This window comes from Planococcus citri, chromosome 2, assembly GCF_950023065.1.
Source record: "Planococcus citri chromosome 2, ihPlaCitr1.1, whole genome shotgun sequence".
In the NCBI taxonomy this organism is placed as follows: Eukaryota; Metazoa; Arthropoda; class Insecta; order Hemiptera; family Pseudococcidae; genus Planococcus; species Planococcus citri.
Window position 1 is genome coordinate 9,827,382 of NC_088678.1, and position 140,512 is coordinate 9,967,893.

General features: G+C 33.7%; 2 protein-coding genes and 8 long non-coding RNA genes across 10 annotated transcripts in view; 2 read left to right on the forward strand and 8 right to left on the reverse strand.

Annotated features, from left to right (window-relative positions):
• LOC135834556 (uncharacterized) overlaps positions 1–1,997 on the reverse strand; it is a 14,408-nt gene extending 12,411 nt beyond the window's left edge. The window contains exon 1 of the long non-coding RNA XR_010556694.1: positions 1–1,997. This exon is cut by the window's left edge and continues 2,636 nt beyond it. This is a non-coding gene — a long non-coding RNA (uncharacterized LOC135834556).
• A 10,300-nt stretch (positions 1,998–12,297) lies between these two features.
• On the reverse strand, positions 12,298–19,058 carry LOC135834557 (uncharacterized). Its single transcript, XR_010556695.1, has 3 exons — positions 18,113–19,058; positions 17,961–18,038; positions 12,298–15,418 (listed from the first exon to the last, which is right to left on the reverse strand). It is a non-coding gene; the product is annotated as an uncharacterized LOC135834557 (long non-coding RNA).
• A 709-nt stretch (positions 19,059–19,767) lies between these two features.
• On the reverse strand, positions 19,768–27,349 carry LOC135834558 (uncharacterized). Its single transcript, XR_010556696.1, has 2 exons — positions 26,457–27,349; positions 19,768–23,911 (listed from the first exon to the last, which is right to left on the reverse strand). It is a non-coding gene; the product is annotated as an uncharacterized LOC135834558 (long non-coding RNA).
• A 21,783-nt stretch (positions 27,350–49,132) lies between these two features.
• LOC135833647 (uncharacterized) lies at positions 49,133–53,479 on the forward strand. The gene is made up of 2 exons (XM_065347415.1): positions 49,133–50,615; positions 51,048–53,479. The coding sequence occupies exons 1-2, from the start codon at positions 49,133–49,135 to the stop codon at positions 53,477–53,479; spliced, it is 3,915 nt and encodes a 1,304-aa protein (XP_065203487.1).
• Positions 53,480–60,769: 7,290 nt separating this feature from the next.
• LOC135834559 (uncharacterized) lies at positions 60,770–66,266 on the reverse strand. Its single transcript, XR_010556697.1, has 2 exons — positions 65,881–66,266; positions 60,770–64,005 (listed from the first exon to the last, which is right to left on the reverse strand). It is a non-coding gene; the product is annotated as an uncharacterized LOC135834559 (long non-coding RNA).
• Positions 66,267–71,838: 5,572 nt separating this feature from the next.
• On the forward strand, positions 71,839–76,081 carry LOC135834560 (S-methyl-5'-thioadenosine phosphorylase-like). The gene is made up of 6 exons (XM_065348482.1): positions 71,839–72,931; positions 73,017–73,183; positions 73,253–73,420; positions 73,521–73,776; positions 73,864–74,073; positions 75,733–76,081. The coding sequence occupies exons 1-6, from the start codon at positions 72,905–72,907 to the stop codon at positions 75,766–75,768; spliced, it is 864 nt and encodes a 287-aa protein (XP_065204554.1). The 5' UTR covers positions 71,839–72,904; the 3' UTR covers positions 75,769–76,081.
• Positions 75,863–83,536, reverse strand: LOC135834561 (uncharacterized). Its single transcript, XR_010556698.1, has 2 exons — positions 83,175–83,536; positions 75,863–78,642 (listed from the first exon to the last, which is right to left on the reverse strand). It is a non-coding gene; the product is annotated as an uncharacterized LOC135834561 (long non-coding RNA).
• Positions 83,537–84,042: 506 nt separating this feature from the next.
• LOC135834562 (uncharacterized) lies at positions 84,043–96,168 on the reverse strand. Its single transcript, XR_010556699.1, has 2 exons — positions 95,872–96,168; positions 84,043–87,678 (listed from the first exon to the last, which is right to left on the reverse strand). It is a non-coding gene; the product is annotated as an uncharacterized LOC135834562 (long non-coding RNA).
• Positions 96,169–98,053: 1,885 nt separating this feature from the next.
• On the reverse strand, positions 98,054–104,344 carry LOC135834563 (uncharacterized). The gene is made up of 2 exons (XR_010556700.1): positions 103,993–104,344; positions 98,054–100,492 (listed from the first exon to the last, which is right to left on the reverse strand). It is a non-coding gene; the product is annotated as an uncharacterized LOC135834563 (long non-coding RNA).
• A 1,593-nt stretch (positions 104,345–105,937) lies between these two features.
• Positions 105,938–111,872, reverse strand: LOC135834565 (uncharacterized). The gene is made up of 2 exons (XR_010556701.1): positions 111,504–111,872; positions 105,938–108,347 (listed from the first exon to the last, which is right to left on the reverse strand). It is a non-coding gene; the product is annotated as an uncharacterized LOC135834565 (long non-coding RNA).
• Between the last annotated feature and the right edge of the window lie 28,640 nt (positions 111,873–140,512).

Consider the following 140,512-nt stretch of genomic DNA (forward strand, 5'->3'; position numbering starts at 1 on the left):
AAAGTGTTCTTATGCTAAATGAAGGTAGGATACCAGATCTTTAAAATGAGGTGCTATTCATTCCTCACAATTAATTATAAGTTGATGAAAATAATGAATCAAGTTTTTTAAAAAAAGAAAATCACTCTCCTGTAAATTAAACACTTTTTTGAGATGTGACCTTAATACTCTCGAGGTGCGATATAATTTTTGATGATCTTAAATTTTCAAACATGGCCGGAGGCTCCAGAACAGCTTTAAACCACCTCCAATCGAATCAGCATATAAAAATTGGAGTACATATTTAGTGAATTTTAATTTTCAAATTGATGAGTAAAATTTTATGGATGTATTTTCCCCTCTGCTTATAATACACAAAAAATGCCATTCTAAAAAAAGTAACTAACCATAAGTACATACTTAATGTACTTAAATTAAAAAATGCACACAAAAATACATAAGTAAATACGTAAGTATAAAAATATCACCCTGTAAATGCAAAGCGTCTTTAAAAAAATAAATATTTGCACATCATCATTTCAATCTTCAAGCCTGGAAAAAAGCTCTTGAATGGCATAATGATTACTTTAGAAAGTTACGATTCACAAAACCACCATCGAAGGATGGGTTTCTGAATTCAAAATTTTCCCTGAGATAAATACATTAAATCTTGAAGTTTTTTTTTTATATTCAGTTTACAAATTATACCTACCCAATCATTGGGTAATTTTTTAAAAACGTACTCTATAAAAAAACCACAATAACACATGTAAATCAAAAACACACAAAAATCAGTAAGTAAATAAGCAATATATAGATACAAAAAATGTCACTCTTTAGGTAAATGCAGAGTATCTTAAAACAAAAATACCTGAAAAAAGGCTCTTTAATCTATTTGAATTCAAAAATTCTTTCTAGACACATAAAATCTTGGAATTTTTCATTCATTTTTAGAACTATACCAACCTAGTAATTCTCAAATTCTCAATTCTCATTATTCATGTTATTCTATCATTAAGATAATCAATAACCCCCCCCCCCACTGTCACAGAATACATCTTTCGGAATTCGTATTTTTCTCCGTATACGTAAATGTATAAAAATTAAATTATTACGTGACAAAATTGAAAATAAAATGTAAGTAGGTAATTTAATAAAGAAAAAAAAACAGTAGATAAAAAATTGAAATTTGACCTGAAAATGTAAATAAAAATTCTTCAGTTCATGGTAAAAAAATGTCTCTCAAGTGGAACCCTCGATGACTTGGTCACTGATTTTGAACATGTCTTTTCACGAGAGCATGAGAATCCCTGAGGCCTCCTTTAATAAAAAATTCGGTCGTTAAAACGAAAAATTGAAGCTCATTTGGGGTTTTAATTTTTTCAAAATGGACCAAAAATTTCATAAGTTCGTTTATATGTAGAATTGTAGATATAATCAACCGTGTTATTATATTTCAGAAAATCACATTTCTGATCACAAAAAATACATACCTAATATTAGGTACTTTTAAAGAGGCAATTTTGATCCAAGTTGGAATTTTGGTTTTAAAATTGCACAATTTGCTTCCAAGTCCGAAAAATTTCCCAAATTTTGTAAAATTATAAAAGGAGGGGTATCGATAAGGCCATTTTTTGGCCCCAGACAGTTATCGACTGAACCACTGTTAAATTGTTGTAATAAATGCCCCAAATACGAATCCGTGGTTATTTCACCCAAAATGACCATTTTTTGGGCTCCAGGGGTCCCCAAAGTTGCGAATAAAAAAATAATTTTTGGAACCACTGAGTATTATTTTTAAAAACTTTTTTGGCGTAAAATATCTGCTTGAACCCGTTAAACATGATACAGGAAAATTTTTCCATTTTCGACCCTCGGGGGCAGAAATTCGGGGGGTTTTAATTTTTGGGAAATTTTGAAACCACCATTTTGAACCCACCCCTTTGAACCCCGCTAAAAAGCTTTTTACAGTTCATTATTATTTAAAAGACCTTCCTCCTACCAAATTTTCAGCTCAATAAAAATTTTCGCTGGTTCTCAAAAATCCAATTTTCCAATTTTTTGTAATTTGGATTTTTTGGAAACCCTTGGATAGCTGGAAACCTGCGATTTGCGCCAAACGTAACGTTTTGAAGTATATATTCAATTAACCAGATGAAAAAGTTTAATTAAGCTCCGTGTACATTTGTAATTTTGAACCCTTTTTTCAGAGCCCTCCATCTTAGGAACCCCTGAAAAAGACGATTATGCATATTTTTTCAAATAAATTGAAGAATTTACATTTGGAAAACACTAGCAAGAGCTCGATAATTTTTCACTTGATTTTACCAATAACTTTCAAAATTGAGCTTTTTTGGGCCAAATTCTGAGATTTTACTTCGTTGAAATCATGAAAAGGTGATTTTAACGTTTTTTCGAAGAGTAAAATCTCAGAATTTGGCCCAAAAAAGCTCAATTTTGAAAGTTATTGGTAAAATCGAGTGAAAAATTATCGAGCTCTTGCCAGTGTGTTCCAAATGTAAATCCTTCAATTTATTTGAAAAAATATGCATAATCGCTTTTTTCAGGGGTGCCCAAAGTGGGGTGCTCTAAAAAAAAGGGTTCAAAATTATGAATATACAGGAAGCTTAATTAAACTTTTTCACATAGGTAATTGAATATATGCCTCAAAACGTTACGTTTGGCGCAAATCGCAGGTTTCCAGCCATCCAGGGGTTCCCAAAAAATCCAAATTACAAAAAATTGGAAAATTGGATTTTTGAGTACCAGCAAAAATTTTTATTGAGCTGAAAATTTGGTAGGATGGAGATCTTTCAGATACTAATAAACTGTAAGCAGCTTTTTAGGGGGGTTCAAAGGGGTAGGTTCAAAATGGTGGTTCCCAAATTTTCCAAAAATTAAAACCCTCCAATTTCTGCCCCTGAGGGTCGAAAATGGAAAAATTGTCTCGTATAATGTTTAACGGGTTCAAACAGATATTTTACGCCAAAAAAGTTTTTGAAAATAATACTCAGTGGTTCCAAAAATTCTTTTTTTATTCGCAACTTTGGGGACCCCTGGAGCCCAAAAAATGGTCATTTTGGGTGAACTAACCACGGATTCGTATTTGGGGCATTTATTACAACAATTTAAGAGTGGTTCAGTCGATAACTGTCTGGGGCCAAAAAATGGCCTTATCGATACCCCTCCTTTTACCTAATTTTTAGCTTCACTCTCATAGTATGGCATTTTTATTTAAAATAAAATGTATTCACAATACAATACCTACATAAAATATGTCCCTGAAATTTTAAACCTTCAAAACTGAAATTATTATACACTTGTCTCTGCTGCACCGTTATTATCCTTCTGAACAGTATTTCTCCATTTACATCCACATTTGTTCAAAATGCCATTAATCATGCTACTGCCATTCAATAAAACAAAAAAAATAATAACACCGTGAATATCAATACTCAACTGTGCAATTATATCCATATTTATGGATAAACCAACAATAGTGTACGAATTTTTATTCCCGTAATACTCTGAACAAAGTTTATACAGTACCCAATGAATACACATAATCACTTGCATTTTTAACAAAGTAATCGATCTCGTAACATCAGAGTCACGAGGCATATCAATCAGTATGAAAAATATTCCCGTCACAAATATGGTAGGCATGAAGAAAGACAAGTTTGGCTCTAAGATGAATCTCAAAAACCGTAAACTTTCAATTGGTACCTCTGGCATAGCCACATGACCAGGAATTGAAGGGCATTGATTTTCATTGGTTTCTAAGAAAGTGAGATACATTATGGGTAAGGATATAGGTAATAAGAGACCGAAAACGAAAATAAATAACGAATAGTAAATATTTGCATTTCCTTCAGTTACACTTTCGCATTGGTTGCACATGCAGAAAGCTATATGGCAAAATAGAATAAGAATTAACGTCGTCCACAAAAAGTGATAAATCCAAAAAATTTTAACCAAATAGAAGGAAACATACAGAACTGGGAATTTTAGATAGATGTCCGTAAGCAGCACACTCATTATTATCAATGCTATCGAGTAAATATATAAAAGTTGGTTTGAGAAAATTTTAAAATATTGTTTATTAAAATTCGCCACTAAATAAATTGATAAAAATGCTATGGAAATAAAAATGCGTAAAAGTTTACCCCAATATCCAGCCTCGTAAATTCGTTTACACATATAGAATAGATCTTCATTCGCAGTTTGGACTAAATAATCACCTCCAGTCAGATTTATTTGCGATATACGATGGTATAACTCGGAATGATATTTGTGATAGGAACCATCGATGAGGAATTCCATCTCAGTACAACTTCTGCCATTTTTCTCATAATATTGGCACGAACTCATTCTCTCGTATTGACCACTTTTATAATTTTCCATTAAACAAGGAATCACCCGCGTTATCAACTTAATCGGCCAATTTTTTTTCCCTGTACACTGCAAACTTCTGGAATATGATGAGCTTTTCAGTGTCATTCCGTTGTTTACGAAAGTCTGAGTCCATTTTTCAATGTCATTAACGTCTGATGATTCTATTTTTGATGCGTAGTTTTCACACGGGTTTTCCTTATATCTAAACTCATCCCAAGCATTCCACAGAATCCACTTCCAATTGGTTTCATTGTCGTTATTACAATACCCACAATATTTATTTGTGTAGGTTATGTTAGTGATGTTGTTTGTTATCGGAATGTATAAGTCCGGATCAGCGCTCTCCAAATTTCTTATACGTTCGCATTTTATAATAATACCTTGATTTGTATAATTTTCAGGACAACTGTCTATCATTTTTGATTGCCATACGTTTAATACAGTGGCAAAATAAATGCCATGTTTTTGATAGATTGTGATGTTGCAAATCAATTCTGAGCTAGAATTTTCCATTTGACAATACGCTACAGGTACGAAGCTCGTGAGCCACGTTAAAATAATAAATTTGAACGTCTCCATCAATAATCCGTTTTCCTTGCAGATCTGTCTTCAATACGAAAACCAGGAGAGAAATTTGTACATTTCACATGAAGAGATACAGTTCGATACTCGTGTATTCCAATTCATCCAATTCAATTGGAAAGGAGCCTTCAAAAAAAAAAAAAAAAAAAATTGAACCATCAACTTGATTTGCCAAACTTTATATACTTATCGTGTTGGCTTTAAAATTTTTTAAGTTCGAATTTTATTGCTTGCAGTTAAATCAATTCACCGAGAAATGAAATCCATGAATTTCCGCTAAAAAGTTGCAGGCTCAAATTCTCCTTTTTCATGGAGACCAACGCAGGAAAACGTGGCATAAGTACATGCAGTTTTTTTGTTCATCATTAAATGCTCCCAGTAGAGAGCTGGGCCCATTAAAAATTGAAACCAACGCAGAAAAAATTCATACGTGGATAAATTTTTGCCTTAGTTCTTGTTTTTTTTTTTTTTGCCCAAATTGAGAACATTTTTACATGAGGAAAAAATCGGAAAATAGTTTGGACTCCTGAAGTGCCCTGAGAAGAAAAAGGAGAGAGGTAATTATTCCCAAAATTATGAAAATTGTGAACATATTTTGTTTTAAATTCATGAATGGACTGCTGAAGTGCCCTCTTTTTTTTTTGGGGGGGGGGGAGAGGAGGAAATAGGTACCTAATCGGCGCGAAATTTCTGAAAATTGCGAATGTTTGTCTAAAAACTAATTCGAAAAATTTTGGACCTCGCAAAAAATCAAAGTAAGTTTGAGAATTATTTTCGAGAGATAATGGTTCGAATATTTTAAAAATTACTAATCATGAAACATTCTACTTCTAGTTAATTTTTTATTTGTGGCGTCGAATTTCGCGGTAAAGTGAACCTTGAAAAATCATTTTGACCCTTAATGCGTTGATGGCCAATGGGATATTATGCCCGAAATTTTCTGAAAACTGCAAAAAATCCCTCTAATCCAAGAATCGGGATAAAATATGCTGCTTTAGTCGTGTATTTATACAGGGTGTCCGGCGAATGGTGGTACAAACTTCAGATTTGGATTCAACTGGGTACGAGTAAAAAAGGAAGTAGGGGACCCAGCCCTAAGATGGCGCAATTTTTTTTCTGAAGCTTGGTGCTCCTAAAGTATCCAACCAAAATGGACAAAAATTTGATGGAAGGTCCCTCAGACTATCTACTACTTACCACCAGAAACGTAAAACTTTTGGTTTCAATCTCTTGTCTCAATCAAATGAACTGTGAGTCAGTTCAAATGTGCCAACGGCGCAAAACCATTCCTAAGACGGCGCAAATTCAATTAAAATGTAAAACTGTAACTATATCGTTTGAATTCGATTGAAATTATTATTTTTAATGTATTAGGATCTCTAATTTACCCCCAATTTTTTTGTTTGAGGCTGTTAGAAGTTTTTTTAGTGATTTGGCTGACAATCCCACTTTTTTCAACATTTTCGCAATAATACCTTTTTATGAAATATTTTGAACAGAAATATGTAAGATTAGGCACACTATATACACTACTACAGGATTCACCTAAATCTACCCGTTTTTGTTGCTGAAAAGCGCCTGCTTTTGCGGCTGCGCCATCATAGGACTGGTTATACAAATTCAAATTTCAGTCAATTTATGAATGAACATGAACTCTAATGAAAAAACTGAGTAGCGCATTAGAAAGTAGATGAAATTTCGCACATTATAAGATACTTTCAGTCACTTTTAGAAATGAAACCAATTTGAAAGAGCTTCCACCAAAAATTCGAAATGATCGAATTTTTAAGCAAGAAAAGAAAAATACGTTTTCAAGAACGCAAGGTAATTGTTCAAGCGGATATGACTACAGTAAAAAGTCAAGAATGTGAAGCACAAAGACAGGGTGCAGTTGGTTTTTACATCAGCGCTGCTAGATGCCAGAAATTTGAATTGCGCCGTCTTAGGAACTGCGCCATCATAGGGCAGGGTCCCCTAATGATAAACGAGTTGCTTATCTTGAAAGTTAAAGGGGACAAAACACGTTTTCAAAATCTAAGAACCAAAATCCACTTATGACCATTTGGAGGGGGAGGGGGATCTGTACTACTTTAAAAATGAACAAAATTATCTATTATGACTTTTTGCCTTCGAAGGGGCTACAAATGATTTTTAATTTTGAAAAATCGCGTTGAAAAAAATTAATGCGGAAATGGATACTACACGTCAAGAAATAATAAACTTTGTTTCGATCATTTTTCTTATTCTAAAATTTATTTTAAAAATTTTTGAAGCTTGAAAATTGTTAATTCGATGAAACTTTTAGCAAATTGAAAATCGTTGAGTTTCAAAAACTTTTTAAATTTTAGAGTGAGAAAAAAAATGATCATGACAAAATTTGTTTATTTTTTAACGTAGTATTGGTCATTTCCGTATTTTTATTTTTTTCGTCGCGATTTTTTAAAATTGAAATTCATTTGTAGCCCCTTCAATTTGAAAGTTAGGCAAGAAGTCATAATAGGTAATTTAGTTCATTTTTCGAAGTACCATCAACCCCCATGGTCAAAATTGGATTTTGGCTCCTATATTGTGAAAACGTATATTCTTCCTCCTTTAATTTTCAAGATAGGCAACTTGTTTAACTTGCGTTTTTTCTACTCGTATCCAAATCTGAAGTTTGTACTACCACTCCCAGGATAATCCTGCTCAAGTGGGTTATTTTTTTGCTGTGAATTAGAATAGTTTTCAGATTAAAAAAAAAAGTCATTGAAATTTTTCTAAAATTTCTTCTTGGGCCTAATTTTGGAACCAGAATAATTTTTTTGACCAATTTACTTTCCTACGATACCTAGTTTTAAAAAGTCAACGTGACAGCAAAATGTTTGAAAATGAAAGAAATGCTGATTTTGCGAATTTTTGGAACTTTAGCCCCCTCTGATCTCCTGCTAATTTCAGATCTGTCGTGCTGCAACGGTTTCCAGATTGCTCATTTGAATGCTTTGGTCAAAAAAAATGTATTATTTACTCGAGCAAATTTTTAATGTTTGCGAAAATTCTGAGGCACGTAACCCCTCTCCTTCTTTTACTCGTAAATGAGACCTGCATATGCGGTTCACTTTATGGCGCAAGGCTGGAATGTGATACAGTGACAAAATTTCATGAAAATTGTCGAAGACTGTGATTTTTATGGTAGGGAGGGAGGCTGTCTTAAGACTTTCACTCGTATTTTTTCAAGTCAAAAAATTCTTAAATCATGAACTCCTTTTTACCAGAGGGCTTGAAGCTCATACCTGAAACAAAAAACATGATGCAGAGTTGTAAGCATTTTCAATCCAAAAAATTCTTAAATTTTCACAATTTTGAAAAATTTTAAGGCCCATGATTTCCTTCTCTCCAATGGGCACTTCAAGGGTCAGAAGTATTCTTCGACGTCCACCTTTCACCAATTCTCTCGTTGAAGGGTCTAAGAAATTTACTTGCGTGACCATCAATTCACCTGTACGCAAATTATTTGGATTTTTGAACAACAAAAAAAAAAAGCTACACTCCGAATGATCGTAAGTAATTACAAAGCGATCAAAAAGATAGGTAGGTACTCACGTATAAGTAAGAACATTCCATTAACAGAAAAGGCAGGTTTTCTCTGTCACAGTTGAAGAATTTAGAAACAAGAAGCAAAAAAATTATCACATTTCAAATTATTTCATTTCATATGTCAAAAATGGAAGAATAAAAAATTGAACTGATTCATTTCTGCGATGAAGATAGAACGAAATTATTATGAAAAAATGCCATCAAACGAGACTTCATGTTGCTCTTATACTTACGACTAGACGAGTACAGTCGAATTTCATGTAAACACAATTTCGTTACGTATAAAGATATGGGTAGTAGTAATTCGATATTTGGCGTCGACAGGTCGCCGATGTTAGGGGTTCAGGGTTGTTAATCACAGCTGCCTTCAAGGTTGTAACACTTGTACATTATAATGGCGTTATTATCATAGATTTTTTCTGGCCTTTGTACAATGTTTAGAACGAACAGAATTCTTTTCAGACAATAAACGATTGGCTCATTTTTCGTAGATCCGGCTCACGTAATTATTATACTGACCTACCTATATTTTTTTTCAAGCTCAAGACCAGTTTATTGACTACCTACTTATTGATTTTTAAAAGTACATTTCAATTAGAAGTATAAGTTGATGCAAATGTAATTTTTTCAGTATAAAATGTGAAAAATTGATCATTTTTTCCAGTATGAATTTATTATTAAAAAATGCATTAAAAATGGCATGTCTTATAAAACATTCTTTTAAAAAACCACGATAATAAATTCTCACGAAAATCATAAGATAAGTAGGTACCTACAAACATATCACTTTATAACGCAAAGTATCTTAAAACAAATAATGTACTTACATTGGTACTTTATAATTTTCAACCCTGAAAAAATTCTTACACTGTATAAAAATTATTTTAGATAGTTACAATTTAAAAAATCCATTTTTGAAAGGTCGTTAACTAAGTTATGTTTAAATTGAAAAGTCCTCATTCGATGCATAAAATCTTCGAACTATTTTTTTCAATTTTCAAAAATTAATGAATATTATTTTCTCATCCATTATCGATAACATGATAATTATCAATGATTGCTTCTTCCCCAGCTTCCACACCATCCAGCATACCTGTTACGTAATTTGAAAAACAGTGAAATTTATCAAGGGATCATTTGGAAAGTACTTATTTTTCTTTTTAGGTAAAAGGCAGAGTTGGGTAATTGCAATGAACTTTTTGATTAGTGACACTTTGAGAGGGCGCTGTGAGAAGACTATTGCATGTATGAAGCTGAAATTTGTACCACTTATACTTCAGAGGGTTCTCTATCAATGGTAAAATTTTGGTACAATTTGGTCCGCAAATCGTGGAGAAAATTGCGATCTTTAAATTTTGAAAATCGACTTTTGCATTCACCCCATGTTGGGGTAAATGCAAAAGTGGGCAATATTTTTTTTATTTTTTTACATTTTCAACGCACTCACTGTATTCTACGTGTCATTTGCTAACTTTTGATGTATTCGTGGTCTTGATTTGGTAAAAATTCGATAACTTTTCCACTTCCCAACAAAATTTTTAGGGGAATGAAAAAATGTTGAAAAATTATTTTTTTTAAAACTCGCTAAAGGGTCATTCCACGTCAATTGGACCAAGAAGTGGTAGGGAGGTTCGGCGATTTTTTTGAAATTTTTCCTGTGAAAAGACCTTCCAAAGGGATGGCCAATGGCACAAATCGAAGCCCTCTAGCCCATTTTTAAAGGCAGCCAGGGGTTGTCAAAGTTTTCAGTGAACCTAAAATATCATCCATTTCAGCGGTGGATTACTCAATAACAGCGATACCTACCAAAATGGAACTTTTTCCCATAGTTGAGGGTTTTGAAAGGCTTTTGGGTGATATCATAAAAATCAGTGTTGCCACTTTTTTTCGTACAAAAAATTAGCTCAAAAAGTTTCGAAACGTAGTTTTCATATCGTTCCAACTCTCAAAAATTGTGAAAAAAATATTATTATAGACAACTTTTCATGTTGAACAACATACTAAAAAATTGGGATGGTAACATGTTGCAAAGTCGATTTAAAAAAATTCAAAGTTTGCGAAAAAATTTGATTTTTTGATTTAAAACATGAAAAAAAGTTTTGATTGGTGATGTTGACCCATTTGACCCTTATTTTTACGTATCTGTTGAAAAATTTGAAGAAACCCTTTCACTCGACGAAATGAACTCCTCACAAAAAAATCAAAATTCGAAAAAAATCAATTTTCAATTTCAAACATCAAAAAAAGTTTAAATTTATTCAGTTGTCTTATTTTGACCTCTTTCTGACCTATTTCATGAAAAAGTTTGATAAAAATTACACTCAAAATAAAAAAATGAAAATTCGATTATTTTTTGAATCTTTTCGAATTTTGATTTTTTTGTGAGGAGTTCATTTCATTGAGTGAAAGTGTTTCTTCAAATTTTTCAACAGATACGTAAAAATAAGGGTCAAATGGGTCAACTCCACCAATCAAAACTTTTTTTCATGTTTTAAATCAAAAAATCGAATTTTTTCGCAAACTTTGAATTGTTTTAAATTGACTTTGCAACATGTTACCATCCCAATTTTTTAGTATGTTGTTCAGCATGAAAAGTTGTCCATAATAATATTTTTTTCAGAATTTTTGAGAGTCGGAACGATATGAAAACTACGTTTTGAAACTTTTTGAGCTAATTTTTTGTACGAAAAAAAGTGGCAACACTGATTTTTATGATATCACCCAAAAGCCTTTCAAAACCCTCAACTATGGGAAAAAGTTCCATTTTGGTAGGTATCGCGGTTATTGAGTAATCCACCGCTGAAATGGATGATATTTTAGGTTCACTGAAAACTTTGACAACCCCTGGCTGCCTTTAAAAATGGGCTAGAGGGCTGCGATTTGCGCCATTGGTCAACCCTTTGGAAGGTTTTTTCACAGGAAAATTTTCAAAAAAATCGCCGAACCTCCCTACCACTTCTTGGTCCAATTGACGTGGAATGACCCACAAATGAACAAAAAATTAACTATTGATCATTTCTGCTGTTTTTTATGTAAAAAACTCGTCGTAGAGATACATTTTTCGTCAAGTATATTAGTAAACATTAAAAAGGAGCAATAATTTTAAAATTCAGTAAAACTGTCAATGTGACCGTGGAAGTTTATTTTTTTTTGTAATTTCGAACCATTTTCAAGTTATTTAGGGCAAAAAAATATTTGTGGTTAGTGCAAAAATGAAAAAAAAATTGTTATTGCAATCACCCCGAGTCGGTTTTTCCTGGGGTAATTGCAAAAACGCAATTTACAGCCAAAATTTAAAAAAAATTACAAATTGCAATATCTTACCCAAAGCTTTAATCCTTCATGACCCTAAATCGTGAAAATTCCAGATAAATCAACAGTTTTTTCTATTTTCACATGCATTTTTTTAAAAAACACCTCCAACTTTACTTATGAGTGGTTTCAACATGCTTTGATAAAAGTGTTTGCTACGGAGCAACAAGTTGAACTCTGCGAGTTGTGATCAGGTGAATATGTCAGTAAAGGTTGTTGATTCGACACCCCCTAGTTGGCACAACCAGAAAATTGATATTTTTTTGCATAAGGTAACAAATTTTGCAATTACCCCGTTTTTGCAATCACCCCCCACTCTACCTTAAGTCGAAAGTTTTCTAAAATAAGTTCAGGCCGAATTAAATAATTCACACTGAAGAGTGGAAAAATTTAATCCATTTAGATTATGAAAAAAAGAAGTAACACGCTATGAACTTTTAAATGTATGTACTTGTAAATTATAAAAATGTCTGACAAAAAATTCCATTAAAAAAAGTAGATAACTAAGTAATTTATGTACTTGAATTTAATAATGCACACAAAAATACATAAGTAAATAGGTATAAAAATAATATCACCATGTAAATGCAAAGCGTCTTTAAAAAAATAAATACATACATCATCAATCATCATTTTAATCTTCAAGCCTGGAAAAAAGCTCTCGAATCGCATAATGATTATTTTAGAAAGTTCTGAATTCAAAATTTTCCCTGAGTTAAGTACATTAAATCTTGAAGTTTTTTTTATATTATTAGTTTACAAATTATACCTAAGTACCCAATTATTGGGTAATTTTTTCTAAAAGTATTCTATAGAAAATAACAATAACACACATGTAAATCAAAAACACACAAAAATCAGTAAATAAATACTCAAGTATATACCTAGATACAAAAAAAATGTCACTCTTTAGGTAAATGCAGAGTATCTTGATACAAAAATACCTAAAAGAAGGCTCTTAGGTACATTATGTAGTCATTATTTTTAAAACTCACCATTTAAGAAACTACGATCGAAGCTTGGAAATCTATTTGAATTCAAAAATTCTTTCTAGACACATAAAATCTTGGAATTTTTCATTCATATTTAGAACTATACCAACCTATAGTAATCCTCAAATTCTCAATTCTCATTATTCATGTTATTTAATGTTATTCTATCATTAAGATAATCAATAACCCATCTCCCCCCCCCCGAAATCACAGAATACATCTTTCTGAATTATTATTTTTCTCCATGTACGTATAAATGCATAAACATTAAATTATTACATGACAAAATTGAAAATAAAATATAAGTAATTTAAGAAAGAAAAAAAAAACAGTAAAAAATTGAAATTTGACCTGAAAATGCGAATAAAAATTCTTCAGTTCGTGGTAAAAAATTTGCCCTCGAGTGAAACTCTCGATGACTTGGTCACTGATTTTGAACACGTCTTTTCACGAGAGTATGAGAATCCCTGAGGTCTCCTTTAATAAAAAATTCGGTCGTTAAAACGAAAAATTGAAGCTCATTTGGGGTTTTAATTTTTTCAAAATGGACCAAAAATTTCATAAGTTCGTTATATAATCAACCATGTTTATTATTTCAGAAAATCACATTTTTGATCACAAAAAATACATATTACTTTTAAAGAGACAATTTTGATCAAAGTTTAAATTTTGGTTTCAAAATTGCACAATTTGCTTCCAAGTCCAAAAAATTTCTCAAAGTTTGTAAAATTATAAAATTTTGCCTAATTTTTAGCTTCTTCCTCATAGTAAATATGGCATTTTTATTTAAAATAAAATGTAGTAATAATACAATACCTACATAAAATATGCCCCTGAAATTTGAAACCTTCAAGACTGAAATTATTACACACTGGTCTCTGCTGCACCGTGACTATCCTTCTGAACAGTATTTCCCCATTTACATCCGCACTTGTTCAAAATACAATTAACCATGCTACTTCCATTTAATAAAACAAAAAAAATAATAATACCGTGAATATCAATACTCCACTGTGCGATTATATCCATATTTAGAGATAGACCAACAATAGTGAACGAATTTTTATTCCCATAATACTCTGAAAAAAATTTATACAGTACCCAATGAATACACACAATCAATTGCATTTTTAATACAGTAACCGATCTCGTAACATCAGAATCACGAGGCATATCAATCAGTACGAAGAATATTCCCGCAATAAATACTGTAGGCATAAAGAAAGACAAGTTCGGCTCTAAGATGAATTTCAAAAACCGTAAACTTTCATTAGGTACGTCTGGCACAGCCAAATGACCAGGAATTGAAGGACACTGATTTTCATCGGCTTCTAAGAAGATGAGATACATTATGGGTAAGGATATAGGTAATAAGAGGCCAAAAACGAAAATAAATGACGAATAGTATCTATTTGTATTCCCTTCGGTTACACTTTCGCATCGGTTGCACATGCAGAAAGCTATATGACAAAACAAAATGAGAATTAACGTCGTCCACAAAAAGTGATAAACCCAGAAAATTTTAGCCAGATAGAAGGAAACATACAAGACTGGGAATTTCAGATAGATGTAGGTGAGCAGCACACTCATTATTATCAATACTATCGAGTAAATATATAAAAGTTGGTTTGAGAAAATTTCAAAATACTGTTTATTAAAATTCACGATTAAATAAATTGATAGAAATGCTATAGAAATAAAGACGCGTAAAAGTTTACTCCAATATTCAGCCTCGTAAATTTGTTTACACATATAGAATAGATCTTCATTGGCAGTTTGGACTAAATAATCACCTCCAGTAAGATTTATTTGTGATAAACGAAAGTAATCCATCGATTTATATTCGTGATAGGAACCATCGATGAGGAATTCCATCTCAATACAACTCCTGCCATTTTTCTCTAAATATTGGCACGAACTCAATCTGTTGTATTGACCATATATATAATTTTCCATTAAACAAGGTATCACCCAGAATAACAACTTTATTGGCCATTTCTTTTTTCCTGAGCACTGCATCTTTCTGCCATAATAGGTCATTTCCAGTATCAGCCCGTTACTAATGAAAGTCTGTGTCCATTTGTCAAGGTCATTCACGTCTGATGATTTTATTTTTGATGTATAGTTTTTGCACGGGGTTTCCTTAAATTTAAACGTATCCCAATTACTATACCACTGAATCGACTTCCAATTGGTTTCATTTTCGTTATTACAATACCCACAATATTTATTTGTGAAGGTTATCTTAGTGATGTCGTTTGTTATCGGAATGTATACGTCCGGATCAGAGTTCTCGAAATTTATTAAACGTTCACAACCTGTAATAATATCTTGATTTGTGTAATTCTCAGGACAACTGTCTATCATTTTTGATTGCCATACGTTTAATACAGTTCCAGGATTAGTTTTATCTTCTTGATAAATTGTGATGTTGCAAATCAATTCTGAGCTAGAATTTCCCATTTGGCAATATGCTGCAGGTATGATGAAGCTTGTCAGCCATGTTAGGATAATGAATTTCAACACCCCCATCAATAATCCGGTTTCCTTTGTAGATCTGTCTTCAATACAAATTGGCAAGGAGCCTTCAAAAAAAAAAAACAAACAAACAAACAAAGTTCGAATTTTACTGCTTGCAATTAAATCAGTTCACCCGGTTCACCGAGAAATGAAATATACGAATTTCCGCTAAAAAGTTTCTGATAGCCCAAATTCTCTTTTTTCATGGAGACCTGGAAAACATGGCATAATAAGTAAGTACCTACGTGCAGTTTTTTTGTTCATAATTAAATGCTCCCAGTAGGGAGCTGGACCCATTAAAAACTGAAGCCAACGCAGAAAAAATTCATTCGTGGACAAATTTTTACCTAGTTCTTGTTTTTTTTGTGCTAAAAACGAGAAAATTTCTACAAGGAAAAAATCGGGAAATAGTTAGGACTCCTGAAATGCCCTGAGAATGAGAAAGTAGAGAGGTAATTATTTCCAGAATTTTTGAAAATTGTGAACATATTTTGTATTTTTGTAAAGGGACTGCTGAAGTACTCTCAAAAACACTGATTGGAGTAACTTTCTGAGGGAAGAGGGATGAGGTGGAGGTGTCTTCAAGGTATTATCGGGATCACTATTCAAAAAGTTTGAACGCTCATTTTACAAAGAAAACATCTTACATCTCAAGAGTATTTTTTAAAACGCTCACTCATCCATCAGTTTTTGATTATTGATTTTTCAAAATTTTGTCCCCTTTTTTGGAGCACATAGGGACATTTTGGTGTGAGACCCAAAAAATAAGTTTATATTTGTGCTTGCGGCGACCTCAAAAACATTCCATTTGATATATATCACTCGACTTTTTGATGATTTTTTGAAATTTTAGCCCCCTTGTTGGAGCACAAAGGGACATGGGGGGGTGCGATCCACAAAATAAGTTCATATTCGTACTTGGCGACCTCGAAAACATACCATTCGATGTATCACTCGACATTTTCACGATTTTTCAAAATTTTAACCTCCTTTTTGAGGCACAGAGGGGTTTTGAGGAGTTGGACCCAAAAAATAAGTTGGTATTCGTATTCAGTGACCTCTAAAACATACCTACTAGTCGATATATCGGATGCCCAGATTCGTTTATCAAATATATGATTCAGCTGTGCGTTACTTGAAAAATCAAGCACCCCCCCCCCCCCTAACAACCCCCGTGGAGGTTTGAAGATCAATCAATGAAGGTGTGATTATTAGTTGGGTGAGTAGACTTTGTAAAAAAATTTGAGCGAAAACGAATGATATAAAGTGGTAACTTTGATCGATTTATTGGACTGACCTTTTTTGAAACACCTACTCTTTCCACCCCTTTTTTCAGACAACCCTGTCGAGGGTTGGGTATCGAGCGTAGTATCAAATTGCCGAGAATTTGAAGGGGAACATTTTTAGTCATGGTAGTTTTTCTCATAAACCTAATATTTTCGGAGTAAATCGCAAAAAACGTGAATCGGAACTGGTTTTAGCCCTCTAAAAAAATTAGCTCCAGGGGTAGGAGGTTCGTTTTTTTTTTTTTTTTTTGTAGTTCAGGGGGTTCATCTAAACACATTCCAGAAGAAAAAATTGATGTGCCAATTTTTCCTGCGTATCTTGAAAATTAAAGGGGACAAAACAAGTTTTCAAAATCTAAGAACCAAAATCCAATTATGACCATTTGGAGAAGGGGGAGTCGACAGTACTTCAAAAAATAAAAAAAATTATCTATCATGACTTTTTGCCTTTGAAGAGGCTACAAATGATTTTTAATTTCAAAAAATCGCGATGAAAAAAATAAATATGGAAATTGAATACTTACTACGTCAAAAAATAAATAAATTTTGTTTCGGTCATTTTTTTTCTTATTCTAAAATTTAAAAGAATTTGAAGCTTGAAAATTAAAAAATTTAATGAAATTTTTAGCAAATCAAAAATTGATGAGTTTCAAAAACTGTTCAAATTTTAAAATAAGAAAAAAAATGATCATAACAAAATTTGTTTAGTCTTTGAAGTAGCATTCATTTTCGCACTCATTTTTTTCATCACGATTTTTTGAAAATGAAAATCATTCGTAGCCCCTTTTAATTTGAAAGTTAGGAAAAAAGTCATAATAGGTAATTTTGTTCATTTTTCAAAGTAAGTACTAGGTATACAGTTATACACAGACACACTCCAATGATCTAAATTGGATTTTGGTTCTTCTATTTTGAAAACGTATTTTCCCCCTTCAATTTTCAAGATAAGCAACTTATTCATCTTAGTTTTTTTTACTCGTAACCAGTTTATCCAAATCTGAAGTTTGTAAGTACTAGTCCCCGAATACCATGTACATTGTCCAAGTATTTTTTTTTTTTTGCTATGAATCAGAATGATTTTCAGATTCAAAAAAACATTATAATTTTTCCAAAATTCCTTCTCGGGGCCTCATCATGGAACCAGGATTTTTTTGAGCAATTTACTTTACCACGATACTTAGTTTATAACAATAATAAAAAAAAAGGTCAACGCAGCAACAAAAAATGTTTAGAAATAAATTAAATGCTGAGCTACACTCGAATGATCGTAAGTAATATCCTTACAAAAAGCGTTCAAAAAGATAGGTACATAGGTACTCACGTATAAGTATAACATTCCATCAACAGAATAGGCAGATGAAGCTTGAGATAAGTATGGATTTCTGAACAGAAACAAGAGCTACACTCCGAATGATCGTAAATAATACATATTACGTACAAAACGTTCAAAAAGATGTGTAGATAGGTACTCACTCATTACGAGTATAACATTCCATCAACAGAATAGGCAGGTTTTCTCTGTCACAGTTGAAAAATTTAGAAACAAGAAGCAAATTAACATTTTAAATTATTTCATTTCATACACATTGGAAATAAATTGAACTGATTCTTTTCTGTGATGAAGATAAAACGACTTCATGTTGCTCTTATATGTACGACCGAGTACAGCCGAATTTCATATAAACACAGTTTTGTTACGTATAAAGCATGATATGGGCAGTAGTAGTTCGATATTTGGCGTCGACAGGTCGCCAATGTTAGGGGTTCAGGGTTGTTAATCGCAGCTGCCTTCAAGGTTGTAACTAGTTAATGGTGTTATTATAGATTTTTTTTTGGCCTCTGTACAATGTTTAGAACGAACAAAATTGTTTTCAGACAAACGATTGGCTAATTTTTCGTAGACCCAGCTCACGTAATTTTTACTACGAGTAGGTATGTACTTGCCTATCTATTTTTTTTCAAGTTCAATGTCAGTTCATTGACCGTAAGTACGTATTGATTTCAGTATAAAATTTGACCTACCCCAATAGATTTGGTATTCAAAGTCGGAAGTCCACTTCGATCAAGTTCAAAGTATGAATGGATGCAAATGTTATTTTTCAGTTTTTGAAAATCTGATAAGCATACCTAATTTTTAAATGTCAAAAATTGATCATTTTTTCAATGTTCAAAAGTTTTACATAGGTACCTAATATTAAGAATTCATCGAAACTTTTTCTAACGAGAAGCCTTTCAGACTTACAATTTTCGATTTGAACAAAACTCGGAAGGATTGAAAGAGCATGCCTATACACAATATACCATAATCATAAATGCTGGAGTTCATTTCGCCAACGAGAATTCATTCTTGTGGACGACATTTGAAGCGAAGTACAAAATAGGATACACTTTGAATACGCGATTTTTTAAACAAATTTTTTGGCTATTTCAGAAATACATTTTCTGTGGGAAAATAATCTGGCAACATTTTGAGCCAATGTGAACACAAAATTTTGTTGAGCAAACTTTTCATTTTAAAAAAATGTATTCTTCGTGTAAACTTACCACTTTATGGGCAAATGTATCACCAATTGACGATTGCTTGGGTAAATTTGTCAGCAATTGGCGATGTTTTCGTCAATTGGATTCTGATAATTTCATATAAGTAGGTAGTAGGTACAAATAAATTCCTAGAATTAAAAAAATAAAAATTTAATTGAAGAGTTAGGTAAGGCTTATAGAGTGATAAAAAACAATAAAATCTACCACAGGTATATAATAGTTCATTTGAAAGGAAATTCAATTCTGAACAATTGAAGACTGGTTTTCCAGACAGCAATAAGTCAAAAATTATGACTTTGAGATAAGTAAATGATGTTTTTAGTGCCCTTTTGAAGCCATGTGAAGCACTTGGAGTACACAACTTATCCTGCATGTTGCATTGGATCTACCTCAATAAGTAGGTGTTGGTTTCACTTGTGTAACTCGAGTTTGCAGCGCTTCTGCGGCAGAAAAAGTAAACTGATTTATCTCTTTTTGGAAAAACTATTTTTCATGTTTTCATTTACATATATGATAGAACCGGTGTTGCAAATTGATGTAAGTCAACTCTAATTCACAATACAAAAGTACATGACCAAAAAAAACAATTATCAAAAATTTTACCTGTATTTTTAACAAAAATTAAGTATTACAATACTATTGATTGAAAAAAAAGATCATCATCATCATTGAACTTTGATCCGGTGAGCTGTTCAGCCCATCTGGTCAAGAATTCGGTGCTATAACCGAACTTTGGGAAAGTCAGCTTGACGGCTCAAAGGGCAGCCCCCTCATCAAGCTATACTTCCTTTGGCTAGAAACCCATACAAGCGAAAAAATAATAATTTCTCGAGACAACAAAAATAAGAAGAAAAAGTTTTTGAATAAAAAAAATTCTTACCACTATTTCAGCAATAAAATTACCAAAAAAATTTTGATTACAAAAAATTTTTTACCTCCATTTTGGTGATGAAAATTAAAATAAAATTGACAAAAATTGAGCATTACAGTAGGTACTATTAATTGAAAAAAAAAGATTTTTGATTAAGTAAAACAAAAAATTTTACCACTATTTTGGCAACAAAATTACCATGACAAAAAATTGTTGATCAAAAAAAAATGTTTCACTTTCATTTTGGCAATAAAATTGAAAAAAAATCAAACATTACAGTAGGTACCTACTGGAGCTGAAAACGGTTATGCTACCCGCTAACTGGTATCTGGTTAAAATACCGGCTAAACCCGCTAGTGGTTGTATCGGGTTGATTCGGATATAGATAGTAGCGTATAGCGAGTATAACCCGAATGTTTTCGCACTTGGTCTGCGCACGCACCCCAAAATTTGATAATGTGTAAGTGGGAGGAGTTACGCTTCGACACCTGTCGTTCGTATGTGTGATTGGCGTTTGACATGATTGATGACAATGATGATGTCATGCCAGTACACCGGCTACGCATTCAATGCGCTACTAGTTATATCGTGAACTGGTGCGACATTTTTTCAACTAGCTACCTGCTACTAGTGAGTAGCGAGAATTTATGATACGGATACGACAGTTACCCGCTGTCAGCGAGTACCGTTTTCAGCTCTAGTACCTACTATTGATTGAAAAAAATGATTTTTGATTGAAACAGAAAATCTTACCACTATTTAAAATTTCAATCAAAAAAAATTTTTCCTCCATTTTAGCAATAAAATTGACAAAATAATCAAGTATTACAGTAGTACCGATTTAAAAACAATGTTTACTTACCACCATTTTGGCAATAAAATTCCCAAAAAAATTTTGATTAAAAAAATTTTTTACCTCCATTTTGACAATAAAATTGACAAAAATTGAGCATTACAGTAGGTACTATTGATTGAAAAAAAGATTTTCGATCAAGTAAAACAAAAAATTTTACCACTATTTCGACAACAAAATTACCTGCCAAAAAAAATTTCACCTCTATTTTAGCACTAAAATTAACAAAATGATCAAGTACTACAGTACTATGGATTTAGAAAAAGAAAATTTTCAATTGAAAAAAATTTTTTACCTCTATTTTGGAGATAAAATTTACAAAAATTAAGTATTATCTACAGCACTATCATTTTAAAAAAATTTACCTCCATTTTGACAATAAAAATGAAAATAAAGTATTACAGTAATAATATCTATTAAAAAAAAACATTGTTCACAGCTCTACTTTCGCTATAAAATTAATGAAAACAGAGTAATCATGACTTATTGCATCTTGGAAAAACAATTGCAATCTGCAAACTTACAGAAAAGCTGTATTGCGCGTAAATAAATAGGTATTTTGGGTAGGTAAGGCATTATAAATAGGTGAGATACAACCTACAGGGTGTCCAGAACTATCGTGAACCCCTAAAAAAGTTTTCTGCCAAATGTTTTGGTTCATCACAGTGAATGATAATAATGATAGCGCATGATTGGTTGTTAGACTGAGGTGATAACATTCCACCAATCATACACGCATCCATTTCGCATTGCCAACCTATATTTTTAATAAAAAAAAAAAACTTTCTTCGGGGTTCACGATATTTCTTGGCACCCTGTATAGAACACAATGGCGTGAAAAACTTGATTTTCAAAAAAAAATGATTTATTCCCTTTTGGAAAACCACTCTTCAATTATGCCAATTACAAATTTTTCATTATTGCCAATATTTTTCATCTAAACTGCAAAAATGGTAAATGTTGACTATTTGAGTTATTGAACTTTTTGAGGCGCAAAGATGGCTCCAAACTCAATTTTGCAAATAACAAAAAGGATACAAAAATTTTTGTTTGAAAAATTTTTACGTGTAAAAGTATAAAATTTTGTCTACTTTTCATCCTCACACTCACAGGTATTGCATTTTTATTTCAAATAAAATATAGTACCTAACGAAGCAATACCTACGTAAAATATTCTTCTGACAATATTAAAACGTTTCAAAACTGATATCGTACAGTTGTCTCTGTCGCACCATAACTGTTCTGTTGAATAGTATTTCCTCGTCTATATCCAAACTTGTTCAAAATGCCATTAATGCTATTTTCATTTATTAAAACGAAAAATACAAGCACACCATGAATATCAATGCTCAACTGTGCTATCGTATCCATATCTATGGATAGGCCAATAACAGTGTACGAATTCTCATTCCCATAATACCCCAAACAAAGTTTGTACAGTACCCAATGAATACCCATAATCAATTCCATTTTTAATAAAGTAACAGGAGAATTCATCGTGTTCCTTGCATCAGAGTCACGAGACACATCAACCAGTATGCAAAATATTCCCACCACAAATACTGTAGGCATTAAGAAAGCCAAGTTTGGGTCCAAGATGAATTCAAAAAACCATAAAATTTGACTACGATCGTCCGGCACAGCCAAATGACTGGGAATTGAGGGACACTGATTTTCATTGGTTTCTAAGTACCTGAGATACATTATGGGTAAGAAAAAAGGTAATAAGAGGCCAAAAACGAAAATAAACACTGAATAGTATCCATTTGTATTCCCTTCAGCTATACTTTCGCATCGGTTGCACATGCATAAAGCTGTATTACAAAATACAATAAAAATTATGATCGTCCAGGACGAGTGATAACCCCAAAAAATTTTAGCAACGTTGAAGGAAACGTCTGAGACTGGGAATTGTAAATAGATGTAGGTAAACAGAACACACATTACTATCAATCCTATCGAATAAATATACAAAAGTTGGTTTGAGAAAATCTCAAAATATTGCTTTTCGAAATTCACGAATAAATAAATAAATAGAGATACTATGGAAATACCGATGCGAACAAGTTTACCCCAATATGCAGCGTGGTAAATTTGTCTACACATATAAAATACATCATCTTTCTGAGTTTCGACGATATAGTCACCTCCAGTAAGATTTATTTCTGATAAGTGACGATAAAACTTGTTCTTTTCACGATATTGAAAAGAGTATCCATCGATGAGGAACTCCATGTGAGTACAACTTCGACCATTTTTCTCATAATATTGGCACGAAATCAATCTGTCGTATTGACCATACAAATAATTTTCCACTAAACATGGAATCACAACCTTTATCAAGTTAATTGACCAGTTTTGTTTTCCAGAGCACTGCAATTTTCTGAGATAAGAAGTGGCTTCCAATATCATCCCGTCACTGAGGAAAGTCTCAGTCCATTTGTCAAGGTCATTAACTTCTGATGCTTTTATTTTTGATGTGTATTTACTGCATGGGTCTTTCAAAAATCTAAACGTTGTCCAAGAATTCCAGTAACTCCACTTCCAATTCGTTTCATTGTCGTTGTTACAATACCCGCAATATTTATTTGTGTAAGTTATGTTAGTAATGTTGTTTGTTATCGGAATAAATAAATCCGGATCAGCGCTCTTTAAATTGTTCAAACGCTCGCAACTTGTAATAATGTCTTCTTCTGTGTAATTTTCGAGGCACGTGTCTATCATTTGTGATTGCCACACGTCTATTACAGCTCCAGGATAAGTGCCATCCTCTTTGAAGATGGTGATGTTGCAAATCAAATCTGAGCTAGAGTTTCCCATTTGACAATATGCTGCAGGTATGAAGCTGGTGAGCCATGTTAAAATAATAAATTTGAAGATCTCCATTAGTAATCCTTTTTCTTTGTAGATCAGTCTTCAATGCGAAAATCAAGGGGGAAATTGGTACGTGTCACAAACAGTAATGCAGGTTCGATATTCGTGCATTCCAGCTCAATTGGCAAGGAGCCTTCAGAAAAACAAAATAAAAAAAATTGAAACGTCAACTTGATTTGTCAGACTTTGAGTACCGTATTGGCTCTTAAATTTTTAAAGTTCGAAGCTTAGATTTAGCTCATATTTTTTCTTTGCAATATCTACCAAGTCAATATGTAAGAAACCCATAATCAGTTTAGTCACAGCCACTCATGGGGGTGGGGAGGACTTCTATTATTTTCACATTGTCTCGAGGTACCTACTCAACTTCAGCAGCGCATGCCTCCAAAGCTGTGATACTGATACTATGATCAAAATTGATTTCATAGTTCAAAGGGGCATTGCATTCTGAACTATTTGAGTATTGAAATTTTCAAAAGTTGAACGTTGAACTTTCAAATTGCAAGTTCAAATTTCAAAATTGCGCTGTACGTGAGAGCTACATACCATTTAAAATTCTGAAAAAAATTCCATAGATGTACCTTTTGATGTTTTTTCGAAATATTTAATTTTCGAGATAAGATCTTTTGATAGAGGGGAGCACCCCCCTTCATTTTGGGCAAATTTTTCAAAAAAAATGTGGGGCATGTGATATATCGAATGGTATGTTTTTGGTGACGCTGAAGACGAATATGATGTCAGATTTTTGGTTGGACCTCATTCTCGGCCCCCAGCACCTCCTCAAAGGGGGTTATAAAGTCAAAAAAAAATGGTTTCATTCGTGTGACACATGAAATATAATAGTCGGGGGGCCAGCATAAGGATCACTTGCACCTCTCTGCCGATCTTCCAGGACCACTTTTTTCTGAAAGGGGGAGTTCTAAGGAACATTTCTAGCCCTTGTCCTCAAAAAAAAATGACCCCTACTTACAAAATGGCGGCCATTTTGATTGACAAGGTCAGCCGAAATCGCAGATTTTTCGTTCCAACAAAGGACTTTAACGAAATTTTTTAAACCGTACAAACGTAGATCGAAAGACCAGGCAAAAATTCATCACCTGTGAAAATTTCAAGTGCTAAAGTGCCTTTTTTGATTTTTGGAGAATTTTAAAAAATCAAAATTTTACCAAATTGACCAAGAAAGCTGAAATTTGGGATATATACCCTATCTTCGACCTGTCAAATCGAGTGGAAACTGTTTCAAACCGTTTTGAAACAGTTCTGGAACCTCCAGCAGATTTTTGAAACTCGAAATTCTCACAAAATTCCATCACATATGGAGTTGAAAAGCCAAAATGAATTCTTCAAACTAACTTCAATGCGCTGCAAAGTCGACTGCAAGTATTCCAAGTTGTTTTGGAGCCTCCAGCAATTTTTTGGAAATTATTGGAGCCTCCAGTAAATTTTTTAAACTTGAAATTTCCCCAATAATTATGCACTCCAATTTTAACACCCTCTGAAAACGACTTCAGGTGTGTTCAAGTAATTTTGGAGCCTCTAGTGACTTTTTGAAAGGTTTCATGGCGTTTTTAGGAGAACTGAAATTCCCAAAAAGTAGCTGGAAGCTTCAAACCCGCTTGAAACCATCGTGCATTCGACTCCATATTATTATATTGAAATTAGTTTGTAGAGTAAATTTCGGATTGCTAACCCTATTTGATTAAATTTTGGGGAAATTTCATGTTTCAAAAATCTACTGGGGCTAGGCTCTAGTAATTTTCAAAAAATCGCTGGAGGCTCCAAAACGACTTGAAATTTACCTGCAGTCGACTTCATAGCGTATTGAAATTAGTTTGCAGAATTAATTTCGGCTTTCCAACTCCATTTGATGACATTTTGTGAGAATTTCCAGTTTCAAAAATCTGCTGGAGGCTCCAGAACTGGTCAAAACGGGTTGAAACAGTTTTCAATCGATTAGCCAGGTCGAAAATGGGGTACATCCCAAATTTAAGCTTTCTAGGTCAATTTGGTAAACTTTTGATTTTTTCTCACATTTTGGCCAAAATTTGATTTTTGAAAATTCACCAAAAATCGAAAAAGGCACTTTGGCACTTGAAATTTTAACAGGTGATGAATTTTTGCCTGGTCTTTCGATCTACCTTTGTACGGTTTAAAACATTTTATGCTAGTCCTATGTTGGAAAGCAAAATCTGCGATTTCGGCTGACTTTGTCAATCAAAGTGCCCGCCATTTTGTAAGTTTGGCCACTTTTTTTTGGGACAAGGGATAGAAATGTTCCTTAGGACTCCCCCTTCAAGAAAAGAGTTGTCCCGGTGGATCGGCAGGGGGTTGCAAGTGATCCTTATGCGGGCTCCCCCATAATTGGTAAAAGTTCAGCAAATAGATAATGATTTTTATATACGTGGTCAAGTAAAAAATCTGACGTCATATTCGTGCTCAGTGTCACCGAGAACATTCTACATATTTCATGGGTCGCATGAATAGAAATTTTTTTTTAAACTTTTAGCCCTTTTGGGAGGTGCTGGTGGCTGTGGATGGGGCCAATCAAAAATCTGACGTCATATTCGTGTTCAACGTCATCAAAAACATACAATTCGATATATCACGTGATAATAATAAGCGACTTTCACGTCATTACAAAGCGTTCAAAAAGATAGGTAGGTAGGTAGATTACTCACGTATAAGTAGGTATAACATTCCATCAATTCCTCTCGATATCCATCCCATATACAGAATATGCAGTTTCCCTCTGTCACAGTTGGAAAATGTTACGAACAAGAAACAAATTCACATTTCAAATTATTTCATTTCATAGGTACCTACGTTGAAATTGGCAGAATAAAAAATTGAACTCATTCTTTTCTGCGATGAAGATAAAACGAAATTATGATAAAAATTCCATCAAACGAGACTTTTCACGTTGTTCTTATATATAGCCGAAATTCATAAAAACAGAATTTCGTTGCATACGATAGTCGATATGGTCTGTAGAAGTTCGATGTTTGGCGTCGACCAGTCGCCGATGTTAGGGGTTGTTTTTCGCAGCTGATTTCAAGGTTGCATAGGCTAACTTAAACGGCGTTATTATGGATTTTTTTTGCCTTTGTGCTGTGTTTAAACCGAACAGAATTTTTTTCAGACAAACGATTTGATCATTTTTCGTAGACCCAGCTCACGTAATTTGTATACGTGCTTAACTATTTTTTCAAGTTATTCAAGCATGCCCTGCACTACAACTAACTATCGTAACTATAATTTCAATTCCTGACGTTCATTTTTAAATTTTTGACAAATTTTTGAAAATTCAAAAAAATTTTAAAATGTTGTTTCAAGAGTGATTTGAAAACATTTTTTGAAATATAAATTTTTTTCAACAAATACGTGAACCAAACCAATGTGCAAAATTTCTTCGAACCAACCACTCCCCTTCGTCGCATCAACAAATTATTTAATAAGTACTAGTTGTGGCACGATTTGGAGCCTCCGGTAACTTTTTACAGTTTTTCCAGCATTTTTAAACCGCTGAAGTGTTCAAACACGACCTTCAACTCCTCTTGATAACTTTGTTCTGTGTTTATTGTATACACCCTCTCGGCCTCTCGAGCATTTCAGATAAACACCGCAAAATTCCTACAGTATGAGTTCAAAAGTGAATTTTTGGTAAATTTGGTCGTCGTCGTCGTTTCTTTGTAAGCGGTAATCAAATATATTCAAAGAATGGTATTATGACGAGCGGGCGTTTCGAATTTCAATAAGATATCGTCTGACTATGGTTCACGCTATCACTTGACTGGAGAAAGATCACAATTTCACAATTTTTGGTGCAATTCAGCGAGTTTTCAAATTTTGTCAAGAGTTTCAAATCGTTGTGGAAAAGCCAAAAATGAACTTCTGCATGTTAGTAATAAAATCAAACAAAATATTGTACATAAAATATGTACTTTATTATTGGGAATTATGCAGAATAATTGTTTCCAAGTTTTCACTACCTACTCAGTTCTCATTGCCTAATAAACAGTTCAATATGTACCCTACATAAATATTATTTTTTTCTCTAGTTTTCAAGTCAGTTCAGCACAGACCAGAGTCTCACAGATTAGCTCATTAGGTAACAATTTTGGCCGGACCTCCCAGCATAAAAATAGATTATATCAATGTCAAAAAAAATTACCTATTCTATCACAAATAGGCTACAACTTTGAGAGGAATAAAATTCCAGTTAATTGATGTTGAGGAATAAGCAATGAATTTATTAATAAAAATTTATAAAAATGGTATGTCTTATAAAACAAGGTACTGTGCCATATTAACGCCATGCACTCAAAAAATTGGAATTACTCAATCACATTCAAATGTATTGTCATTCTGATTGGTGCTGGTGATAAAGGATACATGAAGGTATCTTTTGAGCGAATGTTTGAATTTTTACAAATTTTTCCCTCCGAGCAATAACGGTTCAAAGTGAGGTCACCATTCTGGCGTTGTTTGGAACTGGGTACCCAATAACACCAACAATTTTTTTTTTTTAATTTTTCACCTAAACTTTCACGATGAAATCAATTTATAATGCAATTAATGAAATCTACGATAAAAAATACGTACCCTCCCATCGAAATTATCCACGAAAACAAATTTTAACCCCAATCAAAATTCATTTTAAAATTTCGAAAAAGTTCAAAAAAATGCAAATTTTTTTTTCAAATTTTCTCCTAAAATTTCACGATGAAACCAATTTTGAATGCAATTATTGAAATCTACGATGAAAAATGCATACCCTACCACCAAAATTATCCGCAAAACTGAATTTTAACCCCAATTCAAAATGCATTTTCAAATTTTGAAAAAGTGATTTCAATTTTAAATATAAAATTTTGCGATAAAACCAATTTTGAATGCAATTACTGAAATCTACGATGAAAAATGTATACCCTACCACCAAAATTATCCGCAAAAGTAAATTTTAACCCCAATCAAAATGCACTTTCAAATTTCAAAAATAAAAAATTGTGAGAAATGCAAAAAAATTTATTGAAAATCAATAATATTAAAATAGGTAATTATTACTTACAAATCACCTCTACTTTTTGACATTTCTGAAAAAAAAATGGAAAAAAAATTACGTTGGTGTTGTTAAGACACCCCTATGTTCAACTTTGAAGCAAAATTTTAGCATGAAAAAATGCGTAAAATGGATCGTCTATGAGCTTAACGTGTAGAAAAAGGTACAAATATTCATTAAAAAGCTAATGAACTTATCAAAAATATTTTTTTCTTCATCTATTTTCAAAATTACTTTTTTGATGTTTGCACCGCATCACCGATAAAAAACTTTGAATGAAAAATTTTTAGATTTCCACTTCGAAAATCACAACAACATTTCACCAGTCACATTGTTTTTATGTATACTTAGAGTACCTACCTCAGCATACCTTATAGCCTGGTAGGACTTTTAGTTCTTGAGATATCAGCTGTTGGCGTTATTGGGCTCCTGGCGTATTTAGGGCACAGTACCTCATTATTTTTACAAAACAACAATAGGTAACAAATTCTCACAAAAATTATACATAAGATAAAAACAAAAATATCATTTTATAATGCGAAGCATCTTTTAAAACAAATACCTAGGTAATGTATAATTTTGTATTTTATAATTTTCAACTCTGAAAAAAAGCTCTAAATACACTTTATAAAAATTATTTTAGATAGATAGTTACAATTTAAAAAAATCAATGTTTGAAAGGTTGTTAACTAGGTATATTTAAATTCAAAAGTCCTTATTCGCAATGCATATAATCTTCGAACTTTTTTTTTACAATTTTCAAAAATTATAATGAATATTTTCTCATCCATATTGACAACATGAAAATTATTAATGATCGTCCCCTCCCCAGGTTCGACAGCATGCAGAGTAGGTACGTATTAAATAGGTAATTTGAAAAACGGTGAAATTTATCCAGGGATATTTTGGAAAGTACTTTTTTTTTCAGGTATACTGTGGGGTTTTAATTGAGCTCCAAAATTTTTTTGATTTTATGGTAACATTATAGGTACCTATTAAATTTAATTATTTTTCTAGGTCCACCTTCATGGCAATTGGCATTACATTTTTTCTTAAATAAAATATACTTACAATTAGTGGGTAACAACAAAATATTTTTCAAGTGCTAGGAAATGAAAACTTTGCTTGACAAGAATATGATTTCTGTCTCACATCAAGACTGAAATTGTACGGTTGTTTCTGTGGCACCATCATTAATCTGTCGGGTAGTATTTCCCCGTTTATATCCACGCTTTATCAAAATATCATTAAACATGGCATTGTCAGTTAAGAAAACGAAAAATACAAGCACACCGTGAATATCAATGCTCAACTGTGCCACCGTATCCATATTCATGGCTAGACCAATAACAGTGTACGAGTTCTCATTCCCGTAGTATCCCAAACAATGTTTATACACTACGTAATGAACACCCATAATTAATAGCATTTTTAGTAAAACAATCGGTGAATTTTCTGTGTACCTTGCAGATCTCCCTTCACCGGATGCAACCTGGTTAAAGAACAAGCAAAACATCCCTGCTAAAAACATTGCAGGCATGAAGAAACCCAAGGCTGAATTCAAGATGGATTTCATAAACTGTAAATTTCCAGAAGGTACGTCTATAAAAGCCAAATTGCCAGGAATTAAAGGACATTGGTTTTCATGTGTATTCAAAAAATTAAGATACATTATAGCCAGGGATATAGGTAATAAGAGGCCAAACAAGAATTGGATGGTTACGTAGAATATATTAGTAGCTCCTTCGGATTTATTTCGGCATCTTTTGCACATAGAAAAGGCCACGTGACAAAATACAATTAAAATCAACGTCACCCAGATAAAGTGATAGGTCCAAAAAATTTTAGCTACATAAAAGGATACATACGAGATAGGGAATTTCAGATAGATGTAGGTAAGCAGCCCATACATCACAATCAAACCTATGAAATAAATGCATAAAAGTTGGTTTGGCAAAATTTGAAAATAACGCTTATTGAAATTAAGAATCAGATAAATTAATAAAAACGCTACCGAAGCAATAATAAGTGCAAATTTACCCCAATATCCAACCTTGTAAATTTGTTTACACATATAGAATATGTCATCATTTCCACTTTGGACTACATAATCGCCTCCGGTTAGATTTATTTGTGATAAATGAGAGTATAACTTGGAACCATAATGAAAATAGAGCCCTTCGATAATGAAACTCATTCTCATGCAACTTCTGTCATTTTTATCAAAATATTGACACGAAATCAATCTGATTCCTTGACCATACTTATAATTATCCAATAAGCATGGAATCACAGAGTGTAACAACTTTACTGGCCAGTTTTTTTTCCCAGAGCACTCCAACTTTTTGCGATATGATGTGGCTTCCAGTGCCATTCCATTGTTCATGAAAGTCTGCGTCCAATTGTCAAGGTCATCGACTTCTGATGCCTCTATTTCAGAAGTGTAGTTATCGCATGGGTCTTGCTTAAATTTAAACTTAGACCACCAACTCCACCAAATCTCCGTCCAATTGGTATCGTTTTCGTTATTACAGTAACCGCAAAATTTATTCGCGTAAGTAATGTTTGTAATGTTGCTTACAACTGGAGTGAATAAGTCTGTTCTGAAACTTTCCAAAGCGTTAAAATGTTCGCAACTTGTAATAATATCTTCATCTTGGTAATTTTCGGGACACCTGTCTATCAGCTTTGATTGCCATACGTTTAATACAGGGCCAGGATAAGACGTTTTATCTTCTTGATAGACTGTGACGTTGCAAATAAATTCTGAGCTAGAGTTTCCCATTTGGCAATATGCTGCAGGTACGAGGCTTGTGAGCAACGTCAAAATAATGAATTTGTACACGTACATCATTCCTTTTTTCCCCTTGTAAACTGTCTTCAACACAAAAATTAGGATATTTTGATAATTCCAAGTCTTACTCAATTAACAAGGACCCCTGAAAAAAAGTGGAAAACGTTGACTTGACTTGTCACACTATAAATACTTATGAGATGTATACACGTATAATAATATTGGCTAAATTTTGAGAGTTAGAAGGTTGTTGCTCTCAGCTAAATAAGTTTATCAAAAAATATCCGTGTCTAAAAGTTCCAGGTCATTTTTTCTTGTGAATTCGTATTCAGGGGGTTCATTTTACATGAAAACGATACTACACACCTTGTAAATGTTGTTTCATTTCAAAAATAGTGAAAATTGTGGAGTCTAAGGTCGAGGCTTCAGAGAACCTGAGTGGGTAAAACGAAATCTACTGTCATATTTCCTTTCAATGGGTCCGGTTCCTATGAAAAGCACGCCAATATAGTAAGTAAAAGTAGACCTATACTTAGCTACTTCAAAAATAGTGGAAACTGCCGAGAGAGCTAAGGCAAGTGTAAAACAAAATTGCATGCAATATTTGTGCTCAGTGATTTCGACTCTTATGAAAACGACCACACCAATATTATCTGACAAGATTTAATGACTTGATGAAAAATCCTGTCTTGTAAGCATAAATTTTTGTTTTTTTCATTCTTCGTTCAAAGGCATTTCTTTCGCCTTTTCATTTTTGCACAACTAATTGTGAACTGCCAGACGACCTTCTTCACTATCGTCATCAGGATTTTTTTTTTTTATCAATTCTTTAAAGATATTTTCAAACAGTGCTTTTGGTTAATGTTTTTTACTCATGTTGTTGAATAATTTATTGAAAAAAATTCCCAATTTTTATTGTTTTGTTTTGTTGGAAATGAAGGATTTGAGATTTTTCAGAACTTTCATTTTCCAACATGATTTTTCTTTAAGAGTTCAACTTTTTTGTGATTTGGTCAATTGAGCAAGGTACTCTACTATACCCGTTAAAGCAATCTGTTTCCCCAACATGGGAATCAGAGAACCTTCAAATGGTTAATAGTTGACAAATTTTTTCAAGGTGTCTTTCAGTGTTAATTCCTATAAGATATCTAACTAATGGCAGGTCTGAGATAGAAAGGTAGCTAAATTGTACTACATACATAGATGATTATTTTTATCAGTTTTCTGAGCTCTACTCTTCATGATGGTATTCTTTACCCGAAATAAAATACTCGTTACATAGATCAATTCAGTTATTAGGAGCAATAAAATTCTGGTATGGGAAGCTCATTAAGTACCTATGATGAAAGCCACCGCCTTAATAAAGCCTGTATACCAAAATTTGAATATTTGTGTGAGGTTCGTACGTAGTTTAATCTAATGTAGGTAGTAGGTACTCATAAGTACAGCTTAGGGTGCCCAGAAATATCGAGCACCCCTAAGAAAGTTTTTCATTAAAAAATAGGTTGGCAACGTGAAATAGATGCATATGATTAGTGGAATGTTATCTCTCCAGTCCAACAACCAATCATGTGCTATCATTATTATCATTCACTGTGACCAACCGAAGTATTTTAGTAGAAAACTTTTTTAGGGGTGCTCGATATTTCTGGGCACCCTGTAGTTGGTTAGATAGGTACATAAAATGCAAGAAAATACTCACGTAAAAGTAGGTATACCTAAATCATCTGAATGAAACTGCACTATATTAATCATTCCATTTACGAAACGTACAATTTTTCTATACTTAACACACTTTAAAAATTTAGCAACATTTCTGCAACTTTTCATTTCACAAACTTATCTCATTTTATACTTCGTACATTGGAATCAACAGAGTAAAAAATTTAACTTTTCTTTTTTGTGATAAAGATATAAGCTACGATATACGTAAAAACAAACATAATAAATTTATAAAAAAAAAAAAAATTGCCTGACGAATCACCTGCTATAGGTAGGTACGTATTTTTATGCAGACACTAAAGACAATTTTGGGCGCAGTTCGGTATCAGCGGTCGCTTATTTTTTGGTTAATGGCAGCTGCTTTCAAGGTTGCTACTTGGTGTTTAGAATTTTTTTTGTCTTGATGTGACGTTTAGAATAGACGGAATTGCCTTCAAGACATCAATTGGCTGATCTCTGGTATGCCCAGCTCAGCTCACGTCATTTCTAAACCTACGTATTAAGGGTTAAATTTTCATTTTATAATCTTCAAGTTTGAAAAAAAAAAACACTCTGAAACTGTTTAAAAATTATTTTAGACAGTTATAATTCGGAAAATTCATGATTGAAGAGTGATTATTCAAAGCTATTCTCTACTCCCTGTTATCAGTAGCAATTTTTGATGAAAACTACGAACTTTGGTCGGGGATTGTACGGAAACTATTGAACGGATTTTCGTGAGGTTTGGTTTATTATACTCAGAAAACATTCAAAAGCCAGGGTATGTCGAGATATTTTTGATTTATGTCATTTTATGGCTATCATTGGGAATTGAATGGAAGTACTATTGATACTTAGATCTCCGTTGGAAAAGCTAAATTATAAACTATGGATACATACCCTCGCATTCAATGATAAAGTACCTATTAGGTGCATGTCCACGGCCCCCCACCCCCACCGATGAACTTCAAACATATGCCATTCGTTTGTGCTACGTTTGTGCTGGTTTGTGCTGAAAAGTTTTTCGTTTGTGCTGCTGTCCCCCTTCCCGAGATAATTGAGAAAACTTTGGGGAGGTGGGCTGTAGTCATGGGAGCCCCCCCACTTTTAGCTAGGAGGTCCAAAATGGTGTCAATCGTTTTTGCTACGTTTGTGCTGATTTGTGCTGAAATGTTTTTCGTTTGTGCTGCCCCCCTTTCCGAGATGATTGAGAAAACTTTTGGGGGGGCTGTAGACATGGGAGCCCCCACCTACTTTCAGCTAGGAGGTCCGAAAAGGTGCCAATCGTTTGTGCTACGTTTGTGCTGGTTTGTGCTGAAAAGCTTTTCGTTTGTGCTGCTCCCCTTCCTGTGGTATCGAGGGGTTATTTGGGGGGGGCCATAGACATGAATTTTAAAAAAGGTGTTGGACGAAAGTTTGAAAAGAGAATAATAGATGTATCTATTGTGCTTCGTTTGTGCTGGTTTGTGCTGCCACCCATAACCCTATAACTCCACCCCCTTCCCCCCCCCCCCCCACTGAAATAGGGCTTTTCACCATTTATCAAGATTTTTAAAAAAATCGAAATTTGATCTACGCCCCCCCCCACAGAGCTGAAATTTTGCACAGCTGTTCTTGAGGGTCTGAGTAGACGACTCGATTTTTTTCGACCTCAAAATTCAAATTTAGCCCCCCAAATGGACCCCCATTGTTTTGGACCCCCTTCAGATACCTTACTGATGCCCCCCAGGTCCATATTGAAGAAATATTCTATTTAAACCCCGAGGGACACTTCTACCAATTTAAAGATTTTTTCGACAATTTTCGAAATTTTGTACTTGGTCAAACATAGACTGAAATTTCTTCAACTCAGACTCGAGTTTTTTGAAAATTTGAAAAAACATGAATTTGATCTACGCTCTCTAGAGAGCTGAAATTTTACACAGCTGTTCTTGAGGGTTTGAGCAGACGGCTCGATTTTTTTTCGACTTCAAAAATTAAATTCTACCCCTCCATCGGGGGCACCAAAAATTTGGAACCCCCCCCCAAAGGCCCGCTAGGGGTTGAAATTGAGCGGGGCTAAATATGAATGAAGAATAAGCTCTGGAGAACAATTGTGACCTCACATGGGTATCATGCAGGTCTGAATTGTGACATGCACCTGTACCAATTAGCATTGGTGCAAAAAAAAAATTGAAAGAATTTTGAAAATTCACGGAGAAATCTATGCCCAAAGTTCTGATAGGAGCGGGTCGCGGGACATAAGTACGACTAAATTCGTTCACTCGATTACACGCAATCTTATGAACGAACGATGAAAAAAATAGCAAACAAATCGGCTTCATATTTCGAACGTTTTCGCAGAGGTAGAGCATACCCATCAATTCAAAAATCTTTCTTAAATACATAAAATCTTAATTAACGTTTTTTTTTTCAATTTTAAAAATTATGAAAAACGATTTTCTCATTTTTATATGGATAACGTCTAAATTATCAATGATCGCCTCCTCCCCAACTTTCCATAGCGAACCTTAATTTGAAAAACTTTGAAATTTAATTTCTCAAGGGATCTTTTAAGAAGTATTTTTCTCATGTACATATGTATATGTACCTACATCTGTTGGATTTTAATTAAGCTACAAACAAATTTTTGATTTTATGGTAAAATTAGATAAAAATCCTTTTATTTGTCTAGCATGTTCTCACATTCACACTATACATTTTTACTTAAAATAAAATGTAATGCAGTAGGTAACAATAAAGTATTTATGAAGTAAGTAGTAAGTACTATAGGAAATAAAAACATTCATTTGAAAAGAATATGATTTCTGTCTCACATCAAGACTCAAATTGTACTGTTGTTTCTGTTGTACCATTATTATTCTGTCGGGTAGTATTTCCCCGTTTATATCCACGCTTTATCAAAATATCATTAAACAATCTGTTGCCTTGACCACTCATATAATTTTCAACTAAACAAGGAATCACTGTGTATAACAACTTTACTGGCCAGTCCTTTTTCCCGAAGCACTCCATTTTTTGATATAATAATTTGGTTTTCAGTGCCATTCCATTGTTTATGAAAGTCTGCGTCCATTTGTCAAGATCATTGACCTCTGATGCCTTTATTTTGGAACTGTAGTTGTAGGTATCGCATGCGTCTTCCACATATAATTTATACTCGTACATGGGAGACCAATAACTCCACCAAATCCCTTTCCATTTGGTACCATTGTAGCCATTACAATAGCCACAAAATGTATTCGCGTAGGTAATGTTTGTAATGTTATTGTTTGTTACTGGAGTGAATAAGTCTGTATAGAAATTTTCTAAAGCGTTGAAATGTTCGCAACTTGTAATAATATCTTGGTTTTTGTAATTTTCGGGACACTTGTCTATCAGTTTTGATTGCCATACGTTTACTACAACCCCACGATCAGTGCCATCATCCTTGTAGATAGTGATGTTGCAGATAGTTTCTGAGCTCGAATCTCCCATTTGGCAATATGCTGCAGATACGAAACTTGTAAGCAACGTTAAAATAATGAATTTGTACACGTCCATCATCTCTTTTTTTCTTGTAAATCTGTCTTCAACACAAAAATCAGGAGAGAAATGGAAGAACAGGTACATACGATATTTCGATGATTCCTGGTCTTACTCAATTAATAAGGACCCCTGGAAAAAAAGGGGGAAACGTTAACTCTACTTGTCAGCAACGACTACGATATACAGCTAGAATTTCTGCTCGTTTTATAATATTGAAACGCTTCGACTATCACGTCATTCACGATGCTTGAACATTTGAACAATTTCGCGTCTGTTCGCCCCAACAATTCGTGCAAACGTCTCTTATTTGTAAGATTACTTTACATTGCCAGACCGAGTAGATACGATGTTTGTTGTGAAACGGCTGAATGCTACGCTCATTGTCAGTCAATGCGATACGATCAAACAGTGATTCGTGTTGGTTGTTCAAAAGGTACCTGTGCCGCAGGTAAAGTATGGTGGTGATTCGATGTTTTTCAAATTTTGAAAAATCGAGTCGCGTGCAGGTGTATTTTATTTGTTTGGTATGTTTTCGGTTGTGTCTTCTGAAAAGTTACTTGAAATATCGCGGTGTAGGGATAAGCTACGTATAAGAAAAATAATTTGCGATGTAGGTTTTGGAAGCTCGATGTGTAGTTGACGAAGGAATCGAAAAATCGTATCAACGAAATGCGCTAGAGCGAAGACGTATTATTTTACATGCATACAGGCAGTAGGCAGTACGAGAACATACGAGCATATTATACGTATGTGTAGGCATAGACAGGTTTTTGAATTTTTGAAGTAAGCTCAGGGCTGGCTCATTTCATTTGAAAAAATATGCATTTGTATGAAAAATTTAAAAAATTGCACTGAAGCAGCCTCCTTTGGAAGTTTTTAAATTTCGAAAAATCCAAAAATAATTTTGGCGCCTGAAATTTGTGAAAAAGTAATAATCCTGTTTTTCTGTCAAAATTTGCAAAATATATGTAGCTGACTTTATTTCCAAGTTCTGCTTTTTTGTCAATATTTTTACGAAAAAAGACCAATCCCACTTAATTTTTTGTCAAAGTTGCACAGAAGATGTGACTTCTAACCAAAATTTTCCTGATGAGTGCAGCTTGAGCCAAAATTGTCTAAATATGTCCAGAAAGTCATGAAAAAGTCATGAATTTTGCTCAAAACACACTTGACAATTTTCTAAAAAGCCCATGTAATTGAAAAAAAATGACAAAATGATAAATTTGTTCAAAAAATTAGAAAAAATGAAGAAAATATAGGTAAGGTAACATGATCAGTAGTTGACCCAAGTAGTGGAAGCCTTGTAAAAAAAAAAGCCATTGTATTGGGACAAAAAAACTTGGGGTGATGAGCAAAGCACCATACGATCACTTTTTCATGATACTATTTGTAGCCACGCTTGAATAACTTATTTTGTTGTTTCTTCTTCTTATTTTTTCAATTTCAAGCTCAAAAAGTAAAATACTCGTAGCTAGTTGTTTGTTGATCACAAAAATTCAGTAGATTGATCATGATTTAGTCCAGTAGTTGATCACTTGATAAATGACTTTTAAATAAATGGGCGGATATGCACTGAGAGTGAAAATATAATTATGAATGTGAATATAATTGGAGTCGAAGTTGTTTTTGTGAATTCGGAGGTGTTTTAATGAATTTAAGTTGCTGAATCACAGCAATCAACTACTGCTGGCTAAGAACGATTTTTCTTGTCTACTAGGTGATCAGTGGCAAATTTATCTACAAATTTTGTGATTTTTAAAATTTCAAGTAAACAGTTAGCATTGCTAATCTATTCTCTTTTGAAACATAATAATGTTTTTTCGAAGTTTTGTTTTTACTAAGTACGTGTATGTGGTAAAATAATTATTTTGATAGCACTTCACTAAAGAAAAATGTATCAAGAATGACACCATCTTTGAAATGCCTTGAACATGGACATTTAAACGGACTAAAATTCATGATACATAACCCGCACAACAATTATCAACGTCGACATTTACATCAACTACGTTTTTTTCCAACATAATGATGTAAAAGTGATCAATTAATTATTTAGTGGGAATCTTCTGTCTGTACAAAAGCTATTTTCAAAAAATGCTTTTGGTTAATGTTTTTTACTCATTTTGTTGAATTATTATTTTTTTTTTAAATCCAATTATTATATTGATTTGTTTTGTTGAAAATGAAGGATTTGAGCTTTTTCAAAACTTTAATTTTTCAACATGATTTTTCTATAAAAGCTCAATTTTTTGCGATTTCGTCAATTGGGCAAGGCACTCTATTACACTCATCAAAACAAATCTGTTTCCTCAACATGGGAACCTAGAGAATCTCCAATGGGTTAATAGTTGACAACTTTTTTCAATGTGTTTTTCAGTGTTAATTCCTATAAGATTGGCAGGGCTGACACAATAAGGTAGGTAAATAGTAATTATTTTTATCAGTTTTGTGAGCTCTACTCTTCATGATTGTAGGCACATATTCTTTAGTCGAAATAAAATAGATCAATTCAGCTATTAGGAGCAATAAAATTTGGGTGTGGGGAGCACATTAAATATTTATGATGAAAGTCGTCACCGCCTTAATACAGCCTGTATACAAAAATTTGAATATTTGTGTGAGGTTCGTACGTATAGTCTAATCTAAAGTAGTACTCGTAAGTAGTTAGTTAGGTACATAAAATACAAGAAGATACTCACGTAAAAGTAGGTAAAATCATCTGAATGGAACTGCACGATATTAATCATTCCATTTACGAAACGTACAATTTTTTTATAACACACTTTAAAAATTTAACAATTTATGCAAATTTCCATTCCACAAACTTATCTCATTCTATACTTCTTACATTGGAATCAACAGAGTGAAAAATTTAACTTTTCTTTTTTGTGATAAAGATATAAGTAGGCTACGATATACGTAAAAACAAACATAATAAATTTTATTTCAAAAAAATTTGCCAGACGATTCACCTGCTACAGGTACCTAAGTACGTATTTTTATATTTTAATGGAGACAGTTAAGACAATTTTGGGCGCAGTTCGGTATCAGCGGTCACTTATTGTTTGGTTTATGTCAGCTGCTTTCAAGGTTTCTACTTGGTGTTATTTTAGAATTTTTTTTTGCCTTGATGCGATGTTTAAAATAGACAGAATTGCCTTCAAGAAATCAATTGGCTGATCTCTGGTATGGCCCAGCTCAGCTCACGTCATTTCTAAACCTAGGTAAGGTTTTTATTTCTATCGCGTATTAGTTCATGAATAATTAATAATTATGTATAGCTGAAGTATGTAGGTACCTACCTATTTTTTATTTTCATTCTCGTAACATGTACTTATCTTTGAAGCTGGTACTTGGAAATTTAGAAAAAAATGAGCTGCATTGCAAAAGCTTCAATAAGCTAAGAATCTCGAAGGGCCCATTAGCCCAGTCAAAATGCAATTTGACCCAAACATAATTGGGATCAAAAGTTTTTTTGGTGAATATTGCCTAGGGTGGTATGCTGAACAACATACTAAAATACCCGCCCCTACCTCATGAGCTAACCCCCCCCCCCATGGATCAAAGCCCCCCAAAATCAGTTTTTCGTCAAAAACTCCTGAAATATTGAATTTTGAGTAAAATGGGCTCAGTGATCATTTCATCTCCTCTACAATACCTATCAAATGAGCTAGGTATCGACCAACTCCCTAGCCTCAAGGGGGTGGCGCTACGACCCCTCAAAGTTACGTGATTTTAGTAATTTTACATTTTATGACTAGGGACTTGTAACCTCTTCTAATTGATAAAATGAAATCAAACTTGGGTAATGAAATTCTTTTGCAGTAAGCTAGAGTTGACGTCTGGAGTGGGGAGGGTCAACGTTGAAAATTACAGAAAGGTAATTTTTTTGGAGGGGCATAACACGACCTCAAATGGACGAAAAGAGTCCAAAATCATACCATCGGACAGTACTCTATCTGTGATCAACATATCCAAATTTCAGCTTCCTAGGTCATCTCCACCCCATTTAAAGCGGAATTAAGGTGATAATCCCCTTATTTTATTGCCCCTATTTTCGTTTTTTTTTCCATCTTGAAAAGAGTGGGGATGACTTAGGAATCTGAAATTTGGATATGTTGATCACAATGGGAATACTGTCTGATGGTATAATTTTTGACCCTTTTCATCTATTTTGGGTCATGTTATGCTCCTCCAAAAAAATGACCTTTCTGTAATTTTCAACTTTGACCCACCCCACTCTAGAAGTCAACTCTAGCTCCCAAAAGAATCCCATTCCCCAAGTTTGATTTCATTTTATCAATTAGAACAGCTTACAAGTTCCAAGTCATAAAATGTAAAATTATTGAAATCACGTCACTTTGAGGGGTCGTAGCGCCATCCCCTTGAGGCTGGGGAGTTGGTCGATAGCTCATTTGATAGGTATTGGAGAGGAGATGAAATGATCACTGAGCTCATTTTACTCAAAATTCAATATTTCAGGAGTTCTTGACGAAAAACTGATTTTGCGGGGCTTTGATCCACTGTGGGGGGTTAGCTCGTGGGGTAGGGGCGGGGACTTTTAGTATGTTGTTCAACATACCGTCCTAGACAATCGTCGTCGTCGTAGTCGCGCTCCTTTACAGGAGATAGCGTATACTTCCATCTATATCAGCCGGTTTCTAGCGTATCTGATAGTTTCTTTCAGGGTCTTACAGGGATGAGTTGGCCGGTGAGTTTGTTGTTAACATCTCCGATCGTTTCCTCCCTCTTGTAGTTCTTCCTTGAATTTTCCCCTGTACCGCTAGCATGAAAATACCATTTTCTCGTATTTTATGAGCTAGATACTTTAGCTTTCTGTTCTTTATATCGTCTACTACGACTTTCCGCTCCTCTCCTATTCTTGCTAATACTTCCTGGTTGGTGATGAAGTCCTTCCATGAGATCCGTAGTAGCCTTCGATAGCACCACATCTCAAAAGCAGATATTTTCTTCTCGCATTCTGCACTCATGGTCCATGTTTCACAGGAATACTTCAGAACCGTCCATACGTAGCATCGCATAATTCTCTTTCTCAGAGCTAGACTCATCGTTCGATTTCCCAGCACATTGGCTAGGTTGTTAAAGGCGCTTTTTGCCATTCCAATCCGTGATTTAATTTCTTTATGATCTCTACCATCATTATTTATCAGTACTCCAAGGTATCTGAACTGATTTACATTTTCAATTTCTTGAGTTCCAATGTTGATTTTGACCTCCTTGAAGTCTCCTTTTGTAAATCTCATCACCTTGGTCTTGCCTGCATTTATCTTCATTCCATATTTTAATCCAGCACTGTTGATTTGGTTGATCATTTTCTGCATCTGCGCTTCTGTTTCAGCAAGGATCACTTTGTCATCTGCGTAGCTTATTTCATTTATTCTCTTGCCGTTGATCTTGAATCCCGTTTGTTTGATTCGCGCTTCTCTCATTATTTCTTCTGCGTACACGTTGAACAGCCTAGGTGAGAGGGGGCATCCTTGTCTCACACCTCTCTTTATACCACATCTATTCTCCGAGTACTCAGTTCCAAACTTGATATTTGCGCTCTGCTCCCAGTACAAGTTCTTGATTATCCGCAGGTCTTTGTCATCGATATTGTATTTCTTCAGGATCTCCAGCATCCTCTCATGGTTGACACGATCAAATGCTTTTTCATAGTCGACGAAGCAAGCAATAATTTCCCTGTTTGCATTCAGTGCTCTATAAATGATCACTTTCAGCAGGGATTCATCAAAAAAACCTTTGATCGCAATAATGTTTTGGTTCACCTATTTTTTTCTGCTATTTGACTGGTCTAGGTACATGTTTTGAATTTTCGGACATTTATGCTAATTTCAAATTTTATAAGTTCATAGCTGTAAGTACGTATACCTAGGTATCATGAATTATGTATACTTCCTGAAATATTTCAAATTTCCTGAAGCTGCGAAATTAGGCAAGTTTTCAAAAATTGAACTCCAAAAAATGCTCAATCTTGAACTTTTGAATTTTTGGCCAATATTTTTGAAACGAACAGCTGGCAACTATTTTCATAAAATGATGGTAAAAACATTGAGCATTAATTTACCATGAAAATGCGAATAAAAATTCTTCGGTTCATTGAAAAAAGTTTGCCCACAAGTGGAACTCTCGATGATTTGATCCTTGATTTTGTTCGTTTATTTTTCACCAAGCCGGAGGCAAATTTTGAATACAAACAACTTGAGTCGCTAAAATGAAAAATTGAATTTCATCATGGGGTTTTATTTTTTTCAAAATATGCAGTCCATAAATTTCATAAATTTTTGATAAAATCAAACATTCATGTTATCATATCAGAAAATCACATTTCTAATCACATAAATTACAAATCACTTTTAAACCAAAGTAGATATTGATAGTTATGATTTCTGTCTCACATCAAGACTGAAATTGTACGGTTGTTTCTGTGGCACCATTATTAATCTGTCTAGTAGTATTTCCCCGTTTATATCCATGCTTTATCAAAATATCATTAAACATGGCATTGTCAGTTAAGAAAACGAAAAATACAAGCACACCGTGAAAATCAATGCTCAACTGTGCCACCGTATCCATATTTATAGCTAGACCAATAACAGTGTACGAGTTCTCATTCCCGTGGTATCCCAAACAATGTTTATACACTACGTAATGGACACCCATAATTAATAGCATTTTTAGTAGAACAATCGGTGAATTTTCTGTGTACTTTGCAGATCTCCCTTCACCGGATGACTCCTTGTTACACAACAAGCAAAACATCCCCACTAAAAACATTGCAGGCATGAAGAAACCAAAGCTCCCATTCAAGATAGACTCCATAAACTGTAAATTTCCAGAAGGTATGTCTGTAAAAGCCAAATGACCAGAAATTAAAGGACACTGGTTTTCATGTGAATTCAAAAAATTAAGATCCATTATAGTCTGGGATATTGGTAATAAGAGACCAAATAAGAATATGATGGTTAAGTAGAATATATTAGTAGCTCCTTCGGATTCATTTCGACACCTGTTGCACATAGAAAAGGCCACGTGACAAAATACAATTAAAATCAACATCACCCAGAAAAAGTGATAGGTCCAAAAAATTTTAGCTACATAAAAGGATACATACGAGATAGGGAATTTCAGATAGATGTAGGTAAGCAGCCCATACATCACAATCAAACCTATGCTATAAATGCATAAAAGTTGGTTTGGCAAAATTTGAAAATAACGCTTATTGAAATTAAGAATCAGATAAATGAATAAAAATGCTACTGAAGCAATAATGAGTCCAAATTTACCCCAATATCCAACCTTGTAACTTTGTTTACACATATAGAATATGTCATCATTCCCAGTTTGGACTACATAATCACCCCCGGTTAGATTTATATGTGACAAGTGATAGTAAGACTTGGAATGATAAGTGAAATAGAGCCCTTCAATAATGAAATCCATTTTCATGCAACTTCTGTCATTCTTATCGAAATATTGACACGACTTCGGTCTATTGACTTGACCATTTACATAATTATCCACTAAGCAAGGAATCACAGAGATTAACAACTTTACTGGCCAGTCCTTTTTCCCGAAGCACTCCAACTTTTTGAGATATGATGTGGTTTCCAGGGCCATTCCATTGTTTATGAAAGTCTGCGTCCATTTATCAAGGTCATCGACTTCTGATGACTTTATTTCAGATGTGTAGTTTTCGCACGGGTATTTCAGAAAGTTAAACAAGGACCAAGAACTCCACTTCCAGTCCCAATTGGTATCATTGTACTCGTAGTTATTACAATAGCCGCAAAATTTATTCGCGTAGGTAATTTTTGTAATGTTGTTTGTTACTGGAGTGAATAAGTCTGTTTCAAAACTTTTCAAAGTGTTGAAATGTTCGCAACTTGTAATGATAGTTTCATTTGTGTAATTTTCGGGACACCTGTCTATCATTTTTGATTGCCATACGTTTAATACAGCTCCAGGATAAGTGTTATCTTTTTGATAGATTGTGATGTTGCAAATCAATTCTGAGCTAGAATTTCCCATTTGGCAATATGCTGCAGGTACGACGCTTGTGAGCAACGTTAAAATGATGAATTTGTACACGTCCATCATTCCTTTTTTTTTTGTTTTTTTTTTCTTGTAAAATCTGTCTTGAACACAAAAATTAGGAGAGAAATGGAAAAGAAAAAGCAGGTACAAACGATATTTTGGTAATTTCTAGTCTCACTCAACTAACAAGGACCTCTGAAAAAAAATTGGGAAACGTTGACTTTACTTGTCAGATTATTAATAGGTACCTACCTACTTATGTAATACATACACATAATTCGGGGACCACATAAAGATCACCTGCACCCCCCGTCCATCTTCTGAGGCAACTTTTTTCTTAAAAGGAGAGTCCTAAAGAATATTTCTAGCCCTTGTCCTCCAAAAAAAAGTGGCCCTACTTACAAAATATCGGCCATTTTGATTGACAGGTCAGCCGAAATCGCAGATTTTGCATTCCAAAATAGGACATGCACGACATTTTTTAAACCGTATACAAACTTAGATTGAAAGATCAGGCAAACATTTATCACCGGTCAAAATTTCAAGTGCTAAAGTGCCTTTTTCGATTTTTGGTGAATTTTTGAAAATCAAATTTAGGCCAAAAATCTGGGGAAAAATCAACATTTTACCAAATTGCCCGAGAAAGCTGAAATTTGGGATATAGGTACCCTATTTTCGACATGCCACATCGATTGGAAACTGTTTCAACCCGTTTTGAGCAGTTCTGGAGCCTCCAGCAGATTTTTGAAACTCGAAATTCCCACAAAATTTCATCAAACGGAGATGGAAAGCCGAAATATACTCTGCAAACTAATTTCAATACGCTGTACGAAGTCAACGGCAGGTGGATTTCAAGTCGTTTTGGAGCCTCCAGTGACTTTTTGAAAATAACTGAAGCTTCCAGTAAATTTTTGAAACTTGAAACTTCTCCAAACTTTCATCAAACGGAGATGTAAAGCCGAAATTTACTTTGCAAACTAATTTCAATACGACATGAAGTCGACTATATGGTGGTTTCAAATATTTTTGGAGCCTCTAGCTACTTTTTAAATTTTAATCCAAAGGGTTAATAATTGACAAATTTTTCAAGGTGTCTTTCAGTGTTGATTCCTATAAGATATCTACCTAATGATAGAGCTGAGATAGAAAGGTAGGTAAATAAGTAATTATTTTTATCAGTTTTCTGAGCCCCACTGTTAGTCGAAATAAAATGGATTAATTCAGCTATTAGGAGCAATGAAATTTGGGTGTGGGAAGCCCATTAAATATATGATGAAAGCCACCGCCTTGATAAAGCCATAGTATACCAAAATTTGAATATTTGTGTGAGGTTTGTGGTTTAATCTGAAGTAATACTCGTAAGTAGTTAGTTGTAGGTACGTAACATTCAAGAAGATACTCACGTAAAAGTAGGTGTATAAATCATCTGACTGAAACAGCGCGATATTAATTCAATTTATGAAATGTACGATTTTTCTATAACACACTTTAAAAATTTAGCAACAATTGATGCAAATTTGCATTTCACAAACATTATCTCATTAAAATTCAACTTTTTTTTTTGTGATAAAGATATAGGTTACAATATAAGTACCTACGTAAAAACAAACATAAAAAATTGATTTAAAAAAAAACTTTGCCAGACAATCACATGCTACAGGTAGGTACGTATTTTCGTATCGACGAATTTTATGCAGACAGTAAACACAATTTCGGGCGCAGTTCGTTATCAGCGGTCGCTTATATTGCTTGGTTTAGGTATGACAGCTGCTTTCGAGGTTGCTACTTGGCGTTATTTTAGAATTATTTTTTTGTCTTGATGCGATGTTTAGAATAGACAGAATTGCCTTCGAGCAATTAATTGGCTAATGGTCCCGAAATCCGAATTATAAAAACTATGAAAAACACGCACGATCTATGGCTTTTGAATTTTCAGAGATGCTGATTTTGAATTTCAAAAGTTTGTAGTTGTACATATAAGATTGGTACGTTTCTTAAGAATGCATACTTCCTGAAATGTTTCAAACTTTCAAATTTCCTACAGCTGCGAAATTGAGCAAGTTATCAAAAATTGAGCTCTCAAAAATGCTCAATCTTGAATGTTTTGAATTTTTGGCTAGTAATAAAATAGCGATAAAAAATTAAAAATTCACTTAAAAATGCAAATAAAAAGTTTGCTCAAAAGTGGAACTCTCGATGACTTGGTCACGTCACTGATTTTGATTATTTATTTTTCAGCAGACACCAGAGCATGAGAATCCCTGAGGCAACCTTCAAAAAAATACTTCGGTCGCTAAAACGATAAAATTGTACATCATCCTCGGGGTTTTTATTTTTCCAAAATTATCTTGCATTTTGCAATACAATAATTAAATTGTATGTGGTAGTAATTTGTGATAGAATGCTTTCAGATTTTTCTCCCCTGTTAATATAGGTACCTAATTTAGGCTCACTTATGGAAAAAATATTGGATACTTTATAAAATTTAATTTCAATAATGCACAATTTACTTCTGAGACCAAAAAAATTCCTTACGATGATTGGCTCATTAAAAATTTTGGGCAGACCTCACAACACAAAAACATATCAGTGTCCAAAAAAAGTATTTTCTCACCTGCAGCTTTAGAGGGGTAGGTATAGTTAGATCAAATTGAGGAATGAGCAATGAATTTATTAATACAGATACTTACCTAACCAGAAATTAAAAGAAATGGCATGTAGGTAATATATTTTGTAGAAAATTGAAAAAAAATCAAAAATCTACACAAAAATCATTAAATAAGTACAAAAATATCACCTCAAAAATGCAAAATACATAAATCTTAAAATAATTAATAGGTACATTTTTATTTAATAATCTTCAAGTCTGAAAAAAGCTCTGACAGTGTATAAAAATTATTTAATAAGGTGTATTTTATATTGAACAAAGTGAACCAATATGCATAATTCCTTCGAGACATCCCTCCCCCGATCAACAATTAGGTAGCTACTATCTACATATTTTTATACTCTTAGCACAATATGGAGCCTCCAGGGTCATTCCATGTTAATTCGACCAAAAAAATGCGATTTTGAAAGTCATGTCCTACTTTTGAGATCACACTCCAGGAATTTTGCGGTGACTATCTGAAGTGCTCAAGAGCCGGATGTGCACAATAAGCATCGACCAAAGTTATTAATACGAGCTGAAGTTCGTTCTTAACCTATTCAGCGGTTTACTGGAAAACTGTAAATAGTTGCTGGAGGGTCATTCCATATGTCAATTTGACCAACGTTTTTGAGTCATGTCTCTCGATTTCGCTCAATTTTTTTTTATGTACAATATTTAGCCACCCAGTAAGTAAGAAACACGCAATCAGTTTGGTCTCAGCCCCCTCAGGGGGCGGGTGGTGTCGCGAATGCGAGAAATATTCGGCTATGTTTTTATTTTATCGAACTCGTCTCGAAGTTATCAGAATCATTTTGTTATGATTCAGTTTATTTGTATACTCGAAAGTAAAAACATTAAAATGTTCTTGATATAAATCAAAGCTCATTTATTCAGACATTTTAAATGGTAGCAGAGAATTATGTCCGAAGAAAAGCTCAAAACGCTGAATGCGAGAAAGGGTCGTCTGCGCGCCTCTCTCACTCGAAACTTGAATCATGTCCACGAAAACCGAACTCGCGATTTAAACGAATTGAAAACGAAACTTACGATGAATGAAGATATCTACAAGAATTTCCTGATTTTGTTGGACGAGCTCGACGAATTTACTGTAAGTGACCTCGAATTATATATCGAAAAATTTGAAGAAGATTATATTTCGGTGAAATCTGCTCTTCAAAAACAAATCGATACTGCTTTAAATTTAGATCGAATTTCTCGCCAAAACTCCGAATCTTCTTCCGGTTCTTCTTCTTCAAATAATAATATAGCAACAATAAAAATTCCATAGCTAGAATTAAAAAAGTACAACGGAAGTATCAAAGACTACTCAGATTTTTGGTCAACTTTTAATCATGCTGTCCATCAAACCGATCTCAAACCTGAACAAAAACTTACGTACCTGAAAAATCATCTAGTTGGTGAAGCAGAAAAATTACTTGATGGAATGCCAATCAAGGAGGAAAATTATGCAATTGCTTATAATCTTGTTGAGAAAAATTTTGGCGATAAAAATAAAAACATTCGATTACTCTATGATGAAATTAAAAAGGTTCAAAAATCTAATATGTGGACCCCAAATTTGCGAAAAACGTATGACGAAATCGAAGCAAAATTACGAGCTCTTGAGGGTTTCAATGAGCAAATAAATAACAATACCATTCTGTTCTCCGAAGTTTCTCAAAAATTTCCTTTCGATGCAATTACTCAACTTGATTTAGGCGAAGAAGATTCATTATCCGAATTGAGAACTCAACTAGATAAATTTATTAAAAAACGTGAAAAATTTAGTTACAATAATTCTAATCAACCTTTTCACGAAGTTAGAAAGAAGAATTTTTCGAAAAGTTCCACTGAAGCTTTATTGTCGAATGAACAGTCGAAAAAATGTATATACTGCCAAGAAAATCACTGGTCCGATCAATGCACAAATTACACCACGATTGCTGATAGAAAAGAAAAAATCAAAGGTAACTGTTTTATTTGCTTTAAATCAAATCATTCTGCGAAGCAGTGTGAAAGTTTGAAAATCTGCGTGTACTGTAAAAAAAAGAGCAAACATCATCGATCGTTGTGCCCTGAAAAGTTCAAACCTGGTTCCACAAAAAAGGAAACTAAAACTGACGAATCTGCTTCAACAACTACGAACGCCACTCTTCTATCCGAATGTGAAGACGGAGCTCTTTTAGTCACGTCGGTAAAATTTGGTCCAGTAATTACTACAATTATTCTAGATACTGGTAGTAAACGAACGTATATTACTAACAATTTAGCTTCCAAAATGCGATGTAAAATTTTGGGCCATGAAGTTTTACAGATATCCACATTCGGAAATGATTGTTCATCTGTTAGATCTAAAATGGTTGAATTGGATATTCCTGTACAAAATGGATTGAAAATAAAAATCACAGCAAATACAGTACCGAAAATCGCAGGTCGGATCAGTTCTCCGAGAGCTAATCAAAACGAAATCGTGTCTCAAAAATATCCGAGTTTGAAATTGGCAGAATATGACGAAAATTTGGAGCCTGAAATTTTGATCGGTAATGATTTTAGTTTTGATTTTCTTACGATGGAGAAATTACCAATAAGTGATTCGTTGAATCTGATTGGTTCATTGTTCGGATGGTTTATTGTTGGTCGTTTTGACATAAAAAACAACCATACCGAAACTCCGATTTTTTATAACGACGTGAAACGATTATGGGAATTAGATAATATCGGCTTGAATGATTATGACGATAAAGCTGAAGATGATATTGCTGTCGAGTCTTTTTATCAAAATATTCGATACGATGCAGATGAAAAACGATATTCTGTCAGTTGGCCTTGGAAAGAATATCCTCCTGATTTAAAAACGAATTACGGTCTCGCTCTTGGTCGTTTGTCAACTTTGAAGAAAAGTCTCGATAAAGATAAAAAGTTGTTCCAGCAATATGATGAAGTAATCAAGTTGCAGGAAGAAAAGGGTATCATCGAAAAGGTTGATGACAAAGATTCAAAAAACGATCTTGTTCATTACCTACCTCATCACCCTGTTATTACTCCAGGTAAAAGTACTTCTCTTCGTGTAGTATATGATGGTTCTGCCAAAGTTTCAAAAAACGCTAAAAGTATTAATGATTGTATGTATCGCGGAAAAATTTTACTAGAACATCTTTGCGCTTTATTAATTCGATTTTGTTTATTCAAATATGCGATTGTTTCTGATATTGAAAAAGCGTTTCTTCAACTCAAGTTAAATGTAAACGATCGCGATTTTACTAGGTTTATTTGGTTTAAAAATATCAACGCTCCTTTTTCAAAGGATAATATTCAAATCTATCGCTTTTTGGTAGTATTATTTGGTATAATTGCAAGCCCCTCGTTACTTGGTATGACAATTTTTCATCATTTAAACCGGTATGATTCAAAGTATGTAGGTATACTTAAACAAAGTTTCTACGTCGATAATTTTGTTGCAAGTGTTCCTTCTTCAAAAGATGTTATTGAATTGTATAAAGAATCTAAAGATATTTTTAACGATGCTTCTATGAATTTACGTGCGTGGAATAGTAATTGTAAAAACCTAAAAAATGAATTATTGAAAGGTGATGACAGTGGTAATACTATTGTATCTGTTCTTGGTTTAAAATGGGACATTTTGTCGGATACTTTTGAAATTAAGCATAATTTACCTTCAACAAGTGTCGAAGTTGATTCAATAACGAAAAGATATGTTGTTAAAATAGTCTCGTCAATATTTGATCCGTTAGGATATTTATGTCCAGTGTTATTGTTAGCTAAAATTTTTATTCAGAATTTATGGAAAGAAAATATTGATTGGGATTGTGAATTGTCAGTAGATGATAGAGTTACTTGGGAATCATTACACGTGAAATTAAATACAATATCGTCTGTAAAAATCGCTCGCTTTATCGATATTGATCTCAATGTAAATGGTAATGTTGAATTACACTGCTTTGTTGATGCTTCAAAAACAGCGTACGCTGCTGTTATTTATTTAAAAGGCCAAAATGGCACTCGTTTCATTATGGCCAAATCAAAATTAGCACCCAAGCATGGTAATTTGACAATTCCAAAATTAGAATTACTTGCTCTGTATGTCGGTAGTAAGTTAATGACCTTTGTAACGGATTGTCTCTCAGAAAGTGTTAAAATAGTAGATCGTTATATTTGGTCAGATTCAAAATGCGTTTTATATTGGTTAAAATCAAAACGAGTTCTTCCTAGATTCGTAGAAAAGACTATAAAATTAATCGATAAAAATGTTCATTTTCGCTATGTCCCATCTTCTAATAATCCAGCAGATATAGCAAGCCGTGGTGCTGAAATTGGCGATTTCAATTCTTCATTTTGGTGGTCCGGCCCTGATTGGTTGAAAAATGCTGAGACTTGTTGGCCTAAAAATGATTTGAATATTTCGGATTCGGATGGTGATATAGTTTCAGGAGATGAAGTTCAACAAGAAATCAATCTGAATATTGAAATAATTGAACCCCCTTTCAAGATAGATTATTGTAATTTTACCGATTTAGGTGAGCTTTTTAAAACAACTATGGAGAAATCGAAAGAGAATCTGTCCGCCGTTTGTATTCTTTGGTTGAAATTTGTTCAAAGGAAATACTATGGAAAAGTCATCCATTCAATCAAAAATAAAATTCATCATGAACTTCAACGTCAGTTCGATCTAAAATTGGATCAAAATGATACTTTGAGATGTGCTGGTCGGTTGGCAAATTCAGATCTCAAAGATGACGAAAAATATCCGATCCTTTTACCTGAAAAGGATTATCTAACTCAGTTAATCATCGAAAAGATTCACCGCGATAATTTTCATGTTGGAGTTTCTCATACATTACTAGAATTGAGAAAAATGTATTGGGTTCCGAAAGGTCGTTCTACGGTGTACAAAATATTACGAAAATGTGAAAATTGTCTATTTTACGGTGGAAAAACGTATTCTTATCCAGATCCTTCACCTTTACCAAAAGAACAAGTTACTCGAAGTTGTCCATTTTCTGGTACAGGTATAGATACTTTTGGTCCATTATATATTGAAAAAGATGATAATACTATTAAGGTTTTCGGTTGTATATTTACGTGTATGACAACTCGCGCCGTTCACTTAGAATTGTTAATTGATATGACTACTTACGAATTTGTATTAGTATTGAGAAAATTTTTTGCCTTGAGAGGTGTACCTTCACATATTGTGACGGATAACGCGGCTCAGTTTAAATTAATCAAATCAATGTTAGATGAAACTTCGAAAAATTGTCATCCCAATGAGAAAACTGAAAACTTGACTTCGATAGATTGGAAATTTATTCCAGAGTTATCTCCTTGGCATGGAGGTTTCTATGAGCGTTTAATCGGTATGGTAAAAAATTGCCTTAAAAAATCTTTTTTCAAAGTATTATTATCTTATACACAAATGCAAACGGTTTTAGCTGAAATCGCTTTCGTATTGAATTCGCGACCTTCAGTTTATCTGGGTGAGGAAGATAGGAATGTAATTTCTCCTAATGATCTCTTAATTTTAAAATTTGTTTCTTTACCGAATATTGACTCGAACTCGAAAAGGAATATTGATATTGTAGAATTATGGAAACGATCGAATAGGTTACTGGATGAGTTCTGGTATCATTGGCGTCACCAGTATCTTTCAAATTTACGTGAAAGAAATAATTATATCGCGAAGAAAAAGGGAATCGATGTTATTCCTAAAGTTGGAGATGTAGTCTTAATTGAAGGTGAGAAAAAGTTTACTCCGAGAGGTGAGTGGAGAATAGGTAAAGTTATCGGTATGAATGTGAGCGCTGATGGGAAAATTCGATCAGTATTATTAGAAACCGAAAAATCGAAACTCACGCGGCCTATCAATAAGCTATATCCTTTAGAAACTTCATAAATTGTATTGTAATTTTTATTTAATCTTCTTAAATTGTATTTTCGTAATTTTTATTTAATTTTTTTTTTAATTTTGCGTCAGGAATGTTGCGAATGCGAGAAATATTCGGCTATGTTTTTATTTTATCGAACTCGTCTCGAAGTTATCAGAATCATTTTGTTATGATTCAGTTTATTTGTATACTCGAAAGTAAAAACATTAAAATGTTCTTGATATAAATCAAAGCTCATTTATTCAGACATTTTAAAGGTGGGGGGCTTCCATTATTTTCAAATTGTCTCGAGGTACTCAACTTCAGCAGCGTCTTCTTCCAAAACTATGATACTTTGATCAAAACTGATTTCACAGTTCAAAAGGGTATTGAATTTTAAACTTTTTGAGCATTTTGAAATTTTCAAAAGTTGAAAGTTTAACTTTTAAATTGAAAGTTCAAATTTCAAAATGGCGCTGTAAGTGGGAGCTACCATTCAAAATTCTGAAAAAATTTCCATAGATGAACTTTTTGATGCTTTTTTGAAATATATAAGCTCAGAGATGGGATCTCTTGATGGAGGGGGAGCACCCCCACCCACGATTTTGGGCGAAACTTTCAAAAAGAAATCTGGGGCATGCGATATATAGAATTGCATGTTTTTGCTAACGCTGAATACGAACATGACGTTAGATTTTTGATTGGACCCATCCACGGCCCCCAGCACCTCCCCAAATGGGGTAAAAGTTCAAAATAGGGTTTTTTTCGTATGACACATCAAATAGTATGTTTTTGGTGACGCTGAACACGAATATGACGTCAGATTTTTTATTGGACCCATCAACGGCCCCCAGCACCTCCCAAAGAGGGGTAACCTAAAAAAAATATGATTTCAATCGTGTGACACATGAAATAGTACCTATGTTTTCGATATAGCTGAACACGAAAATATCCTTAGTTTTTCAAATTGATCTCACCCATGGCTCCCAGAACCTCCCCAAATTGGTTAAAGTCCAAAAAATTTGTTAGAGATAAAAACTTTGCTTGAGAACACTTATCTATGATTTCTGTCTCACATCAAGACTGAAATTGTATGGTTGATGTTTCTGTTTCGCTATTACCATTCTGCCGGGTAGTATTTCTCAGTTTATATCCACGCTTTATCAAAACATCATTAATCGCGGTATTATCAGTTAAGAAAACGAAAAATACAAGCACGCCGTGAATATCAATGCTCAACTGTGCTACAATATCCATATTTATGGCTAGACCTATAACAGTGTACGAATTCTCATTCCCATAGTACCCCAAACAAAGTTGATACAGTAGGCAATGGATACTCATAATTGTCAGCATTTTTAATAAAACATTCGGTGAATTTTCTGTGTACCTTGCAGATCTCCATCCATCGTCATTCACACCTTTATTACACAATATGCAAAGCATCCCCACTAAAAATATTACAGGCATGAAGAAACCCAAGCTCGCATTCAAGATGAACTTCATAAACTCTAAATTTCCAGACGGTATATCTGTAAAAGCCACATGGCCAGGAATTAAAGGACACTGGTTTTCATGTGAATTCAAAAAATTGAGATACATTACAGGCAGGGATATAGGTAGTACAAGGCCAAACATGAAGAGGATGGATACGTAGAATATATTAAAGTAGCTCTTTCGGATTTATTTTTGCAACTCTTGCACATAGAAAAGGCCACGTGAAAAAATACAATTAAAATCAACGTCACCCAGATGAAGTGATAGGTCCAAAAAATTTTAGCCATATGAAAGGATACATACGAGATAGGGAATCTCAGATAGATGTAGGTAAGCAGCATATACATCACAATCAAGCCTATGAAATAAATGTATAAAAGTTGGTTTGGCAAAATTTGAAAATTACGCTTATTGAAATTAAGAATGAGATAAATGAATAAAAATGATTCCGAAGCAATAATGATTGAAAATTTACCCCAATATCTAACGTAAATTTTTTTACACATATAGAACACGTCATCATTCCCAGTTTTGACTAAATAATCACCTCCGGTTAAATTTATTCGTGATAAATGATTGTAAAACTTGGAACGATAATCAAAATAGAGCCCTTCAATAATAAAATCCATTCTCATGCAAATTCTGTCATTTTTACCGAAATATTGACACGAAATCAATCTGTCGTGTTGACCATGTGTATAATCTTGAATTAAACAAGGAATCACATAGTATAGCAACTTTATTGGCCAGTTCTTTTTGCCTGAGCACTGCAACTTTCTGCGATACAATGTGGTTTCCAGTGTCATTCCATTATTCATGAAATGCGTCCATTTGTCAAGATCATCGACTTCTGATGACTTTATTTCAGAAGTGTAGTTATCGCATGGGTATTTCCAAAAGTTAATCGTAGACCAAGAACTCCACAAATTCGACTCCCAATTGGTATCATTGTCGTAGTCGTTATTACAATATCCGCAAAATTTATTCACGTAGGTAATTTTTGTAATGTTGTTTGTTACTGGAGTGAATAAGTCTGTTTTAGAACTTTCCAAAGCATTGAAATGTTCGCAACTTGTAATGATATGTAGTTTCATTTGTGTAATTTTTGGGACAGCTGTCTATCAGTTTTGATTGCCATATGTTTAATACAGCGCCGGTATAAGTGTCATCTTCTTGATAGATTGTGATGTTGCAAATCAATTCTGTGCTAGAATTTCCAATTTGGCAATATGCTGTAGGTATGAAGGTTGCGAGCCACGGTAAAATCATGAATTTCAACACCTCCATCATTAATTCTTTTTCCTCGTAGAATTGTTTTCGATGCGAAAATCAGGAGAGAAATTGAAAAGCAAAAGCAGATAGGATAAGTTGGTAATCCTTAGTCTTACTTAATAAAAAGGTTCCTCTGAAAAAAAAAAGGGGAAACGTTAACTTGACTTGTCAGACAATATACCTACCTATGTACTTATGCTTTTTGAACGATTGCAGTTCGTTGCTCCCAGCTAAATCAGTTCATCAAAAAAGGCCCAAGGTCGAGAAAATTGACGTGATATGAACATTGGTTAATTATTTGGACTCCTGAGGTGCAATTTCGAGAGGGGGGAAGCCCGACAAACCATCTCGACTTTCAGTTTGAGGTCGATTTTTGATCGAGTAGAAATCGGTTGATATTTTTGATCATTTTTTTGAGAATCGACAAAAAATATCAAAATAATTGACTTATATGTAGTTTTCAACAATTTTAAACGAAATGTAACATTGATGGAAACTTGATCCTAAATCTTTTTACATTATAGTAGGTACTGTAATCGGTAACGATATTATGTCATGATGAAAATTCAAACCGATTTTAGGTCAATTTCTTTCTAAAGACTTAAACTTAACTGCAAATGTTGCTTGAATTTTCTTTCTCTCTAGACATCAATTATGCATACAGAAGTTGAGGTCAATTATAGGTTAATTTTTACCATGTCATAAAAATGATGTGAAAATTGATTCAAAATTGTTCTAAATTTGTGATATCATAATTGATGTGTTTTTTTTTTTTAATTTTGAACTTGGGTCAATTTTTTACCAACTTTATACTGAAATAAAAATATGTCAAAAATCAATTGAAAATTGTTGCAAATGGTACTGTTAGGGGGGTCCTTTACCCCTTTTTAACCAATACGATGACCTTCGATCCAACAATATTAGAAATGATAACAAACAGAATTTATTTTTTGTTAACACAATTCGAGTCTCAAGTATTTTCTCGGAATAACAAAATTGACACAATCCGAATTTGAGCTTATGTTTATTTATTCGATATTAAGCACAATATCCACAAAGATTCTTTAAAAAAATAATCCAATTAAAATTAACACAATAGGTTTTATCTACGAGATGTGGAAAGATTATTCGCGTATTTTTTTAAACTTGATAAAAAAAAATGTAGCTCTAATAATATTTTAACGAGAAATGGAACAATTTTTAAACCGACACAGCAGAGCAAATTTCTAACGTTGTTATTTCTTTCCACGACTGATTAACAGAACAATTTCATACTTTTATAATGTCGCCAAGTATGATGTTTTTTTCCCTTCCTTATTTACGATTTACCGTTAAGAAATCACGCAATTCTTTTCTGCAAGCTCAGTTTTTAATTTTTGTTTCCTCAGCAAATTACTTGGCAAATTTATCAAATTATGTCGAAGTCGATAACTGTACTTTTTTTGGTAAATTCTCTACGTAACAGTACCTAGTAAGTATAATTACACCTAATTGATAACTTTTTAAATCACAAGTTGGATCTATTTTTCATCAGTTTTTTGTAAAAATGATGAAGTGTGAAAACAATAATATGGAATATTTATCGATTTGGCCTTGAAAATAGACATTAATTCAGCACATAAAAGTTGAAGTTGATTTTCAGCCAATTATCACTCAGAAATGGAAATGGTGTGAAAATTGATTCAAAATAGTTAAATATTTGTACAGTTGTAATTGATAGCTTTTTTGAATTTGAAAATTTGAATCATTTTTTCAAACTTGACACAAAATATTCATCAATTTTTTTCTTAAAAATATAAAATTTTTTCTGCATATTGAAAATTGAAGTTGATTCTGGCTAATTTTCGCTGATAAGTGAAAATTGTAAGAAAATCGCTTTAAAATTTCATGGTTGATTTACAGCGTAGACTAAGTAGTAAAAGTAGACCAAAAATTGATAAAAAAAAAAATATATACATTGATTATTCATCACTGACATCAATTTATGTACTACTCGCAGATAATGTGTGCAGCAAATTGTACCCATAAGTAGTTTTTAAAAAAAATTTAAATGAAATTTCATGCACTAGAACATAAAATATTGACAAAATGAATTTAAAAATTTGACTTTTTATTTTCACAGGTTCCACAACGTAAAATTTCAAGATTCTTACAAATTTGGGCATATTTGTTCATTTTCTACAAAAAAGCTGTGCTAGTAATAAGCTGGCATTTTGCTAGCATGTTATGCCAGTTCATTTCATGCTAGCATAACGCTAGTATCATGCTAGTTTCCTGCTACTCATGCTAGGTGGGTGCTACTAATGCTAGCATTCTGCTAGTAAAATTGTCAATAGGGATGGTACCCACCTTTCGTGCAATTATCAACTCGAAAGCTCCTGATAGCTATTTGACCTCTCTTACGTGCTTATAGCCTTTTTTGGTTAAAAAGTTTGGTGAATTTTCTTGCAAAACTGAGGTCTTGGAATAGTCATTTTTTTTTTTTTTTTTTTTTTTTTTTTTACTTACAAAACAAAATTTTATCTAATGTAGAAAAGTTAATTGATAGATAACAACCTGTTTCAAGATGTCTTTCAGTGTTAATTAGATACCTACGTAATGGTGGTTCTGAGAGTACATACGAATTATTTTTATACTTTTTTTAGCTACTTTCTTCACGATTGTATATTCTTTAGCCGAAATAAAATATCTAAAGTGTAAGTAGTTAGTTGCAAAGCATTCAAGAACATACTCACTTAAAGGTAGGTGCATATCATCTGAATGAAACTGCACGATAATTTCATTCACGAAATGTACAAGTTTTCTACAACACACTATAAGAATTTGGCAACATGATGCAAATTTAAATTTCACAAATTTATCTCACTTTATGTATTGGAATTCGCACAGTAGAAAATTTAATTTTTCTTTTTTGTGATAATGATATAGGCTAATACAATACACGTGAAACCAAATATAATAAATTTATAAAAAAAGATTTCCAGACGAACCACATGTTATCGTACATATTTTTATACGGACGAATTTTATGATAATAGGAAGGTGCACACAGTCGGTTCGGTATCAGCGGTCGCTTATAGCTTGGTTTATGGAAGCTGCTTTCAAGGTTACAATTCGCCGGTTACTTACAATGTATTATTTCTGATCTTTTTTGTCTTGATGCGATGTTTAGAATAGACAGAATTGCCTTCTTCAAACAATCAATTGGCTGATTTGTGGTGGACCCAGTTCACGTCATTTCTAAACCTATTTTTTTTTCAACAAGTTTAGTTCATGAATACCTAATTAATAAATTATAGGTAGGTATTATAGCTAAAGTAGGGAACCCACCTATTTGTTATTTTCACTCAACTTAATTATTTAACATGTTTTCTTGAAGCTGCTACTTGGAAATTCAGAAAAAAATGCACTGCATGTATTTTTTATTGAAAAGCTAGTAAAAATTAATATGTTTTGTTTCATAATCTTAGTAGGTACTTACTTTAAGTCAGAATGTACCCCCCTGCCTATAGGTAAACTTATTTTTTTGATAGGAGGCCCCGAAATCTGAATTATAAAAACATTGAAAAACACGCATAACCTATGACTTTTGAATTTTCAGAGGTGCTAATTTCAAAATTTAAAAGTTCGTAGCTGTAAATACGTAGGTGTAAAGAAAATGCATATCTACTAGTCGGAGGCTCACATAAGAATCACTTACACCCCCTGCCAATCCTCCGAGACTGCTTATTTCTTAAAGGAAGAGTCCTAAGGAACATTTCTAGCCCTTGTCTTAAAAAAAAAGTAGCACTACTTACAAAATGGCGGCCATTTTGTAAGTAGGGCCACTTTTTTTAGGAAAAGGGCTAGAAATGTTCCTTCCCCCTTTAAGAAAAAAGTTATCCCGGATGATCGGTAGGGGGGTGCAAGTGATCCTTATGCGGGCCCCCCGACTATACTTCCTGAATCCTGAAATATTACAAATTTTCAAATTTTCTACAGTTTCAAAAGTTGAGCTCCAAAAATGCCCAATCTTGAACGTTTTGAATATTTGGCTAACATTTTTGAATCGGGTAGCTCACAACTTCTTAATAAAATAAGCTTGACGATGAAAAATTTCTGTCGCTAAAACAAAAAATTGAGCATCATCCCCGGAGTTTTTCTTTTTCCAAAATTATCTTGCATTTTGCAATATAAGTAATAAAATTGTATGTGCTAGTTTCAGACTGCGTAGTTTCAAGAGAATTTTCTGCACTATAAAAAATGACAAGTAGGTACTTAGTATTCTTGGTTTGAGCAAAAATTTGTAAACGAATGCTTTCAGACTTTTTCCCCTTGATAATTTAGGTCCACTTATGGAAAAAATGTTCGGTTCTTCATAAAATTTCATTTCAATGCACAATTTACTTCTGAGCCCAAAAAATTTCCTTACATAGATTGGCTCATTAAACATTTCGGGGAGATCTCTCACGGCAGTCACAGCACAAAAACATATCAGTGTCAAAAAAAAAGTGTTCTGTCACCTGCAACTTTGGAGAGGTGGGTACAAATGAAATTTGAGTTGGATCAAATTGAGGAACGAGCAATGAATTTATTAATATAAATTAAAAGTAGAGGCATGTATTATATTTGAAGAGTGATATTCCAAAACTCGCTTTGTCCATTTTCACAACTTTTCAGGAGAGAGGAAAAACAGTTTCCCTTTAAACGGGTAATTTGGCTTTTTAGGCGAGTTTAGCACTTTATTTGGGCGGATTTATGATGTAGGAGTGTAGGTATACATTTCATCCACTAAATACTGCTGAAAAAAATTTCAATAAAAATGGACAAAGCGTGTTTTGGAACATTATTTTTTTTTAAATTTTTAGTGAATTGGCTATTTAGGTGAATTTAACACCTCATTTTGGTAGGTTGATGATGTAGGAATGTGAGTTAATACTTCATCTACCAGGTACCACTGAAAACTCAACTTTGATAAAAATGGACAAAGCGAGTTTTGGAATATCACTCTTCATTTGTAAAAAATTAAAAAAAAAAAAAAACAATAATGATACAAATGTAAATTATACACAAAGATCATTACATACTCGTAAGTACAAAAATATCGCCCCAAAAATTCAAAATATCTTAAAACAAAATATACATTTTTATTTTATATTCTTCATCCCTGAAAAAAAGCTCTCACATTGTATAAAAATTATTTAGGAAGGTAGGTACCTATACATTTTTTGAAACATAAATTTTTTTGAATAAAGTGAATCAATATGCGAATAATTCGTTCGAACCAACCCCCACAGATCAACAATTAAATACTATTTTTAGCACAATTTGGTGGTATGTAACTCAAACATTTCTGGAGTGTGAGCTCAAAAGTGTATTTTTGATCAATCTGGCGAATTCAAGAAAAAGAAGGGAAAAAATCAAATATCCAAAGAAGGTGTACGACGAGCGAGCGTTTTAATGAGATATTGTCTGATGTGTCCACGTCATCACTTGACTCGAGGAAGATCACAATTTGACAATTTTTGGGGCACAGGTGTAGGTATATTTTAATGTTGGAATTTAAACAAAAGTTGTTTATTCAAATTGAGGAATAAGCAATGCACTAATTATTAATATACGTACGAGTATTAGTATAAATATAAATTCATAAATAACGGTATGTCTTATAAACATTCTTTTAAAAAACAACAATAACAAATTCTTACAAAATTCTTTAGATACCTAAGTACAAAAATATCACTTCATAATGCAAAGTATCTTATAACAAATAGGTAAGCGCATTATTTGTATTTTATAATCTTAAACCCTGAAAAAAAAGCTCTTTCACACTGTATAAAAATTATTTTAGAGAGTTAAATTTAGAAAAATCCATGAAGATAACAATTTAATATTTACCAGGTAGGTACATACCTACTGCTGGAAATAAAAACTTCGTTTGAGAACATTACGATTTCTGCCTCACATCAAGACTGAAATTCCATGGTTGTTTCTGTTGCACCATTAACATTCTGCCGGGTAGTATTTTCCAGTTTATATCCACGCTTTATCAAAAAATCATTAATCATGGTATTATCAGTTAAGAAAACGAAAAATACAAGCACACCGTGAATATCAATGCTCAACTGTGCTACAATATCCATATTTATGGCTAGACCAAGAAAAGTGTACGAATTCTCATTCCCATAATACCCTAAACAAAGTTTATACAGCACGTAATGGATACCCATAATTATTAGCATTTTTCGTAAAACAGTCGGAGCATTTTCTGTGTACCTTGCAGATCTCCTTCCATCTTCATCCTCACCCTTGTTACACAACGTGCAAAACATCCCTACTAAAAATATTGCGGGCATGAAGAAACCCAAGCTCGCATCCAAGACGAATTTCATAAATTGTAAATTCTCAGAAGGAATGTCTGTAAAAGCCAAATGACTGGGAATTAAAGGACATTGGTTTTCATGGGAATTCAAAAAATTAAGATACATTATAGGCAGGGATATAGGTAATAAGAGGCCAAAAAAGAAGAGGATGGATAAGTAGAATATATTAATAGCTCCTTCGGATTTATTTTCGCATCTGTTGCACATAGAAAAGGCCATGTGACAAAATACAATCAAAATCAACGTCGCCCAGATAAACTGATAGGTCCAGAAAATTTTAGCTACATAAAAGGATACATACGAGATAGGGAATTTCAGATAGATGTAGGTAAGCAGCACGTAAATCACAATCAAACCTATGGAATAAATGTATAAAAGTTGGTTTGGCAAAATTTGAAAATGACGCTTATTGAAATTAAGAATCAGATAAATGAGTAGAAATGCTATGGAAGCAATAATGAGTACAAATTTACCCCAATATCCAACCTTGTAAATTTGTTTACACATATAGAATATGTCATCATTCCCAGTTTGGACTAAATAATCACCTCCGGTTAGATTTATTTGTGATAAACCGTTGTAAGACTTGGAACGATAATCGAAATAGAGCCCTTCAATAATGAAATCCATTTTTACGCAACTTCTGTCATTTTTATCGAAATATTGACACGATTTCAATCTGTCGTCTTGACCATGCTGATAATTTGTTACTAAACAAGGAATCACATAGTGTAACAACTTTATTGGCCAGTTCTTTTTCCCAGAGAACTCCAACTCTTTGAGATATGTTGAGGTTTTCAGTGTCAATCCATTGTTTACAAAATGTTGCGTCCATTTGTCAAGGTCATTGACCTCTGATGCCTTTATTTCAGAAGTGTAGTTCTCGCATAGGTCTACGTTTTCCATATATACAAATGTACGGGACCAAGAACCCCACCACCACGCCCAATTGGTACCATTGTACTCGTAGTTATTACAATAGCCGCAATATTTATTCGCGTAGGTAATGTTTGTAATGTTGTCTGTTGCTGGAGTGTATACGTCTAAATTCAAACTATCGAAAAGGTTGAAATGTTCACAACTTGTAATGATAGTTTCATTTGTGTAATTTTCGGGACACCTGTCTATGAATTTATATTGCAATACGTTCAACACAGGTCGAGGAAAAGTGCTGTTTTCTTTCAAGATGCTTATGTTACAAATCGGTTCTGAGCTGGAATTTACCATTTGGCAATATGCTGCACGTACGAAGCTTACGAGCCACGTTAAAATAATGAATTCCAACGCCTCCATCATTAATTCTTTTCCTTGTAGATCTGTCTTCGATGCGATAATCAGTAGAAAAATGAAAAAGCGAAAGCAGGTATAGGTAGATACATACGATATTTCGGTAATTCCTAGTCTTACTCAATTGACAACGGTCCCTGAAAAAAAAAATGGAGGAACGTTAACTTGACTAGTCTGACTATAAATACTTATGCAATGCATACACATGTATTGGATAAATTTTGAAAGTTTGAAATTCGTTACTCTCAGCTAAATTGGTTTATCAAAAAATATCTGTGTTCAAAGTCCTACGTCCCCTTTTTACATGAAAACTAACATAGGAAAACGTGGAGTGATTAAATATACGTAGTTTTTTTTTCTTCATCATTATAGGCTGTCAGTAGAGAGCTGGGCCTGTCAAAAATCTGAGCTGATGTAGAAAAAAAATTATTCTGATTTAAATTTTTATCTTGTGTAGGTACCTACTTTATGGACCCAAGGTGGAGAAAATTCACAAGGCATGAATCGGTACGTACCTAAATTATTAGGTCTCATTATGGTGCAATTTCGAGAAGTGGGAAAGGAGAGATAGTCTGCTCGAAAATTTTTGTAGGTAAATTGTGAATACTGCATTTGCCAATTTTAAGAAGGCCATTAGGCACCTTAGGAGGGTGATTTGGCCCTTGAAAGCTTTTCGAGTTGATATGACTGTAATGAATTTCTCTTTTTAAAATTCATGTCCATCCCAACAATATTAGAAATTGAGAAGGCAGTTGATACCTTGATGAGGTCTGGATGACAGTAACAATCAATGTTATGGGTATGTTGGTTTGCCATTTTCTTCCTTATATGTAATAGCCTAAGAAAATTAGCCGAAAAAAGGGGGTCATAGGGAAACGCTAGAGGGCAAGTTGAACTTTGGTATATACTGGCCTATTTTTGTACCCTGAACACGAATCCGTGGAGTCCGCACCTGTCCTAAATGATTTTCCCCTAAATGTGGATTTTAGCCCCCCAAATGAGATTTTTCAGAGGTTTTTCACCCCTACCTAGCTCCCGAAATTGTGGTCCTAGCCCAAAAATGGGGGATAAAAGTTGTTCTAAATCAAATTTCCCATCAGATGAGCTATGAACCAACGTCGTCCCCCCCCAAAGGGGTGGACCATTAGTCAATTTTGAAAAAATTAGCGAATAGGAATATGTGGGGGGAATCTGAATTTTGTAATACTGGTCTATTTTTGTACCCTGAAAACGAATCCGCGGAGTCCGCACCTGTCCCAAATGATTTTCCCCCCGAATGTGGATTTTAGCCCCCCCCCCCCAATGGGGATTTTCACCCCTACCTCCCAAAATTGTGGTCCTAGCCCAAAAATGGGGGTCCATAAAAGTTGTTCTAAATCAAATTTCCTATCAGATGAGCTATGAACCAACTTCGTCCCCCTAAGGCGGGTGGAGCTGGATTCAATCAAATATAGGGGGTTTTTGAATCTGAGCCATGATTTTGGGGGAAAAATCACTTGGGACCGGTCGGGACTCCACGGATTCGTGTTCAGGGTACAAAAATAGGCCAGTATTACAAAATTGAGATTCCCCCCCCCCGCATTTTCCTATTCGCTAATTTTTCGAAATTGACTGAAGGTCCACACTCCCCTTAGGGGGACGAAGTTTGCTTTTTTTTGGTTAAAAAATGTCCTTTTGGGAATTCCTCAGTTGACGGTCAAAAAATTTTACAAGGCCAGAATTTTCACGGAAGTATTTTTTTTTTTTTTTTTAATTTTGACTACAATTTGTGACTTTAGCTTCTACTGTGTGACATCTGAGGGTCCAAAAGTATTCCAAAATTTCACAGGATCTAAAAACAACATCTAACGTTGAATAGGTGAATAGGAATAGCTAATTAATTCGAGTAACAACTCCTTTCAAAGCCACCGCCTTAATGAAGCCGGTATACACAGTGAACGTTTGTGTAAGGTTCCTATTTTAAAGTAGTAAGCAAGTCTAGTTAGTTACAAAGCATTCAAGAAGATACTCACGTAAAAGTAGGTATACATCATCTGAATGAAACTGCACGATATGAATTCCATTTACGAAAAGTACAATTTTTCCACAATACACTTTGAAAATTTAGCAACAAAATGCAAATTTTCATCTCACGAACTTATCTAATTTTATACTTTGGAATCAACAGAGTGAAAAATTATCATTTTTTTGCGATAAAAATATAAGCTTACAATATATGTACGTAGAACCATACATAATAAATTTATAAAAATAATCTTTGCCAGACGAACTACATGTCGTACGTAATGAATGAATTTTATGCAGACAGTAAACAGAATTTCGTGCGCGTATACACAATTAGTTCGGTATCAACAGTCGTTTATAGCTTGGTTTGTAGCAGCTGCTTTCAAGGTTGCAACTCGCCGCCAACCTACATTGTATTATTATAGAATTTTTTGTCTTGATGCGATGTTCAGAGTAGACAGAATTGCTTTCAAGCAATCGATTGGCTGATTTCCTGTGGACCCAGCTCACGTCATTTTTATAACCAAGCAAGGTTGGCAAGGTTACATTTTCAAGTTTGGTTCATAAATAATTAATGAGTTATAAGTACCTACCTAGTTAAAGTACTTACAAATTTGTTATTTTCATTCAACTTAATATTTGTCGTGTATTCTTGAAATTACCACTTAAAAATAATGAGCTGCACATATTCTTTCATTAAATAGGTATGTAGTTGAAAAATGGGGTTCTGTTCCAGGATCTTAGTACCTTAAGGGAGAATGTCCCCCTCATACCTATTGGTAAAAATTCTTAGGAAAAAATCATATCATGTGACATATCGTTTGTTATGTTTTCAGTAGCGCTGAGTTTGAATCCAAACTTATTTTTTCGATTAGAGACCCCTAAATTCTGATTGCAAAAGCTTTAAAAAATCTGATCATGGCCCTATGGTTTCTGAGTTTTCATCACGAGGATCTCAAATTTTATAAGTGCATAGTTGCTATATACGTATCATGAAAATGTACATATACTTCCTGAAATGTTTTTAATTTTCAAGCTTCGTACAGCTGCGAAATTGTAGCATAGGTTAAGTTAATTGCCTGAATTTATTTAGGTAGACTAACCTATCTACATATTTTTCTAGGATCTTGGGCTTAAGTGATGAGAGTGGGGAAAAGTTGAACTTACGGACGTTAGGTAAGTCCTACCTAACGTAGTAGAGATCAATAGTAATTTGATGGTTAAGAAAGAACGTTCGATTTGTTGTGTTACGCGATCGCGTTATAATTAATTCTTTTCTTTTTCTCTTTTTTATTTTTGAATTATGTTTCGAGTATGAATAAAATGACTTAATTTCGAGTGTTAATTGTGTTTGAATTTTCGATAATGATTTCACGTTTATTACAATTGAATCGAGTCTAATTATGGAAGAGTAAACCTGTGTCACGTAAGCCAGTAATGGCGGTGCTTCGGCACACGCCTAGATAATGGTGTGAATTTAGGGCAAATTCTTCTTAGATAGGGCTACTATATAGTCATGGAAATTGACTCAGTCTTAATTTAATAAATCAAAATTGTCAAGGTAATGTCAGGTTTAGAAACTAATAATTAAATATATCAGGTATGATATTTTATTAGCTCTTAGAAATTTAGATAATCGAGTAAACGATTCAATTTCATAATGTGTCTAACATCGTAATTATTCCATTCGAATAATAATAAATGATCGAATAAATACTTATCACCTAAAAGAGGTTACGATCTCAACTTCAATTTTGGAACTTTGATAGGTATTTACCTATTTGTAAATAGTCCCTTTTGACTAACCTTTTTCGATGATAGGAAATAAATTACTCTCATGTTTAGACATTTTAATTATCTGAAGTATAGGCAGGTTCCTATATGTCACTTTCCTGTAAAAATACCCACTTATCCTATCTAGTTGTACCAGTCTAATTTCTTACCTACCTATTTGGACACGCCAAGCTTTCCCCAAAAATGAATTCCTTATTAAAAATGTTTAATCCTATACGACAAAATTTAGCAAATTTTCAAAAATTAAGCTTCCAACAGAGCTCAATCTTGAATTTTTGGCCAATATTTTTGAAACTACTCCGAGTCCGAATTATCGTGAAAACGCTGAAAATGTATAATCTTCAAGTTGCTTCAGTCTCGAACAATTTACTTTACTACCTATTGAAGTCCAAAATTGGGCATGATGAGAAATTTTAATAGTTGGATAAAAACTGCCTCACCTGCCCTGTCTCAAGAGGGTTTTAGGGCCAATATTGATGGCGATTTTTATTTTTTCCTAAAAAAAATATACTACAAAAATATTTTGAGCTAAATCGTAGCATCTCAACCTGCAATTTTGGAATTCTTATCTATGCGTTAAAACATCGAAAGATATATTTTTTTTTCTAATTTGGGGAAAATTTTGAAATGTTGTTGTGCCAATTTTTTTGGCCATTATCGTCACTCTCAAAAAATTAAAAAATTTGGTGAATAGTTTTTTTTCTTTGATTTCACTGAAATTTGTTATAAATACCAAAAAATTGACACATCTGCATTCCAAAATATCCCAATGGCCAATTCAGTTTGAGAAACTATATTATTAGATGTTTTCACTGGTGATTATGATTACCTATCTACCTAAGGAGGGATAATATTGCGAAGAAAAAATTTTCAGAATGTGAATTTACCCAAAAATAAACGATTTGTAAAATTTTCAACCTGTCAATAAAAAACTCCAACAGTGATCTTGGTTCTTAATGGCAATGACTTTGGCCGATGCAGAGGCAGCTGGACCAAAAAGTATTTTCTCACCTACAAATTTATAGGGGAAATATTTTTTGCACGACGAAAAAGGGCGTCATCATGACAAGCATTTTTTCGTTCATAAAAGATGAATGAACGACGAAAAATGAAGTTGCACGCCAGATGACGCCCGACAATAAAGTATTTATGAACGACTACGATTTAATAACGAGATAAGCAGTATTCACGACAAAATAATTTCATACACGACAGAACATTATCAGTTCAATTACGTTTATATTTTGTACAAATTTTAACCAATAATCAACTGAGGGTTTCTTTAAAAAAAAATTGAGTGAAATTGTGACTCAGTAGAAGAGAACCAAATTGACCTAAGCGAAGCGAGGGCAAAATCTTAGGGGAAAAATGAGAATTTTGAGGATAGATCGGCGATTTTGTCGGCAAATAAACGATAATTACGTAAATTCATGATTGTAAAAAATTTGAATTTTTGAAAACTGAAACTAAAATATTGTTGGAATTTTTGTATTTTCCTAACTTTTTTGAATTTCTCACAATTTCCCAAGTTTTTCCTACTTTCGCGGAACCGGAGGGGGGCAAACTGTCTCCTTAGCCCCCTTTCGCTTCGTACCTGAGGTCAAAAAACGAATGGGGGTCATCTATCAAGGTCCACAAACCTTTACTTCTATAAAGAGCAATTTTTTACATACCTACTTCGTTTTTTTGGTATCATTTTAATATTTTTTAAACGTTTATTTCTGTCGGTAAAATGCCTGTTTTTGATAGAAAAATTTTGTCGTGCATTGCCTTATATAGCAGTGGAAAGTAATAAAATGTCGTGAATTTTTTAATTCGTCGTTTGAAAAATTATTTTGTCTTTGGAGTACCTTTTATGTCGAGGTAAGCTCTTTATTGTCGGGAATTTCCAATTCAGTCGTGAAAATGATTTTTCTGGCGGGAAAGTGTCTATGCTTGTCGTGCTGACGCCCTTCTTTGTCGTGGTATTAAATCACACCCATTAAAAAGGTTGACTTTGAAATAAAAGAAAAGCAAACAAAGCTTGCAAAAATTCATCTTCAGAGAAAGTTAAAAATAGCATATCTATTTCATTGGCTTAAACCCTTAAGCACCTTCCGTCACAAAAGTTTCAGACCACCACACCCCCCTTTTTTTTTAGAAATCCCCCCTTTTCTGAAATTATAATGAAATTTTTTTTCTCAGCCCCATGTGAACCGATTTTTTAAATTTTTTGGTATGTTGTAAACATTCATAAGAGGTATCCCCACAAAAAATGTTAACCCCCTCCCCCATTTTTTCCCCTCAAAATGGCGTCTTTTAGTTTTGTTTGCGTGTTTTAGCAATGATCATGATTCGGCACAAAAATTCGAATAGCATTTTTAAATGTGTTTTTGACCCCTAAAAAGCATATATTTTTTTCAAAATTTTTTTTTGGTTGGCCGTGGTCAAAAATTGAAAAAACTTACAGGGGGAGGGGTAAAAATGGATTCTGGTGTAAATTATTGTTTTTGGTAAACGAGGTGTCTTTTCCATATGAATCGAACCCCCCGAACACGGATATGACGTCCAATCTTATGCTACCCTCATCCACACTCTTCCAGCGCCTCTGCCCCCTTCTTAATTTTTACTAGATATATCAAAAGTTGAGCTATTTTCGTAATATTGGTGTCGTTTCCAAATGAATCGAACCCCCCGAACACGAATATGACGTCCAATTTTACGCTACCCTCATCCACACGCCTCCAGTGCCTTAGCCCCCACCTCAATTCCTACTAAATTAAATATTGAGCTATTTTCATAATGTTGGTATCGTTTCCATATGAATCGAACCCTCCGAACACGAATATGAATTCCAAAATTTTCGGTACCATCATCCACACCCCTCCAGTGCCCTGATCAATCTTCTACAAATAATTTCTCGGGTTGTTATCACTTTTAAAAGTATGTTTCGCGATTCCATATGAATCGAACCCTCCGAACACGAATATGAATTCCAAAATTTTCGGTACCATCATCCACACCCCTCCAGTGCCCTGATCAATCTTCTACAAATAATTTCTCGGGTTGTTATCACTTTTAAAAGTATGTTTCGCGAAGGTTGAAAACTCAACGACATACATACAAAAATTGCTAAAAATTCGAGTAAAACAATGACCATCGTCGCAAGGTTCAAACTTTAACATTCAAGTTTTGAGGTTTCCATTCGTGCCAAAATGACAACCAACATTATGAAAATAGGTTTAGCGTTTCAAATAATAAAAATTGTGGAGCTGGCTGTAGCCTGAAAGGCGATGGATGAGAGTAGAGCTAAATTGGACTTCATATTCGTGTTCGGGTTGTTCGGCTTATATGGAAACGACTCCAACATTATGAAAACATCAGAACTTTTAATATAGTGAAAATTGAGTTGGGGGAAGAGACACTGGAGGGGTATGGATGAGGGAAGCGAAAATTTGGAATTCATATTCGTGTTCGAAGGGTTCGATTCATATGGAAACGATACCAACATTATGAAAATAGCTCAGACTTTAATTTAGTAGGAATTGAGGTGGGGCTAAGGCACTTGAGGGGTGTAGATGAGGGTAGCGTCAAATTGGACGTCATATTCGTGTTCAGGGGGTTCGATTCATTTGTAAACGACACCAATATTACGAAAATAGCTCAACTTTTGATATTAGTAAAAATTGAGAAGGGGGCAGAGGCGCTGGAAGAGTATGGATGAGGGTAGCATAAGATTGGACGTTATATTCGTGTTCGGGGGGGGGGGGGTCGATTCATATGGAAATGATACCTCGTTTACCAAAAACAATAATTTACACCAGAATCCATTTTTACCCCCCTGTAAGTTTTTTCAATTTTTGACCACGGCCCACCAAAAATTTTTTTTTGAAAAAAATATATGTTTTTTAGGGGTCAAAAACACATTCAAAAATGCTATTCGCATTTTTGTGCCGAATCATGATCATTGCTAAAACAGGCACACAAAACTAAAAGACGCCATTTTGAGGGGAAAATATGGGGGAGGGGGTTAAAATTTTTTGTGGGCTACCTCTTATGGATGTTTACAACATACCAAAATATTTAAAAAAAATCGGTTCACATGGGGCTGAGAAAAAAATTTTCATTGTAATTTCAGAAAAGGGGGGATTTCTCAAAAACGGGGGGGGGGGGGGTCTGGGGGTCTGAAACTTTCGTGACGGAAGGTGCTTAAGAGTACCAACCTTCCATGCAAATATCAACCCTGAAGCTCTCGGGGGCAAATTCACCATACTTATCCACCTATAGCCTTTTGGAATTTTAGAAAAAATATTATCAACGATTTTAGATCTACTCCAGTGTAAAACCGAGAAATAAATAATTATGAAGTCGAACGAAAATATTTCGAGCATATCGGAACATATTTTCTGTACCAACTCAAACCTCCTCATTCCGTTTATCAAAAATTTTACTGTTTTGTCTCTCTTTGTCTCTGTCTCTATACATATATCGATTCATTTAATGCTTGTAACTTTGTTTTTTCCATAAGTTTTTCTACTTCTACCTTTAAAAAAATTGTAGTAATGGTTGCGTCGATTAAGAAATTTGCGAAAAAAGATAATTTTTTTATTCTAAATCGGGAGAACCCTCTTGCCAGGTCCTTCGGACCGCGGTGGCGGTTGTTATGATAATAATATTTCAAAATTAATAACGTCGATAAAATTATAGCGTGGCGCCTATTTATTACGCAAAGTTGCGACAATAGCTCCAGTAGATATGTGTTTGTGAGAGAATCACGTGATCAAACTTACTGAGCGTATGCTCGACCGCTACTTGAGACTTGAGTACTTGTTGATTACTGATTAGTCATTCTTCGTTGTTCGAACATTGAGCATGTTTGTACTGCACATTTTAATCCATCGTATCTTTTAATGTCGTGTTTTTTTAGTCAAAATTTCACTCTTGCGCAATGGTGACTATTATTAAGAGGTACTCTCCAATAGATATGTATAACTGATTAGATTAGAACTTGACGTAAAGTAGGTGCCTAAATGAAATAAGCATACGTACCTAACCGTCATTTTATTGAGCTTTATCACGGACTACGGTAGTTCAGTTCAACATTCCCCAGTTGGAAGTACTTACTTATTACAGAAATAAATTGGCCATTATCCTAATCTGCAGTCTCCGACTCTTTCATTCATCAGTGCTCTTAAATCGTCAACTGTTTATTCAGAGGATCAATTCGTTTATTTCGATTGTTAATTCGATTCCATCAATATGCCTTCTAATCAACTTTGTTTTAAGGTAGGTAACGTTATCATTATCACAGCATTTATTCAGTCATTTAGTTTCTTTCTAATCGATTTATTCTGTATCAATTTGAATAAAGAAGTCGAAATATGACATCAAAGTTGGAATCATCGGTGGTTCCGGTCTAGATGATCCGGATATCTTACAAAACGCCATAGCAAAAGAAGTGAACACTCCATTTGGCAAACCTTCGAGTGCACTGGTGGAAGGAACTATCGGTGGCGTACCATGTGTAGTGCTTTCACGGTAAGCTTATTATTATTTGAAACGATTTAGCCAGACTTGAACGATTTTGAAAATAATATTTTATCACAGACATGGCAAGAAACACAACATTATTCCATCCAATGTGAACTTTCGTGCTAATATTTGGGCGTTGAAGGATGCCGGTTGTACGCACGTGATTGTTTCCTCAGCTTGTGGTTCGTTACAAAAAGAAATCGCTCCGGGTGATCTTGTGATACCGGATTCATTCATAGATATGTAAGATCTCGGTTATTATATAATTTATAGCTAGATATTTTGGAGTTTTTTGAACTCAGTAAGTACTGAACTGATAATCTAATACTTAATTGTTCAACAGGACTAAAAAACGAGTTTCAACATTTTACAACAATGATGGACCTTACGCCAACACCGTTCTGCATATCCCGATGGAACCGGCATTCTGTAACCGGACACGTTCTCTGATCGTCGACGCAGCTAAAGAATTAAATATCAAGTGTAAAAACGGTGGCACAACTGTGGTCGTCGAAGGACCGAGATTCTCCTCAATCGCCGAAAGTAAATTGTTCCAATCTTGGGGTGCTGATTTGACCAACATGACTATGGTTCCTGAGGTAAACCCTAATTGTCTTTCTTTTCTCGTATATCGAATTAGGGTATTACACCCAAAAGTATGATTTTAATCGAATGTTAATCCGTAGGTTATTTTGGCTAAAGAAGCAGGATTGTGCTATGCTTGTATTGCAATGGCAACTGATTACGATTGCTGGAATGCTAGCGAGGAAATGGTAAACGTTGAAAATGTGGTCAAGACTTTCAAGCAGAATGTAGAAAAGGTTAAAAATGTCATGTTACTGGCTGTCAAGAAAATAGCTGCTGAAGAGTGGAATGAAACTATTAATAACTTGCAGGTAGGCGCAAATTTTGGTTGTTCTATTAACGTAAGTATTTAAACTCCCGAAAACAAAAGCTTCTCGTTGTCTTAAGGGAATTCAAATATTTCGACGAAACTTTTTTGAGCATTTTTGAAGAATTTTGAACTGAAAATGGGGGCATGATTTTTAGCGTTTTCGAAGAACGTATCGACGAAAATTTTTCTTGAGCATTATTGAAAATTTTTGAGCCCGAAATTGGGGCATGATTTTTAAATTTTTTTAAAAGCTGTCACGCTTTTAATCAAAGTGGGATTTTCAGACAGAAAATCAATATTTTTCTAAAAGAACCTTTTTTCTAAAAAATGGGTTAGGTACATTTTCACAAGAAATTCAGATATTTTAATTCAAAAATGTTTTTTGAGCATTTTAAAAGAATTTTGAATCCGAGTTACGGTTTTTGAGATTTTTGAAGAGGGATGTGTAATGTGACTTATCAAAATTGCTTAAAAATTTCGGCAAAAAGCCAAAAATTCTCAACTGATTTTTTTTTAGTGGAATAGGGGAATTTTGAGTCTAATATTATGGGTCACGATTTTTGGGATTCTTGTAAAAGATGCCGTAACCTATCGAAATTTGAATATTTCGACGAAATTTTTTTAGCATTTTTGAAACGTTTTGATTTTTGAGCATAGAATTGGTCATGATTTTTGTGTTTTTTGAGGAAAAAAAAGTCGTGCAATCTAAGTATCAACTTTTTTTTTTAAATTTAGACGGAAATTTTTTGATAGATCGTATGACTTCTTACCTATTCAAAAATTCCAATAATCATGACTTGAGTTTTGACTCAGAATTCTTCAAAGCTGCTCAGAAAAACTTCGATACTATTTTTTAATTTTCACAAAAATTTCAATCAACTTTGATAGGTTGATGCTCATCTTTTTCAAACATTTCAAAAATCAAAACCCAACTTTCGGCTCAATATTATTCAAAAATGCTAAAAAAAAAATTGTCGAAACGTCTGGATTTTCAACCAATTTAGAAATGTCCCACGACGCTCTCTTCTCAGTTCTTCAAAAATTGTGACCCAACTTTGCGCTAAAAATTTCACTTTTTCAAAAATCTCACGGTGGTGGGTTGCATGATACCTTTTTCAAAATATCCTGAACATCGTATAGGTCAATTTAGATTCGAAATTTTTAAGAAAATTTCCCAAACACTTTTTCGTTGAAATTTCAATCTATTTTGATGGACTGCATGATACTTTTCAAAAATCTCAACGATCATGAATTACCCGATTTTTTTGGCTCGTAATTCTTGAAAACTGTTCAAAAAATTTTTTGTTAGAGATTTCTGATTTTCTGCCTAAATTTCAAGCCGTTTTTAAAGGTACCATCATTTGATACTTTTTTTTAACTTCCGAAGATCATGGTCCAATTCTCCAATTCTGAGCTCTAAATTTTTCAAAAATGATCAATTTTTAGGCATGAGCCTTTTCGAAAATTGGTGGTCTTAGGCTTTTACCCTCTATTATGCAACTGAAAAAAATCTAAAGTACCTACGTCTTTTCTAATACATATTTCAGATTCATATGAAGTAGGTACACAAGCCAATTTGAATTTTTTTGCTTACAAAAATTCAAGTACAACCAGTTGAACAGTAGACTAACGTTGGTTGTTTATTTTTTTACTTTTTCAGGACGTTGTAAAAGGCAGCATTCAAAGTAAAGAATAAGTCCGAAAGGTACCTACCTTGGTTGAATTTATACAGAATTGATTTACCATCCGTGGGAGTACCTAGTACTTACTCTCCACATTTTGATCCTACATTATTATCGGATAATTAACTTATAAATAAGTTTATAATAAATAAAACAAAATATAAAATTACGATGTAAATATTGTACTAGGTGCTTGATCTACCTACATACCATAGAAAATGTGATTTGTACATTGTACACTTATACAATAAATAAGTATAGGTACTTGAGAATATGTTTTGTAAAAGATAAATCTATTTCATTCAATATACAACAGCAGCAATCAAATTGGTGTTTTTTTTTTTTTTTTTTTTGTAGGTACCTATAAAAAAAGAGAAGTACATATGTAGTGAATCTCAAAATATAGATTGACTCTTGAAAAATTTTGAACAAACACCGCAACACAAAAACATATCAGGGTCAAAAAATGTATTTTCTCACATAGGTTTAGGAACATAGCTGCAACTTTGGATAGATACAAAATTCTACAGTTGGTTTAAATTGAAGAATAAGCACTGAACTTATTAAAATAAATGAAAAGAAATTGCATGTATTAATATACCTAAGTATATTTTGTTTAAAAATTAAAAAAAAAAAACAACAATGAAACAAACTTAAATCAAAAATATACAAAAAAAAATCATTGCATAATAAGTACAAAAATATCACCCCATAAATGCAAAGTGTCTTAAAACAAATTTATTTTTATTTTATAATCTCAAGTCTGAAAAAAAAAATGCATAGGTACTTAAATTGTTTGAAAATTATTTTAGACAGTTACAATTCGAGAAATTCATTTCATTAAATCTTAGAAGTATTTTTTCCCAATTTTCAAAATTATAATACTCGCACATAATTTTCTTATTTATATGTACTGACAATATGGAAATAATCATAACATGTTTTTACTTGAAATAAAATGCGGTACCTGGGTAACAATATGTATAGGTACCTACTTACTTATCAACAACTGGCAATTGGAACATTATTTGAGAAAAACACGATTTTAGTCTCACATCAAGACTGAAATTGAACAGTGGTTTCTGTCGCACCATTACAATTCTGTTGGGTAGTATTTCCCCGTTTATATCCACGCTTTATCAAAAAATCATTAATCATGGTATTCCTTGTTAAGAAAATGAAAAATACAAGCACACCGTGAATATCAATACTGAACTGTGCCACCGTATCCATATTTATGGATAGACCAAAAACAGTGTACGTATTTTCATTCCCATAATACCCTGAACAAAGTTTATACAGTATACAGTGGATACCCATAATCAACACCATTTTGAATAAAACCATCGGAGATTTTCTTATAGACGTTGCAGATCTCACTTGATCACATGACATATCAATCAGTGAGCAAAGTATCCCCACAACAAATAGTATAGGCATTAAGTAAGATAAGCTCGTATCTAAGACGAATTTCATAAATTCTAAATTTCCACGAGATACGACTGGCACAGCCGTATGCCCAGGAATTAAAGGACACTGATTTTCATAAGTTCCTAAGAAGTGGAGATACATTAGTGTTAAGGATACGGGTAATACGAGGCCAAAAAGGAAAGCAAGTAATGAATCGCATGCATTTATATTCTCTTTGGTTACACTTTCACACCGATCGCAAAGGCAGAACGCTAAATTACAAAATACAATAAAAATTAACACCGTCCAGAGGAAGTGATAAGTCCAAAAAATTTTAACGAGATAGAAAGAAACATCGGAAACTGGAAATTTCAGATAGATGTAGGTAAGCAGTACACTCATTATTATCAATCCTATCGAGTAAACATACAAAAGTTGGTTTGAGAAATTTTCAAAATATCTTTTATTTAAGTTCATGATTAAATAAGCACACAGAAATGCTACAGAAGCAATAATGAGTGCAAATTTACCCCAGTATCCAACCTTGTAAATTTGTTTACACATATAGAATATGTCTTCATTTCCACTTTGGACTATATAATCACCTCCGGTTAGATTTATTTGTGATAAATGATAGTATGACTTGGAACCATAATGAAAAGAGATCCCTTCGATAATGAAATCCATTTTCATGCAACTTTTGTCATTTTCATCGAAATATTGACACGACTTCAACCTGGTGTCTTGGCCATTTTTATAATTTTGTACTAAACAAGGAATCTCCCAGTATAACAACTTTATTGGCCAGTTCTTTTTCCCGGAGCACTCCAAAGTTCTGGAATATGATGTGATTTTCAGTGTCAGCAATCCATTGTTTAGAAAAGTTTGCGTCCATTTGTCAAGGTCATTGACCTCAGATGCCTTTATTTCGGAAGTGTAGTTTTCGCATGGGTCTTGGTTTTCCAGGTATACGAATGTAGGGGACCAAGTACTCCACCTCCACTCCCAATTGGTACCATTGTACTCGTAGTTATTACAATAGCCACAATATTTATTCACGTAGGTAATGTTCGTAATGTTGTCTGTTACCGGAATGTATAAGTCTGAATCCAGACTTTTCAAAGAGTTGAAATGTTCACAACTGGTAATGATAGTTTCATTTGTGTAATTTTCGGGACACCTGTCTACCATTTTATTTTGCAGTACGTTTGATACAGCTCGAGAATAAGGGCCATCTTGTTTGAAGATGGTGATGTTACAAATCGCTTCTGAGCTAAAATTTCCCATTTGGCAATATGCTGCAGGTACGAAGCTTGCGAGCCACGTTAAAATAATGAATTTCAATACCTCCATCATTAATTCTTTTTCCTTGTAGATCCGTCTTCGATGCGAAAATCAGGAGAAAAATGGAAAACCAAAAGCAGATAGGATAATTTGGTAATCCTTAGTCTTACTCAATTAACAAGGTACAGGTACCCCTGAAAAAAAAAAGGAGAAACGTTAACTTGACTCGTCACACTTTAAATAGGCACACGCCTACTCGTTAGGGTGGTACCTTAAATACGTGAGAAAAAAAATTTGTGATTTCTTCTGCTCCCAACCCCCAAAGTTGTGACCTCTGGTGAGGAAATAATTCCCGGTTTTTTATTTTTTCCATTTTTGAAAAACTCGGGCTGCGGGGGCCTCTTAATTTTCAAAAAGTTTCTATGTATTGAGTAAAATGAACTTTCATGAGGATATCTATTGACCCATCTCTAGAAAACCAAGTCGGTAACCTATAGAATATCTAAGATTCGTATTTTACATAGATTAAATTTCAGCTATTTCAGGGGGGGTCAACTTGGTTTTCACTTAAAAGAAACTTTTTAGAGATAACAGAAGTTGAAATTTTGAAATTTTAAAATCTTACAGTGAATTTATATTTTATAAAATTTTTGAAAATTGAGGTGCCCACCGCAGCTCGAGTTTTTTTAATATCATGGAAAAAATTAAAAAATAGGGAATTACTTTCTAACCAGAGGTCATCACTTCGGGCGTAGGGAGGAAGGAAAGTTTGAAGACCTTGGCTCCCAACTCAATCAGTTTATTAAAAAATTAAATCTTTGAATTTCAGTTCAAAATGTTAGTCATAGGTAATCTGTGTCTCAAAGTTGCAGATTCCCTTTTCTTATGAAAACGAGCAACATAGGAAAACATGTCTTTTAATGAATATAGTTTATTTTTTCATCGTGTCATGATAGGCTGTCAAAATCTTGATAATGTAAAAAAAATATATATATTCGGGACTAAATTTTCATCTTGGATAAGTAGGTAGTTAGTTTATTAACCCATGAGGGTCATTCCATGTCAACTCAACCAAAAAAAGGCGATTTTGAAAGTCATGTCTTTCGATTTCGCTCGAATTTTTTTAAAAATATATACCCACCCAGTAAGTAAAAACCCCGCAATTAGTTTTGTCCCAGCCCCCTCAGGGGGCGGGTGGGGGGCTTCCATTATTTTCACATTGTCTCGAGGTACTCAACTTCAGCAGCCCATTCCTCCAAAACTATGATACTTTGATCAAAACTGATTTCACAGTTCAAAAGGGCATTGCATTTAAAACTTTTTAAGCATTTTGAAATTTTCAAAAGTTGAAAGTTGAACTTTCAAAATGAAAGTTCAAATTTCAAAATGGTGCTGTAAGTGGGAGCTACCATTTAAAATTTTGAAAAAATTTCCATAGATGTACCTTCTGATGCTTTTTCGAAATATTTAAGTTTTGAGATGGGATCTCTTAATGGGCGAGGGGGACCCCCACCCCCAATTTCGGGCGAAACTTTCGAAAGAAAATCTGGGGTATGTGATACATTGAATTGTATGTTTTCGGCAACGCTGAAAATACGAATATGACGTCAGATTTTTGATTGGACTCCATCCATGTCCCCCAGCACCTCCTCAAAGGGGGTAAAAGTTCAAAAAAGCGTTTTGTTCGTGTGACACATGGAATACTATGTTTTTGGTGACGCTGAACACGAATAGACGTCAGATTTGTGATTGGACCCGTTCACAGCCCCCAGCACCTCTCCAAAGGGGGTGACCCCCAAAAATGGTTACATTCGTGTGACACATGCAATAGTATGTTTTCGATATAGCTGAACACGAATATTGCCTTAGTTTTTCGAATCGACTTCACCCATGGCCCCCAGAACCTCCCCCAATAGGTAAAAGTCCAAAAAAATTGTTTGGGGCCGTGGACGGGGTCCAATAACAAATCTCACGTCATATTCGTGTTCAGCGTCACCAAAAACATACTATTTCATGTGTCGCACGAACAAAAAACATTTTTGAATTTTTACCCCCTTTGGGGAGGTGCCGGGGGCCGTAGATGGAGTCCAATCCAAAATTTGACGTCATATTCGTGTTCAGCGTCGCCGAAAAGTCGAAAATATACAATTCGATATAGCACATGCCCCAGATTTTTTTTTGAAAGTTTCACCCAAAATTGGGCGTGAGGGTGCTCCCCCTCCGTCAAGAGTCCCATCTCAAAACCTAAATATTTCAAAAAAGTATCAAAATTTGCATCTATGGTAATTTTTTCAAAATTTCAAATGGTAGCTCCCACTCACAGCGCCATTTTGAAATTTAAACTTTCAAATTGAAAGTTCAACTTTCAACTTTTGAAAATTTTAAAATGCTTACAAAGTTCAAAATTCAATTCCCTTTCGAACTGTGTGATCAGTTTTTATCAAAATATCATCGTTTTGGAGGAATGGGCTGCTGAATTTGAGTACCTCGAGACAATGTGAGAATAATGGAAGCCCCCTCACCCGCCCCCTGAGGGGGCTGAGACCAAACTGATTGTGGCTTCCTTACTTACTGGGTGGGTAGATATTGTAAAAACAATTTGAGCGAAATCGAAAGACATGACTTTCAAAAATCGCCTTTTTTTGGTTGAGTTGACATGGAATGACCCTAATGATCGAGAAAATTCACGTGATATGAACAGTAAATCACTTGGACTCCCGACTTGCAATTTTGAGAAGTTCATTCTCCCAAAATTCCCGTATTTCTCCCTCTACTACATGTTTTTTCAATTTTTCACCACGGCGCACCGAAGCCAAAATTCGAAAAAATATGTAGTTTTTTACATGTTTGTCTATGTACATCTGGATGAAATATTTCAAAAATGCAAAAATATTCATTCTATACATTCCTGCTTTTGTTTTGTGATGGTGACGAATTTTTTAAAAATTTGTTTCACTATTAAAATTATAGCACGAAAAATGGTACTTCTCGTCAATTCGTTGACAAAATGGCGGGGGGGGGGCGGTTTCTTCACAGTTCGCCTACACATTGGTAAAATAGGTATCTCAAAAATTCAAAAATTTTCATTTTTTAGGTTTCTGATGGAATTATTGCAATAAGTGTAAAACTTGTATAAAACTTGTAATTTTTTTTCTCAAAAATGAAATTTCCAGTCCAATTTTTTGACTCCTTGTTATTCTACATAAAAAAGACTAAAACTGAGCATTTTTCAAAATTTTTACTCGCGGACATCGTGGTTCTATTTGAATTTTAAGTTTTTAATTCGATTTTTTTAGGTTTTTGAAAGTGGAAACACTGATTTTAGTACCATTCGTTGATTACCCTCTCAATGTGCTACAATTTGAAAAAAAAAATAATTCAAAATTCCATACCATGTACAACAGGAGCAATTTGCGACTGAAATTTTTCATTTTCAGCCATTTTGGAAAACTTTGAAGCCTCACAGCTCCGCCAAAAAAAATCGAAAAATGTCCGGTTTGCGTCATTCGTCATCGTTTGATGACCTCTAAAAATGATCTGATTTTGAAAAAAATTGAAAACCACTCGCGCAAAAATCCGCCGATTTGCATGGAATGGCCCTTAGGTATAGCCAATGATCAGGGGTCGAAAATAAATTTTAAAAAAGTGTATTGAAAATTTTAACTCGTAATTTTCACTGTTAAAAATCATAAAATAAGTCAAAAAAAACATTTTCAGGGGTAAATATCAGGGAAGGGAGGGTGAACATTTTTAAAGTAGTGCCTCTTATAGAAGGTCTACAGAAAAGTTGGGTCACATGGGGCTGAGAAAAAAATTATTGCAATTTCAGAAAGGGGGGTTCTCAAAAAGGGGAGGGACAGTGGGTCCGAAACTTTCCGCACGGAAGTTTCTTGATAGTACCTACCTTCCATGCAAGTATCAACTAGAAAGCTCTCAGGGGCCATTTCACCCCTCTGAAGTGTGTACCTAATGGTCTTCTTGGTTGAAAAATATACGAAAAGTCGTGAATTTTTTTGTGAAACTGAGGTTTTGGAATTGTCATTGGTTTGGAAAGAGAGTTAAATTGAGTGAATTTTCACAATTTTGAAAAATTTGTCGGGCACATACCCCATTTTCCCCCTCACTCTTGAGTACCTACTAAAAATTATCCGTAATTGCTGGGTGCTCGCCTTATGGGAATTCTCTCAGTTGACAGTTAAAAAAGTTGGCAAGGCCAGAGTTTTCACGATATTTTGATTTTTTTTAAAATTTGACTTCAATTGGTGGTTTTAGCATCTACTAGCTGCGTAACATCTGAGGGTACAATGTATTCCAATGTAGCAAGTGGGTACACATCAACATTTCAAAGTACATATATGTTAGTAAAAACAACATCTAAGTAAGTAGATAATGTAGAAAAGGTAATTAATAGATAACAGATTTTTTCATGGTGTCTTTCAGTGTTAATAGTGGGTCTGAGATACGTACATGAAAATTATTTTTATTAGTTTTTTGAGTTGTACTCATTCATGATTGTATTCTCAAGCCCAAATAAAATAAATCAATTTAGGTATTAGGAGCAATGAAATACGAGAAGGGAGGGAATTCATTAAGTATGCTGATAGCCACCGCCTTAATGAAGCCGGCTAGCCGGCATACCAAACAATAAACGTTTGTGTGAGGTTCGTAGTTTAATCTAAAGTAGTAAGTAAGTAGTTAGTTACATAACATTCAAGAAGGTACTCACGTAAAAGTAGGTATATATCATCTGAATGAAACTGCACGATATTATTTTCATTTACGAAATGTATAATTTTTCTACGATACACTTTGAAAATTCAACAACAAGATGCAAATTTCCATTTCACAAGCTCATCTCATTTTATACATTGCAATCAACAGAGTGAAAAATTTAACTTTTCATCTTTTTTGTGATAAAGATAATAGGCTGCAATATACTTAGAACCATACATAATAAATTATTTTTAAAAAAAATACTTTGCCAGACGAACCACTTGTTATACATATTTTTATATGATTATGAACGAATTTTCTGCAGACAGTAAACACAATTTCGTGTGCATGTACATACATATACAATCAGTTCGGTATCAGCAGTCGTTTATAGCTTGGTGTAATATGGCAGCTGCTTTCAAGGTTGCAACTCGCCGCCAACCTACATTGTATTACATACCTATTTCACTTTTTTTTGCCTTGATGCGATGTTCAGAACAGACGAAATTGCTTTCAAGCAATCGATTGGCTGATTTCTTGTAGACCCAGCTCACGTGAAAATGTATACTTCCAGAAATGTTTTAATTTAAATTTTCAAACTTCGTTCAGCTGCGAAAAGCTATAGGTGGATAAGTATGGCGAATTTGCCCCCGATAGCTTCAGGGTTGATATTTGCATGGAAGTTGGGTACCCTTGAGCCCCTTTCGTCACGAAAGTTTCAGACCCCCGACCCCCCCCCCCCGGTTTTTGAGAAATTTCCTCCTTTTCTGAAATTACAATAGAAATTTTTTCCTCAGCCCCATGAGAACCGATTTTTTTAATTTTTTGGTATGTTGTGAAGTTGGCATAAATTGAGGAATAAGCAATGGTCAAGTTATATAAAAGAAATTGCATGTATTATATTGTGTAAAAAAATAAAATAGAAAACAACAATAAAACAAAATACAAATATGTAAATCAAAAATATACCTAAGTAAGTACACAAAAATCAATACATAGATAAGTACAAAAATGTCACCTTATAAACGCAAAGTATCTTAAAACAAATACTGGTACGTACATTTTTATTTTATTTCTTTAAAAAATCAAAAACTAAGCATCCTAGAAAAAAACTAACGACATCATATCGATTTAAAATTTAATTCTCTACAACTTTGTTGCAATGATATTTTTTTGAACGCTTCCTTTCGCTTCCAGATCGATTTTTGTGACTCGATGATTTTTATTTAAAAAAACTGTCAAAAGTTCATTTCTAAGAGTTTTAGTTTTTCTATAAAAAATCCAAAAATAAGCACCCTAAAAAAAAACTAATGACATTATGTCGATTGGAAATTTAATTCTCTACAACTTTGTAATCATGAAATTTTTTTTGGACGCTTTCTTTCGCTTCCAGATGAATTTTTGTGAAGCACACTTGGCAAATTTTTCAAAAGTTCATCTCAAAAAATTTTAGACTCTTAATTTTTTGACAAAAATCAAAAACTAAGCATCCTAGAAAAAAACTAATAACATTCTAGCAATTGGAAATTTTGAAATGAACTTTTGAAAAATTCAATTCTTTTACTTTTTTATTTCCATTTGGCAATTTGTTAAAAATTTTAAATCCTAATCTAAAATTTTTAAAAAATTATAACAATTGTAAAAAAAAATGGTAAAAAAGAAATGAACGATCACAAAAGGTGCTCAAAATTTGAGCACCTCCTGCTTCAATGCAGGCTAGGTACCGTCGTTCATTGGCCTTGAATCATCCTTCTTAACAATGGCAAGTTGTTGTTTAAAACAGCAAATTCCGCACAAATTGCTGCCCTCAGGAAATTTCATGGTGACAAAGTTGTAGAGAATCAAATTTCCAATTGACATTATGTCGTTAGTTTTTTCTAAGATGCTTAGTTTTTGATTTTTTTTTACAAAAAACTAATATTTTCGAAAAATTTGCAAGCTAAATTTCATTAAAATAGATCTGGAGATGAAAAGAAGCATCCTACGAAAAAATCAAGTCGAGGAAAATTGTAGAGAATTAAATTTCCAATCGTCATAACGTCGTTAGTTTTTTTCTAGGATGCTTAGTTTTTGATTTTATAAAGAAAAACTAAAACTCTTAGAAATGAACTTTTGTCAATTTTTTCATAAAAATCAACAAGTCACAAAAATTGATCTGGAGGCGAAAGGAAGCGTCCAAAAAAAATTTCACGTAAACAAAGTTGCAGAGAATTAAATTTCGAATCGACATGATTTTGTTAGTTTTTTTCTAGGATGCTTGGTTTTTGATTTTTTTTTAATAAGAAAAACTAAAACGTGAAGATCGAGATACCGACTTTTGGGCCACTCTGTAGTTCTTTTCTAATTTTCAAAATTATAAAAAATAATTTTTTTTTATATTTATTGATAACATGGAAATAATCAATGATTGACCACCCCCCCCCCCACCAGTCCCAAATGGTTCGTTATTTGAAAAACTGTCAATATATCAAGGTATCTTTTTAAACTTTTTTTTTTCAGATAGGTACACCGTTTGGGTATTAATTAGTTCCAAAAATGTTTTCACTCGTCATTGTAAAATTAGTTAGGTCTAGGTACCTACTGCCTACAAGTTATATTTATTTTTTTCAGGTTCACCTTCATGGCATATTACATATTTTTACTTAGAATAAAATGTAGTACCTGGGTAAGGGTAACAATAATACGTTTATCAATAACTGGCAATTGGAACATTATTTGAGAAAAACACGACTTTAGTCTCACATTAAGACTGAAATTGTACAGTTGTTTCTGTCGCACCATTACAATTCTGTTGGGTAGTATTTCCCCGTTTGTATCCATGTTTTATCAAAATATCATTAACCATAGTATTCTCAGTTAAGAAAACGAAAAATACAAGCACACCGTGAATATCAATACTGAACTGTGCCACCATATCCATATTTATGGATAGACCAATAACAGTATACGTGTTTTCATTCCCATAATACCCTGAATAAAGTTTATACAGTATACAATGGATACCCATAATCAACACCATTTTGAAAGATCTTACTTCACCAGGATCACATGACATATCAATCAGTGAGCAAAGTAACCCCACAACAAACATTATAGGCATTAAGTAAGATAAGCTCGTATCTAAGACGAATTTCATAAACTCTAAATTTCCAGGAGATACGACTGGCACAGCCGTATGCCCAGGAATTAGAGGACACTGATTTTCATAAGTACTTAAGAAGTAGAGATACATTAGGGGAAAAGATACGGGTAATAGGAGGCCAACAACGAAAAGAATTGATAAATAGCAGGTATTTGTATACCCTTTGGTTATATTTTCCCACTGAATGCACTTGCAGAACGCTAAATTACAAAATACAATAAAATTTAACACCGTACAGAGAAAGTGATAAGTCCAAAAAATTTTAACGAGATAGAGAGATACATTGGAAACCGGAAATTTCAAATAGATGTAGGTAAGCAGTACACTCATTATTATCAATCCTATTGAGTAGACATACAACAGTTGGTTTGATAAAATTTCAAAATACCGCTTATTATAATTCATGATTAGATAAGCACACAGAAATGCAATAGAAATAAAGATGCGTAAAATTTTACCCCAATATCCAGCTTGGTAAATTTGTCTACACATGTAGAATATGTCTTGATTTACGGTTTCGACGATATAATCACCTCCGGTTAGATTTATTTGTGATAAATGCTCGTAAAAATGGGAACCATAGTAAATAGAGAACGGTTCGATAATGAACCTCATTTTCATGCAACTTCTGTCATTTTTATCGAAATACTGACACGACTTCAATCTGTCCTCTTGACCATATTCAAAATTTTCCACTAAACAAGGAATCGCATAGTCTAATAACTTTATTGGCCAGTTCTTTTTCCCAGAACACTCCAACTCTTTGACTTTGAGATATGTTGAGGATTTCAGTGTCATTCCCTTGTTTATAAAAGTCTGCGTCCATTTGTCAAGGTCATTGACCTCCGATGCCTTCATTTCGGAAGTGTAGTTTTCGCATGCGTTTCTCAGATATGAATACGGAGACCAAGTACCCCACGTCCAGGCCCAATTAGAACCAAAAGTGTACTCGTAGTTATTACAATGGGCACAATATTGATTCACGTAGGTAATGTTTGTAATGTTGTCTGTTACTGGACGGAAAAAGTCTCTTATTAAATTTAAACTTTCCAAAGCGTTGAAATGTTCGCAACTAGTAATGATAGTTTCATTTGTGTAATTTTCGGGACACCTGTCTATCATTTTAAATTGCAATACCTTTAATACAGTTCGAGGATTGCCACGTTCGTTAAAGATGGTGATGTTACAAATCGCTTCTTCGCTAAAATTTCCCATTTGGCAATATGCTGCAGGTACGAAGCTTGCGAGCCAAGTTAAAATAATGAATTTCAACACCTCCATCATTAATTATTTTTCCTTGCAGATTTGTCTTCGATACGAAAAGCAGGTACGATATTTTGGTAATCCTTAGTCTTACTCAATTAACAAGGTACATCTGAAAAAAAAAAAGGAGAGACTTTAACTTGACTCATCACACTTTATACACACCAACTCGTTAAGGTGGTTCTCGTCCTACATAGACGAGAAAAAAATCACGATTTCTTCTGCTCCCAACCCTCAAAGTGGCGACCTCTGGTGAGAAAATAATTCATTTTTTTCCATTTTTGAAAAACTTGGGCTGTAGTGTGTTTCTTAATTTTAAAAAAAAATTTAAAAATTCAACATCAAAATTTTAAGTTCAAACACTTTTAAAAAGTCTCTGTTGAGTGAAATGAACTCTCATGAAGATATTAACCCCATTCTCAGAAAACCAAGTCGTCGGTCTCCTAGCTGAGATTCGTATTTTACATCACAGCTATTTTAGGAGGCCAACTTGATTTTCAATGGTCGAGGAGGCCAAAATCGTCATGAGAGTTTATTTTACTTAAAAAAAAACTTTTTCGAGATGACAGAAGTTGAAATCTTAAAATTTTAAAATTTTACAGTGAATTTGTATTTTATATAATTTTTGAAAATTGAGGGGCCCACCCCAGACCAAGTTTTTCAAAAAATGAAAAAAAAAATAAAAAATAGGGAATTACTTTCTCGTCAGAGGTCATAACTTCGGGGATTGGGAGGGAGGAAAGTTTGAAGATATTTGCTCCCAGCTCAATCGGTTTATTAAAAAAGTGGAATCGTTAAATTTCAGTTCAAAAAGTTAGTCATAATTTGTGTCTTAAAGTATTATTCGGGACTTTTTCGTCTTGTATAGGTAGTTTATTGATCCAAGATCGATAAAATTCACGTGATGAACTTCGGTAAATTATTTGAACTTCGAGGTGCAATTTTAAGAAGTTCATTCCCCCAAAATTTAAATTTTAAAATTTCACAGTGAATTTGTATTTTTTATGTACATGTCCGTCTAAAAAACGCAAAAATATTCATTTTTTAGGTTCCTACTTTTGTTTAAAATGGCGGCGAAATTTTTTCAATTTGTTTCACTCTTAAAATTATAGCACGAAAAATGGTATTATTTCTCGTCAATTCGTTGACAAATGGGGGGGGGGTTGGGGATTTTTTCACATGTTTGTCTATACATTAGTAAAATATCTCAAAAATGCAAAAATTTTCATTTTTTAGGTTTCTGACGGTATTTTTTTTTTTTTTTTTTTTTTTTAATTTATTTAACCATGCCGTGTACAGCCGTTTGGCTAGAGACGTGGAGACAATTTGGAGTTAGATTTTGCTGTACAGATCGATTTCTTTCAGGAAGGTAAGGAGTCTAAGGTTTTGAGTATTACTGTCAGACAGTAGAGATTCAAGAGTGGGGTTTGGGATTAGACGATTTCTTTCAGATTGGAATTTTGGGCATTCGGTTATTAGGTGGTTAATTGAGATAGGGATATTACAGATTTCGCATAGTGGTTTCATGAGAAAGTAAGGAGTGGCCTGTTCGAAGTCTGAACAAAATGACTTCATCTTTTCGAGATGTTTGAAAGGAGGTTTTCCAGGAATCGATTGTTTTCTTTATAGGCTTGAGTTTGTTGGTACTTGGGACCAGATCCCATGATCTCTGAAAAGAAGGATGAACGAAAATCTTGCAGTCTCGTTTTATGTCTGAGAGCGGAATTGGAATATTTGGTATTGGGAACATATTTAGCGATAGTTTTGCTGTTTCATCTGCCTTTTCATTCTGAGGGATCTTGGAGTGGGAAGGGATCCAGCATAAGATGATATCTTTATTTGATGAATGTAGGATTTGGACTACTTGTTGGGAGATTGGATGTTGTTTCTTTTTGCGGAAATTTTGGATTGAATGTAGGGCTGATAAGGAGTCTGATAGTATTAGAATTTTGTTAGAGATAAGATTTTGACTATACTCAATCGCTAGTTTGATTGCATAAAGTTCAGTTGAGAGTACTGAAAAGTGGTGAGGCAATGAGAAAGGTATTGCTTGGTCGTCATGGATAATTGAGGAGCCCGCTCTGTCTGCTGATTTTGAGCCATCTGTATAGATTTGAACGAAGTCTGGGTATTTGGCAAGGAGAGTATTATAGTTTTGGATATGATTTGCAGAGTGTCTTTGGAATTTTTCTGTTAGTGTGAGTTCAATTTTTGGGCTGAAAGAAAGCCATGGTGGGTTGGGGTTTATTGGAAAATGAAGTAGTTGAGTGTTTTTTGAAGTGATAGAGTTTAGGAGATCATCATTGATGTAGGGAAGTATATTGGATGGAATCATAAAGTGCAGAGGGGTCTGAAAGTGTGGATTTGCTAGAATATTAAGAGTAGCATTTGTAGAGATAAGATGTCGTCGTATGTTCAGGGGTGGTTCAGAGGATTCACAGAGGAGGCTATCAATAGGGGTGGTACGAAAGGCACCAGTAACTAGTCTTAGGCACGTGTTTTGAATAGTATTGAGCAAATTGAGGTGGTATTGGGATGCAAAACCATAGAGAGGTGCGCCATAGTCTATAATTGGCCGAATGAGAGAATGATATAATTTTAGAAGAGTAAAGCGATCTGAGCCATAAGAGGTATGAGATAATTTCTTCAAGAGGTTGATTTTTTTGTAGCATTTATTTTTCAGACTCAGAATTTGTGGGGTCCAGGAAGATGAGTTATCAAAGATGATGCCAAGGTAAGTGACATTACTTGAGATAGGGATAGGTGTATTGTTGATTTGGACATTAAGGTTCTTGGAACATTTATAGTGTTTGCAAAAATGAATTGTTGTGGACTTTGAAAGGGAAATTTTGAGTCCGTTGGTTTGAGTCCATGTGTGGATTTGATTGACAGCTTGTTGAAGTAGATTTTCTCCAAGGTTAGGATGTTTACAGCTTATGAAAATGCAGAAATCATCTGCGAAGAAAGCTTTAGAAATTAATGGTGGAACTGAGTTGGCAAGATCGTTGAAGCCAATTAGAAATAAAGTTGGACTAATGACTGAGCCCTGAGGAACTCCGTTAAAGAGTACATGAGTATCAGAGTAAGAATTACCAATGCAAACTTCAAATTCTCGAATACGTAGGAAATTATATATGAAGTATAACATATTGCCTCTGATGTTCCAAGAATGTAGGGTGGAAAGGATTTTAGTTCTTTTAATAGTATCGAAAGCCTTGCTGATATCGAAGAATATCGCCATAAGGTGATTTTTGTTGTGATAAGCTTCATTAATTTTGAGAAAGCCTGCCATCGCGTTCTAATAACCATAGGAGTCGTTTATTTACAATTCTTTCGAAAATTTTGCACAGGTTGGATGTGAGGGAGATTGGTCTATAACTGTCAATTTGGAATGGATTTTTATCTGGTTTGAGGAAGGGAATGATGATGGCTTTTCTCCAGCTGGTAGGAAATGTATGGAAATTCCAGATATTGTTGAATATTTTTAAGAGCAGTTCTAGTAAGCTGTCTGGAGCATTTTGTAGAAATTGAATGTGAAAATTGTCTGGTCCCGGTGCAGATGTTTTAGATGAAGAAATGGCATCTTTGCAATGAGTGTAAAATTTGTAATTTTTTTTTCTAAAAAATGAATAAAAATTGCAGTCTAATTTTCTGATAGGTACATTAATGTTATTCTACATAAAAATGACTAAAACTGAGAATTTTTTCAGAATTTTTACTCGCCAAGATCGTGGTTATATTCAAATTATATGTTTTTAAATCGATTTTTTCAGGTCTTTGAAAGTGGCAACACTGATTTTAACATCATTCGTCGATTACCCTTTCAAAGTACTACAATTTGAAAAAAAGTTCAAAACTGCATACCATGTACCTACAACAGGAGCAATTCGCGACTGAGATTGTCCATTTTCAGCCATTTTGAAAAACTTTGAAGCCCCACAGCTCCGCCAAAAAAAAATCGAAAAAACGTCCAGTTTTGCGTCATTTGTCACCGTTTGATGACCTCTACACATCGCACCTTAGGAGTAATAAGATTACATCTCAAAAATGTGAAATTTTACAAGAGGGTGATTTTCTTTTTTTTAAAAAAACTTGATTCATTATTTTCATCAACTTATAACACTAATTGTGAGGAATGAATAGCACCTATTTTAAAGATCTGATATCGTACCTTCATTTAGCATAAGAACACTTTGAAAAATAAAATCTTAAAGAGGAAATATTTTAGTGTTTGGAAAACATTTTGAGTTATAACCTTTCATTAAAATTGATCTGGAGGCAAAAGGAAGCGTCCAAAAAAATTTCATATTATCAATAGTTGTAGAGATAGAGAATTAAATTTCCAATCGACATAATGCCCTTAGTTTTTTTTCTAGAGTGCTCATAGTTTTTGAGGTTTTCTCAAAAAACTAAAATTTCATTATATGTATGTTCAAATTCATTTTTCTGAAAAGTGATCAATTTAAAAAAAAAAATCCATTTGGTGCAAACCAATAAAAAATAGGTACACTTCTTGTGACTTTCTATCTGACAAACATTCAAAACAATCAAAACTGTTTTACACTTTGTAAGTATGTACAAAATTTACTCAAAAAAGGCGGAGTTTTTTGAGATGTACCCTTATAACTCCAAACAACTTGCAAAGTTGTTGGGATTTTGAATCAGGCTATTTGCGTTTTTACAAGATCTAGATGTAATGTACCAAACTCAAAGTGCTATTTTTGGTTGAGGGGGGTGTCATACAAACCCCAAAAATGCAAAAATGTCGAAATCGATTTTTTTTGAGATGTAACCTTGTTACTCCCAAGGTACGACATGATCTGATTTTGAAAAAAATCGAAGACCCCTCGTGCAATAATTCGCCGATTTGGCATGGAATGGCCCTTGGATACCTAATGTTCAAGGGTCGAAAATACATCCAAAAAAACGTGTATGTAAGTATTACAAATTTCATCTCGCAATTTTCACTGTTAAAAATCATAAGATGAGTAAAAAAAAAAACATTTTCGGGGATAAATTTGAGAGAATGGAGGGTGAATATTTTTATGGGCCACATCGGGCTGATAAAAAAATTATTGTAATTTAAGAAAGGGAGGGGTTCTCAAAAAGGGCAGGATGGGAGGTCTGAAATTTTCCACACGGAAGTTTCTTGAAGGTATATCAACTATAGAAAGCTTTCAGGGGCCATTTCACCCCTCAAGTACCTATACTAATGATTTTTTTTTAGTAAAAAGTGTACAAAAGTTCGTGAATTTTCTTGTGAAACTGAGGCCTTGGAGTTGCCATTGGTTTGGAAAGAGAGTTAAATTAAGTAAGCGAATTTTTACAATTATGAAAAATTGGTCGGGCACATAACTCCATTTCCCCCGTCACTCTTAAGTACTAAAAATTATCTTTAATTGCTGGGCGTTCGGTTCATGGGAATTCTCTCAGTTGACAGTCAAAAATGTTGGCAAGGCCGGAGTACACGCGATAATGTTTTTTAGTGTGCGTAGCACACTATTGGTTTCGCTTTGAGAAATGAAATTTTATTGGAACTGAATGTTCTCTTAAGCTATCCAACCGTTTTTCGTACCTATTGGACACCATTTGAGAATCATTAAGGCGGAGGGAATAGATTAATTTTCATTCAATTCGGATGGGTAATTGCTGAGTAATTGCAATTTTAGTTCATTATTTTAATGCATTAAATCCTAAAAAAGGGAAAAGGGGACTTGTAGAACACCTGCCGCTCATTGTACCCTGCTATACCCCCAGTCTATTCCATCACCAGCTGTGTTTCATTGTACCCTGTTACACCCCCAGTCTGTTAGCTGTAAATTCCAAGTGGGCGTGGTTTGGTGGGGCGTTTACCAAACAAATATATTATTTTAATGCCCTAACCCTCCATAGCAAAGCTGTGGCTGAGTGGTTAGGGCATGTAGGTAGGAATAGGAAATTTAGGGACCCAGGTTCGAATCCCCGTGAGGTAAGTAGGTAGGTGACGGATTTTTCGTAGGAAAATTGGATAGGTAAATGCTTTGGAGTTACTATGCAGTACATGGTAATGGGGCAAAAATAATGCTGAAACTGAGTTATGAATTATGATATCATTTGCTAACTAAAAATTCATTTCATTAATTTTTTGTCTACCTATAACCATAAGTATAAAGTAAGAATTACTTGACATGAATCATTTTTAACTTTTTACTTAATTATAATTTAAAAATTACTTCAAAATGAGAAATTAAACTAATTTTTGTACAATTGAAACATGTAGGTAATTTTTATTATCATGATTTAGTAAAAATTATTAAAACAAAATGATTTTTACTATTGGTACCTATAGCAAAATTTATTAAAATGATAAGTTTTACTATACGATTACAGTAAAAATTATTGAATGGGATCTGGTACTTAATTGTGAGTATTTAGTTAAATTTTTTTGTAAAAATTACCCATATTTTTTTCGTGTAATAGGCAATGCAAATTCTTAACATACTAGGTATTTTATAAGATTTAATTCTTAATTTAGAATAAAAAGCAAGTTCTGAAAATTGGTTTGAAAATTTATAAATTTGAAGACAATGGAAATTCTAAAAAAAAATAATATGAAAATTTGTATTTAGAGACGCTGAGAATTCCAAAACTTGATTAAAAGTTCTGTAAGTTGCAGATAATGTGAACTTGAAAATTATATGAAATAAGTATTGTAATATTTATGAAGAAGATGAGAATTCTGAAAAATTGGAGGCAATGTGAATTCCAAAAATTGAGTAAACGTTTTACAATTTGTGGACAACATGAACTTGAAAATTGAATTTGAAATGTTTTAAGGCTATTCTCTACCCCTGTTATCAGTAGCGATTTTTGATGAAAACTACGAACTTTGGCCGGGGATTGTGCGAAAACTACTGGACGGATTTTCGTGGGGTTTGGTTTATTTTACTCAGAAAACATTCAAAAGCGAGGGTATGTCGAGATATTTTTGATTTATGTGATTTTGTGGCCGTCATTGGGAATTGAATGGAGGTATTATTGATGCTCAGATCTCCGTTGGAAAAGCTAAATTGGAAAATATGGCTACATACCCTCGCTTTCAATGATAAATTATTAGCATTGGTGAAAAAAAATTGAAAGAATTTTGAAAATTCACGGAGAAATCCCCGTCTGAAGTTTAGATGGGAGCGGGTCGCGGGACATAAGTATGACTAAATTCGTTCACTCGATTACATGCAATCTTATGAACGAACGATGAAAATAACGAACAAATCGGCTTCATATTTCGAACGTTTTCACTGGGGTAGAGAATAGTCTTAATTTAAAGACAATAAGAATTCTGAAAAATTATTCAAAATTTGACTATTTAGAGGCAATGTGAATTCTAAAAATTGATTGCAAATTTCCCAACTCAGCAGCAATGCAAAATTCTGAAAATTTATTGAAAACTTTATGAAATTGTAGCGATGGGGAATTCGAGAAATCGATTTGAAATTTTGTAAATTTTAAAACAATGCAAACTATGAAAAACAACTAGAAATTTCTTAATTTAGAAGCAATAGGTACAAGCTTATAAATTATTCTGAAATACCTATTGTAATTTGGAAAATATGAAAACACTGAAAAACAATTATTATTTTGAAGCAGTGAGAGTTTCAAAAATTCTCATCACTGTGACATGGTTGATTCACTTATGCACTACCTAGATGTAATAACGGTTATAGCTGTAGAAAAGGCAGCTAGCTACGCACACTTTGCAGCTAAGCTTTGCTTAGCTGTCTAGTTTTTTTTTTTTTTTAATTTTGTCATCAATTGGTGGTTTTAGCATCCACTGCGTAACATCTGAGAGTACAATGTATTCCAGTGTAGCAAGTATAGGTACACATCAACATTTCAGAGTACATACGTTTCTAAAAACAACATCAAATGTAGAAAAGATAATCATGTAATCAATAGATAGGTACCTAACAACTTTTTTCAAGGTATCTTTCAGTGCTAATTTCCATAAAAGATCCCTTATGGTGGGTTGTGAGATAAGTACATACGAATTATTTTTATTAGTTTTTTATTGAGCTGTACTCTTCACGATTGTATTCTTAAGCCGAAATAAAATAAATCAATTAAACTATTAGGAGCAATAGAATACGGGTGAGCGAGGGGAGGAGTTCATTAAGTATGCTGAAAGCCACCGCCTTAATGAAGCCGGTATATCAAACAATAAACGTTACGTTTGTTTGTGTGAGGTTCGTAGTTTAATCTAAAGTAGTAGGTACTCCTAAGTAAGTACATAGTTAGTTACAATAATAACATACAAGAAGATACTCACGTAAAAGTAGGTATATATCATCTGAATGAAGCTGCATGATATTAACGATTACCGTACCACAAATTTTGAAAATTAAGCAACAAGTTGCAAATTTTCATATCAATAATTTATCTCATTTTATACATTGGAATCAACAGAGTGACAAATTCAACTTTTCTGTTATATTTTTTGTGATAAAGATACTATATTAAAAAAAACTTTGTCAGACGAACCGCAAATAGAATATGTTATACGTATTTTTATAGAAACGAAATTTATGCAGACAGTAAACACAATTTTGTGCGCATGTACAATCAGTTCGGTAGGTAGTAGTCGTTTTTCGCTTGGTTTTATGACAGCTGCTTTCAAGGTTGCAACTCGACGCCAAACTACATTGTATTATTTTAGATTTTTTGTCTTGATGCGATGTTCAGAACCGATTGGCGGATTTCCTGTGGACGCAGCTCACGTGAAAACGTATACTTCCTGAAATGTTTTAAATTTTCAAACTTGAAACTTCATATAGCTGCGAAATTTAGCAAGTATTTAAAAATTAAGCTTCAACAGTGCTCAATCTTGAACTTTAAATTTTTGGCCAATATATTTGAAACTACTCCGAATTATCGTAAAAACGCTGAAATTAGATAATCTCCAAGTTGCTTCATGTCCCGAGCGATTTACTGCCTATTGCAATCCAAAATTGGTCTCTATAATTATGACGAGAAATTCCAATAGTTGGATAGAAACTGCTTCACCTGCCCCAAGAGAGGGTTGTAGACCCAATAATGGTGATTTTTATTTTTTCCTAAAAAAAACATCCGACAAAAATATTCTGAGCTAAATTTTTTAGCAGCATCTCAACCTGAAATTTTGGAATACCTATTCAATCTATACTTATTAAAACATCCAACGATTTTTTTTCAATTTTGGGGAAAATTTTTAAATCTAGTTGTGCTCATTTTTTGCTCATTATCGCCAGTTTCAAAACAAAAAAAAAAAAAAATAGATGAATTTTTGTTCAATTTTCTGACATTTTTATTCATTTTTTGAGGGGGGTCCATATTTGTACCAGAGTCCATATTTGTACCATTTTATGTCACTTTTCTAAATTTCAAATTTCTCCGTGAGTTTTCAACAAAAAAAATGAATTTTTTTACACAATATACTAGAGTCTTTGGCCTTTCTAATGGTGTAATTTTATTTTTTTCTACTCTTTAAAGCCAAAAAGCTAGAGGGGGTCCATATTTGTACCTTCTCCTCTACATATTTGGTAATTCTGAAAAAAAAGTCTTTTTGACAATTTTTTGAAAATTTTGACCAAGAAAACAAAGATTTTTCTCAGCAAAAAAAAAATACAACTTTTCAGCAATTTCTGCAATAAATCGAATTTTTTTAGAAATCAAAACTTTTTTGAATTCAAAATTCATTTAAAAGAACATTCCAGCCAAAGAATTTTTCAACTTTCAGACTGAAACTAAGGAGTTATTTTTAAAAATGAGGGACTTATATTATTCGTAAAATTTATGTTTATTTTTATAAAAAAAAATTATCTACCTAGGTATTACAAAATGAGTTATTTTTCTGGGAATATTTTTTTGCAGGGAATAATTTTTTTGGCGGTCAAAACTTTATTTGGACATGCATTACATATTGTTCATCCCTTATTTTGTCGTTTCAATGTCCTGTCGTTCAAATCACTTTTTCGGTAGTGCCAATACAAATAGGTAGGTATAATATGTACCTACATGATTATATTTTCTTTTTTGAAATTGGTAAAAAAGATCAAAAAATTGAGCAACTGAATTCCAAAATTACCCCATTACCCCCCCCCCCTTCAGTTTAAGAAATTATATCTTTAAATGTTCTAACTGGTGATGAATGTGAGATAGGTAAATGAGATGAAAAGATTTTCAGAACACAAATTTACTTAAAATTAAACAATTTTTGTAAAACTTTCAACCACTCGGTGAACTGTAATAGTGATCTTGGATTTTAATGGCAATTACCTTACCTATAAGACGATGCAGAATCTGAAATACTAAGTAGGTATATTTTGGAGCTGGGTTATTTTTCTCGAAGCAGGTTGGGCTGCAGGCACAAAAAAGTACATATTTTCTCATCTACAACTTTAGAGAGATATAAATAAAATTCTATAGTTGGTCTAAATTGAGGAATAAGAAATGAAATTATTGATACATATAAATTAAAAGAAATCGCATGTATTTGTAAAAAAGTAAAAAAAATAGAAAACTACAATAAAATAAAATTATGTACCTAAAATCAAAAATACGAGTAGGTATACATAAAAATCCTTACATAGGTAAGTACAAAAATATCACCCAAATGAATATTGCAAAGTGTCTTAAAACAAATACGTGAGTACATTTTTATTTTATAATCTTCAAGTCTGAAAAAAGCTCTTAAAATTGTTTGAAAATTATTTTAGACAGTAACATTTCGAAAAATTCATGATTGAAGAGTGGTTATTTAAATTCAAAAATCTTCCACACCACAGCGTACGTAATTTGAAAAACTGTGAAATTTATCAAGAGATCATTTTAGAAAGTTTTTTTTTTCAGGTACACTGTTCAGTTTTAATCAGGCTCCAAAAATGGTTTCACTGTGTGGTAGAATTAGGTACATACCTAGGTATTCAATTTTTCAAAATCTTCTTATATTCATCTTCATGGCATTACATTTTTACTTAAAATAAAATGTACCTACTCAGTAGGTAACTATAAAATACTTATCAAGTACTGGAAATAAAAACTTTGTACTTATGAGAAAAACATGACTTCAGTCTCACATCAAGACTGAAATTGTACGGTTGTTTCTGTCGCACCATTACAATTCTGTTGAGTAGTATTTCCCTGTTTATATCCATGCTTTATCAAAATATCATTAATCCAAGTATTCTCAGTTAAGAAAACAAAAAATACAAGCACACCGTGAAAATCAATACTGAGCTGTGCCACGGTGTCCATATTTATGGATAGACCAATAACAGTGTACGTATTTTCATTCCTATAATACCCTGAGCAAAGTAAATACAGTACAAAATGGAAACCCATAATCAACAACATTTTGAGAAAAAAAATCGGAGATTTTCCTCTGGACGGTGTTGCAGATCTCACTTCATCAGGATTACTACATGACATATCAATCAGTATGCAAATTATCGCAGGAAAAAATATAATAGGCATTAACCAAGATAAGATCGCATTTAAGAATAATTTCATATACTCTAAATTTCCAGGAGGTACAACGTCTAGCACAGCCATATGCCCATGAATTAAAGGGCAATTATTTTCATAAGTTTCTAAGAAGTTGAGATACATTAGAGGTAAGAATACGGGTAATACGACGAAAAAAACGAAAAGAAATAATGAATAATAATGTACATTTGTATTCCCTTTGGTTATATCTTCCCACCGAATGCACAAGCAGAACGCTAGATTACAAAATACAATAAAAATTAACATCGTCCAGATAAAGTGATAAGACCAGAAAATTTTAGCGAGATAGAAAGAAACATTGGAAACTGGGAATTCCAGATAGATGTAGGTAAGCAATACACTCATTACTATCGATCCTATTGAGTAAACGTACAAAATGTGGTTTGAGAAAATTTCCAAATATCGTTTATTAAAATTCATGATTAAATAAGCACTCAGCAATGCTATAGAAATAAAGACGCGTAAAAGCTTACCCCAATATCCTGCTTGGTAAATTTGTTTACACATATAAAATAGGTCTTGATTTACAGTTTCGACGACATAATCACCTCCGGTGAGATTAATTTCTGATAAGTGGTGATAATCCTTATTTTTATCACGATATTCAAAAATGTAACCATCGAGGATGAACTCCATTTTGTTACAACTTCTGCCAATTTTATCATAATATTGGCACGACTTCATTCTCTTGGACTGACCATATATATAATTGCTCACTAAACAAGGAATCACATTGCTTATCAACTTAAAAGGCCAATTTTTTTTCCCAAAGCACTGCAACTTTTTGCGATAAGGGATCGACTCCAGTATCATTCCGTTATTGAGGAAAGTCTGAATCCATTTGTCGAAGTCATCAACATCCGATGCTTCTATTTTTGATGTGTAGTTATCGCATGGGTCTTCCAAAAATCTAAACTTTTCCCAAGTTCTCCAGTAATACTTATCCCAATCTGTATCATTCTCGTTATTACAATACCCGCAATATTTATTTATGTAGGTTATTTTGGTGATGTTGTTTGTTCTCGGAATGAATAAATCTGATTCAATTTCCTCCGAGGGATGGAAACGTTCACAGCTTGCAATGATATCTTGATTTGTGTAATTTTCAGGACAACTGTCTATAATTTTTGATTGCCATTCGTCTGCTATAGCTCCAGGAAAAGTGCCATCTTCTTGATAGATTGTGATGTTACAAATCTTTTCTGAGCTGGAGTTTCCAATTTGGCAATATGATGCAGGTACAAAGCTTGTGAGCCACGTGAGAATGATGAATTTGAACACCTCCATCATTAATTCTTTTTCCATTTTAGATCTGTCTCCAATGCGAAAATCAGGCGATAAATGGAAAAGCAAGAGCAGCTACGATATTTTGGTAGTTTTTAGTTTCACTCAATTAACAAGAGCCCCTGAAAAAAAAGTAAGGAAAGGTTAAGTTGACTTGTAAGATTATGAGTATAGTACATATATTGGCTAAATTTTAATATTTCGTGGATCAAAAAGGTAGCCATGATCTGTGTTTCAAAGTCTCATGTTCCCTTTTGTTATGAAAACCAACATACTAAATGGGAAAACATGACGTGTTGAATACATCTAGTTGTTGTGGGCCTCTTAAAAATCGAGGCTATAATGTAGAGAAAATTTATTCGGGCTTAAATTTTCATCTTGACTTTATCGACCTAAAATTGAGAAAATTCACGTGATATGTAGGTATGTACATCGGTAAATTATTTGGACTCCAGAGGTGCCGTTTGGAGAAGGAGGGAGACAGCGATAAGATAATCTGCTACAATATTTTTGAAAATTCAAAAAGACCATAGGCACATTAGAGGGATGAAATGGCGCTCAAGGGCTTTCGAGTTACTTTTTTTAACTTTTACACCACTTGGAGAGGTGCTGGGGGCCGTGGATGGAGTCCAATCGAAAAACTAACGTCATATTCGTGTTCAGCCTTACCAAAATCATACAATTCGATATATCACACGCCCCATATTTTTTTCTGAAAGTCTTGCCCAAATTTGGGGGAGGGGGTGCTTCCTCACCATTAAAAGATCCCATCTTGAAAATTAAATATTTCGAAAAAGCATCAAAAGGTACAACTATGAAAATTTTTTCAGAATTTTAAATGGTAGCTCCCACTGACAACGCCATTTTAAAATTCAAACTTTCAATTTGAATGTTCAACTTTCAACTTTTGAAAATTTCAAAATTCTTAAAAAGTTTAGAATGCAATGCCCCTTCAAACTGTGAAATCAGTTTTGATCAAAGTATCATAGATTCGAAGGAATGCGCTGCTGAAGTTGAGTACCTCGAGACAATGTGAAAATAATGGAATGCCTTCCCATCCGCCCCCTGAGGAGGCTGGGACCAAAGTGACTGCGTGTTTCTTACTTATTGAGTGAGTAGATATTGTAAAAAAAATTGAGTGAAATCGAAAGACATGACTTTCAAAATCATATTTTTGTACTTAGTCGAAATAACATGGAATGACCCACTCCTGGTGTGATGCCGTTTGGAAAAGAGGGGAGGGACAACGATAACCTACCCCAAAATTTCTGGTAAATGTTAATACTGTATTAGTGTATTTGCCTAATTCAAAAATGTCGTAGCCACTTTAGAAGGATAAAATGGCCCTCAAGGGTTTACGGGTTCATATAATTCTGCAAATTGAAATTCATGCCCATTCCAAAAAAATAAGAAATTGGCAAAGAAGTTCATAGCATGGCCTAGATGAAAGTTTAACATTGAATGTTACGTCATATTCGTATTCAGGGAGTTCAGTTCATATGAAAACCATACCAAAAATAGTTTCATGTCAAAAATAGTGGAAATTGAGGAGGGGTCCGAGGCTCCAGAGGAGGTGAATGGGAACCTCTTGAGGTGTCCGCCTCCGATTTGAACGGGACTGCGATTTTTGGAAAGAGCATGTTCTATAACCCCCAAATCCAAATTTTCAGCTGCCCAAGTTCATTTTTCGATTTTTGGCGAATTTTTGAAAATCCAAAATTGACTATTTTGGTGAGTTATGCTTTTTTTTAAAAAAGTACGTACTTGATCAGTAAAAATGTTCAAAATAAGTCCTAAAACTGATATCAACCCCCCGACGAATCCAAATTTCACCATTTCCAGCCATTCTGGAGCCTCCAGTGCGATTTTTTAATTTCTCCAGAATTTTCAATTTTCTCCAAAAGGAGTGAATATCAAGTTGGGCAGCTAAAAATCGAGTTGTGTGTTATACTCGACCTGTTTAACGAATTTACCCACATTTGAGTCGATTCTGGAGCGGACACCTCAAGAGTGGTTTTTTGACCAGCTTTTTTTCAAAATAAAAATATTCAAAAATCAAAAATTTCTCGTTTGCGGGAAAATTTTTGAAATTTGCGCGAGTCGCTGTATTTCGTTATTAATTAACCACAGGAGAGCGAATTTCGCCATTTCCAGCCTTTCTTGGTCCTCCATTTAATTTTTGGATATTTTTATTATGAAAAAAGCTGGTCAAAACCCACTCTTGAGGTGTCCCCTTCAGAATCGGCTCAAATGTGAATAAATTCGTTAAACAGTTCGAGTACAACACACAACTCGACTTTTAGCTGCCCAACTTCATATTCACGCCTTCTGGAGCAAATTGAAAATTCTGGAGAAATTTAAAAATCGCACTGGATGCTCCAGAATGGCTGTAAATGGAGGAACTCGGCCTCAGGGGGTTTGTTGTGTTCAAAATACAGTGATTCGCGCAAATTTTGAAAATTTCCTCGCAAACGGTAAAATTTTGATTTTTTTGGATTTCTTATAATGAAAAAAGCTGGTCAAAAAACCACTCTTGAGGAGTTCCCTCCAGAATCGGCTCAAATGTGATTAAATTCGTTAAAAAGTTCGAGTATAACACACAACTCGATTTTTAGCTGCCCAACTTCATATTCACGCCTTCTGGAGCAAATTGAAGATTCTGGAGAAATTGAAAAATCGCGCTGGAGCCTCCAGAATGGCGGGAAATGGCGAAATTCGCCCTCGTGGGGTTTGTTCCTGATGAAATACTGCGATTCGCGCCAATTTCAAAAATTTTCTCGTAAACGGGAAATTTTTGATTTTTGAATATTTTTATTTTGAAAAAAAGCTGGTCAAAAAACCACTCTTGAGGTGTCCGTTCCAGAATCGGCTAAAATGTGGATAAATTCGTTAAACATGTCGAGTATAACATACAACTCGATTTTTAGCTGTCCAACTTCATTTTCACGCCTTCTGGAGCAAATTAAAAATTCTGGAGAAATTGAAAAATCGCGCTAGAGCCTCCAGAATGGCTGGAAATGGCGAAATTTGGATTTGAGGGGTTAATATTAGTTTTGGGACTTATTTTGAACATTTTTACTGATCAAGTACGTACTTTTTAAAAAAAAACATAAATCACCAAAATAGTCAATTTTGGGTTTTCAAAAATTCGCCAAAAATCGAAAAATGAACTTGGGCAGCTGAAAATTTGGATTTGGGGGTTTTATAACATGCTCTTTCCAAAAATCGCGGTCCCTCGTTCAAATCGGAGGCGGACACCTCAAGAGGTTCCCTTGTGAGGCCTTGGAATTGTCTAGAATTTTCGCAGGAATAGTTTTTTTTTTTTTTTTTAGATTTTGACCCAACTGGTGCCTTTAGCTTCTACTGTGTAACATTTGAGGGTCCAAATGTATTCCAATGTGGCAAGTACACATAATATTACACACCAAAATTTCAAAGTATCTTAAAACAACATGTAACGTGGAAAAGCTCGAGTGACAACTCTTCTCCAGAGCCACCGCCTTAATAAAGCCGGTATACATAAACACTGAACGTTTGTGTGAGGTTCGTAGTTTAATTTAAAGTACATAGTACCTACTCGTAAATACATAGTCAGCTACATAACATTCAAGAAGATACTCACGTAAAAGCAGGTATGCATTCAACTGAATGAAACTGCACGATATTAATTCCATTTACGAAATGTACTACTTTTCTCAAACTTATTTCATTTTACACATTGGAATCAACAGAGGGACAAATCCAACGTTTTTGTCATCTTTTTTGTGATAAAGACATAAGCAACAATATATACGTAAAAACGAACATAATGAAATTTATAAAAAAAAAACAAACTTCGTCACCTGCCAGACGAACCACTTGTTATACGAGTATGTACTTAGGTATGTATTTTTATATCAACGAATTTTATGCAGACAGTAAAGTGTAAACAGAATTTCGTGCGCATATACAATTAGTTCGGTATCAGCAGTCGTTTATAGCTTGGCTCATGACAACTGTTTTCAAGGTTGCAACTCGCCGCCAACCTACATTGTATTATTTAAAATTTTTTTGCCTTGATGGGATGTTCAAAACAGACGGAATCGCTTACAAGCAACCGATTGGCTGATTTCTTGTGGACCCAGCTCACGTGAAAATGTATACTTCCTGAAATGTTTTGAATTTTCAAACTTCGTACAGCTGCGAAGTTTAGCAAGTTTTCAAAAATTAACCTTCCAACAGTGCTCAATCTTGAACTTTTTTAAATTTTTGGTCAATAATTTTGAATCTACTCCAAATTATCGTAGTTTGTAGAAACGCTGAAAATGGAAAATCTCCAAGTTGCTTCAGTCTCGAGCTATTTACTACCTATTGGAGTCCAAAATTGGGCATTATAATTACCGGGTGACCAAAAAGTAGTTCCGGTACAGAAATGCTTGTCAAAAATTCTCTAATCAACTTATCTAAAAAATTCAAATTGCTATGTCACCCTTGGTCCATTACTGTTCAAATACCAACCATCTTAAAAAATTGCAATTGTTTTAAAATTTATGACGAGACAATAATTTACTCATTAATTTCAACATTGAAATCCGAATCATTGCCCCTTCAAATTTCAAGTCAGGCAAAAAGTTTATATGAGGTTTTTTGTTTCTTTCGTCAACCTCTACCAGCTCCATGGACTACTTTTAAAATATTTCATCATTTTAAAATTTCTCAAAATTTGCTAAAATTTCAAGTTTTTAAGTTGGCAGCACTGCGCTCCCAAAACAAGCCTTGCTTCGGAGAAACCGAAGACGTTGCGTGTGTAGCTCCTAAACGTACTGCATGTATGCAACCCTCCGAGATTCTCACAGTGCTAATTACTCTTTGAAACGAAAATACTGAATTTTTACTTCAACTATTTTTCGGTCACCCATTATATGGCGAGAAATTTCAATAGTTGGATAGAAACTGCTTCACTTGCCCCAAGAGGGTGTTAGAGCCAATAATGGCGGTTTTTATTTTTTCCTGAAAAAAGATGCTACAAAAATATTTTGAGCAAAATTCTAGCATCTCAATAACCTGCAATTTTGGAATCCCTATCTGAGTATATTAAAACATCTTAAAGATACATATATTTTTTTTTTGATTTGGGGAAAATTTGTAAGTGTAATTGGGCCAATTTTTTGGTCATTATCGTTAGTTTCAAAACAACAACAAAATTTGGTGAATTTTTCAAATTGGTAATAAAGATCAAAAAATTGGCGCAACAGCATTCCAAAATATCCCTTCAGTTTGGGGAAATTACATATTCAGATGTTTTGATTGGTGATTAACGCGAGGTAAATGAGATGAAAAAATTTCAAAATACAAATTACTCAAAAAAAAAAATGATTTGTAAAACTTTCAACCACTCTGTGATTAGCTGTAATAGTGATCTTGGATTTTAATGGCAGTGACCTAAGACGATGCAGAATCTGGAGCTGGGTTATTTTTCCCAAATCAGGTTGGACAGGGACAAAAAGGAATTTCTTACCTACAACTTTAGAGAGGTATAAACATCTAGTTAAGAAATGAATTTATTAATGCATATAAATTAAAAGAAATCGCATTATAAATTATATTTTTGTAAAAAAGTAAAAAAATAAAAAAATACAATACAATAAAATATGTAAGTAAATCAAAAATATGCACAAAAATCCTTACATAGCTAAGTACAAAAATATCACCCAAATGAATAATGAATATTGCAAAGTGTCTTAAAACAAATACCTGAGTACATTTTTATTTTATAATCTTCAAGTCTGAAAAAAGCTCTAAAACATGTTTGAAAATTATTTTAGACAGTTACATTTCGAAAAATTCATGATTGAAGAGTGGTTATTTCAATTCAAAAATCTTCTACAGCCCACGTAATTTAAAAAAAGTGTGAAATTTATCAAGAGATCATTTAAAAAGTTTTTTTTTTCAGGTACCTACACTGTTGAGTTTTAATCAGGCTCCAAAAATGGTTTCACTGTACCTACCTATAGTAGAATCAGGTACATACCTATTCAATTTTTTAAATCTTTTTTAGATTCATCTTCATGGCATTACATTTTTACTTAAAATAAAATGTACCTACTCAGTAGGTAACAATAAAATACTTATCAAGTACTTACTGGAAATAAAAACTTTGTACTTATGAGGAAAACATGACTTCAGTCTTACATCAAGACTGAAATTGTATAGTTGTTTCTGTCGCACCATTACAATTCTGTTGAGTAGTATTTCCCTGCTTATATCCATGCTTTATCAAAATATCATTAATCCAGGTATTCTCAGTTATGAAAACAAAAAATACAAGCACACCGTGAAAATCAATACTGAGCTGGGCCACCGTATCCATGGATAGACCAATAACAGTGTACGTATTTTCATTCACATAAAACCCTGAGCAAAGTAAATACAGTACAAAATGGAAACCCATAATCAACAACATTTTGAGGAAAAGAATCGGAGATTTTCCTCTGGACGGTGTTGCAGATCTCACATCATCAGGATTACTACATGACATATCAATCAGTATGCAAATTATCGCCGGAAAAAATAATATAGGCAATAGGCATTAACCAAAAGATCGTAATTAAGACTAATCTCATATACTCTAAATTTCCGGAAGGTACATCTTCTATCACAGCTGTATGCCCAGGAATTAAAGGGCACTTATGCTCATAAGTTTCTAAGAAGTTGAGATACATTAAAGGTAAGCATACGGGTAATACGACGAAAAAAAGGAAAAGAAATAATGAATGGTATGCATTTGTATCCCCTTTGGTTATATTTACACACCGATCGCAAAGGCAGAACGCTAATTTACAAAATACAATAAAAATTAACATCGTCCAGAGAAAGTGATAAGTCCAGAAAATTTTAGCGAGATAGAAAGAAATACCGTAAACCGGAAATTTCAGATAGATGTAGGTAAGCAATACACTCATTACTATCAATCCTATTGAGTAAACATACAAAAGTTGGTTTGAGAAAATTTCCAAATATCGCTTATTAAAATTCATGATTAAATAAGCACACAGAAATGCTATAGAAATAAAGATACGTAAAAGTTTACCCCAATATCCAGCTTGGTAAATTTGTTTACACATATAGAATACGTCATCGTTCCCAGTTTGAACTACATATTCACCTCCGGGTAGATTTATTTGTGAAAAATTATTGTATAACTTGGAACGATAATCGAAGTAGAGCCCTTGAATAGTAAACTCCATTTTCCTGCAACTTCTGTCATTTTTATCGAAGTATTGACACGACTTCAATCTGTAGCCTTGACCATTTATATAATTTTGTACTAAACAAGGAATCACCCGGTTTATTAACTTTATTGGCCAATTCTCTTTCCCAAAGCACTGCAGCTTTCTGGGGAAAAATTCCGTCTCCAGTATCATCCCTTTGTTGAAGAAAGTCTGAGTCCATTTGTCAAAGTCATCAACTTCTAATGTTTCTATTTTTTTTGTTTTTGTGTAGTTATAGCACTGGTCTTCCAAAAATCCTAACTGTACCCAAGAGCTCCAGTGATCCAGCGCATTCCAATCGGTATCATTCTCGTTATTACAATACCCGCAATATTTATTTATGTAGGTTATTTTAGTAATGTTGTTTGTTTTCGGTTCAAATAAGAATATACCACCATCCTTCGAGGTATCGAAATGTTCACAAAGTCGAATAATAGTTTGATTTTTGAAACTTTTAGGACAGCTGTCTATCAGTTTTGATTGCCATACGTTTAATACAACGCCAGGTTCTTGATAGATTGTGATGTTGCAAATCTTTTCTGAGCTGAAATTTCCAATTTGGCAGTACGCTGCAGGTACAAAGCTTGCGAGCCACGTGAGAATGATGAATTTGAACACCTCCATCGTTATTTCTTTTTTCATTGTAGATCTGTCTTCAATGCGAAAATCAGGTGATGCAGCTACGATATTTTGGTGGTTCCCAGTTTTACTCAATTAACAAGAGCCCCTGAAAAAAAAAGTAAGGAAAGATTAACTTGACTTGTCTGACTATGAGTAGTATATTGGCTACATTTTAATAGTTCGTGGCTCAAAGAGGTAGTCATTGATCTTACCATAGGTACTTTAGAGGGATAAAATAGCCCTCAAGGGCTTTTGGGTTGATGTAACTCTGCAAGTGAATTTCAATTTTTGAAATTCATGCCCATTCCAAAAATATAAGAAAAGGTGAAAAAAGTGGATGATCTGATGAGGTCTCATCCATAGCCCCCCACAATTCTTTTAACTTTTACCCCTTGAGGGAATTTCTGGGAGCCATGGGTGAGGTCAATTTGAATAACTAAGGCTAAATTCGTGCTCAGCGATATCGAAAACGTACTATTTCATGTGTCACACGAATGTATAACCATTTTTCTGTTAGGTTACCTCTTTTGGGGAGATGCTGGGGACCTGGATGGGGTCAAATCTAAAATCTGACGTCATATTCTTATTCAGCGTCACCAAAAACATACTACATATTTCATGTATCGCACTAACAAAACACTTTTTTGAACTTTTACCCCATTTGGGGAGGTGCTGGGGGCCGTGGATAGAGTCCAATCGAAAATCTAACGTCATATTCGTGTTCAGCGTCACCAAAAACATACAATTCGATACATCACACGCCCCATATTTTTTTCTGAAAGTCTTGCCCAAATTTGGGGGAGGGGGTGCTTCCTCTCCATTGAAAGATCCCATATTGAAAATTAAATATTTCGAAAAAGCATCAAAAGGTACAACTATGAAAAATTTTTCAGAATTTTAAATGACAGCTCCCACTTACAACGCCATTTTAAAATTCAAACTTACAATTTGAAAGTTTAACTTTCAACTTTTGAAAATTTCAAAATGTTTAAAAAGTTCAGAATTCAATGCCCTTTCGAACTGTGAAATCAGTTTTGATCAAAGTATCATAGCTTTGGAGGAACGCGCTGCTAAAGTTGAGTACCTCGAGACAATGTGAAAATAATGGAAGCCCCTACCCACCCCCTAAGAGGGCTGGGACCAAACTGATTACGTGTTTCTTACTTATTGAGTGGGTAGATATTGTAAAAAAAAATTGAGTGAAATTGAAGGACGTGGCTCCAACACGTTGATGGAGTTGAGGTGGAATGACCCGAAATTGAGGAGGGAATCTAGATTTTAAAGGATGGGTGAGAGTAAAACTAAATTTGAACTCATATTTATTTGCGATCAATAATTGCCAAAAGTTCGTGCCTTTTCTCAAAAACAGTTATTCATGCATTTTTGCTAAAAATTGTCAAAATTCTGTTTTTTGCAAAAAATTATAAAAAAATTTTATTTTTTTCCAAAAATTGTACAAAAGTTATCCCAATTGCTGAAAATCCTAGCTTTTTTGCAGTAATAAAATGCACTTATTTCTTTTTCTCAACAAAAATAGCTAATTTTTACTATGAAATTATCTTATCAAATTTTAGCTTTAAAATTTTCTTCTTCAAAATTATATAAAAAAGCCCAGTTCAAGTATTGCCATAGGCCTAAATCTTTTTGCTAGAATTGTCAACATTCTATTTTTTTACCAAAAATTGTGAAAAAATCCTTTAAAAAAAATTCTAAAAACAGTAGTTTTTTTAAAAAATTTTGAGTTTTTACTTTGTTTTAAAAAAAAGTTATAGTTTCCTTTTCCGTTAGAAACCGCCAAAATTCTTACCTACTTTGTTGTTGAAAAATTATCAAAAAGTCTTAATTTTTCACCAAAAAATTTTGAAATAGTTCAATATTTCAAAATTAAATTCATTTCAATTCGTAATATTCTGTTTGTTTGTTTTTGTTTTTGTTTTTTTAGTTATTTCTTTTCAGTACCTATTAAAATGTTTTGTTCGCATTTTTTCACTTTTTTGGTTACTTTTTCAAGCTTTTTCGGTTGTACTAAAACTCCCTTTTTGAGGGGAGAATTTGGAGTCTGTTTACTTTTAATTTTTAAAACTTGAATTTTCAAAAACTCATCATTGAAATTCTAAAATTTTGGATCAAAAGAAATAAACATTATTTTTGAAGATTGTTTTTTACTTTTCGAAACCCCAATTTTTGAAAACTTTTGCCCTTGTTAATTCTCATCTCTAAACTAAAAAAAAAATACCAGAGTGAAACTTCCTTGAATTTTTTAAAAAAATGAAAATAACAATTTTTTAATTTTACGAGTATTTTATTTTAAAAACTCGACGTCATTTTATTAGTAAAAATTAATATTTTTTTCTCTCACCATTCGGAAAATTTCATTCAACACCCCCTCCCCTTCACTCCCCTCCACCCAAAAAAAGCTTCAGTTTTTTTCTTGTCAGATTGACTTCTCATTTTCGCAAAGACAAAATAAAAAAATAATTTTTAAAAAAACAATTGTACAACATAACTGACATTCAAGTATCCGCGTGATCCTGAGGAAAAACAACAGGAGAAATATTCCGGGGGGGAGGTTTATATTTTTGAGGGCCCCATTCGATGCATCCGCTAGGGGCCTCCAACCGACTGAGTCCGCACCTGATGCAAATTAAACTACATACATAGAAAGCTATCGGGCTTTTTTTGGTAAAAAAATGTACAAAAATTCTTGATTTTTTTTTTGTGAAATTGAGACCTTGAAATTGCCATTGGTTTGAAAAGATATGAAATGAGTGAATTTCTACAATTTTGAAAAATTTGTAGGGCACATAAACCCATTTTTTCCGTTGACTCTTGGAGTATTAAAAATAAAAATTATCCTTATTATTTGACGTTCGCCTCGCGGGAATTCTCTCAATTCATGGTTAAAAACGTTGATCAAGGTCAGAATTTTCGCGGGAATACGTAACTTTTTTTTTTTAATTTTCAACTTCAATTGGTGGCTTTGGGTTCTATTGTGTAACATCTCAGGGTCCAAATGTATTCCAATGTATATTACACACCAAAATTTCAAAGTATGTACCTAAAAACAACATCTAACGTGGAAAGAGCAAATTAATACCTATACCACAGTAAGAACTCTTTCCCAGAGGCACCGCCTTAATAAAGCCGGTAGATATTATCAAACAATAAACGTTTGTGTTGTGTGAGGTGCGTAGTTCAATCTAAAGTACCTAAATATTCGTAAATAGTTGCTTAGTTACATAACATTCAAGAAGATACTCACGTAAAAGCAGGTATACATCATCTGAATGAAATTGCAGGATATTAATTTCATCTTCGAAATGTACAATTTTTCCATGCACAACACACTTTGAAAATTCAGCAACAAGTTGCAAATTTTCGTATCACAAACTTATCTCATCTTATTCATTTGAATCAACAGAGTGCTAAATTGAACTTTTCTTTTTTGTGATAAAGGTATAGGCTAAAATGTATGTAGAGCCAAACATACCTAATTAAATTATAAAAAAACTATGCCAAACGAACTTCATGTTATACGTATTTTTATATGGACAAATTTCATACAAACAGTAAACATAAACACATTCTCGTTCGCGTAGGTTTACAGGCAGTTCGGTATCCGCCGTCGCCCGTCGTCTACCTATCGCTTGGTTTATGGCAGCTGCTTTCAAGGTTGCAACTGAGTCTCACTTGTGGAATTGTTTTTTGTCTTACTGCGATGTTTAGAATGGACAGAATTGACTTCAAGCGGCCGATTGGCTGATTTTTGGAATTTTGGTAGGCCCAGCTTACGTCATTTTTAAACCTAAGTTTTTTTGTTTTTTTTTTCTATCGAGTTTACTTTGTGAATAGGTAATTAATAAATTATGTATGGTCAAAGTTTGTATACCTAGGTATCTATTTTTGTTCTTTTCATTCAACTCAACTAACATATATTCTCGAAGCTGCCACTCAAAAATTCAGAAAAAAATGCGTTGCCGGTTTTTTTTAATTAAATACCTAAAAATTGATTTGTTTCGTTCCAGGATCCTAGTACCTTGAGAGGGAACGTCCTCTTAATATCTACTGGAAAAATTTTAAGGGAAGAAGCAGTATCATATAACATATCGTTTATTATGTTTTTGGTTGGGCTGAGTTTGAATCGTGACTTATTTTTTTGGTAGGAGGCTCCGAAATCCGAATCATAAAAATTTATAAAAACACACATGACTTGTGTTTTTTTAATTTTCAGAGGTACTAATACCGAATTTCAATAGTTTGTAGTTTTAAATACGTAAGGTAGGTATCATAATTCCTTCATCTACGAAATTTAGCGAATTTTCAAAAATTATCGAGCTTCCAAAAATGCTCAATCTTGAACTTTTGAAGTTTTCTCTAATATTTTTGAAACCGATATCTTACAACTTTCTAATAAAATAACGGTAAAAAAAATTGAAAATTCACCTGAAAATGCAAATAAAAATTTATCAGTTCGTAGAAAAAAATTTACCCACAAGTGGAACTCTCGATGACTTGGTCACTGATTTTGACCATTTATTTTTCAACAGGGCATCAGAATCTCTGAGGCTAGCTTTAAAAGAAAATATCGATCGCTAAAACGAAAAATTGAACATTATCTGGGGGTTAAATTTTTCCAAAATAGACCAAAAAATTCATAAGTTCGTGATAAAATCAAACATACGTACATGTTATTATTTCAGAAAATTATAGGTAGGTACTTTCTGGTCACATAAGTTAGTTACAAATTACTTTTAAACACAAGATTTTGATCAAAGTTGCGATTTTAATAGTACCTGTTTTCTAGTGGGCCTATTTTATCTTGCATTTTGCAATATAAGCCCAATAAAATTCTATGTGCTAGTTTGAGACTACGAAATTCCAAGAGAATATTCTTAACCTTTAAAAAATGACGAGTGTAGCATTCTTATTTTTCCCAAAAATTTGCAAATGAATGCTTTCAATTTTTTTCCTTTGTAATAATTTTATGCTCACTTATGAAAGAAATGTTGGATTTTTTATGAAATTTTATTTCAATGCACAATTTGTTTCCAAGTTCAAAAAATTTCCTCACACAGATAAGCTTATTTAAAATTTTAGGCTGCAGACAGCTCCCAGCACAAAAACATAAATTCAGTGTCAAAAAAAGTATTTTCTTACGTAGGTACAACTTTTGATAGGTATAAAAATTCAAGTTAATTCAAATCGAGGTAAAAGCAATGAATTTATTAATAAGTATAAATTACAAGAAATGGCAAGTACTATAAAACATTTAAAAAAAAAAAACAACAATAACACAAATGTAAATCAAAAATTCTCACAAAAATTATTGTATAAGTACAAAAATATCACTCTATAAAAAATGCGAAGTGTCTTAAAACAAATACATTATTGTATTTTATTATCTTATAAACCCTGAAAAAAAGCTCTTACATTGTATGAAAATTATTTTAGAAAGTTACAATACAAAAAATCTACGATTGTAAGATAGCTAATATCTAAGGTACTTATTTGAATTCAAAAGTCTTTCTCAAATGCCTAAAATCTAGGAATTTCTTTTTTCAATTTTTAAAACTACATAAACTTAATAAATAATTTTCCTACTTATACAGATCTAGGTAACTTGAAAATAATTAATGAACCCCCCCCCCTCTCAACTTCCACAGCGTACGTAATCTAAAGAACTATGAAATTTATCAAGGGATTAGTGGTAAGGGTGGGCGGCGATTTTTTCGAAATTTTTCCTGTGGAAAGACCCTCTAAAGGAATGGCCAATGGCGCAAATCGCAGCCCTCTAACCTTTTTTTTAAAGGCTGCTAGTGCTAGGGGGTGTTAAAGTTTTCAGTGAACTTGCAATATCATCCATTCCAGCAGTTGATTACTCAATAACTGCGATACCTACCAAAATGGAACTTTTTCCAATAGTTAAAGGTTTTGAAAGACTTTTTGATTAAGTATAGCCTATCATAAAAATCAGTGATGCCACTTTTTTCGTAAGAAAAATTAGCTCGAAAAGTTTCAGAACGTAGTTTTCATATCGTCCCGACTCTCAAAAATTCTGAAAAAAATATTATTATAGACAACTTTTTATGCTGAACAACATATTAAAAAATTGGGATGGCATTATTTCGTGAAGTTGATTTAAAAAAATTGAAAGTTTGCGAAAAATGCGAATTTTTGATTTAAAACATGAAAAAAAGTTTTGACAAGTAAAGTTGACCCATTTGACCCTTATTTTTACGTATCCGTTGAAAAAATTGAAAAAACCCTTTCACTCGATAAAATGAACTCATCACAAAAAATGGTCATCCCTTCAGAAGGTCTTTCCACAGGAAAATTTTCAAAAAAATCGCCGCCCACCCTTACCACTTCTTGGTCAAATTGACGTGGAATGACCCTTTTATAAAGATCCAGTTTCAATCTAAGTGGCAATTTTATTAATTAAGTAGGTGCCCATTTTCTAAAAGGGAGAAAGGAGGCAATTTTATCTAAATTTCATCCATTATGGTTTCAGATCTGAATTTCGAGAGATTTTTTTTTACGTAGGTTCACCCTCATGACATTGCATTTTTCCTTAAAAATAAAGTGTAGTAGGTAGGTAACAATAAAATGTGCATCAAGTACTGGCAATCAAAAATCTTTGTTCGATACAAACACGACTTCAGTCTCGACATCAAGACTGAAATTGTACAGTTGTTTCTGTCGCACCATTACAATTCTCTCGAGTAGTATTTCCCTGTTTATATCCATTCTTTATCAAAATATCATTAATCATCGTATTTTCAGTCAAAAAAACAAAAAATACAAGCACACCGTGAATATCAATACTCAACTGCGCCATCATATCCATATTTGTGGCCAGACCAAAAACAGTGTACGTCTCTTCATTCCCATAATACCCCAAACAAAGTCTATACACTACCCAGTGGAAAGCCATAATCAACAACATTTTGAATAAAACCGTGGGAGAATTTCTTCTGGACGTTGCAGGTCTCACCTCATCTGAACCACATGGCATATCACTCAGTATGCAAAATATCCCCACACCAAATACTGTAGGTGATAAGCCAGTCAAGATCGCTTCATAGACGTATTTCATAAACAGTAAATTTTTAGCAGAAACGATTGGCACAGCCGTATGCTCAAGAATTGGGGGACTCCCATTTGGATATTCATAAGTTTCTAAGAAGTAGAGATACACTATAGGAAATGATAGAGGTAATACGAGGCCAAAAACGAGAAGAATTGACGTATAGCATGGATTTGTATTCCCTTTGGTTATACTTTCACACCGATCGCACAGGCAAAACGCTATATTACAAAATACCATAAGAATTAATATCGTCCAGAGAATGTGATAAGTCCAAAAAATTCTAACGAGATAGAAAGAAACTTCGTAGACTGGGAATTTCAGATAGATGTAGGTAAGCAGTAAGCTCATTACTATCAATCCTATCGAGTAAACATACAAAAGTTGATTTGAGAAAATTTCAAAATATCGCTTATTAAAATTCATAATTAAAAAAGCACACAGAAATGCTACGGAAATAAAGATGCGAATAAGTTTACCCCAATATGTAGTGTCGTACAATTGTGCGCACATATAAACTATATAGTCATTTCCAGTTTTGACGATATAGTCACCTCCAGTGAGATTAAGCTCTGATAAATGCTCGTAAAAATGGGAACGGTATTTGATAGAGGAATCATCGACAAGGAACCTCATTTGGCTACAACTTCTTCCACTTTTATCATAATATTGGTACGACTCCATTCTGTCGGATTGACCTTGCCTGTAATTACCCACTAAACAAGGAATCACATGTCTTATTAACCTAAACGGCCAATTTTTTTCCCCAAAGCACTGCATCTTTCTGCGATAACTGGTCAATTCCAGTATCATCCCATCACTGATGAAAGTCTGAACCCATTTGTCAATGTCGTCAATTTCTGATGCTCTTATTCTTGATGTGTAGTTCTCGCATGCATTTTCCAAATATCTGTACTGATCCCAAGAACTCCAGTAATTCTCGGCCCAATCGGTTTCATTCTCATTATTACAATACCCACAATATGCATTTATGTAGATTATATTGGTGATGTTGCTTGTTTGTGGTACAAATAAGTGTATATCAGAATCTTTTGTGGTATAGAAACGTTCACAACTTGCAATGATATCTTTATTTGTGTAATTTTCAGGACAACTGTCTATCATTCTTGATTGCCATTCGTTCGCTATAGCTCCAGGAAGAATGGCACCATCTTTATAGGTTGTGATGTTGCAAATTAATTCTGAGCTGGAAGTTGCCGTTTGACAATATGCTGCGGTTATAAAGCTTGTGAGCCACGTTAAAATAATGAATTTGAAGGCCGTCATTATCAATTATTCGTCCTTGTAGATTTGACTTCAATGCGGAAATCAGGAGGAAAATGGAAAATCAGGTATGATAATTTGGTAATTCCTAATCAGATCCAATTAACAAGGACCCTTGAAAAGAAAAAAAAAGCGAAACGTTAATTGAACTTGTCCGACTACAAATAGTGTGTTGACTCTTAAATTTTACAAGTTTGAAGTTCATTGCTCCCATACTAAATCAGTTCATCAAAAAATGAAACACGTGATATGAAAATCGGTAATCCACAGGTGCCATTTCCAAAGGGGAAGAGAGGGATAATTTGCCCTAAATCCAAAATCGAGAGCTTTCGGGTTTATATAACTCTACAAGCAAAATTAAATGTTCAAAAATACTTACTCGTAGTACATAAAACATGAATTTCACTTTACCTACTTATTCGTATTCTGCAGCGGAGTTCGGTTCATAGAAGGGGGGGGGGGTACATGAGGATCAATCGCACCCCCTGCCGATCCTCCGTGACAACTTTTTTCTTAAAGGGGGAGTCCTAAGGAGCATTTCTAGTCCTTGTCCTCAAAATTACAAAATGGTGGCCATTCTGATTGACAGGTCAGCCGAAATCGCAGATTTTGCGTTCCAACATAGAACTTGCAAGAAATTTTTTGAACCATACAGAGGTAGATCAAAAGAGCAGGCAAAAATTCATCACCTGTCAAAATTTCAAGGGCTAAAATGCCTTTTTCGATTTTTGGTGAATTTTCAAAAATCAAATAGCCAAAATGTGGGCAAAAGTGAAAATTTTACCAAATTGACCTAGAAAGCTTAAATTTTGGATATACCATATTTTCGACCTGCCAAATCGATTAGAAACTGTTTCAAACTGTTTTGAGCAGTTCTGGAGCCTCCAGCAGATTTTTGAAACTCGAAATTCCCACAAAATTTCATCAAAAATGGAGACGACTACGAAGTCGACTGTAGGTAAATTTCAAGTCGTTTTGGAGTCTGCAGCGATTTTTTGAAAATTACTGGAGCCTCCAGTCAATTTATGAAACTTGAAGTTTCTCATTAAGTCGAGATGGAAAGCCAAAATTAACTCTGCACTCAGTGCACTCCAATTTTAACACCCTCTCAAGACGATCTCAAGTGGGTCCAAGTCATTTTGGAGCCTCCAGCGGTTTTTGAAAGGTTTCATGGCGTTTTTAGGAGAATTGAAATTTCCAAAAAGTAGCTGGAAGCTTCAAAACCTCTTGAAACCACCATGCAGTCGACTTCATATTGTATTGAAATTAATTTTCAGAGTAAATTTCCGCTTGCCAACCACATTTGATGAAATTTTGCGGGAAAATTTAAAGTTTCAAAAATCTACTGGAGACTCCAGTTATTTTCAAAAAGTTGCTGGAGGCTCCAAAACGACTTGAAATCCACAAGCAGTCGACTTCGTAATGTATTGAAATTAGTGCGCAGAATGAATTTCGGTTTTGCAACTCCATACTGGAGCCTCCAGTAGATTTTTGAAACTTGAAATTTCCCCAAAATTTCATCAAATGGGGTTAGTAAGCCGAAATTTACTCTCAATTCAATAATATGAAGTCGACTGCATGATGGTCTCAAGTGGTTTTGAAAGTTCCAGCTACTTTTTGGAAATTTCAATTCTGCTATAAATGCAATAAAACCTTTCAAATAATCGCTGGAGGCTCCAAAATTACTTGAACCCACCTGAAGTCGTCTGCAGAGGGTGTTAAAATTGGAGTGCATGATTAATTTCAGCTTTCCATCTCAATTTTGAGGAAGTTTTGGAGGAATTTTGGGGAAATTTTAAGTTTCAAAAATTTACTGGAGGCTCCAGGAATTTTCAAAAAATACCGAAGACTCCAAAACGACTTGAAATTCATCTGCAGTCGACATCATAGCGTATTGAAATTAGTTTGCACAATTAATTTCGGCTTTCCAACTCCATTTGATGAAATTTTGTGGGAATTTCGAGTTTCAAAAATCTTCTGGAGGCTCCAGAACTGCTTAGAACGGTATGAAACCGTTTCCAATCGATTTGGGATGTTGAAAATAGGCGTAATCCCAAATTTCAGCTTTCTTGGTCAATTTAGTAAAATTTTGATTTTTCCTTCATTTTTGGCCTAAATTTTATTTTCAAAAATTCACCAAAAAATCGAAAAAGGCACTTTTAGCACTAATTTTAGAGTGTATATGTTGTGTACCAAGTCCGAAATTGTACAATTCGGGGTTGGTACAGAAAAATTTTCAGGTGCTGAAATTCACCTGTTGATTTTTGGGAATTTTTTAAGGATTCAAATATTGCTATGCTCACTTCTCAAAAAAAATAAAATAAAAATATCAAATTGAGGTACCTACCTATGTACTTACTAACTAAAATGCTGCAATTTGTTTTTTACTCTCTAATTTCAACTTCATTTTTGCGATTTTTTTAATTCTTGTAAATTTGTACATAAGTATTTAGAGTGTAATTAAAAGGGTATTCCTGGTTAAGATAGGTGAAATGGCCCTAATCCCAGATTTGGAAAATCATGATGGATTATTGTTGGGTACCTCCAATAAAAATTTTCGAGCGGAATTTCCGCCCCCCAACCCACCCCCCTTGGTAAATATAACCAAAAAACGCGTTTTTTGCGCGAAAAATTCGGTATCCATGAGTGGTGGGGATAAAATTCTGGTACCACGCGGAATGTGTAGGGAAAGCCTGGACCTTTCAACACGATTTTTTTCAAAAATTTTTATCGTAGTGGTGGGGGTAAAATTGACAAAAGAAAACTTTGAAGCGCCACAGCTCCGAACTGAAGGGTGCTACACAAAAACTGTTTTCGCCAAAATGTGTCTTTTTACAAGTACTTTCTTCCTACTAATCCATGAAATTGAAATTTTGTCTGCAAAAGGCTCATATTTGCAAAAAACCCTGAAAAATACGCGGTTTTCACGTTTTTTTGCAAAATTATGCGAAATATGCGAAAAATGAATAGAACAAAAAATGTTGAGCGTCGAATTTCACCCTAGAAAACGTGTTCATAAGGTTGTCAAAACGCTCATCTACTGAGCTAAGCGCGCGCACACATATCAGATCTTTGCAGCATGTCACATTGGTCATGTCGCTACATAGTATGGGGCGAAAAATCGCTACTGCAAACTTGTCAAAAATTCCTACTTTTGCCAAAATTATCAAAAAAGTCACTTTTTGGTGAAATAAAAAAACTCTAACTTCTATCGACATTATCAAAAAAGCACTGTTTTTGGTCATAATTGTCGAAAAATACGTTTTCTTCTGAATGACATTACCAAAAAATCCTAATATTTTTTGTAAAAAATGAACAAAAAGACCTGTTGTTGTCCAAAATTTCAAAATTCCAATTTTTTTCCATAATTATCAAAAAATCGTGACTTTTTGTAAAAATTGTCAAGAAAGTACATGTTTTATGCCAAAATTGTTGAAAAAAAATACCTTTTTTTGACATTATTAAGAAAGTCCTAATATTTTTGCAGAAATGACCAAAAAACTTTGTTAGTAGCCAAAATTTCAAATTTTCCTTCTTTTGCCAAAATGATCCTAAGAAGTCAGTGCTATGTTTTTGCCAGAATTGTCTGCAAAGTTCTGTTCTTGCCTAAATTGTCAAAAAAATCTCGTTTGCGTCAGAATCGTAAATAAGTTCCTTTTTTGTCAGAATTATTAAAAAAAACTCCCAACTTTTGTAAAAATTGCCAAAAGAAAACTCCTGCTTTTGCCGAAATGTTCAAAAAATCTTGTTGCCTAAATTGGCAAGAATTCTTGATTTTCCCAAAATTATCCTAAAAAAATCCTGTTTTTTGCCAAATCATTGTCAAAATTTAATTTTTTTCTAGTTATTTTAAAATAAATAGGTAAACTACATGCCTAGGTGTTGCAAAAAAAAACTTTTTCCATTTTTAAAATCAATATTTTGTAATTTTATATTTCTTCTCTTGATTTTCTTTTCTATTCATTTTTTCTAGTTCTCTTTAAAAATAGAAAAATTCTGACCCGAAAAAAATATTCAATTATACTTGTAAATAAAATGATAGGTACCTATGTTTATCACATCAATCTATGGGTAAGATACACAACGTATATTTTTTTTTCAGGATATGTAGTATGGGTAAAGGATCTTCAAAAATGCTAAAAAATTGATTTTTCAAACGATTTGTCCCTCATGATGGGCCAATTTTGGTTGAAAATTGTTTTCCTCTCATTATCAAGCCTGGATTAAGTTTGTCAATTTTTTTATGGTTTGTAATAGTTACCCCTTGATTTTAGGACATCAATCTGATTTTGAACCAATCCATTTTAGATGACCTTTTAGTACAATTTTGGGATTTTTTTCAAAGTTTTTGAATTTTGGTAAGATCGAAATTTGTACTCGTATTTTCTGCAAATACTGATTTTGAGTTAGATTTCTGAACAATTTTTGGTTAATTTGCCCATTCTTGGTAACTTTTTGTAAGTTTGACTTGCGATATTTTCATTTTTACGGATTTTTTTGACCAAGCATTGTAGAAACGAGTTTGAAATGAGAAGACTGTGAAAATTATAACCGAATCGCTCTTTCCTCAATTTGAATTTTTTTATTCACAGAGCTCATGATTACAATCAAAGCTAACTTCAGTAGATGAGCGTTTTGACAACCTCATGAACACGTTTTCTAGGGTGAAATTCGACGCTCAACATTTTTTATTCTATTCATTTTTCGCATATTTCGCATAATTTTGCAAAAAAACGTGAAAACCGCGTATTTTTCAGGGTTTTTTGCAAATATGAGCCTTTTGCAGACAAAATTTCAATTTCATGGATTAGTAGGAAGAAAGTACTTGTAAAAAGACACATTTTGGCGAAAACAGTTTTTGTGTAGCACCCTTCAGTTCGGAGCTGTGGCGCTTCAAAGTTTTCTTTTGTCAATTTTACCCCCACCACTACGATAAAAATTTTTGAAAAAAATCGTGTTGAAAGGTCCAGGCTTTCCCTACACATTCCGCGTGGTACCAGAATTTTATCCCCACCACTCATGGATACCGAATTTTTCGCGCAAAAAACGCGTTTTTTGGCTATACTGACCAAGGGGGGTGGGTTGGGCGGCGGAAATTCCGCTCGAAAATTTTTATTGGAGGTACCCAACAATAATCCATCATGATTTTCCAAATCTGAGATTAGGGCCATTTCACCTATCTTAACCGGGAATACCCTTTAGCATAAACCCGGATTAGCCATCGATCTTTATGACCTTTTCGATCAATTTTTTCAAAACCATTTTGTATCACTTCAAATCCAAAATTTTTTAATTTTTTAAAAAAATTACTGGAGAAATCAGCTATTGACTCAGAAAAATGGAACAAACCAAATTTCAGCCTTTCACAACAATTTGGTAAAATGTTGACTTTGAAAAATCCATTAAAAAATGAATTTGGGATCTAAGTTTTAGTGCACGAGAATTTCACGACTCGAGAACTGGAAAATAGAGAGTAAAAACCAAATTTCAGCATTTTAGTTAGTAAGTACATACCTCAATTTGATCTTTTTATTTTTTTCTTGAGAAGTGAGCATAGCAATATTTGAATCTTTAAAAAATCCCCAAAAATCAACAAATGAATTATTTCAGCACCTGAAAATCTTTCTGGTGGTGTATTTTAGAGTCATCTTTAAATTTCTCTTTATTTGGTTCAATATTTGTGGTATAAAGGGTTGTAAAATTCGAATTCATTCATTATAAAACTATATTTCGGACTTTGCACAACACAATTGTACTAAGGCGAACACTTTGTTCGGACCCTCCGGGCATGGTACAAACCAAGTCCGATGAAAAAGTAATATTCACGCTTGGTCCGGACACTTCGGAGATGGTACAAAATTGGCTGTACCAACCCCGAATTGTACAATTTCGGACTCGGTACACAACATATACATATGTACATATCTAATGTGGAAAAGCCGGTAATCAAGAACAAATTTTTTCATGGTATCTTTCGGTGTGAATTTCTATAAGGCACCTACGTATTACCTAATGGTACGGCTAGGATAGGTATGAACGTACATAAAAATTATTTTTACCAATTTTCTGAAGTCTGAACTGTACTCTTGATGATTGTATTCTTTAGCCGAAATACAATAGATGAATTCAGCTATTGGGAGCAATGAAATTCAGGGATAGAGGGGGAGGAGTTCATTAAGCATGTTGAAGGCCACCGCCTCAAAGCCGGTATACCATCAATTAATGAACGTTTGTATATAGTTCGTAATTTAATCTAAAGTAGTGAGTAGTTAGTTACAATGTATTCAAGAAGATACTCACGTAAAATTAGGTACCTATATATCATCCGAATTCGATACTGCACGAAATTAATATCATTTTACGAAGGTACAATTTTTCTACATCACACTTTAGAAATTTAGCCACAAGATGCGAATTTCCATTTCACAAAATTACGAGTATTATTTCATTTTACACAACACATTTGAATCAACAGGGTGAAAAATTGAACTTTTCTGTGATAAAGATAAGTATGCATTATACGTTATAGCATACATAGTAATGAAACTATGAAAAAATTCGGCCAAACGGACTTCATGTTATGCGTAGATATTTTTGTATATTAACATGGACGAATTTCATGCAAATGGTAAATAATTTTGTGCGCATACACCATCAGTGATAGTTCGGTATCGGCGGTCGTTTACGTTTAGGGCTTATTTTATGGCAGCTGCTTTCAAGGTTGCAACTCGCCGACTTGGTCTCATTAAGCCTATAGATTTTTTTTGTCTTGATGCCATGTTCAGAATAGACTGAATTGCCTTTAAGCACTTGATTGGCTGATTTTTTGTGGACCTGGCTCACGTCATTTGTATACGAGAGGTTACTATTTTGTATTTTTTTTTTTCAAGTTTAGTAACTTCATAATCTGTAGTTAAAGTACCTATCTATTTGTTATTTTTAGTCATATCCATTGCACGTATTTTTTCATTGAATAGCTGAAAGTTTACATGTTTTGTTTCAGGATCTCATTACCTTTAGGGGGAATGTCCCTTTCCCACCTACTGATCAAATTCTGATTAAAAAATCTGTACTTATATCATGTGGGTCATCCCACGTCAATTCATACCAAGAAGTGGTAAGGGGGGATCGGCGATTTTATTGAAATTTTTCCGGAGGAAAGACCTTCCTAAAGGATGACTAATGGCGCACATCGCAGCCCTCTAGCCCTTTTTTAAAGGCTGCTAGGGGGTGTCAAAGTTTTCAGTGAACTTGAAAGTGCGTTTTTCGATTTTTGGTGAATTTTTGAAAATCGAATTTAGGCCAAAAATGAGGGGGAAAAATCAAAATTTCACCAAATTGACCAAGAAAGCTGAAATTTGGGATATACTCTATTTTCGACATGCCAAATCGATTGGAAACGGTTTCTACCCCTTTGGAGCAGTTCTGGAGCCTCCAGCAGATTTTTGAAACTCGAAATTCCATCAAATTGGAGTTGTAAAACTGAAATTTATTCTAAAAACTAATTTCAATACGCTACGAAGTACTGCAGGTGAATTTCAAGTCGTTTTGGAGCCTCCAGCGACTTTTTTGAAAATTACTGGAGCCTCCAACGGATTTTTGAAACTTTAAATTTTCACAAAATTTCATCAAATGGAGATGGAAAGCTGAAATTTACTCTACACTCCAATTTTAACATCCTCTGAAGACGACTTCCGGTGAGTTCAAATCATTTTAGAGCCTCCAGTGACTTTATTGAAAATTACTAGAGCCTCCAGTAGATTTTTGAAACTTGAGATTTCCCATACATTGATTTATCAAATGGAGTTGGCAAGCTGAAATTTACTTCGCAGACTACCTGGTGGTTTCAAATGGTTTTGAAGCTTCCAGCTACTTTTAAGAAGTTTCAATTTTCCATAAAAACGCCCATACCTACAACCTTTCAAAAAATCGCTGGAGGCTCCAAACGACTTGAAATCCACCAGCAGTCAACTTCGTAGGGTATTGAAATTAGTTTGCAGAATGAATTTCGACTCTCCTTCTCAGTTTAATGAAATGTTGGGGAAATTTCAAGTTTCAAAAATCTACTGGAGGCTCCAATAATTTTCAAAAAAGTCGCTGGAGGCTCTAAAATTACTTGAACTCACCTGAAGTCGTCTTCAGAGGGTGTTAAAATTTGAGTGTAGGGTAAATTTCAGCATTCCATCTCCATTTGATCAAATTTTGTGAAAATTTAAAGTTTCAAACATCTGCTGGAGGCTTCAGGAATTTTCAAAAAAGTCGCTGGAGGCTCCAAAACGACTTGAAATTCACCTGCAGTACTTCGTAGCGCATTGAAATTAGTTTTTAGAATAAATTTCAGCTTTACAACTCCAATTTGATGAAATTTTGTGGGAATTTCGAGTTTCAAAAATCTGCTGGAGGCTCCAAAACTGCTCCAAACGGGTTGAAACCATTTCCAATGGATTTGGCATGTCGAAAATAGGGTATATCCCAAATTTCAACTTTCTTGGTCAATTTGGTAAAATTTTGATTTTTCCCCAATTTTTGGACTAAATTCGATTTTCAAAAATTCACCAAAAATCGAAAAACGCACTTAGCATTTGAAATTTTGACAGGTGAAGTTGACCCATTTGACCCCTATTTTTACGTATCCGTTGAAAAAGTTGAAAAAACCACTTCACTCGATTAAATGAACTCATCACAAAAAATGGCCTCATCCCTTCAGAAGGTCTTTCCACAGGAAAATTTTTAAAAAAATCGCCGACCACTCTCACCACTTTTTGGTCGAATTGACGTGGAATGACGCTTTTATAAAGATCCAGTTTCAATCTAAGTGGCTATTTTATTAATTAGGTACCCATTTTCTGGAAAGGAGAAAGAAGGCAATTTTATATAAATTTCATCCATTATTGTTTCAGATCTGAATTTTGAGAGTTTTTTTTTTACGTAGCTTCACCCCAATGGCGGCCACGGCATTGCATTTTTACTTAAAATAAGGTGTAATATTAGGTAACAATAAAATAAGTATCAATTGAGTACTGGCAATCAAACCTTTGTTCGATAAAAACATGACTTCAGTCTCGACATCAAGATTCATGACTGAAATTGTACGGTTGTTTCTGTCACACCATTACAATAATTCTCTCGAGTAGTATTTCCTTGTTTATATCCATGCTTTATCAAAATATCATTAATCATGATATTGTCAGTCAAGAAAACAAAAAATACAAGCACACCGTGAATATCAATACTCAACTGCGCCATCATATCCATATTTGTGGACAGACCATAAATAGTGTACGTCTCTTCATTCCCATAATACCCCAAACAAAGTCTATACACTACCCAATGGAAACCCATAATCAACAACATTTTAAATAAAACAATGGGAAAATTTCTTTTGGACGTTGCAGATCTCACTTCATCTGCATCACATGGCATACCACTCAGTATGCAAAATATCCCCACAACAAATACTGTAGGCGATAAGAAAGTTAAGCTCGCTTCTAAAACGAATTTCAAAAACTGCAAATTTTTAGAAGTTACGATTGGCACAGCCGTATGCCCAGAAATTGGAGAACTCCCATTTGGATATTCATAAGTTTCTAAGAAGTAGAGATACATTATGGGTAATGATAGAGGTAATACGAGGCCAAAAACGAGAAGAATTGACGAATAGCATGCATTTGTTTTCCCTTTGGTTATACTTTCACATCGATCGTACATCAGGCAAAACGCTATATTACAAAATACAATAAGAATTAACATCGTCCAAAGAAAGTGGTAAGTCCAAAAAATTTTAACGACATAGAAAGACACATCGGAAACTGGAAATTTCAAATAGATGTAGGTAAGCAGTACACTCATTACTATCAATCCTATCGAGTAAACATACAAAAGTTGATTTGAGAAAATTTCAAAATATCGCTTATTAAAATTCATAATTAAAAAAGCACACAGAAATGCTACGGAAATAAAGATGCGAATAAGTTTACCCCAATATGTAGTGTCGTACAATTGTGCGCACATATAAACTATATAGTCATTTCCAGTTTTGACGATATAGTCACCTCCAGTGAGATTAAAGTCTGATAAATGATCGTAATAATGGGAACGATATTCGATAGAGATATCATCGTCAATGAACCTCATTTTGCTACAACTTCTGCCATTTTTATCGTAATATTGGTACGACTTCAGTCTGTCGAACTGACCCTGAGCGTAATTACCCACTATACATGAAATAACATTATTTAATAACTTAATTGGCCAATTTTTTTTCCCAAAGCACTGCAACTTTTTGCGATAAGTGCTCGTTTCCAGTATCATTCCATCACTGATGAAGGTCTGAACCCATTTGTCAAGATCATCAATTTCTGATGCTCTTATTTTTGATGTGTAGTTCTCGCATGCATTTTCCAAATATCTGTACTGATCCCAAGAACTCCAGTAACTGCCGGCCCAGTTGGTTTCATTCTCATTGTTACAATACCCACAATATCTATTTATGTAGGTTATATTGGTGACGTTGTTTGTTTTTGGTTCAAATAAGTATATATCAATATCCTTCTTGGTATAGAAACGTTCACAACTTGCCATGATATCTTGATTTGTGTAATTTTCAGGACAGCTATCTATCATTTTTGATTGCCATTCGTTCGCTATAGCTCCAGGAAGAGTGCCATCTTCTTTATAGATCGTGATGTTACAAATCAATTCTGAGCTGGAAGTTGCCATTTGACAATATGCTGCGGTTATAAAGCTCGTGAGCCACGTTAAAATAATGAATTTGAAGGCCATCATTATGAATCAGGTATTTGTCTTTGTAGATTTGTCTCCAATGCGGAAGTCAGGTGGAAAATGGAAAATCAGATATGATAATTTGGTAATTCCTGATCAGACGCAATTAAAAAGGACCCTTGAAAAAAAAACAAAACGTTAACTTTTACTTATTTGACTACAAATAGTGTGATGACTCTTAAACTTTGAATGTTTGAAGTTCATTGCTTCCAGCTAAATCAGTTCATCAAAAAATGAAACGCGTGATATGAAAATTAGTAATCCTTACGTGGCATTTTCAAAGGGGATAAGAGTGATAATTTCCCCAACAATTTTTGGCAATTGTGGATACTGTATCTGCATGATTTCTTAAATGTCCAAAAACAGTAAAAAATAAATTTCATATTATTCGTATTCACGGCGTTCGGTTCATATGAAAAAATAAGTATCACCTGTTAAAGGTAAAAAGAACCTTTTAGCGAGAAGTTTGTTAGATTAGGAAGAAATAACTCTTGCTTCTCAGTTTTTACTATTTATTAGTGCAAAGCTTTTCAAACACCAAGTGTTCATCATCAGGCTTAAATCACTATTGAACAAAATAACCAAGTCTACAAGCTTATATACTAGTGTACAAGGGTGTGGTAGTTTAACAGTACAAGGGTGTGGCAGTACAAGGGTGTGGCCATGTGGAAGAGGGTGTGGTTGTAGGTGAGGATGTGGTAGGAGTCATGTCTTCAAGTTTGGTTTTAATAACAGAAAGTAGGATATTTTCTAAGGGTTTTAAGTCATTATTTAGTAAATTTGTTTTGTTTTTCTTCATGGCTATTGCTTCCCTAATGTTTAATTGAGATGGTTTATCTATTTTTTGTATGAGGTTCAGGTTTTCAAAGGAAGTAGTGTGGTTGGTGGCAATGAGATGATCTGAGAGAGCAGACTTATTTTCATATTTGTATTTAGCATAATAAAGATGTTCCTTGAACCTCTTTTTGATGTTTCTTTTGGTTTGACCTATATAAATTCCTTGGCAATCTTTACATTTGATTTTGTAGATGCCACTACAGTCTTCAGGTTTGTCTTTGTCTTTAGTGTTTTGAAAAGCTTTGCACTAATAAATAGTAAAAACTGAGAAGCAAGAGTTATTTCTTCCTAATTATCACCTGTTGTTAAAATAGATTCATTTCAAAAATATAGTGGAAACTGAGGAGTGGGCCGAGGCTCCAGAGGGGCTGGGCGAGAGTAAAACGCAATCTGAAGTCATATTTGCGTTCAGGACATGAAAACGACGCCAAAATTTTGTGAAAGTAGTTCCATTTCAAAAATAATGAAAATTGAGGAGGATGCTGAAGGCCTCGAGAGGCTTAATAGTAAGTGTAAAACAAAATCTGACACAATATTTGTGCTCAGGGGGTTCGAATCATATGAAGACGACACCAATATCATCAAAGTGAATTTAATTCAAAAACAGTAAAAATTAAGGTGGGGGCTGAAGGCTCCGGAAGGGGACTAGATGAGTGTACCAGGAAATCTGACGTCATATTCGTGCTCAGTGTTATCGAATCATGCGGAAACGACACCCTACTCAGTTGTTCATTTTCTCAAAATTCCCTTATCTCCCCCTCTACGACAAGTTTTTTCAATTTTTCACCACGGCACACCAAAGCAAAAATTTCAGAAAAAATAATGTTCATGGGTCAAAAATATACCGAAAAAAACAGTTTTTGAAAATTTTACCTAGCAATTTGCATTGTTAAAAATCATAAAATGAGTTAAGAAACGCAATTTTGAGGGTTAAATATGAGGGATGAAGAATCAAAAATTTTTATGGGAATACGTAGGTACCTCTTATAAATGTCTACAATCATACTATAAAATTAGAAAAATCGGTTCGTACGGGGCTGATGAAAATTTGTATATTTTAATTTCCAAAAGAGGGATTTTCCCAGAAAGGATGGGGCTAGGGGTCTGAAGGAAGTTTCAATCGAAAGCTCTCAAAGGGCATTTCACCCCTGTCAAGTACCTGTGGCCTGTTTTTTGTTAAAAAATTTACAAAAATTGGTTAATTTTTTTTGTGAAACCAAGGTGTAGAATGATCATTGGTTTAAAAAGAGAGTTGAATTAGGTGAATTTTCACAATTTTGAAAAATTTGTGGTGCACATAACCCCATTTTTTCCCTGACTGTTGAGTAGATATTAAAAATTATATTTATTGTTTATTGACGTTCGCCTCACAGTAATTCTCTCATTAGTTGGTGGTCAAAAAAGTAAACGAGCCCAGAATTTTCACCGGAATAATTTTTTTTTTTTAAATTTTGACTTGAATTGGTGGTTTGTGGCTTTAACTTCCACTGCGCAAAATTTGAGGGTCCAAATGTATTTCAATGTAAAAAAATACACATACATAAGTACATACCAGTATCACCTATACACTAAAATTTCAAAGTACCTATATAAAAACAGTACGTAATGCGGAAAAGCCGGTAATCAATAGCAACTTTTTTCACGGTGGCTTTCAGTGTGAATTTCTATAAGGTATCTATCTAATGGTAGGACTGAGATAGGTACGTACAACATTATTTTCATCATTTTTTTGAGCTGTTCTCTTCATGATTGTATTCTCTTAGCCGAAATGAAATACGTCAATTCAGCTACCGATTAAGAGCAATGCAATTCGAGTGGGGGGGGGGATTCCATTAAGTATGTTGAAGGCCACCGCTTCAATAAAGCCGGTATACCAATTTGGTTAATGAACGTTTACAGTGTAAGGTTCGTAATTTAATCTAAAGTAGTAAGTAGTTACAATGTATTTAAGAAGATACTCACGTAAAAGTAGGCATATATCATCTGAATGGGAAACTGCGCGACATTAATTACATTTACGGCATGTACAGTTTTTCTACATTACACTTTGGAAATTTAGCAACAAGATGGAAATTTCCATTTCATTAAATTATTTCATTTTACACAACACATAGGATGAAAAATTGAACTTTTCTGTGGTAAAGATATACAATATAGGTACGTTATTCCATACATATTGAAATTATGAAAAAATTCTGCCGAACGGACTTCATGTTATGTGTAGATATTTTTGTATGGACGAATTTCATGCAGACAGTAAACAGAATTTTGTACGCATACTCCATCTATGATAGTTACAGTTAGTGCCGAAAATATTCGGTTTGAATTTAGCGTCATTGTTTTTCGTTGCCTGCTCGCGTAATTATAACGATCGGTCAAAAGTAATTAGTGATTCTGAAAGCTCAAATCTTCCTCTTTCAGAATCACTATTCACTTTTGCCCGTTTGTGCTTTTAACCGGGAGAAAAATGAATATTCGTAAAACAAGTCAAAAATAGGCGTTCCAAAAATATTCGGTTTCAATAAAAAAACAAAACAAATAATGATACGCTCCGGGAAAAAGTACAATGCGTCGGCAAAGGTCAAGTCGGAGATATTCAAAATACAAATACAGCGCATCTTTACGAACATTTCAAGACAAACCGTGCCCAAAAATGTTGAAAATTGCCGAATTTAAAGTTCATTTCGACATGAAATGACATGTTATCCGGGGTAATTTTTCGCGTAGAATTCGATGCTGCAGTCCAAATTTTTGTAAAACCAACTTGAGTACGCTTATTTTTGAAAAATTGTCTAAAATCTCACCGAAATAAACATGAGAAAATTTTCAGTCTTTTAGTTTTTCGCATATACAGGACGAACTGCACGTCCTACCAAAAATCTGTTACAGTGATCTGAAAGAGAATTAAATTTTCTACAATTTCGTTCATGAAATTTTTTGCTAGGATGCTTTGTTTCAAAACTGTAGATCTTTGAAGTTGGAGCAACTTTAAAAGCTCACCGAAATTGACATGAGAAAATTTTCAGTCTTTTAGTTTTTCGCATATGCCGGACGAACTGTGCGTACCAGCAAAAAGCTGTTACGGTGATCTGAAAGAGAATTGAATTTTCTACAATTTCGTTCATGAAATTTTTTGCTAGGACGCTTCCTTTCATAACTGTAGATCTTTGAAGTTGGAGTAACGAAAAATTGATCTTAAAGTTGATCTTTGTATGAGACCAACTTTTCGTTACTCCAACTTCAAAGATCTACAGTTTTGAAACAAAGCATCCTAGCAAAAAATTTCATGAACGAAATTGTAGAAAATTCAATTCTCTTTCAGATCACCGTAACAGATTTTTGCTGGTACGTACAGTTCGTCCGGCATATGCGAAAAACTAAAAGACTGAAAATTTTATCATGTTCATTTCGGTGAGCTTTTATACAATTTTTCGAGAATAAACGTACTCAAGTTGGTTTTACAAAAACTTAGACTGCAGCATCGAATTCTACGCGAAAAATTACCCCGGGAAACGTGTCATTTCATGTCGAAATGAACTATTTCAACACTTCAACATCAAAGTTGAATAAATTCGGTAATTTTCAACATTTCTGAGCACGGTTTGTCTTGAAATGTGCGTAATGTGTGCCGTATTTGTAGTGTGAATATCTCCGACTTGACCTTTACCGACGTATTGTACTTTTTCCCGGAGCGTATCATTATTTGTTTTGTTTTTTTATTGAAACCGAATATTTTTGGAACGCCTATTTTTGACTTGTTTTACGAATATTCATTTTTCTCCCGGTTAAAAGCACAAACGGGCAAAAGTGAATAGTGATTCTGAAAGAGGAAGATTTGAGCTTTCAGAATCACTAATTACTTTTGACCGATCGTTATAATTACGCGAGCAGGCAACGAAAAACAATGACGCTAAATTCAAACCGAATATTTTCGGCACTAACTGTAGGTATCGGCGGTCGTTTATGGCTTGTTTTATGGCAGCTGTTTTCAAGGTTGCAACTCGCCGACTTGGTCTCATTAGGCCTATAGATTTTTTTTTGTCTTGATGCGATGTCCGGAATAGACAGAATTGCCTTCAAGTAATCGATTGGCTGATTTCTTGTAGACCCAGCTCACGTCATTTGTATACTTAAGGTTACCTATATGTACATTTTCCCCCAAGTTTTTAGTCCATTAAATTCAGTTAGGTGATTGTAATTTGTAGTTATAAAGTATGTACCTACTTACTTATTTGTTATTTTTTTATTCATTTTAATATCTGTCATGTAATTTTGAAACTGTTACCTAAAATATGCGGTGCACGTATTTTTTTATTGAACAGCTCGTAAAAATTAATATTATGTTTTGGTACTCGCCTTAAGGGAATAATGTCCCTCTCATACCTTATGGTAAAATTCTGAGGAAAAAATCCGTATCATGTTACATATCGTTTGTTATGTTTTCGGCAACGCTGAGTTTGAATCTGAACTTATTTTTTTGATAGGAGGCCCCGAAATCCGAATTATAAGAACTTTAAAATATACGCCAGACCTAAGTAGGTAGGTATAGTTTTTGAATTTTCAGAGGTGCTCATTTCGAATTTTGAAAGTTCGTAGTTGTAGGTTGGTTCAAAATGCTTAATCTTGAACGTTTTAATTTTTGGCTAATATTTTTGAAACTGACAGCTCACAACTTTTCAATAAAATAACGGTAAAAAATTGAAAATTTACTTGAAAATAAGAATAAAAAAGTTTGCCCAAAAATCTTCGGTCACTAAAACTAGCTCAAAAATTTCAAGTTTGTGGTAAAATCAAACATTTTGATCTAAGTTGGGATTTTAGTAGTACCTACTTATTTTCTTATTATCTTGCATTTTGCAATATGATAAAATTGTACCTATGAGCTATACTTAGTTTCAGACTGCGAAGTTTCAAGAGAATTTTCAAATGATTAGCAGCATTCTTGGGTTGCCTGAAAATTTGTGAACGAATGCTTCAATCTTTTCCTCCTTTTTTAATAATTTAGGCCCACTTAGTATATAGAAGAAATATTGGATTCTTTATAAAATGTTATTTCCATGCACAATTTGCTTCCAAGCCCAACAAAATTTCGTTACACAGATTGGCCCATTGAAAATTTTGAGCAGACCTCCAGCACAAGAACATATCACTGTTGAAAAAAAAAAGTATTTTCTCGGGTAGATATACAACTATTGAGCGGTATAAAATTCTAGTTAGTTTAAATTGAGGAAATAAGCAATGAATTTATTAGGTAAAAAAATTATAAATTATGAGAAATGGCATTTCTTATAAAACTATTTTTAAAAAAAAGCAATAACACAAATGTAAATTAGAAATACACACTAGAATCATTACAAGTTTAAGTACTTACCTACAAAAATATCACCTTTAGTATAAATGCAAACTGTCTTACAACAAATAAGTAGGTACACATATTTTTATTTTATGATCTTCAAAGTCTAAAAAAAAGCTCTTATATTATATGAGTTACAACTCGAAGAATTCACGATTGAAGAGTGGTTATTTTAATTCAAAAATCTTTTTTTCAATGCATAAAATCTTGGAAGTTTTTTTTCCATTTTCAAAATTAGATATAAATAATTTTTTTACCTATTTATATTGATAACATGAAAATAATCAATGATCGCCCCCTCCTCGGATTCCACAGCGTACCTAGCAATTTGAAAAATCGTGAAATTTGTCAAGGGATCTTTTCAAAAGTATTTTTTTCAGGTTATACATTAGGTACATTGTTGGATTTTTAAAATTTTTGAGATTATTTTGATGACTTTGGGAAGTACATATTATTGCGAATAAATCCAAGTCTCGGATTTTTAAGATCGAGTATATTTTCTGTATATTTGTACATAGGGGATAGGAAATTTTTCAATAATCTCCGCAACGTGCCTAATTCATAGAGCATATTTCAGCATAGCATAAAAGCAGAAAAAAGGATATCTTTGTTATTACACAAGAATATTAGAAAAATGGTCTAGGAATTGTTTTTCCCTGTAAAACAACACCCACATCGTTAGGGAATATTTTCACGTTTTGGAGGATTTATTTAGGCAGTATTTAGAGAATATTTAAGCGTATACCTAAGTATGTACTTATTGTACTTACTCAGGGTTCTTTAGGGATAGAATATATCCTAGCACTGTGAACAACATACTACGAGTTCTCCAGAAACATTGAGAATGAATGATCTCAAATTTTTTACTTCTTTTTTAATTGGTAGGTAAGTAGCCTAATATTTGATGAAAATAACAAGTTCTTTTTATTAATCACCTCAATCTAGGTACAATGCGATTCCATTAGCACAAAAAATTTTCAACATTATGGCAAAATTATTAGGCATCTAAATTCTAAATATTACATTTCTTCATTTTTTTTTTGGAGGCTCACCTTGATGACATTACATTTTTAAGTGAAGTGTTGGGCAGCATTAAGTAACAATAAAATATGTAGGTATATATCAAGTTCTGGCAATACAAACTTTAGGTATTTGAGAAAAACATGACTTCAGTCTCACATCAAGACTCTAATTGTACGGTTATTTCTGTTGCACCATTACTATTCTCCCGGGTAGTGTTTCCCCGTTTATATCCATGCTTTACCAAAATATCATTAATCATGGTATTCTCAGTTAAGAAAACAAAAAATATAAGCCCACCGTGAATATCAAAACTAAATTGTGCCATCATATCCATATTTATGGACTGACCAAAAATAGTGTACGATTTTTCATTCCCATAATACCTCGAGCAAAGTGTATACAGTACCCAATGGATACCCATAATCAACAACATTTTGAATAACACAATGGGAGAATTTCTTCTGGACGTTTCAGGTCTCACTTCATCAGAACTATATGGCAAATCACTCATTATGCAAATAATCCCCACAACAAGTATTATAGGCGTTAAGAAAGTTAAGCTAGCTTCTAAGACGAATTTCAAAAACAGTAAATTTCCAGAAGGTACCTTTGGCACAGACGTGTGCCCAGGAATAGAGGAACTCTGATTTGGATATTCATAAGTTTCTAAGAAGTAGAGATACATTATAGGTAATGATAGAGGTAAAACGAGGCCAAAAACGAAAAGAACTGACGAATAACATGCATTAGTATTCCCTTTGGTTATACTTTCACACCGAACGCACAGGCAGAACGCTATATTACAAAATACAATAAGAATTAACGTCGTCCAGAGAAAGTGATAAGTCCAAAAAATTTTAACGACATAGAAAGAAACATGGGAGACTGGAAATTTCAGATACATGTAGGTAAGCAGTACACTCATTACTATCAATCCTATTGAGTAAACATACAAAAGTTGGTTTAAGAAAATGTCAAAATATCGCTTATTAAAATTCATGAATAAATAAGCACACAGAAATGCTATGGAAATACCGATGCGAACGAGCTTACCTGAATATGCAACGTCGTAAAATTGTGCACACCTAAAAACCATATAATCATTTCCAGTAAGGACGATATAGTCACCTAGAGTGAGATCAATCTTTGATAGATGAAGGTAAAACTCGGAGCCATATGAATGAGAGTGCGCATCGATGATGAACTCCATTTTGTGACAACTTCTGCCATTTTTTTCATAATATTGGTACGAAATCGTTCTTCGGTATTGGCTGCGCTTGTAATGACGCACTATACAAGGAATCACATAGCTTATCAATCCCATCGGCCAATAACTTTTCCCTGAACACTGCAACTTTCTGCGATAAGAGGTCGTTTCCAGTATCATACCATCACTGATGAAGGTCTGAACCCATTTGTCAAGGTCATCAACTTCTGATGCTTCTATTTTTGATGCGTAGTTACTGCATAGGTTTTCCGAATATCTAAACTTATCCCAAAAACTCCAGTGACTCCACTTCAAATTGGTATCATTCTCGTTATTACAATACCCACAATATTTATTCATGTAGGTTATTTTAGTGATGTTGTTTGTTTTCGGAATGAATAAGTCTAGATCAAAATCCTTCTTGGTATAGAAACGTTCACAACTTGCAATGGTATCTTGATTTGTGTAATTTTCAGGACAACTGTCTATCATTTTTGATTGCCATTCGTTTGCTACAGCTCCAGGAAAAGCGCAATTTTCGTGGAAGATTGTGACGTTACAAATGATATCTGAGCCGGAAGTTCCCATTTGACAATATACTGCGGTTATAAAGCTTGTGAGCCACGTTAAAATAATAAATTTGAAGGCCATTGTGAATTATTCGTCCTTTTAGATTTGTCTTCAATTCAAAAATCGGTAGAAAAATGGACAAGCAGGTACGAAAATTGGTGATTCCTTGTCTTACTCAATTAACAAGGACCCTTGAAAAAAAAAACAAAAAAAAAAACGAAACGTTAACGTTACTTGTCAGACTATAAATAGTTTGAAGTTCATTACTCCCAGCTAAATTAGTTCATCAATAAATGAAATCTTGTAATTTCAGCTCAAAAAATTCAGCGTAGGTAATCTGTGTCCCAAAGTCAGTTTCTTATGAAAACTAATAAAAAAATATTGCGTGATGCATAATTATTATTTTTTTCTTCGTCACTATAGGCTTTTTGTAGAGAGCTGGGCCTGAGCCTCTCAAAAATTGGAGCCAATGTGGAAAAAATTCATTTGTAACGTGATTAAATTTTTATCTTGTGTGGGTATACGTATTTATTGGCCTAAAATCGAGAAAATTCACGTGATATGAACAATTGAACATCGTTATAATCCTGAGATGCCATTCTTCGGACAAAAGGGAGAAGGAAGAGATAATCTGCCCGAAAATGTTGTGAAATTCTGGATACTGTAGGTATTTGTCTATTTCAAGAGGGCCACAGACACTCAAGAGGGACTAAATGGCCCCCGAGAGCTTTCGGGTTAATATGACTCTACGTCTCTATACAAGCAATTAAATGTCAAAAAATGTTAAAAAAATGAATTTATTTTCACTTTTTGAAATTCATGCTGTCCGTTCTAAAAACATTAGAAATTGATCCAGAACGGCGTTCGGTTCATTCTAAAACGATACCATTTTTATTTTTCGAAAGTAGTTTCATTTTAAAATGAGTAGAATAATTGTGGAAGGGAACTGAGGCTCTAGTGGCTGGATGAGAATAAAACGAAATCTGGCATCATATTTGCGTTCAGTTGGTTCGGTTTATATGAAAACGGTAAAAGTGCCTCCATTTCGAAAATTGCGGAAATTGAGGAGAGGGGCTGAAGGCTCTGGAGAGGGCTAGATGAGTGTATCAGAAAATCTGACGTCATATTCGTACTCAGCGGCATCGAATCATGCGGTAACGACACCCTACTCATTAGTTATTAGGTAGGTAGTAGGTAGTTATTTCTCCCCAAATTCCCTTATTTCACCCTCTACGACAGGTTTTTTCAATGAAAATATGTACATGTGGAAAATGTGTTTTAAAAATTGAATTAAAAAGCACCGTTTTGAGGGTCAATATGAGGGAATGGGGGAGGGGGGGTGAAAGTTTTCATGGGAATCCCTCCTACTGTATATATAGATGTCTAGTACAACATACTTGAGTATTGGAAAATCTAAAAAATCTGTTCGAATGGGGCTATTGGGGCTCGTAAAATTTTTTCTATGAAAAACAATTATAATTTCAAAAATGAGGGATTTTCTTAAATTATAAAGGGGCAGAGGGTCAGAAACCTTGTTGGTTTCCACTTTCAATGCAAATATCAACCCGAAAGCCCTCGAAGCCATATTCTCACTGCGGTTAAAAAATTTACAAAGTATTTGTGAATTTTTATTGTGAAACTGAGGTCTTGGAATAATCATTAGAATGAAAAAGAGAGTTGAATTGAGTGAATTTTTACGATTTTGAAAAATTTGTGGGGCATTGATATAACACCATTTTTTCTACAATTCGGGGCTGGGGGGACGAGTCCATTAGGCGTATGTTGAGGGCACTGCCTTAATAAAGCCGATAACCGGTATACCAAATTAATGAACGTTCGCGTAAGGTTCGTAATCTAATTCAAAGTAGTAAGTCTAAGTAGATATGTATAGTTACAATGTATTCAAGAAGATACTCACTTAAAAATATAGGTATAGGTATATATCACCCGAATGTGAAACTGCACAACATTAATACCGAAAGGAACAACACTTTGGAAATTCACAGCAACAAGATGCAAATTTTCATCTCACAAAATTATTTCATTTTAATACACAACACAAATTGAATCAACAAGGTGAAAAATGTATCTTTTCTTTTCTGTGATAAAGAAATACGTACAATATACTCATACTTACGTTATATCAACATAATGAAATTATGAACAAATAAATTTACGAAACGGAGTTCATATTAAATGTAGATATTTTTGTACGAACGAATTTGCAAATAATAAACACAATTTTGTGCGCATAGAGCATTGTCGAAACAGCGCTATGCGGGATAGTTTACCCTTCGCCTGAACGATTAGAGGACTACCTACCTACTTCACCAGCGCTACTATTGATGCATACGATTTTTCATGTAAAAAATGAAATTTTTTCGTTTGTTCGTGAGTTTGGGTGAGCTTTTATGTAGTCCCAAATTAAAGATAATGAAATCCTCTATCAATTGATGTTAAATTATCATCATTTCGCGTAAAAATAACGATTTTATATGAATACCTTCTCCTATTTACAGGTTTCTGCATACTACATTACATATGGCAACTTTAAACTAGGAATACTCAAAATTTTCAGAAAGCACATGCTTTTATTGAAGCTTAAAAATGCAAAAACAAGGCAAAAACCAGCTACGGGCAGTAAGTATTGAACTTTTTGAGCTGAAATTAGGTACTCAAAATTTTCAAAGAACACATAGGTATTTAAGTAAAGCAAAATGCTCGTACTAATTTTATCCTCTTTAAATTGGTGTTTTACCCAAAGCTCATTATTTGGAGGATGTTTCAAGCCAGATGCCTCATCATGCATAGGTATTAAGTTCATTTACTTATACTTTATCAAAAATACGTTTATTAATCAAAATTCCATTTAAAATAACTCACGTTAATCATATCGTTTCCACGTGGTAAGCAATACTAGAGTAAGAAAACTTTTAAAACCCCCCGATGGTTTTAAAAAAATTCTGGTGTGCTGAATAATCAATTTTATGGCGTGATCTCAAATATGCAATCTTTTTGAAAAATAGTACTTACCTACACAGACACTAAAAAAAATAAAATAAATAAATAAATAAATGAAAAGCTAACATTTTTCTATTAAGTATACCTACGTAATTTACCATAAAACTGAGTACATATTCAAACTCAGCGTCTTCGAAATTGTAATAATTAATAGATATGCTACAGGTACTTCGATTTTCAAATTTTTTTTTGAATTTTGGCCAAAATTTAAGACCGTTTGTACTCCCTTCTCCCCCCACCCCAGGTTTTTAGATCTAATTTTGAAAAATTATTAGTCGGAAAAGTGTGAAAGTGGCTTTTGACTGTAATTTTTCAGATTTTTAAATAGTAGCTGTTGCCTTTCGATTACAACAAACCCAATTTAGGAGTTCAAATCCCCTATGGGGGATATAGGGCTAAAACCGGACATGACAGGACTCTTCAAATTCTTACTCAAAACAAAAGCTTCCCACAAAAATTTCCTATTTCCTCTTGAGACGAGCTGAAATTCGTGTAATGATGAGGTGAACTTTGAACTACACGTGTCAACAACATGTACGATCATCACAATTGATGCTACATGAATAAAATCAGAATGTCGATTCAATTTGAATTTAGATACTTAATGTGCTTGAAATCTTCTGTCATCATCAAAAAAACCGACCAATAAAATTTTTAATTGCGGAGAATTAGCGAGACAAATCACATACGAAGTTTCCAACTAGTCGCAAGTATACGTTGTACATATAAGACGTGTGAGAAGTAGATATGCATGGCAAGTAGCCTCAAAATTTACAATGAAATATAACTTCGACTAATTTCGTGATTACGCGCCATTCTGTATTTTTTGGTAATTCTTATCGTACGCAGTTTCAATGGCTTTGTCGAACACGATTTCATTAATTTTCGTAATCTCGACAGTAATTATTGGTTTTATTGATTGTGTTGGAATTAAATTCGGTCCGGAGATCCGGGAAGGACGATCGAATTCGACTTGTGAAACTTCTTTTCCATTAACCATCGGGGATAAGCATTATTTTTTCGGTATAGATGGTAATTCAACTGGTAAATTTTGGTTCATTCGTGAATTGGGAAAAAATGGAAGCCTAGCGTTGGAAACCAGTAGAG

Excerpts from the sequence above, each read along its gene's own strand:
- LOC135834560 (XM_065348482.1), top strand. The coding sequence starts at position 72,905 with ATGCCTTCTAATCAACTTTGTTTTAAG. Across the intron at positions 73,184-73,252 it reads CCATGTGTAGTGCTTTCACG|ACATGGCAAGAAACACAACA; the intron begins GTAAGCTTATTA and ends ATTTTATCACAG. Across the intron at positions 74,074-75,732 it reads AAACTATTAATAACTTGCAG|GACGTTGTAAAAGGCAGCAT; the intron begins GTAGGCGCAAAT and ends TTACTTTTTCAG.
- LOC135833647 (XM_065347415.1), top strand. The coding sequence starts at position 49,133 with ATGTGGACCCCAAATTTGCGAAAAACGTATGACGAAATCGAAGCAAAA. Across the intron at positions 50,616-51,047 it reads TCACCCTGTTATTACTCCAG|ATGTTATTGAATTGTATAAA; the intron begins GTAAAAGTACTT and ends CTTCTTCAAAAG.